At 46.2% G+C, this 143,655-nt stretch overlaps 1 protein-coding gene across 1 annotated transcript; it reads left to right on the top strand.

Annotated features, from left to right (window-relative positions):
• Positions 1-24,827: 24,827 nt before the first annotated feature.
• On the top strand, positions 24,828-139,750 carry SEMA3E (semaphorin 3E). The gene is made up of 17 exons (XM_026682615.2): positions 24,828-25,314; positions 94,066-94,226; positions 100,624-100,683; positions 101,476-101,595; positions 119,632-119,725; positions 124,532-124,651; positions 124,954-125,096; positions 126,093-126,207; positions 126,787-126,856; positions 127,849-127,993; positions 131,170-131,392; positions 133,168-133,259; positions 133,846-133,887; positions 135,613-135,779; positions 137,418-137,485; positions 138,063-138,202; positions 139,124-139,750. The coding sequence occupies exons 1-17, from the start codon at positions 25,077-25,079 to the stop codon at positions 139,580-139,582; spliced, it is 2,457 nt and encodes an 818-aa protein (XP_026538400.2). The 5' UTR covers positions 24,828-25,076; the 3' UTR covers positions 139,583-139,750.
• The last annotated feature ends 3,905 nt before the right edge of the window (positions 139,751-143,655 follow it).

Raw genomic sequence — 143,655 nt, 5'->3', positions numbered from 1 at the left:
AAGTGATTTTGAGGGGGGAAACACATGTCACCTATGACAATGTGTACAATGAACTTCTGTGTAGAATGCATCTCTCCGTCTCCATGCAGTCCAATGACTAGGTAACTTAAAAACCCTTGTACCTGCTCAAAATAATCCAAACTTGCTTCCAAATTTCACTGATTTTCAAAGTTGGCAATTTTAACATGGGTGAATGTCAATTCCTTGAATTGCTCAGCCAGCATGCTTGAAATTGCCAAATTTGAAAAACACTGGATTGGGCTTTCCTGTTTTTGCCATGCACAATATGAGGAGAAGGGGGCTCAGCCCTGGGGGGAGGGCCATTGGATGGGTTGACGGAAGGTGGCTCTGTTGACTTTGGGAAAGAAAGAGGCTTCTCAAAAGCCGGTTTGGTGATGTTGGCACACAGCTGGCTTGCTACAGACACACATGTGGACGGACGTCAATGCTGGCACACTTCAGGAGAAAATGAAAAATGTATGACTTTCTGAAGGCATCTAAAGCCAGGTATGAGACAGGTTTCCTGCTTTCTTGGAAAGGAGACAAGGGAGGTCCTGGGAGGAATGAGTCAACCAGAGCTGTGCTCACATTTGTCCTTCCATGCTTATGTTTAAATCTGGGGAAATGTTCCTATGTCTCCGGCTGAAAGAAAAAGACATTATTCCTTTTCCCAGAATATGTCAATCAAAGGCTGCTGTACTCCTAAGCCAACAATAAGTAGACATTGTAAGCTGTGCTTCATGCTTGACTCTTTCATTCATGGACCAACCGCTTCACCTTTTGTTAGAAGGATGTTTCTATCCAAACTCCAGTTCCAAATCGTGCCTGCATTTCATGTGCAGCTGGCTGCTTCCGCTAAAGGCCGAGGGAAGCCGCCTCGGATGTCAGAAGAACATAAATGAGATGTTGCTTCTTGGCACCAGCGCTAACCTTTGATGGGTTATGATTTCAGGCCAAGGCAAACATTTCATTTGGTCAACTTTCTGAAATCAAAAGTGATCTTCATTACTCATCCCTGTTTTTCTTTTTAGGCATATCCATAGGTGTTGGAACTGAATAGTCTGAGGAACTCAGGGAACTAAAACATTTTCTGAAGGGGCAAATAAAACACTGGCGGTTAAGAAAGATGAAGAGATGGAGAGGGCAGTTTTCTTCAGATCAGTTCTCAGTCTAGGGTGGAATTAAATGTTCTTATTTCTTACTTCTATAGGTAATAAAGATGCACTGATGGGAGAAGCATGGTCACTTTAGCCTGCCCACTCTTACCTCTTGGGTTGAATTCAAGCAGGGCTCTTAGAAAACTCCCTCCTCCTTCTCCCACTGCTCTCCCACATCTGGATCACAGCTGTCAAGGCAAGAAGAGCTGCAAGGAGAGAGGGGAGGAGTCAACTCACCCGGCCTAAAGTTCGGAGGGTGGTCGGTCATCAAAACCTTAGAAATCAATAGAAGGGTTTTTACCAAAAAGAGTTTCACAGTATAAAAAAATTGAGGATGCTTATAGCTCAGCCTTTTGCCCCACCATCCTGTTTTCGAGATCCAAGATTCTTTTTCAGCGTAAGTCTACAATCAAAACAGACACCTTAGTTAGGGCCTTACTGAAAGAAAGCTCTGCTGAAAAATAAAAATAGCCATGAGCCTATTTACCTCGTTTTAGTGAACCATAACTTCAAGCCACAATTAGGCATGGTAAGATTCTCAGGCCTGCCCCTTCCCCAAGTCACGGCCTCCTGCCCCCGCCACAAGCATCGTCCCCTTGCCACAGTCCATGTTTGTTGCAGGGTGTGCAGGCGCCACCCAATCTTGCCATAAAGAGTTTGGCAAATTCCTCAATGGAAATTCCTTTTTGTTCATTTAGCAAACTTTCTTCCTTTCTATCCTTTTGTAATATTTTATTAGATTTTGAACAAGAAAGACAAAAGCTCAGAGAAGCCCATATTTGAAATAAAGAGAAGAAAAGGAGCATATAAACAAAGAACCGTCAAAAGTGCATTTTTTTTTAATTTAGTAAATTTCTAGAACTACTCTTAATTTCACAGCAGTGCAGCAGTATTCCAGTCTATAAATGTTTGTTATTATTTTTTTAAAAAAATCTAATGTTTCTGTTTTCAATATCTTGTAACATAACTGCTTACATAAATAAACCAAATAATTTCTTTTAAATGCAAAGCCACATACTGTACTTCCATTTATTGAATCCATTCTTTCCTTAGATAGAATTTTCAAATGAAAAATTACTCCAATTTAAAGCATAATTACCCCCATTTGCATATTACTCTAATTAGCATGTTGTTGTTTTACATGCATTTTCTTCCCATCTCCTTTTTATGTCGGAAACCTGACTGTGTGGTTTCAGGGCAGGGTGTCAAGGATTGTCTCATTATAAAGCCTCTTTGGGAGCAGAACACCCAAAATGTCTCTCCAAGGAACTCTTGGGGTGACTCCTTGAACGCTTGAGCTCAACTGGGCCTTATTTGCTGGGGCAGCAGAACCACAGTAGCTGTGGTGCCTGGGGCCTCCATCTTAGCCAGAAAATGACGCCCCTTATTGCCGGGATAGTCTGTCACCATTCCTTCCGAAACCAGCCCCTCGCTCTTTCAGCTTAAGCCTCCCGGGACACGTTAGTCCCACCAAGGCTGCCAGAAACCTGCAGCCTTAGCACCTGCCCAGCAGCGGGGAAAGTTTATGGACTTCATCGGGTGTTATCAAAGGTTGGTGTGCATTTGCCTCTCGTTCTTGGGAGATGTGGAGATTGAGGTAGCAGGAAATGTTAGCTTACTTGTACAGCCAAATAAATCAAGTTATGAAAATTGTATGAATTAACGTGGAGCCCTTCGTGCTTTCTGAGCCTGGTGGTTTTCTCGCAGATGCTTTTGAAGAAAGATGCCTTATAACGCCGTTTTAGAGGAAAGACTAGCCTTTAAAGAGAAGATGCAGTAGAAACTTACCACATGCTGGTTTTGCCAAGTGACTTCAATTAGGAAAAACTCCTAAGAGAAAAATTACATGGGGCCATTCGGTGCTTCCATTCCAGGGGGTGTTTTAGGGAAACACCTTTCTTTTCAATTATTCAATATGTTGCAACGCTCTTGGGAACAAGTAATTTCATTTTAGCTTTCTTTTAAATCATTTTAAATTGGCCTTGCTGGAGAAAGTTTATCTACACAGCTGCTACCGAAAAAATTCTACTTGGTGCCTCAACTTTGCAGGTAAGCACTTAAATAGAGGTTATAGATGTTTTATGTGTTCAGGAAACCAAGCCACTAAGGACTAATTTGTGTAAATAGGATAGAAGAAGGAAACCACAGGCCTCCATGGGTACTTCTGATTTGGCTTCTCCAATGTTGCAGTGCAGAATAACATTCAAATGACTGGTTTACTGTTCCTGTTTTCCCCTCGAGGCAAAGGTACAGCCGACCCTTCATATATTCTACTGGTTTTGTTTTGCTACAATCAGGTAAGTCGGCATAAATCTGACTTCACCTGGGACTCATTTGTGTCCCTGCTGTGCAATTACTCTTCACAAAATGACCTGGAGGTTTTATTGTCTTCCTAGGTTTGACATATTTCTACAGTACTGTGGAGAAGCCGGTAGTGTCCAGGACATTCTCTCCTGGCTGCACTGGATGAGTCCCAGTCCTGCTGTAAGATCAGCTCCTTTAGACGGCGGCTGACCACTTCTTTTCCCTGACCAAGAAGGCCGCTAAGTCTAAGTGCCACCACATGGGAACCCATTGCCAGGGACTAAGATTCGGGGGGCGTTCACACAGTGGGGGCCCCTCTATTTTCAGCATTACCCAAGTGTGATGCAGTTGGGTCGTTTTCAGCCCTGGAGATTTTCTTACAAAGCCATTTCCTTATTTAATTAAATAGATTAGAAAAAGAAAACATGAGAAAATAAAAAGAAACAAGGGAAAAAAAACATTAGTTCTACAAGGGCAATTCATTCATAGGCAACAAGGTCTTCAATCCATTAACAGAGCCCTACATTTACACTAGTCTCTTAGCTATAAGAAGGCCACAGCTGATCCATTTCCATTCCTTTATTAAGGAATTATATTTATTCCTTTATTAATTTCCATATAACAGGCATATTGTTTAAAAGAAGGTGGATGTCCAAAATATTAAACCATGGCTAAAATTAATATACACTTTGTAACTTCATATTAAGCATTTTAAAAAGTATTGTAATAATGCTAATGTCTGTTGAATAAGTATTAGTCTACGATCTGTTGATACTTTTCACATAGATATTAAGACAAGGTAACAAACATCTTCCACTCAGGCAACACATTAATATATATGGATGAATACAATAAAGATGCAGAAAAATTCCACCCTGATCAATGTCAACATGGTTGGTTCCAGCTGTTGGGTGGCCATTTCAGAGAGCCTCGGATTGCAAGGTTTAAATTTTAGAAACTATGCCCTTAAATCCAGAAACTTGGCACAGGATGTAACAGGAAGCACTGAGGCCTGTGTTATGCTGCAGAGTTAACCGCTTGATTGTTACTAAGATGTCAGAGATCACAGCCAATTATGTACAGAAAAGGAGAATCAGGATAAGCTGCAGGAAGTACAGTGATTATTTGTAACAATTATTGCTGCATTAGGAGTTTAAATAAGATGATTCCATTGTTCCTGGTATGTAAATATTATGATTTATTACGGTGTGTGTGTGTGTGTGTGTGCTGTTTAAGCAATTGCAAGAGGATGGCAGCATAGTTAATAAGTTCAGACATGGATAGATTTCTTTTTCCTTAAAAATGCAAAATCTTGCAAAAAATAAGTTTTTACTTTTATTTTAAGAGTAGAACTCTGGAAAAACAATCCAAGTTAACAAAACAAAACTGATGAAACCACTAAAATATCTTCATGCATTTCAGAAGCAATAACTGGATTTATCATCACTAGGAAACATTATGGACAGAATTTGTGTGTAAGTCTAGGCTATATTAGACTGTTTCTTCATTTTTTGGTTCCAGGAGGAAATTGTTCAAAGAGCTTAAAAGATATTGGAGTTTCCAGGATTTTTTTTTTAAAAAAGTCATCTGCAAAGAGGGCTTCTTGAAGGACGGTATGATGGAGGCTCTCAAGCAGCAAAGGTCAAAGTGACAGTCATCCAGTTGGTATCTGAGGTCCGCTCCCCTCCTTCAGGACCCTGGACAGCACGTGGCACCAGGCAAGAGGCGAACAGCTTGACTGGGACCAGGCTGGCCCCCGAGTCTGCCTTCCACCGCTGGGAATGGCAGGCGCATCTGATGAATCTCCGTCCTGCATTCCATCATGGAACAGTTAAATCAACGTCAGGGATTTCCTCGGGTTCCCTAAAGCCTCAGGATGGCCCAGAGGGTCTCTGTGCTTACAGTGTCAAATGCCTCGGCCAAACAAAGTAAACAGCAGGTTGTTCTGCTCAATGCACTTTCCTGGGTTTGGCTCACAGCAAATATCATGCTTGCAGTTCTCTGTTCTGGCCCAAAGCCACACTGCACCTCTGAGAGGTTTCTTCCCGAGACAGTGAGAAGTCTGTTCAGAAAAATGCAGCAATAACCATGCCTGCAAGGGAGAGCGGTGCGGAACCGTCAGTGCAGAAGAGGCAGGCCAACGGACTTTGGCAGGGCAGTTCAGACCAAGAGCCTTTTCTGCCATGGTTCCCACTCTGTTGTATTGTATCCTTTGAGGTGAGATCAGACTGCCCCCCTCGGAGTCTTCTGAAAGGGCCTTTGTTGGTTAGCCTGGGGCCTGGATGGGGCTATGCCATTCAGCAGGTGGTCAACACACAGAAGATCCCACCCCTGTTGTTGCAGGCTGCCACCATCTTGGCTAATTCTTCCTTCCACATTGCACTTACTGACTTACTGTCATCATCCTTACAACAACGCTTTCATCATGTTATAAGCTGCCCAAAATTATGTGATTGTGAGATAGGCCACATGTAAATTTAATAAATGATACTGCTGTACTTTCTGCAACATGATTCGTTCCCTGGATTTTTGTAGAGATCCAGGACGGGGGCATTGTGCATCTCTCTCTATGGTTGCCATGCATCTCCTCTGTGAGCCAGGCGTCTTCCAAGAACACGTGATGCCTATGGGCCTCGTCGCTGTGGATCTCAGCAGGAATGCCACCCTGGCCTGTTCCTTGACTTGAGCTCACCTGCTAGATCCCTCTCTTGGTCTCATCAGCAGAGGGAGGCAGGTGGAGGGCATCCAAAACTGGTAGCTGAGGAATCTGCAATGAACCCTCAGGATCAACTGTGGTTGCCCTAAAGAGCAGCTGGAAAAATGTTCAGGTGGGTCTTTTTTTTCTTCGGTCCTTCCTGGTCTTTGAACAGGCTCAGCTCATCAGATGACAACAAAGGGGAGCACCCTGGTTTAGAAGGGCCATAAACTGCCTTTAAGTCTCCGGTGATGCTTTGTCGTGCCTGAATGGAGTTCCACCTGTTCAGCCAACGCTTGTCCTGCATTTCTTGTGGTTCTGCCTCTACATTGGATTGCAGGTGTTTAATTTTGTCTTTCTTTGAGACAGATGATGGGTCACTCTGCCGGTCTGCCTTGGCCTTGTTCTTGGCCCGGGAGGCTGTTGAAATGGTCTCTCTGATGGCTTTTTCATCAGGCCAGCCTTGGGGTGCCTGGGTTTCCAGTCCAAGTATAGTTGCTGCGGTCTGTGTGATGACATCTTCAGACTGCTTCCATTTCTCAGAATAGATCCCCACAAGGGGTAGATTAGCAGAGAGTTTTTCATTAAGTATTTCTTGAAAATGTTACACTTGGCTTCGGTCTTGCACTCTGTCAAGGTTGAATGATGTTAAGACATTGGTTGGGTGTTAGGTGCAGGTTGAGGATTGAGCAGAACAGCCTGGGATCTGGTCAACACTTAGCACCTCACCTAGCCCGGGTGATAATGACCTCTTTAAGGGCATACTACGTATGTCCTAGTCCAGGAGGTGCCAGTATTTGGACCTGGGATGCATCCAGTTTGCTTTGTCCTTGTTTGCAAATCTGAAGCTCCCATTAGTGATGCAGATTGTGCTCAGCACACTTGCTCAGAGGCAGGAGGCTGTTGCTGCTTAGTTTTCCCACCCTATGGCTCCCAGGGCCTTCCCTCGGCACCAGACCCCACCCCTAGGGATTCCATACAGCATTTGATAACACTGTTGGAAACCAGCCGTGTGAATGGCTGGCTACTTGGCAGTCTGATCTACCATAGAAGGGCTTAGTTGCATGAACATATGCTCTTAAATTCTTTGGGGGAAATAATCAATAGAAAGCAACAGAAATAGAAAGATGTAGAAAGAAATGGGAACGTTAAGAAAATGATCAATAGGCCACGACTGTCTAATGTCTTGCTCAAAGTTGCTTCGTCTCAGGAACCAACAACAGTGGCTCCTAATTGTGAACCAGAGAACGAACTGAATGTCTGGCCACTTTCACTTAGCCAGCAAAGCTCACCTGGGCCCTTTAATTGGGCCTAGTTAATTGCCTGGCAGCCTGCTCTTCCTGTGCCCTGGAAAGAACACAACTTACTTGAATCGTTCCTATTGAAAGAGACTCTACTGGCACTTTTCCTTAGACAGCAACACCTTCTTTCTTTCAAAGGACTTTAGAAAGACAAACTTTCTACTGAAACAAGCTTCAAACATGCTGGCCATCTGCTAAGTGCCATGTTACTTTCTTCAGGGCTCATCAAACGCTCCCGTTTTGTCCTTCTTTTCCTTTTTCATCCGTAAAATTACGTTGGGGAAATAGCAGCTCTTGAACTGCTTCCCCTCGCTCCCCTCCTTGTAAAGGACTATCTGCCCCCCCCACCCCACCCCTGCCCAGAGAGGCCCTCGGTGTATATATGCAGGCAACAGATTCCGCTCTGAAGTTCAGCTCGGAGCCCAACCCCCAGGGCATCCCTCTTGCAGGGAAGGAGGAGAAGAGAGACGAAAGGGCACCTCAGTGGGAGGAAGGTTGCCCTGAAGGCTGAGAAATGGCAGGAAGGGCCGTGGGGAACCCTGGAGGGAGGTCAATATGTCCGTCCCTCCGACTCTCTTCTCTGGGGAACCCTGGCAGAAAGAACCCTACCGAGAGGTGCGATTAACACATCCTGGCTGTCCGAATGGTTAACAATTCTCATCAGTCCCTGTCCTTTGGCTGAACTTTCTACAGCCATAAAACCAAATTGGGAAGAGAAGGCAATGAATGCCACCTTAGGCTCCTGAAAGAAAATACAATGTGTGTGTTGAAGTCAGAATGTTTCTTTCGTATCACCTTCCTACCATATAAAATGAAACTGAGATAACATCCTATGTATGTATGTATGTATGTATGTATGTATGTATGTATGTATATATTTTTTTCGTAGATTTTCACGGGTACAGGTATGCAGATCTTGGTGTGTTCGGGTCTTTTTCCGTGTAAGATTAAGAGTATCTTGGTGACGTTTCGACGAGGTCCCACTCGCCATCCTCGGGCTGGTGCTTTTGGCTTCATGCTTGCGCGAGCAAAGTGTGATCGGAGCTGCCGTCTCCCTATCAATACTGGTCCTGCTGCCGGGTCCAGTAAGCAGGCTCTGCTTTCGATGCGGAGCAACAGAGACGCGCCTGGAGGCCACCGGGTGAGCCACTGGCCTCTCTGCATTCCAGCCACCCAGAGACTTTCATCCCTTGCAGACGCGGCTGAAAGTGTCCCTGCTCTAAACGCCGGTGGAAGACCGATAGGTGACTCACTGGGAAGATCGTTATTTGAACCCAAAGCTGGCGGGGAGAAGCCCTACAGAGTCTGAGCTCCCAGATACCCTGAAAACGGAACTCATGACTGAGAAACTCAACACAACACACACTTTCAAACGGAATTTTCAGTTCACATGCTCTTCTTTAAATTAGATGAACATGGGTTTTGTTTGGCCAGCTAGAAAAAGAGCCCACTCTCCGAATTCACCTTTGAAGTCGCCAACTATTTTTCGCATATTGAGACAAACTTCTGCTGTTTTGCCTTTTAAAATGCCTTGGTATTCTTTCATGGATACATCACACCACCCCCAAAAACAAAAATTAAATGGTTTTAAGGTAGGAAAATCAGGGAATCCTAAGAAGAAGGAGCCAATTGCTAAAAACAGGAAACCAAGACCATAAAGAAACGAAACAGACACATTTTGCCTCTCTAATAAAAGATTCGTTCTACTGACTGTAGGATTCCTTCAAGAAAAAAGTTGTGTAAGAGCATACAAATGAATAGACTCTTTATATTCGATATTTTAAGTTCTAGTTCTGTATTCCTAGTTTTGCTTCCTTTTATTTTACAATATTTTTCTCTTAATCCCTTGAATAGAGTATGTCAATGTAGGATGGCTATGGAAAAATTTCTGTAGATGTAGGACAATGAAGCATTATAACTATTTTTTTATCTATTTCCATCTATTTTTCTTTGAATTTCATACACATTTATAGTCATCACTAAGGACCTTTGTCCTCAACCATAAATCAATGTATTCCAGGAAGCAATGAAGCCCTGATGAAAACAGGGAGAAAGAAGGAAGTTCCAGATTTTTGGCATCTGTAGGGATCATCCCTTCAGGAGCTCCAGGTTATGTGACTTCGCCTCAGCACGGCTGGGTTTTCTCGTCTTTTTGTGCTGGCATGATTTGCACCCAGGGCCGCTCCCATGACGGCAGCACCTGCCACCCAGCGTAGACCCGAGGACACCCAGTCCTAGGAATCAAGCAAAGGTTCAAACACACCTAAATTCTCTTGAACAATTTGGACACTTTCTCTCTAGGACTTTCATTGGTTGAAACTTAGCAAATCAATTCAATTTGAGAGGCCAGGTCTAAATCTGTTCTGACATCCAAATGGAATTGGATAGGTTTTGCTTGTTGGTTTGTTTGTTTGTTTGTGTGTGTGTTTGACTGAAATGTTCAAATTGGCATGAGAGGAGGGTGGCATTTGGGGGGGGGGGGAGGCTGTGTTCCTGGCCCTTGGAAGGAGGAAGAAAGCAATGAGCGGTGGGGGGAGGGGGGAGGGGGGAGGGAGGGAGAGGGGGCCACTGAAGAAACTCCAGTGCCTTGATTTGGCTTGGTGCCAAAGGAGGGTCCAGCTTTGATTGTTGGACTCGCATCCTGAGATTACCAAAGCAACAAATAAAACCCAAGAAATTGTAACTTGAATACACAAGGCAGGCCTGGGTCACAATGGAATGTACAGTGGCCTAAAATAATATTTTTTAAAAAATAAAATAATAATTGAACATAAAAGCTAGATAAAATATCCACTTCAGTTATTATTTTATTATAATGTTGTTATATCAGTACATGGATACTGTGGACTTTTTTCAAAAGGAAATCCCAAACCTTTCTCTATTAAATTCATTTGAATTTTATGAACTGCGAGAGGGAGTCAAATTAATGTTTAAAGTCTACAAAGAAGAAATAATAAAAACATGCTTTTCCAAGCCCCCCAAAAAAGCATTTAACAATTTAATAAAACCTGCTTTTTTTTTGATGTTCTTCAAAAACATTACACCTTGTCCATATCCAGTTTAATCTAATATAGACACTGAACAGACATGTCTCGTTCCTTTTATGGATATAAAATTACAAGAAAAATGTCTTTGCAACTGAAGGAAATTAAGAAAGCTGCAAGAAAGCATTCTCTCTCTCTCTCTCTCTCTCTCTCTCTCTCTCTCTCTCTCTCTCTCTCTCTCCCCTCTGTCTAGAGAGAAAGGGGAGAAGCTGAAAAGCATCTGCTGGCCCACCCTGGACCAGCTTGTGGGATCAGAATCTGTAAAGAGGGTTGGTATCTCATGCGCTGGGCTGCACTGGGGAGTGAGGCCCCATTTCCAATGGGACTTCCCATAAACCAAGATTGAAGGCTTGTTGTCTAGGATTCAGAAAGTGTCCATTTCCCCCCCCCAACCCCCACCCATAATAATAGCCACTGGTGGTCTGGTTGTCCATGACTGACTGCTGCTGGCAGTGAATGTGCTGCAGGACACTGTTATTCTCTTCTCTCACGCCTGAACCTCCTTCAGTGGATGGTCTTGAGAGAGAGAGAGAGAGAGAGAGAGGAGGGAGGGAGGGAGGGAGGGAGGGAGGGAGGGAGAGCCTCTGGGCCAGACTGAGTGCTGCCTTGGGGGTCCAGGGCTCCCCTAGGCAGCATTAACTGATTAATCCCATTGACGCAAAGATTTGCATGTTCAGAGAGACAATGTAATATCAGTTCCGCCTGGTGTGGCCTTGGTAACAACAGCTCTGTCCACTGTTGTGTTTCAGCCAAACTGACAGCCACAGTCAACTGAAAATTGTTCGCTTTGGATGAAGCCACCGCTGACCGGGTGTGATTTCATATGTCTCTATATCAGCCTTCCACATCTCTTTTATCCCAATTGCTGCAGCCTTTCTTTGTGAGAGAACAGCTGCATTTCCAACTATTTTTTGCACAGGTTCTAGAAAATTGTGTTTTTCCTCTTCCAATGCAGCGACCATTGGCTTAAACTGGGAGGAATAAACAAGTTTTAACAGGGATCAGAGTCCTAGCTGAGGGTGAGAAAGGCTGCCTGGCCAGGGAAGGGGCCCAAAGCAGGAAGAGGGAAACATGCTTTGCTGCACCCAGGCTTCATTGTTGGGGTGGGGGGCGGTTGAGCCATCAGAGGCCAAGGACTGGGAAGGCCTTCTGGCGGCAACCCCCCTCCTGACACCCAGGGCTGAATGGGTGGCAGACGTTTTTCACCTCCTGCCCTAAGGAGGGAGGCTGGCAGGGGTGGTGGGGGTGAACCAGCTGCATGGTGGTCAATCCAAAGTGAATTGGCATGAATTAAAATGCAAAAAAGTAAAACGGATGGCGTGAACTGATGCCTTCTGGTTGAAGGGTGCGAGCGAGCTTAATTGGCGGCATGGTCGTCCCTTGTCTGTGGTGGATCCCCCAAGTATCTTTTTGAAGCTTTAGATCACGTGGTCCTTCTTTCCTTACGCTGAGTGACTTGGGTGGCCACTGCTAAGAGGTGTTTTTAATGAGACGCTTCTGCCTTAACTCAGCAAATCTAGCTTCTCCCTTTTGAAAGGCATCAAAGTAGCCCCAGGTGCTGGGAACGGGCTCTGGAGCCTTGCTTGGCCTCAGCCGGCCGGTGTGGGCAGAGGAGCAGCCCTGCCCTGGGGTGGGAATGGGAGCCAGAGGAGGCAAGGGAGATGATCCAAGGCAACACAGCAAAGCGGAGGGCGCTTCTTCAGTGGGACCGATTAAGTCAACCTCTCCTGCCAATCGGGGCCAGTCGGCACCACTGAGGAACCGGAAGGCCCCCCTAAGGCCTAAGCCAGCCCTTCCTTCCAGAAAGGAGGTCAGATTCTGCCCCCCAGGAAGGAGTAGCTCCTCCGCCTGTATCGGAGGACGTCAAGTTGGCCCCTCAAGTTGGAAGGGCCATTTCACCCACCCCCACCCCAGTCAGGCTCCCTCAACCCAGCTCATATGAGCGGAAGCCAGGCCCCTCACCCCTATCCCCCTTAGCGGGGAAAGCCTAGCAACTTCATGGCACCCCCACTGGGTTTCATACACACACACACACACACACACACACGTATAGACCCAGGGGAGGGAGGGAGGGAGGGAAACATACAGTACTGTATACATATGTAAACTATTTCATAGTCACATCATCACTTTAAATTACACTCCACCAATATGTGACAGTCAATAGTTACAATGTCATATGCCATGGAAAAGAATTGCACCGCTTATTGGGTCAGGTGGAAATTTACTGATTGCCCTCCTGGGAACCCTGTGGTTTGGCCCCATAATTAGAGCTTGTTCCTTCAGCAGGTTCCTAAGAAAGCCTCTCCTGCCTGAGCTTCCTTTGACTTTTCACGTTTTCTCTACATTCGCAAAACTGCCTGCTTAGGCTTTATATTTTCCACCCGCTGATGGCCAATGTGTGTCTCCAAAGCCTGAAGAAAGTCATGTTTTAATTATAAGTAACGTTAGGCCTTTTGACCCTTTTTCTTCACACTAGGTTTAACAACAAGTTTTCCTGTGATAATTGTGTGTTTTCATTAAGCTGTAAGTTACTTCTTGATGGATATTTCTATGTTATCATTTCATATCGTGGTTTATTCCACAACCACGATATAACGGGTACCTTTCAATCTAATGGTATAGTTTTCCTATCAACCTGGGCTCCTCTCCCTCCCTTTCCCTTAGTTCCCCTCCTCTGTAGCAGCAGAGTCTGGCCATTTTGGGAGCGTTTGCCACAACAGGAACCCCATAAAGCCTCTCAGCGAAGCCACTGACTGCATGGACTGAATGAATCAACGCTTCCCTTTGTTGGCAAAAGGGGACAGGGGCCTTTTATGCTGCCTGTGCAGGTTAGGGGAATGAGGGGGGTTGCAATCGGTGAGCCCATGTTTACCCAGAGCATTACTGTCTTTGGATTCCATTAACCGAAACATGGTTAGTAGGGGCCGCTATGGAGAATGGCTTTAGAAGGATATGGGGGGCATGTCTATCCAGGACAAAGGGCTGCCTCAGGGGTGGGAACAGCGGCCCATCTCCAGAGGGGAGCTACAGTGGAAGAAGGTCAGGAAAGAGGCCTGCATGGGGCTTGTGAACACAAGCCCCATGCAGCCCTCCGAGACGGGTTGGGCTACGAAGGCCTGGTCTTCAGGGCTGATCCCGTGGTCTCGCACGCATGGTTTTCCTCCCCTGCCCTTGAAGCCAGACAGAGCCACTTGGACGAAACTGAACTCTGAGGATCAAATACAGAACTTATATATATATATATATATATATATATATATATAAAGTGCTAGTGAGTATAAACTAAGAATTACTTAAAATTATATGGTTAAAATCCTATTGAGCCTAATGCTAACTATTCAAATGTACATTTTAATTGAAAAGCGTATACAAGATTTCTACCTAAGCATATAATATGAAACTTAAAACTATTTAACTTGAGCTGGATCGTGTCCAATGGTATCTGAAACATTAGCCCAATATTTATATATTGCGTTGCTTTCATTACCTTTGGGTCTAATATATCAAACTAATTTGGATAACTTTTCGTATGTTTTACCTTTATTTATTTAAAGAAACTATTTTCATTCTCCTTTTGGTGAATCTTAGTTTTCCTTTGTTTTATAAAGTAAGCATTTATCTTAATAAGATCTGATTCTAACCGGGACTCTGAATCGTTTGCTTCCAGCATAAACCAATCGTTAAATCTTTCTGGACATTCAGCTCGCGGGAGGATTTTTGTTCTCTGTGTCCGTGTGGTTTACAATTATACTTTGTCTTGCTTGGCCTTTTTGGAAGCACGTCAAAAGATGCCCGTGGAGCCATTTGCTGGGAAAGAGTTGCTATAGCGTTTCTTTTTACTTAGGCTTTGTTTCATTTTTAGTATCCCTTTTTATAGAACGAGCCTCTTCAGAGCAAAGGAGAGGCGGGAGCTGTGCGTTTGTGCCAAAAGAGGACACTGCGCTTGGCTGGGCCGTCCGGGCCAAGGCCGAAGCCCTCCTGCTCAGGTGCCAACTCCACGGAATTCAGTGGGGCTTCCGGTCTTCTGTCTAGGTGGTAGGTAGAAAATGGCCCCCTAAGCGCCCCAACGAAAAGGTCCCATGTATTCCCCCTTCTGGGACTTGCTTCTTCTGTCCTTGCATAACTCTGGGAGGGGGAATTCGGGGCTCCCTCGGAGCTCCCTGCCTAACCCTAACCTTAAACCCTAACCAAAACCCTAAACCTAACCCTGGCTATGCTCAGCTGGGGCTTCTGAGGGCCCCAGTTCAGAGCAGGTGCGCCTGCCTGCTTTGGCTGCAGCACTGAAGCAGAAGGCGAGTGGAGAGAGAGAGAGGAAAGAAACCCTGGGAGGGCAATGGAGGCTCTGCTGGCTTGGCTTCTCAGGCAGGTCTCCCTCTGGGCTGGGCTACGGCTGCAGGCAGGAGGGCAGGAACCAGTGGTGGGATTGTTCCAGAACCGTAAAATAACTCCATGGTGCTTTCACAACGGCCACTGGGGGAAACCTTGTGAAAGATTTGGGCGATTCATCGTCATTCTTCATGAAGCAGCCTAATGACACTCAAATATACTGAAGTAAAGCGAAGTAAATCTCATCTGCCCCTCCTCCTCCTCCTCCTCCTCCTCTAGGAGACCAGCGGACATCAGCCTAGCCTTGGCTTCGTTGCCCTGTCAGCCAATGCCGTGGCCTTGACAAGATTGGCATGAAGAGCCTTTGCTCTTTGGGTTAATGCTCCCAGCTGGCTTCCTCACATTGACAGAGAGGGAGGAGGGCAGGAGCTGGAGAGCCTTGGCCAGGAGCCCCTACGCGTCTCCCTAGAGGGCAACCAGAGGAACCAAAGGGAAGCCACAGTGCTGAGAAGGAGATGCTTCCCCGAAGAAGCCGCTTAGTCCAAGCCTTGAAAATGTTCACCTTCCTTCTGAGCTGAGAGGTAGTGGCGGCCTCCTCGAACAATAAGCGCCTCTCAAGGTTTAAGTCCCCGGTTAATCACCTGGGAGAGGCTCCATACGTCGGTCGGAACCCAGAAACTCTCCCAGGTATGCAAGAGGGTTGATGTGTCTGGATTCCTGCACAGTCCTAGTGTGAGACGTCGTTCGTTCTGACCTAACGTTTTGTGAATCTAAGAATCGGTGTTTATAACACATGATTTATTCAATAAACCATGATCAAATGCATCAAATACAGCACCCCTGTGGTTTATTCAATAAGCCATGATCAAATGCACCTTGGCTTAGCCATCTCTGTGGGTAGCGTCTGTATATTGTGGGTAGACGTGACGAACTGAATTGACTCCAGCAATTTCTGCTACCCTGCCTGGTTCCCTCAGTTCTGGGCCTGAAAGAAGCTTCGGTGCCATTTCAAAACATTTGAATAACTTTATGAAAGAAAAATGCAATTGATATCTACTTGGAACCTTGCCAGAAAAGTCGCAGCCTGGTTGAACCATGGAAAATGAATTAGGCTCCAATTGTGAAGGGTGGAAAGTTAAGAGGCAGCGGGAGAGAAATGCCACCCTCTCCTTCTGGGGCTCCTCCGTGAACAACTGCGGAGGGTTTGTACCCTGCAGCTCTCAATTCATGATCTTCTTATTAATGGGAGGCTAAAATGGAGAGGGCTGTGTGTGTGTGCGTGTGTGTGTGTCTTAATTGCTGTAAGTGGGGTCAGACTCTCGTAAGGAAATTACGGCCACAGGGGAGGAAGGAGCCTTGAGTGCCTTCGTGTACGACATGAAAAGATTTCGCCTGGGGAGGAAATGATAATTGGCACAGCCAGGGCAGAAACATGGGCAGTGGTGTTCTCAAGCTTCCACAGCCATAAGTGTCGTCAGACAGCTAGCAGGGCATAGGCCGAACACCTCCAGCTACCATCTTTTCTCCAAGCCACATCTGGACACGTCGTCCACACCGGAGCCCTGGAACACCATCTTCTGGCTCTGTTTTCCCTGAAACATCTGCAGCCAAGGAAATCTGGAGAAGTAGAAGGAACAGGAACAGGAGCAAACTTTCCGGGTGATGTGCTTGTGCCCCCTCTTCAGTTGAGATAGCAAGATCTTTTCTGGATCAGATTGCAGCTGTGCAACATTTCCGGATATAGCATCTTTATTTCCAGCAGGCTTCAAAGCTCAACAGAAGGAGCATGTCATTGTGGAATCCCCTGCAAGGCAGCCTCAGGTTCACATGATTATTCCAAAACCGTGAGCCAACAAGTACTCTTTACCGTGGAAGATGATTAAAAGTTGAGGGGGAGAGAAAAGGTGGTAGATGGGGAAATGTGGCTTCTGATGGTTAAATCACATCTGCAGCAGGAGGACCAAGCTTCCTCAGAGGTGGAGGTGGAGATTGAGCTTTTCACCAGTGTAGCTGTGTGGGATTGGGACACAATGAGACACGGAGGGGATGGGGGGGGGAGAGGGAGAGGGGGAAGGAAGACCTACCATTGAATCCCAGGGCATGGAATAAGGCTGGCTAAATGGCTGCTTTGTCCATAAGGACTGTTATCGTTTTGCCATTAGCATTGTGACTGTAGAGTCTCCACCCGTGGTGTTTATTTATTATATTTATACATCCCACCACAGCCAAGAACAAGTCTTCAGACCGTGAAAGCTCCCCCCTGGAACAACCGGTGGCCAAGCCTCCTCCTGACCTAAGCAAGGAGTCCCAAAGAGCACCGCTGACGACAGGCAAGCGTTGCCAGGCTGATCCATGGGTGATTTGCAGACATGAGCCTCAGGCCAGGGCAGTGGAGTGGCTCAGACGCTCTTGGACTTGGACCAAGAACACCCAGGCTCAGTGCAATCCAACAAACCCAGGCACCCTCCCAACCCGTCCTTATCCTGGTATCGATGACCGAGTCTACCCAGCTGAGCTCCCACCATAAACAAAGATTGTATTATAGGTTGTGATCTAAATTATAGTGCTCTTCATTCCCAACACTGCAATGAACAGTCTCTTCGCTGGCAAAGAACCACCTGGGCAGGTTCGGAAGACGGGTGTCCCTTCTTTATTTAGAAGGGCTAAGAAGCACCGTCATTGTGTCTTCAGTTCTTCAGTCCCTGGATTTGCCCTAAATAAGCACCAAGAGGAGCTAGGAAAAGATTTCGGCTTATTTACACCAGTTGTACGAGTGCTGGATGTGTAAAATTTCATAGGTTTTTGATTCCTGGTTGCTTTACTTCTCATCAAACAACATTTGATCTCTTTTTGTTTGAACCTTCAGTGTTACAGCACTTCAGCAATAATTTAGCTGACTGCTTAGCTCACTCTCTGAAGCCGCAGCGTCTTAGGAGGGCTTCTGTGTGACGTGGTGTAACTATTCTGAAGGCAGAGAGTGGGAGCGTAGCCATGTACTCCTGCTCATGATGTGAGTCTTCTCAAGAGGGTGCCATCCCATTCCCTCAGGATGGAAATGCTCAGGTGCCCGGCAGTGGAAGCAAGGGGCGTAATTTAAAGGATTACCCAGATGCTATTGGAGGCGTTGTGATATATCCTCTTGTGAGCAGGCCCAGGGCTTCGGATCACTGCTAAAGAAAGGATATTCCAACCACTGGAGGCTTTCTTTAAAGCAGTAGTTAAGAGTCGGCCCAAGGAAATACGCAGCCAGCCCAGCTGATGCCAAGGGTAAAATGCAACAGGAAGAACAATGATCAGGGGAAATATTTCTGGCAGCCTGAACACCAAAAAGAGGCTCTTGCTTCTGCACGATGAAGGAAACCCTCCACCCCGACATCAGCTTGTCCTACCCCAAGCAGAGGCTCTGCCTGGAAGAACACACCGATTAAGCGTGCGGTGAAGATGGGGGCAGAGGTGCTTTAATCGAGCCAGAAGGGGCGGCTAATAAACAAACAGCCTTCCTGAACTTGGTGCATTTCAGAGGTTTTTGGAACAAAGCCTGCAGAATTGCTAGCCGGCTTGGCTAAATGTGCTATGGGCCCAGTGCATCTGGAGAAGTGAGTTGTTCAAAGGCCGCAAAATGCCCACTCGTTGGCAGCTGACATTACGGACGCAGCAGATGGTCTTCCCAAGGCAGGAATCTTCACTGGCTGAAAGCTTCGGAGATCACAACTGCATAGTGTCTATGGCTATTTTTGTTTAGCACAATAACATTCAATGGCCAAGGACCATTCTGTGCTCGGTTTCCTTGCCTCAACTCTGCAGGGCGGGAGGAACCCCAGAGGAGCTGCTGGGGGCTGCAAACTCCCACCTGCTGCACAACACCACCAAGGAACAACTTCCGAAGGAGTGAGCAGCAAGCCTTGGTTCCTTGGAGAGAGGGAAGTGCTTCTACTTCCCCTTAATAGTTTGGGATTTGAATTCTTTTTGAGTAGAATACAACTTTTGAGCTCTGCAGGAAGAGTTCAGTATTGCACTGAACTTCCATCTTCTGCCTGGATGAGCAAGTAACTCATGTTTAAAAGTTGTATTCTTCCAGAAACATTTATTGATCCATCAACAAACAGATCTTCTTCCGTGCATTTATCAAGACTACTGGTGGGATATATTCCTCCAGTCAAAAGAAAATCCTTCCTTTGCCTGCCAGGCAGGAGGTAAAGAGCCCTGGTGACCATAAACTAGAAATGCTAGGAAGGATCCCATTGCTAGGGAGAGAATATTGTTGGGAGAGCAGGGGGAAGGCTAAATGCTCCTTGGAGCACCTGAGCCATTATTCTCAGAGTCTGGGGTAAGGCATGCGGACGTGAGTGTGTCATGTGAATAACTCTCTGTAGCTAATAAGAAGCCTTTAATTAGATTTCATAGGAAATGGCTCTTGTATACTATCGTAATACTTCGTTTCTTACTGTCACTCAACCACCAATAAAATATCTGGATGTGCAAGTGTGAGAAAATGGCTCCGGGGTTTCCTTCGGGAGGCAGAGGACTCACCATGGTAGCCCTTGACCCGTCCTCAAGAAGCTGGTTTGTGCAAACAGGTAACCTGCCTTCTCAGACTGAAGGTTCAGGTGGCAGCGTGGAATATGGCTTCCAAACCTGATTGGAGTGGAGGTTTGCTGGAAGGCTGACGTGAGGGCTGTTTACTTAGGTTTCCATTCCTGCCGCTTCTAGGGGGCCGTTTCCCAAAGGAATGGGGACCCCCAGCTCTTCTTCAGGCATTTCCTGCACTTCCTCGGCTGCTCGGCTCATGGCAGCTGGCACTTCTGGGGCGCTTTGCTTATTCACATTGCGTGGATGGGAAATACAAGGGCCAGAAATGAATAATCAGGCCCTCGGATTACCATCTGGTCTCTGTGCCGGTGTGTGAATTTGACATTAAACTGTCAGAAACGACACTAATTTTCAGACAGCTCAAGCGAAACATGAGGTGGTATTTCCAGGCCTCATTTGCCACTGAAACATTTTACTATTGATCACCGTTTCCCAGTTCATCTTTAACAGACTCATGGAGCTAAATGAAGCTCAGGATAAGGATCAGAAACGATAGCTTGTCTAATGAAGAATTAACCAAGCCAATCAAATACATTTCAGTTGCCTAAACGGAGACTGTTGTCCTGTCTCCATGCTGGGAGCAGGGAGTGTGGGGCCTCATCTGGAGCAGCGGGTTGCAGAGGGCCTGGGCCCTGGCTGGGGGATTCTGGGAACTGAAGTCCACCCACCTCAGCGCTGCCAAGGTCGAGAAAGGACCCCCACCCCGGGCCTGACAGGGGGCAGGCTCTGCCCAAGCCTTTCAAGGAGACGAAGGCCTCCGCCTGAAGAACTTCTGGCAGGTCATGAAGCAGCCACCAATTCCTCCTAATCTCGGGGCCCTGCGGCCCAGACTCCCTTCAGGCCTCCTGCACAAGACTTTCCTTCGGCAGACTCCGCGAGGAAAGGGGGCCAATAGAGGCCCTCAGTATGAAATTCCAGGGTGGCTGACAGCAGGCAGTAGTTTTATTGGTATAATAAACCTGACAGATTAAGATCTTTCTTTCTTTCTTTCTTTCTTTCTTTCTTTCTTTCTTTCTTTCTTTCTTTCTTTCTTTCTTTCTTTTCTTTCTTTCTTTCTTCTTCCTTCCTTTCTTTCTTCTTTCTTTCCTTTCTTTCTTTCTCTCTCTTTCTTTTTTTCTCTCTCTCTCTCTCTCTCTTTCTTCTTTCTTTCTTTCTTTTTCTTTTTTTCTTTCTTTCAGAAGAGGCACAGAACAGAAACTGCAGCTCCAACACTGCCTGGAGTTGGGAGTGGAGAAAGGGACACAATTCTGTCCCCCCAAACGCATGAGAACATCTTTCCATGACAGGGACAAACGCAGGGCAGAGAGCATTCGGGGAGATGGGAATCCAGTGACTGAGAGGAGTGGGCTCCTTCGGACACTCTTTGACTTGGAGGAGCAGGCAGGGGTCTCAAAGGGGCCTGAGTTGGAACCAGACCGTCTGGCCGATGACACCGAGACACCCCAAGGGAAGCCTCCCCATCAACGGCACTCAATGCAGGAGGCTCACCTCGCATTCTCTGACTTCAGAGCAAATCTTTCCTCTCTCCTTCTCGCTCGTATTTATTGCTGCCTCTGCTAAGCCCTTTGGGGCTTCATGGCATAAACCTTTGTGACAGGAGCATGATAAGGAAGGGGGGGCTGTGGGGGTGCATCCTGGCTACTGGAAAGCAGGCAAAGGAGTTGTTGATGTTGGGTCTCGCTCAAGTACCTGCTTGTGGCAAAAAACACAAATGATTTTTGGCCCTCTTTTTCACAATTCAATTGTTCTTCCAGCATTCATAGCCAACCTCGGTTGGGAACTTTTAAATGTTCTGTTTATTGCTTTTACTGACTGGTTTGCATTGCTTCCATTATATTCCAATTCCTCAGCAATAATGTCAGTTATTCACAATCTGCCTCAAAGTAACAAAGCAAACATTACATTAAAAATAAATAAATTAAAAAATAATTAATGCTGCAGGGACAAATTCTGAGAGAGAGAGAGAGAGAGAGAGAGAGAGAGAGAGAGAGAGAGAGAGAGAGAGAGAGATGGCAGCCCTTGAAAAGTGACTTCTTCAAGTCAGCAGCCATCTACCCAGCCTGCTCCGTTTGGTGTATGTTTCGGGGGCAGAGAGGAAGAGTGAGTGGCGATTGGGCAGATTCTGCTTCTCAGAATCACTTTCTGAACCCTGCTCTCCAAAACAGGCTACGGGCCTCTTTCTGGCCTTTAAGCCCAGGTGCTTCTCCCTCAAGCCAGCCCAAGCAGGACTGGCCACATGGCTGCTAAGGGCCACAGTTGCTAATGAAAAACCACAAGGCCACAGCAGCTTTTCTTCCCTTTTGTTCATTAAGCAAAGTCAAGGTCGCCAAGCGAAAAATGTGTGAATGGCAATCCCAAGACCACAGGGTGCTGGGACAATCAGAAATGCAAGTCTGCAAGGCTTTTTCTTTTTCTTTAATTTTTGTCCTGAGTAGTGAGTCCTGAGTAGTAAGTGTAGTAAGTAGTACTGAGTAGTAAGTGAGGAAGGGTACGTGCCATTCTCACAAGGCTTTTTGGCTTAAGAGAGAGCGGAAGGGGACTCACTCCCAGTTTCACAAAATGGATTCTTTGACCACAGGCTTCCCAATGGAATGGAAGTCCACCTACCTTAAGGTTGCTAAGACTGGGAAACGCCATCAGGCAAACCCTTCGTGGCTGTTTCCGGTTTCACCGTGGCCAATTCCTCTAATCCCTGGTCCTTTGCTAACACACCACCGTTTTGCTTTGTTGGACGCTGAGGATTCACTATTTTTTATTTTATACACACACACACATACATTACACGTGTGTATGTGTGTGTGTGTGTGTGTGTTATATCCTGCTGTTGTATTTACAGTTCATAGCCTCTTAAATTCATCTGGAGAGCAAATTTTATTGATCCCAGACTGTTTGGATATTCAGGATGAAAATCAAAGTGCGTGAGCTAATCATAACAAAGGTTAGAGCAAAGCTTTTCAGAGCCATAAAAACAAACAAAAAAGGCACTGGTTTAAGAGGGACGCCCTTGATTCAGCATTGGGAGCAAGGTGCTCTAACACTTTTATTGAAAGCTTTTCATGTTTTGGAACTCGTATAGAAGATGGAACTTCCTAACATCAGTACCAGAATTGGGGGTTATTTTCCAAGTGGCTTCTGCTACTGTGAGGTCAGTGTGGGTTTTTTTTCCTTCCCTTGTGAGTCAGTTTGCATTTACGTGCCAATTAAAATTTAATAGAAATGCATGAAGGCTTAAATGTTTTGCTGTCACGGAGAAAGAATTTTATGGGGACTCTCAGAGTTTGTTGTTGTTTTTGATTTGGGGTGGAGGAATGAATGAAGGGGCAGGGAGTAGAGAAGAAGAAACAGCAGCCAAAGATCATCATACATTTTTCATCCAACAAAAACGCCAAGGCCAGAGTCACAGGCTGAAATCAACAACCCCACCCCACCCCAATCCCCAGGGAGGCAGGCGTCAAGGCTCAGGACCACAGGCTCCCAACAATTCCTGGTGCCACTTCAGGAAGTGTGTATGTGTGTATCTATGTATTGGTATCTATGTAGGTAGGTAGATAGATGGACAGACGGATGATAAATAGATTATTTATCTATCTATCCACATAGCTGGAGTTGCCCGTGGAGAAATCCCATCCAAATTCTAACTAGGACTGGCCCTTCTTAGCTTCCAAGGTCATAATTCCCTCATCATAATAGCCATCAGAGCTCCCTCATTCGACTGTGTTGAGGTGTGCAATCTCACAGAGTTTTACCTGGACCAGACTTATCCGTCCATTCCAATAGCTTTCTGCTATCCAGTTGTATAAATTGCTCCAGCCAAGGCACCAATTAACATGACTATAATTCCATCCTTTAAAAAAAAAAAAGGATGAGAACTATTCATGCAAAGCGTGGGCCACTCATGTGGGCACTTTGTCTCTCCCAGAGCCTCTACGATTCATGCATGGTCTCATGTAGGTTTAAATTTCAGCTGAGAGGAACATCCGGCAAGCCTCCTGACTCCTTTATGATGGCGGGAATGCCTTCCATCCATTGAGCCCAGTTCTGCCAAGATTCCTGGCGAGATATTTTGGAAACAACTGACCTAACTCTGGTGAGTTGCAAGCTATAAATCACCTATGAGCGGAAAATGGGTCAACAGAATTCCAACAGCCCTGGAATTACAGTAACTGAGGCAACACTTTGCTGAAAACGGGAGCCTGTTGTGGGAGGTGTGGTACTTCTCCGAGAGATCCTGAATCAGCGAGCAGCGAGGAGGCTGTAATTCTGAGCAGCTGCTTCTTGAAGGGATCCCGGGCAAATCGGATGAGGGAAAAGGCGTAGAGGAGGAGGATGCACATTTTCCCTCCTAGAGGCGGCCTGCAGGTGCCCCCGACCAGCTAATGGAAGGCTGGCCTCCTCCTCCCGCTCTGGGCCCCTCCGGCCGGCCTGCAGGAAGGCCGCCCCACCCCAGCGTGCTTGCATTTCAGCTGGGAAAGCCCCGCCAGTGATGAATTGTCGCCATGCTCAAGCCCTCCACTCGCTCCCACCTGGCGGCCGTTCCTTTCTCCCGGTCTCCCTCCAGCTTCATTTCCTACCAAGGAACGGAACCGAGAGGTGGGACACGCACCCGCGGGAAAAGCCCCTTTTCGGGCACTGCAACTTCTCAGGGGATCGTAACCAGTCAGTAGTTACAAGCAGGAGCTGGAGGGAAGTCCGCCCAGCCCACCTGGCAGGGAAGTGGCGGCGGCGGAGCAAAGGGGAGGCGGGAGCGTTCGGGGCGCCGTCTGGAGTCACCCAAAAACAAAGGCCCGGGGTGGGGGGCAGCCGAAGGAACAAGCCCACCGAGCCTCCTCCCGAGCCTCCTGGCGCAGGCCAGCAGCCAGAGCCCGGGTTCAGGGCCGCTTCCATCTTGGACCGGCCCCGTGAGGTCAGCAGCCGATCTACCGTCCTGGCATCTGCAAGGGCGAGCGGATCGAGCGCCGTCCCGGCGTCGCTTCTCTCGTCTCCCTGAAGGTCTCAGCTTGGCGTCCCGTCCCACCCCCGTCCCCCCGTTGCCGCCGCCTCTTCCCTTCCATCGCCCGGTGGCCTCCCGCTCCGCTTGGGAACACGCTCGGGCCGCTGCACTGAGTCATCGGCGGGCAGGCTCTCCGTCCGCTTCGCGCGGGCGCCCGGAGATGCGTCCCCACCAGCCGCCCCGGCCTGGCTCCCCCCTGGCTGGTCCCCGTCCCGGCCGCGGAGACGCCGGGGAAGGTCGGGAGGTGCGAGGCGCGGTCCTCCGCCGCCGCCGCGGCCTTCCCCGCGGGAGAGCGAGGCAGGGAGGCTCCCGGGGCGGCGGGTGGCCAGGCGGGCGTCTCGGCACGTGGCTAGAAGGGCGGGCGCCCCGGTCCATCTCCGGCGGGGGGCGGCGCGGGGGGGGAGAGCAGCCCCGGGCGCTTCCCGGCAGGTCCCGGCGAGCAGCCGCGTCTTCCCTCCGCCTCTCCGCCGCCGCCGCCTCCTCCCGCGGGCTCGGCTGGGCGGCGGAACTGCCGGGGAAGAGGCAGCGCCACAGCCGCCCGGCTTTGTCTCTCCAGACGGGGCTCTTACGCAAGCCGCCGCCCCCCCCGCTCGCCCCCTTCCCCTCGGCGGGCGGGATGCCGGCTGCGCGGAGCCCCCGACGCCCTCCGCCCGCCCAGCCTGCGCCATGCGTAGAGGCGGGGGCAGCCCCAGCCCTCCGGAGCAGCGCAGGCGGCACTTCCCTACCCCTCGGCCGGCTGGAGAGCCCCCTTGGGCGGCAGAGCGGCCGGCCTCCTCCGGGGTCGCCATGGCCCGACGAGACCGCCTCCTGCTGACCTTGGCCGGGCTGCTGCTGCTGCTGGAGGCCTGGAGTGGAGGCCACGCGGCGGGCGCCGGCCAGCCCCGCTTGCGCCTGGCGCATAGAGGTAAGGCGGCGCTGCGTTGCGCTCGGGCAGGTGGCGCGTTTGCTGAGGTGGGAAGTCGCGCCGGCCGCTCGGCGAAGCCCGCCTGGTCCCTGCGCTTCTTCCCCGGGCTCCGTCCAGCGGGAGCGCCAAGGCGCCGCTTCCAAGGATGCGCGCCATCGGTCCGGATGCCTTAGGATACGCAGCGGAGGAAGCGCAGGGTTTCCATCGCGAGGCAATTGCGCCTCCTTTGCCGGAGTGGCGCCCCTTTCCGACACCCTCCAGCCCCCTCCCTTCTCCTCGCCTTCGCCTCAGAGCCCACGAACTTAGTGAGCCGGGTCGCATCCTGAGAGCCGGGGCGGGATCCTCCAGAGAGGCGCCCGGAGTCAACTTTAGGGCCTCGGTTTGTGCTTCCCGATCCAATCTGTCCCCCTCGTCGCCTCTCGCCCTGGGGACCCCGGTGCGGCTGAAGGAGCAGGTGGGGATGGGGGGGGGGGGCTAGGAGCGAATGGCGCCGCGCAGCGATCGCCCCCAGGACGGTGAACACGCGCCGGCCTCCATCCAGCGGAATTGCGTTGCCCAAAGTGGGAAGGGGGGCATCCAGCCTGTCTACAATGAGCTGGCGGCTCCCCCATTCTTCAGGATGGGAGATGCGCCCCCCTCCTTGCTGAGCCTTGCTGGGGTTTGAAATCTCCCGGCGCCCCACTTGATGCCACGCCGAGGCCTGGGAGTCGCTTGACCAGAGGCCTCCTTGGCACCCAGATGCGCCCTTCGCTCCTTCTTCGTTTTGGCTGATGATCCGGAAGAAAACCGCTACGCGCCCCGGGCGTCCCTTGCAACGGTTCCCCTGGTTTAGGTCTAAACCTTCGACTCCTTGGAGTCCCATTGAAGCCACCGGTACTCGGGTGGCGGGCGGGCGGGGGGCTTGCGCTGGTCTCGGAGGGCAACAGGCGGGACTTGAGGGCCAAGAGAGCAGCGGTTCGTTTGGAAGCCTCCCCTCCATGGTGGCCGTGTGAATAGGTAGGCGAGCGGGGTTTGCTGGCCAGGGTTGCCCCTGGAGGGGTCAGCCAGGCGGATTCCGAAGAGAGAAGGCAGGGCCCGGCTGTGCTGAGCATGGTGACGGGTGGGTCCTGCCTGGCGGTTGGCGTTACATCCCGACGAGGTCGGCTGCTCTGGCTGCCGTTCTTGGCGCCTGAGCCTGAGGGGGGAAGGGAAGGCGGACGCTTCCACGGGAGCCCGAGTGTGTGGGGCGCGTTCCCCGGACGGCTGAGGGAGCTGAACGGGGCAGGTGGGGGCCCTTTGGGCATAAGTGTTGGCCGTGGCCACAGGATCTCTGCCTGTGTTCTTCAGTAACTGGGAGGGAGGCGGTTTTGGGGCACCTGGCACCTGCCTGGGCAAGTCCCAGCCTTTTCCTTGGTAAGTTTTGTAAGATGTGTTGGCCCTTGCCTTTTTCCTGGGGCTGAGGGAGAGTGGCTGGCCCAAGGCCACCGGCTGACTTTCTGCCCCTGAGTTATGGCCTCCCACTTTATAATCTGACGCCTTCACAAGCATGCCCACCTGGTTCTGTTACTGATGTTACCAAGGAGGAATAATATAATCTTTTATAAAGAGATAAAAAGTATTTTTCGCTTTATATTGCAGCCTTTACATGTTACAATAAGAGCTTCAACCCCGTACAAAGGAAGAATAATTGCTATCTACTTTCAGTTCTTCACTAAGAAATTAAAAAAAACAAAACCCTTCACTTAGTAACTACACTATCTCTAAAGACTTGAGGAGAAGGGAAGAAGCAACTCAAAAAGTACATTTGATTGTAATTATGGAAATAGGTTGTTAAAGATTTCTGAGGGGAAGATCAGTGAAATATTGAGAGGTTGAATTTTCTCTGTTCTAAATTTCAGTCTTAACTCTTTTTTTTTTTTTTTACAGCCCAAGTTGTTTATGGTTTGGTGTATTGTACAAGTATTTTGGGGATTAAACACAATATAAGAGCCCAGCGTAATGTTTGATATATACTTAACATTTTCAAGGAATACTCCAGGAACTGGAATGGTAGGTTAGCAAGTGAACTGTTCCTTAGCAGGGGGGAAAAGTTGGAAATAGAGGTGACCAGGCGGTGGATGAGTTGGGGTGCCAAGGGGCCCCTCTGTACCCTGAAATGCAACACATGGCATCACTTTGGGCCAAACTCATCTTCTCAACCACCACCACCCCACCTGGATAAAGAAGGAGCAGGAAGGCTCTGTAGGTTGCCTTGTAATCCGGGAGGGGAGGAGGAAGGAAGGAAGGAAGATCAAATTAATTTTCTGCAATGCCATTGTTTTCTTGGAAGCATACATCAATTTGGCAAAGCCTTCTTGAGCCTTGTCTCCTTGGCAGCCTGACTCACCCCCCTCAGAAATGAACATCGGGCGGCCGGTGCCACGTTCCTTTGGGGCTGATGCTGCCCTCAGGATATGGACCAGGGCAAAGTTTGTCCCCAGGAAGAAGAGGGTCTGGTTGAGCTCCCTACCTCGCTGTCTTCCCTGGCTGGGAAGAATAGCTGCAATCAGGCGGTTCACAAAAACGATGGATTCCAACTCCGGCACCATCCTAATGTTCAGCCATCAGTTCCAATTAAATAGCTGAGCGAACTCTGTTTTGGCTCTTTCCTTCTTGGGCTGCAAATGGAGATGGAAACGCCACGGCACAAAATCTCTTGTTAGCATTTTTGATTCGGCTGGGCTGTCTGCCAGGCCTGGCTAGCTTCCTATAACGCACCCTTGACTCCGTGCCTCAGGCTTTGCCACTAGCTGAAAGTTATGCCGTGGTTTTTTTTTTTTTAGATTTTGTATCCTGCTTTTATTATGTCTGTAAATAAAGTGGCAAATGTACCTAATACTCCTTCCTTCCTCCTCCTGTTTTCCCCCGGGGAGACGTGAGTTGGGCCGAGAGAGACTGGCCCAAAGTCAGCGAGTGGCTTTTGTGGCTAAGTGGGGGGGGCAGGAGTCCCATCCCCCCAGTTCCTAGCCTGAAGCCTTAACCGCTGTAGCAGGCCGTCTCTCTTTAGAGCTACGTCTGAAAAACGGACACTAATCAAAGCTTGTAGGTGAACGGTCTTTAGCACAATGAAAGGGCAGCTGGCATGTTCCCAAGTTGGTCCTTCTGCTCCAGCTGGCGTTGTTCGCTCCGCAGCAGGAGGAGGCGGTGGGCTTCCTCCCTGAGGCAGGCCAGGGTGTTGCTGAGCCCCAGCCAAGGACAGTGGCTGCTGCTGCTGGGGCCTGTAGTCCCGGCCTTCTCCGGTGGGGAGGCAGACCTACCAGGGAGAAGGGAAGCTTGCTCCAAAAACTTCCATCTCTTTCCAAATGAGCGCTTCCTCCCACAACAGACTGAGAACTAGTATCCGCTGAGGCCGCCCCGGTTCCGAGTCAGGCCCTGTTGGCAGCCCAGGTGTCTTCTGCCTCCAGGGGTCCCGGAGAGGAAGGCTGGCCTGCCTGCAGAAGGACAGGCATGGCCCCTCCCTAAGAATAACCTCTGCTGCTGCCCTTCCCAGGGTAGCTCCTACCTGCCGGAGACCAGGCCAGCCTGGAAGCCGCCTGGAGGGGCACCGGCTTGTCCTGCTGCTGAGCAGGTGGGGGCTCCGTTTGGGGCGCTGGCAGGGATCAGGGATTTAGGGCGCCATCTTTTGACTGAGCTGCTTCTGCGTCTTGCCCGGCTCCTGCTCTGCCGTGGTGCAGGAAGAGCTGCTGAGAGACGGGGCTTACGGGCCTCGTCCTGCTTCTTGGGGCTGCCCAGCCTCTCTGTGGTCGAGGGCTGTGGGGGATCCGTGTCTATTGAACCGAGTGAGTGGGATTTTCTTCCTCAAGGGCGGTGGGGTTGGGGCAGCCGTGTGTGTGTGTGTGTGTAGAAGCCCTGGTGAAATGGGGACCCTGATGCTCCCCGTTAAGGCAGCCAGAGGGGAGGCCGGAGGAGTCACGGGAAGCCCCCCCGCCGAGCATCGACTGAGGGACCCTCTCGCGAGGCAGCTGGGAAATGTCCTTAGAATCAGAGCAGCCTCTGACCTGCCCTTAAGCCTCATGTGAAACTCGCCTTCGCCGGGAGTAACCTGGGTTTCTTCCGGGGGGCTTCCACTGCATGGATTGGATTGCATGAAGAGGCTTCAGTCAATCTGCTTTATTGGCACTGCAGATCTGAACTTGGCTTCTAGGAGGACAGAAGAAGGACCCAATTGACTTACTTTTTTGAGCACCAGATTCAAATGAAGCATCCATAGTATGCTTCATTTTTCCAAAACGTGTTTGAATGGCTGTTCAGTTTCGCCTGATTTCAGCTATGCATCCGGCTGATCTAATAAGGCCAGTTAGATTTTGAATGGGAGACCACTCAGCGATCCCAAGGCTGCAGATTGGATTGGCAGTGTGTTTTTTTAAAAGTAAGAATCTTGGGAGAAGTGGCCTCACAGGAAGTGGGTTGTGCTGTTGTCACCAAAACAGCAAGGAATCTGGAAACCAGTTGAATTTAACTCAGGGAGCCTCCTGTTTTGTGGCTGAAGATTTCAGTCCATGTATTTTCAAAAACAGGGCAAAGAATGCAAAACAAAGCCTTCTATTTACTGCTAAAATGGTTCTTTTGCTTGATGGACTTTTTCATATAATAGTTGATATCCAGTGACCTATTCCTGGAACTTGCTTCATTGATAATGAATTGTGAAGTGTGAGATATTCATTCCTAACTAAAGTACATTTGTACCATGTAACCTTTTAAACTATTATTTTAAATTTGTTTTATGTAGGTGTAACAAGAAATGTAGAATTTTAACTGTGAGATAGGAAAAGGCTCATTAATTGTCCAGCTATTCATTCTCAGATACACTGAGAGTTCTTGGCAATTAATTTGTAAATATTAGAATTTTTGGAAATAACTTTATGTTCCATCTTGCTGTGACTCTTTCCCTAACCATGATGGCCTTGGGCGATCATGGATTAATGGGTAGCCTTGAATGGACACGCCCGGACGTGTCAGTAGCAGTACAACCGATGCCTTCTGGCTCTTTCGGATAACTCGGCACTTTGCAAAGTGATCTCCGCGTAGCTGTCACCCCGGGGCTGATCTGACTTCACCAGATCCCTTTTCAGAAAGACGGCCTAATGCAGGTTCTCTGGCTTGCAGGGTCGCCTCCCACAATTGCGGTTGTCTCGTGTTTCTACGCACAGCTCTCCTCATCCCAACATTCTTTTGCCATCACTTGCATGCCTGCAGGGATGCGATGGGCTCATCTTAATCTCTGTGGAGGCCCTAATGATGAGTTGTGTTTACACTGGTGTGAGGCTCAGGAGGACGTGGTTAGGGGACATGCCCTGTCGCTTGTGTCCACACCTTCCTCCTCTTGCCACATCAAACGGCTGCCTCCTCGGGGAGGCTCTGAAGGAGGCCGCTTTTGAAGAGGAGGAGGAGAGGTGGAAACAGCAGGGTTGGTTGGGGTCTGCTGCCTCGAACCAGAGGCCACCCTGGCCCATGGGGGGGGGGGCGCAGGAGGATAGGGGAAGCAACCATTTTGGGAGCTCCTGTGATCTGCTGTTGCCAGGGCGGGGAGTCGGTGGGAGGGAGTTGGGGGGTGATTTTTGTTATATAAATTTATTTGATTCTTTTTGTTAGTTTGTGGTTTTATATCCTGTAAACCACCTTGAGTCGTCATGGGCGAATTGGCAATACTATAAATTCAATAAATAAATAAATTTTCTTTGGTTGCCCAGAGAAAACCTTCAGCCACTCAACATTTTTATGGACTTCAAAATTTAATGGGCCACATATGGGGCCCAATAAAGATGGTGCCGGAGGCTAATGTGGGCGGGTGTGTATGTGTGCATATACACAACACAGTTCTGGGGAAACAATGAGCAGGGCATACGTGCAGCGAGGAGCCCAAAGCAAAACCAGCCAGATAGTTGTGGCCCTGGGAGAGCGAGAAGAGCCTCAGAGGGGACCTGATGGAAAAGGGGCCCCAGCTATGGAGACGGCACTGAATCTTGGCACAACGTAAACCAAACCATACAGGCAAGGAAGTATGATAAGAAAGCTGTAAAAAAAATAATGCTGCAGTGCCCTTAGTAGTTTTGAAATTGTTTTTGCACTTGAGTGTGTGTGTGTGTGTGAAGTTCGTGTCAAAAAAAGATGGTGGCCAGAACCCTGTAGTCTAAACCTCTCACTCTTGAGGAATGAAACGCAGGAAGGTTTGGGTTTTTTTTTGGTAAGGCTTGGTGGATGTGTGAGTTTCAGTCGTAGCTACTGGTGCCCAAAAAGAGTTCCCAGATTGTATAGTTCAACCAGCTGAAAAGTCCTGGAAAAGTCTCACTGCTGAATGGGCCAACTTATGACTCAGCTCCTTGGCAGCTCTCTGCGCATTGAACACATCAGAGGCTCTGTGGGAGCCACTCCATTCCGCTTAATCGTTGGGAGAAGCCCAGAAGCAGGGGACCAGCCGCCCTCTTCTGCCAAGGAGGGAATCTCTCGGCATGCGCCAGGGTTGGGTCCTTTCCTCCTGGCTGTCAGGCACGTTTGACTCATGAAAAGTCAGAGCTTGGCTCTGTGGCCCCAGTAGCGGCAGACTCCGATTGGTCTCCCTGCGAATATTGTGGAGGTCGTCTCGATAAAAGGCAGGGAGGACGAAGGTGGCTGTACCTCCCAGACAATGGCTAATCTCAGACGCTAAGCAGGTCGGCCCTGATGAAACCTCGAATGGGGATTACCTGGGATTAGGCTGCTGCCTAGACGGAGAAGTTGAAAAAAACATACCTTGCAAAAACGATAAACGAAGTCACCAACTCTGCTCACAAAAGCGCATGGAAGCCTGACTGGAGGGCACCTCTGGTTTCGTGTTGCCAGCAACTCAGTGATGGAAAGGAGGCCCGTTGGAGGCCCCTCCCAGCCCAGTCCTTGGGGTCTCCAGGCCATGGTTTCCCAAGAGAGAAAAGCTTGGAATTCTCAGGCTTTTATAAGAGCATGGAAGTGGCACAAAATGCTCGGTATTGTTTTCGAGGAACCTGCTGTGACAAATTCTAATTCTACTTTGGCAGTTTAGTCAATTACTGATGGCTTCTACACGTTATAATTATTCACACGGCTTATGCAGACAATTGCACATTTATTTTCAGTATCCTAATTTACACTGAGTTGGTGGTTCACATGTTTTTTGTTTGCCTGCAGATGTAGACTTGGTCTGTATGTACACACACACACACATTTGCGCTCACACACATGCACACACACACACCCCACAGGTGTTTGAGAATGGAAAGTCTAAGAGAGGACAACCTGCATGCAAACAAGAATGATAATCCGACATTACAATGTTGAGAAGGATCCAAACAATTTTTCTTTCTAACATTTTTTAAAAATCAACTAAGAATACAACCTGGCTTACAACGGCTTTTCTAAAGTTGTAGGGAATGTTTGCCACAGTTCATTGACTTTACAAAATGTTATGATTTATTCCTTTGACTATGTAGGGAAATACATGGGAGTTTTTTATCCTGTGAATTCCAGAAGAGAGATGCATATGGAATTTAGTTACAACAATTGTTAATAAGTTATCATCTTATTTTATGTGCCCTTCCTTTTAGTCTAATGACAAAGATGACACTGAAAGAGGACTCTTTGTTTTGTGGATCTGAAAACCAGCACAACTCCTACAAAGTCCCGCTTTTCAGACAATAAATCAACGGGCAGCATGAATTGGAAGGAGAGGTGGATGAAGTAAAGAAGTTCCCTTCCGCCTGAATCAATCAAATGGTTTTTTTTTTTTACTCCATAATGGAAACGACTTTTGTGATATTCATAAGAGCCCCCAAGCTCTCCATAGAAGGAGTTCTCTGCCAGTTCCTTCCAACTGCTAAAACATCCACCCACGGTCTTCCTGCCATCTGTCCCTGTGTCCTAGAGGACTAGGCAGCAGGCACCTCCCCAAGCGGGTGCGGTGTGTGTGTGTGTGCGTGTATGTGTCCATGCTCTTTTCTTGCACCCAGCGGCATCTACTGGTTTTAGAGAGGGAAGCTCTTTTGGAAAGGGTGGAGATCCAGAAATCTTCTCTGGCTCACAGTCACAGTCCAGACATATGGGAGTTTTGCTTCCCCACTGAAATCTGGTAGCTCCTGCAATTAGGATTATTTTTTCACTGGATTTGCAGAACTTTTCAGCATTTCTTCTATTACCTTTTGGGGGAAAGTGTGAGTGGATAATATTATTACACCTCCCTCCCAGCCCTGTTTTATGTCCTTAGCCCAGTTTTCCCTGGTGGTGAAGAGGAACAAGGGCTGAACATCAATAGCAGTTACGCTTGGTCTTATTTACCGCCCCATAGTGCTTTTGCAGCCCTCTCTAAGCAATTTACAGAGTCAGCCTATTTGCCCCCAACAATCTGGGTGCTCATTTTACCCATTTCGGAGGATGGAAGGCGGAATCAACCTTGAGCCAGCCAGGATTGAACTGCTGGCAGTCGGCAGAGTCTGCCTGCAATGCTGCACTCTCGCCACTGGGCCACACCAGGGCTCCTGGAGGCCTGTCCATCTCCTTAAAGTAGACAAGTGGAAAAGTCCTCAGGACACGTTCCCCATCAGGGTGGGATGTTTTGTGCTGTAACATCGAGGCTGAAAGAGAAATACGTTCTCTGTTGACTTGAAGACTCAGTCACAAATAATACAAACGGCCAGTGACTTGTTACTTTGTGAAATGGGCTCCCAGCTGACGCTTCTGAGTTGGAGAAGGTGATTTTTCCTGCTGATGAAGGATATTAGGACTGTGTGGTCACTTTGGACAAAAATCTTCTTTTAGCGCCTTTCTTCAGTTCATCTCTCCCAAAGACCCCTCCCCCCTGTTTACAAATAGAACTTGAAATTAGTTGAATGCATTTGACCTAAGGAGCAGGGATCAGGGCCTGATGATGAGGATGATGATGATGATTTTGGGTTGAAGAAACGAGTGTTACGCCTGAACCCTGAATCACCTGGATGTGCCCATTTCTTTTCTTTTCCTTCCTTCCTTCCTTCCTTCCTTCCTTCCTTCCTTCCTCTGAGGTGAAACCACCTGGTGGAAACTTTTACTGCAGCTCCGGCCTTCAGTGGAAAGAAGTCCTGCTTAGCAAAGGCTTGATATTCTCAGCCTGATTGATGGTGTGCTCGGCCTCCGTCCACTTCATCCCCGTCCGAGGAGCCTGAGCTCTGCAGGGGCATCGCAGAGAGCTCCCCTCGGGGCTGCGGTGAAGCCGGACTGAATCCAGGCTCCTGCTTCTCCTGGTTTTGCCAGACAAGGGAGGCCAGGCAGCTCTTAGCAGCCAGTAGGGCTTCCTCTTCTGTTAAGAAGCAGGTCTCCCCAGGGGAAGGAAAGGACGGGAAACCACTTCGGCTCACTTGACATATTCGCTCCCTTATTCGCTCTTCCCCAGCTCCTTTCAGGGGGGAGAAATATTCCTTGACCACATGCCCGGTTTCCTACAAACCCCTGGGAGAGAGGCCTTTGGGCTGCAGGAACAACACGGAAGGCAAATAGGCCGTGGAGCAGCTCCCTGCATGACAGTTGTGACTCACTGCAGAGCTGCTGTGCAGCTTGTCTGCTTGCATATTCATTCTGCTGGTGCAGATGCAGTGGGGAGAGGGGTGTATCTGACCTAGAGCCTGGAGCAGCTGTTGAGAACGAGTTGGGCTGGACAGTCCTGGCAGCTGCTCATCAAGTCTTTTGAATATTACTTAAATATCGGGATGAAGCTTTGCACTGATGCCAAGGAACCGGTGGTACTTAAAGCAGGGCGGAGATCATTCCAGATTGAGTTTGAAATAGACACCTTGGACCGTATTGGGGGAAGCGGACGGTGTGTGTCCACATCATGCTAGCAGCCCAAACCAACGTGTCTGCGGGATGAGGCCTCTTGGTTGGAGGTTATGGGTCCTGAGCTACCACAGGCCCATTGTGGGTTGGTAGAGGGATGGATTACTTTTTACCTCACAATGTAGTGGGGCTAAAAGAGAGGAGGAGGGGAGGCCCCAAAGTCCCCCAACTGGCTTTGATGCCTGAGGAAGGACTAGAACCTTGTTCTCCCGGCCCTCGTCTTCATCACCAAAACATTGGCTCTAATTACACACACACACACACACACACACACACACACACTGATCAAACGACTGAATCGCAACTTCAGTCTGCCTCTTGAGTGGTTTGCACACACTATCCAGATACACTTTACTGAATGCTTGTCTCCTTATGGGGCTTGGCCCAAATACCCCTGGCCGGTTTTGCTCGTCGTTGATAAAGGTAGATACGGATTTCAGGTCTAATGGAGATGAGAAGGCTGTTCGATCTGCCCCGAGAGCTCTTGACAAGACTCCAGGGTCATCCTTATAGAATACGTTTTGTCCCTCTTTTGCAGAAATGTCTTCTTTTTCTTAGCAAACTCTTACCTAACGTTCCAAATTGTCTTGTGGTAGAACTGGAAGAACTATCCTCCTTCTCCTCCTCCTGTGCAGCCGAAGCCGCCTTTGCAGAGGAGGGCAGTGAAGAATGCTTGAGGAAGGCTCTCCTGGGGGCCCGAGGGGCCTCTCGCCTGCAGGTGGTGCCTGAAGCCAGCCTCCAAGGGGCCTCTGCCCAGTTTCCCTTGAGAAGCACCTTCACTGAGTTCGTGGCCTGGAGGCCTCCTCGGGATGCCAGGAATCTCTGTATCCGTAAGCCGTTTACAGAGGTGCTTCTGGGAAGAAGCTCCCTAAGTCAGATACTTGTCAATAACGATGAGTTTGATAGATGTACATGAAATGCAGATCAGACATGCAGAGAGTTGTCCAATTAGAGGACAGGAAAAAACCATCCCCTTAAAGAATGGCAGCTAAAAAATTATGGATGTTTTCTGCAGATGCCGGTAGATTTAAAATAAAGATTTATCTGTTTAGTTACTGAGTTTATTTGGCACATCATTTGAAAGTGGCTGTGAGCAATTTATATATTCTACATAAATCAGGTTAAAAAGTTCAAGAGACAAATACAAATAACTACATAATACAAATCATAGCCCCAGAGAGAGAAAAACACTTATTACAAAGGAAGCAGTTTACAAAACACACACACACACCTACGCATACATATTATAATAGCATAATATATATATATTTCTGTGTGTGTGACAGTGAATGTACCTTAGGACAACTGATGCTCCTCCTTCTCTTTCGTTCCCATCCAGGTTTCTTTTCTTTGCCACTGTTTCCCCTTTGTCTTGTCTTGTTCTTTGTGTTTTTAAAACTGTTCTTTGTTCATAAATGTTCTTAACAAGTGTAAATTACCAGGGTTGCTGGGAATCGGGCAGCTCATCAATTTAATGAACAATGTTATACAGGATTATTATAAACTGACCCAAATTGTGTGTCTCGGAGGCTTTTTCCTTCCTCTGATCAGTTTTCATGGCACGGGGGGGGGGGATGAGCCCACATGCCTCTGATGGCTCCGATGTGCCCTACCTGCTTTGTAGTCCGTGCTTGTTCCTTAATTTATTCTCCTCGTGAGTCTTTCTCGGTTAAGTCCATCTTGCAATTCTCACTTATTTCCGACTGAGACGCCTGCTGATGCCGGCAGCTTCCCAAATGGAACGCAGTGTGAATTATTCGCCCTAAAAACCATGAGCATCCGGAAACATTAGATAGGTGGAAATTGCAGTTTGTGTCAGGAAACAAGGATAATTCACTACATAATATATTGGCTTATATATCCTCAGCCAATAACTTTGCAGCCCCCGCTCCCTTCCTGTAGGTCAGAGTATGCGATGCTGGAGGCTGGCCAATATCGGAGCAGGGAGGAAGGGGGTGGAGGTGCAACCCTGGCTTGAATTCTTGGGCTCCAGCAAATGGGCAGCTGTTGGGCAAAAGAAATTTCACAGTGAATATGGAATACTTACAATTGTGTTGCTCTTTTTTTTTTTTAGATGGGGGATGATTAACACAGGAACAGCAAAATGCACCCTGAAAGTATAGCATTTGAAATTCATTTTTTTGCCTCTTCCAGATTTCTCAGAAAATGAATATATTTGCTAATTCAGCTGTCAGAACTTTTTGTACTATATGGATTAGGCTTGGAAAGCAGTTAATCTACCTCACTCTTCTGTTCTTAAGGTTAATTATTCCTGATTCCTTCAATTTCTTCAACCTTGTTTCTAGGCCCCTGATAATCCTCAGGCTTTGAACTTATTTCCTGTGTCTTCATAGTTAAAAAAAAAATGGTACCCAAATTGGACATGGTCCTTAAGGTGGGAACAACACTCCAATTGGCCAATAGATGGCAGCAAAGCAATTCAGAATAATCTCTCTCTGCTGACATCTAGTGGTCTCCACTTGTTTGAAAGCTAATAGTGGACACCAATGTATAAATTGTATTTACTTCCTATGAATTAGAAATTATATTTGTTTTGATGCAGCCTAAAATTGTATTTGACTTTTTCGTAGAGAGGGCTGACTCATATTTAGCTTATGAACTCCATGCTCATTTTCTTGGAATGATTAATGGTCACAAAATCTCGAGTCCCTTCGGGGCCACAATAATCTCAGTCCAGCCGAGCTTGAATTCACTTGACTCTTCTCTCTTGACTATTAATGGTTTGGATTCTTGTAGAGAGAGTGAGCAAGCAATAGACCTATGGCCATTTGAACCGCCTTGGCTACTGGTATGTTGTGCCTACTGACAAATACAGCACCACCACACATCACCTTTGACAAACCAGAGCACAGTGATGAATGTGTGAGTAACATACAAGCGGTTGGTTGGACGGCTGTTAAGAGGAGAAATGGAAAACTCTAGCTATGTCTAGAAAAGGGCAGGTCGTTATTACGTCAAGCCTTCTGCTGTAGCTTGTTTTAGTATTTTGCCAGCAGGTTTGTGTGAATATTTGTGTGTTTCCCAAGCAGCTGTGATATTAACTTCAATGACAAATGATATAGCAAATAATGAAATTTATGCATTTTGAATAAGTTGTTACTCTAAAAGTGAGATCTCTTGAGTGCAAAAAATGTTCACGCTTGCAGTTGTTTGAACTGCTGTTCATTTGACATGCAGCTGTCATTTATAATTAAGCTGATTGTTTCAATGTGGGTGGGAAGATTAAGCAAGGGTAAGAGACCGTAAAAAGGCATGTATTTATCTCTCATGACTCAGCGCAGCTGGCTGAGGATGTCAGGATGCTGAAAGTAGGGACAGGGAGCTTAGAACAGCAAAGAAGAAAATATGACCGTATTGATGCTGTCAGTTTAGGAATCTAGTTAAACATTCCGGTTGCATCTATCTCCAGATTGTGCATAGATGTTTAGTATAAGTCATGATTTCTGATATGTGCTTCCGTTTGTGCAAATAAACAGGCTGTGTTACTTTTCATTCATAAAACATTTAAACATTTAAAATACTACTATAACAATATTTCATGATGCATATAAATACTTTGCATGCATTCCCTTAAATGAATAGGAGCAGATGATGATGAAACCTGCTCTCCTTAGCCAGCCTCACTCAGAATGCTAGGTTCAATTTTGAAAACTGACAAACTCAGATAAGGGCTACCAGATTCAAGATCCTACGTCCTGCGAAGAAGAATTAAGCAAGGTAGACAGGCGTGTTCAGCAAACAGAAGAAAAGGTTGGAGTGAAACACAAAGGGAAGTTTTTAACTCTTGCCATAGAGAGGAGAGGGTCACCTCTTCTCCAGCAGGGCCCTGGCCAAAGGGTTGAAGCTGCAAATCGGATGCGATGCGAATGGCTCCCACAGATGGACTTCTCTGGGCTCACCTGCTCATAGGATTCGATCAAACAGAGTCCGTTTCCCGCCCTCTGCCTAAGAAGGCCAACTCCCTGGCTGGGAATTCCGGGACTTGGAAGTGCACACATTTTAAAGTTCCCAAGGCTGAGAAGCTCTGGGTTAGACTGACGGTCCATTCCAATCGTTAGAAAGCGATTGGTGATTGTATCCAGTCATTTGTTTTGTTTGAAAATGTGCCTCTCTGCGCAGAAAGGAAAGGAATATGGCCCTGGGGGGGATACGGCCACACCCCTGCTTGGCTATTCCTGTCCTGTTACCGTTTGCAGGCAAGCCTCTTTGTGGCCACCATTCGCAAAGCACCCAGGAGACATTCCTAAAATTCAGCCAGGCCCAGCAGGAGCCTCTCACATCGTCTCCCACCGCGGCCGGTGAGGTTCAGGCAGAGAAAAAGGGGCCTGGACTGTTTGGCTTTCATTTAAGATGTCTGCTTCTTCATCTAAGTGCCCCTTGTCCAAAGTGATGAAAGCAAAGGGAGCTCATTAGAACAATACAAAGCTGCCGTGGGGGTTTGCAGGTGGAGGATTTACGGGTGGCTCTGCCCTGAGCTGCTCTCAGACCCTTCTGCTCCTTCTGATTTACAGAAACCAGTTAACGCCTCGGCTTGGATGGAAGGCAGCAGCGCAGGGCCCTTCCCAAATGGTCCTGCTTGCAGGTGGACCCTGGTTTGCCCCTCTGAATGCCAGGCCCTGGAAATGAACCTTGTGTGCAGCACATGGAGCAAAACGTGTGACTCTGCAGAGTTTCTCTCTACTGATACCCAGGATTCCCTCTTCTCTGGTCTCTGTTGGGAAGGCAGTTGATTCACAGAGGCCGGGATTTAATTTCTCAAATCCACCCTATAGTATGTGGTATAGATTACATATATTCAGCCAGTTAGCCACCCAGTATTCTGTTTTTATTAGCTTCTGGTCCCTTTTTGATCTCTTTTTGCTGGCCAGTATCATTTTTCACTCCGTATCCTGTAACTGCCCTGCCACAAGCCTTCTATTATTCTCTACCTTGGAATTTATATTCCCAGATTTTTCCCCCTCCTCCTTCCTTCCTCAAAGGACTCCATTCATGGTCTACAAGAGGCCAGACTAAATATTGCTGGAGGATCTCAAGGTAAGCGAAGAGAAATGCGTATCTCAGCAGCTGGAGGCCCATCAGGCCTAGACACTCGGAGGAATCCCAGCTATCTGGCCTACCTACTTTTCTCCTACTTTGCTGGAGTTTTGAGGGGCAGCGATTCTCGGTGAAGGATTCGTTGCTTCATCAGTTATTCTTGCATGCCAGACTTCATTTGAATGGCATTAACCCTCGACCTCTTCCGTTTCTGCAAACCAGTTCAAGCCAGTTCTGCCTTCATTAATCATACATGATATGAAATATTAAGAATAATTTACTCAAGAGAAATTAAGCTCTCTCAGGCACGGGGCCCCAAGCCAGGCGGGAAGCCACGGTTCAGTCCAAAGCCCAGGCAAGGAGGCCTAGGCGGCCCTCTGCCTAAAGCCACGATGGGGACCAGCATTTCCATCATAAGGCAAGCCATCGTGTAAGTGGACCCAATTTTATGACCATTTTTATGGCAGTGATTAAGCAAATCGTGGTTAAGTGAATCAAACAGTCATTGAATGAATCAGTGCTTCCCAATTGACTTATTGGAAAGGTCGCAATCGAAGTCCCGTCACTGCAAGATGCAGCAGTTGTCATGGGTGCAAGTCAGTGGCCGTGTGTGGAGATGTGCGCTCTCTCTCTCTCTCTCTCTCTCTGTGTGTGTGTGTGTGTGTGTGTGTGTGTGATGTCACTTCAAGGACAGGTCCCAAAGTCGCTTTTTCCAAGGCTGTCACAATTTCAAACTGTTAAAGGAACAGGTTGCTGTGAGGTGAGGGCTCCCTGTGTCTGTGGCCATTTTGAGGCCTTTGGCATCCGTGGCAAGTGAGCAGAGAGAGAAGGGGGGCACTGGCGTTGGAGAGGGTCTCCCCCCGCCGCTTGCCACATCCTGTCCAAGGGTGATTGGCGGCTGACGTGGTCGGAGGCCTCAGTCTCAGGTGGGAAGGCCAGTCCCTGGGGGCGGGGGGGAGGGGCGGGGGAGGAATGAGCCAGTTTGCTGGGGAGGCTTCCCGGGGATTCGAGCTCATCCCTGGCACTTCATTTGCAGCTCCTTTCTTTTGTTCCTTAAAGGTTGTATTTCGGGGCACAACTACTTTGAAACATGACGGTGCCTGTTGCAAGCTACGTATCCAGAGTCCCCGCATCAGGCGGGAGTTTTGTATCTGGCGCATGCGGGAATAAGAGGCAGAGGCGAGGGTAAAGGCTAACGGGCTTTATTTCAGCATTTAAAGGTTGCCGCTAACTTCAGGCAGCCGGCTGACAGGGCAACAGCTGATTTCGTTTGACAGCTCCTTTTATACTCAGCTGTCAAACGGAATCAGCCAATTAGAGACGCTTCTGGCTCCTGCTCAGAGTGGACCAGAGTGAAGACTTCAGCAGAACGCTACAGGGTGCAACAACTCACAACCTGAGGTTTCACTCAGGAAGTCACTCCAAAGGTAGTTTAGCGGTGCCATTTTGAAATCCTTAGAAGTTACTTTTACATGACTCATGTGAGAAAAAGCAAAAGGGGTCACAAAGAAAAATGTGATTGTGAATCACCACCTTGGCATATTGGTTATGTTTTTCCCCCCCATATGACCTGAACTTGTTTCCTTTTTTTAAATGAGGCTTAGAATTCGAGCCCTTCACAACAGTGTTTCCATGACGACGGATCCCATCCGTTTGAGTACTTCCTTCTACTCATGCATCCAATAAATTTGTGTATACTTGAAAACACTGCCCCCAAAAAGTCCCTCGCGATGCAGGATTTTAAGGTGTCTTCCAAATTTCTCCTGATTTCTGTCAAATTGTGGGCCCTGATCTGAGAGGTTAGTAGAGCACCAACAGTTGCCACTTTGATTTGGCCAAGACTTACGATTATTAGATGAAAAAGTAGGGTGAACGCAAATGTGAAGCTTCATATGTTTTATTGTGTGTGTGTGTGTGTGTGTGTAGGTGAAAAGAAAGTTAAGCTATTTCTTGATATATGCAAGTGCAGTGCCCATAACAAAGAGGGGCCTCCATGGGCCTTCATATTTAAGAAGATGTTCCCCAGTCTATGCAGGGACATCCATGCTGGAGTCTAACCCTGACCCTGCAGCAGAACAGGCCATAATCCCTCTCCACATGAACTTGCTCCCGCATTCTCTGCTCCATAATGCACAAAGTTTCATTCTGGACCTCAGTGCGTATTTAGGAGCCTTTTGCAAAACTCCTGACTGTCAAATTAGCAGAGTCCATTCCTACTCGTTTGTACGCACATTTGTGCCAGAAGGTATGTCTCAGAAGCAGAACCTGTCACCTTTAAACAAGAGTGGCTGAGCCATGGAGCAGATGTCCACATGGATGGTGTCTCTCTCTGGCTGGAGACTGGCTAGTTAGTGTTAGCTCTGTTTCTCGCTGGGTTCTTTTCAGAAGGCTGCCCCTTTGCGGGGAGGCTTTCCTTACCCAGCAAAGCAGTGTCATCAGCCCAAGTTTTCTTCCGTCTTCCTAGCTGCCTCTCGGCCTTCAGGTGAGGGATTGACCAGGCGTCTTCAGCGAAGGGAACGGAGTGAATATAACGCTCTCTGTGTTCATGAAGGAAGTTCCTGAAATTTCCTTCATGGAATTTCTGTTTTATGCATTTCTCCAAAACAGAAACAGTGCCTTTTCTTCTCCCTAGCAGAAGGTCCCAAGTGGACAGCTCTATCCCTGCTCCCTTTGGGCTGTCACGGAGGGAAGAGATACGCCAGATGCGGTCTGTTTCAGATTCATTTTACATTGAAATCCGAATGGTTGGGAGGCAGAAAGGCTGGTTGTCTGCAAGGCAAATGGTGAGAGCTCCAGAGCCAATTGTTTCCCCTCCCGCTCCTCGCTCCTCGGTGGGTTTCAAGGGGGCCATTTCACTCCTAAATGAAAACTGAGTTTGGCAGTGTCTCCTGTGGGGAAACCCCCCCCCCCCCGCACTGATCAATGTCTGCGGTGAAATATGTGACCGAATCGTCTTTGCAGCATCCATCACAACTGGGAAAGGCCTTAACGGCTCCTCTGCAATTTGGTTTAACCAGGAGTCTGCCTCCGCCGAGCATCAGGTTCCTGGCTTCCCGTTTCCTCATCCTGGCTCCCAGTGAGCAACCTGGAGGCTCCCAGCCTCTGGTGCCTGGAGTGGCGGCTGCTCTTCCGTCCAGGCTGCTGCAAAAGGAGAGCTGAGGGCAGCCTCCTGGCCAGCCAGTTGGCCGCCATGTTTTCCATTTTGCTGAGGGTTCATTAGAGGCTCTCATGTGCCCTGAATCCAAGGAGAAGGTGGAATAAACCCTCCCTCAGTTGTTGCTCTCAGGAAACGGTTTCATGATGTCTTACAACTCCTGCTTAGAATCTGAGCGTGGCTGATAATAAGAATTATCCTGATAATTTAACACGTGGAGAGCAATGAGGTATAGAATGTAACAGCTAGGTTTCATTATTTGATCCTACTCCTTTTAGTTGGGTACATTTACTGCATCTCAAAAGAGAAAATTAGGATGTTTTTCCTAACCAAGTATATGGAAATACTAATTCTAAAAATCTGATGCTCAGCAAATCCTTAAGGACACTGTAAAATAAGCACTTAATTTTTAAGAAGACTCAGTTTCAAGGTACACCTATGTCCATATCTACTGTAAAGGTAAAAGTTCCCCTCGCACATATGTGCTAGTCGTTTCCGGCTCTAGGGAGCACTGGTGTTCATCTCTGTTACAAAGCCAAAGAAGAGCTAGCGCTATCTGAAGATGTCTCTGGTCATGTGGCCAGCATGACTAAACGCCGAAGGTGCACGAAACATCGCTGTTACCTTCCCACCAAAAGGGTCCGTATTTTTCTACTTGCATTTTTTTACATGTTTTCCAACTGCTAGGTTGGCAGAAGCTGGGATAACAGACATGATATTCTTCCGATTAAAATCGAATTCCGGTTTTTTGGGGAATCGCCCCCTTTCCCCCCTTCTTCTCCTCCTTCCCCTTCCCTCGAGGCCCCGAGTCAGGAGTTACTGCTGGCGCGCTCTGCGTGGCTCCAGTCCCGTTGCCTCAGGAAGGAAAGGCAAAAAGGAAGAGCCGTGGCGGCGCTTGCAACGGCAGCAGCGGCTCCTGGTTTTGCCTTTCCCTTCCCGAGGCAACGCGGGACTGGAGCCGCGCGAGCCGCGCCGGCGGTAGCAACTCCTGACAGCCCCAGCCGGATACCTGAGCGGAGCGCGGGCGGGCGGTGAGCGGAGCCCGGCAGGCGGGTGGTGCGAGCGGAGCCCGGGCGGTGCGAGCGGAGCCCAGGCGGTGCGAGCGGAGGCCGCTGAGCGGCAGGAAAAGGGGAGCTGGGCAGCGATTTCTTGGCGCGCGGTGGGGGGTCTCTTTGGCCGGCCCCAATTTTTTTTTTCAGAGGGGAATATCATGCCTGGGATAAGTAACGGGAGCTCACTCCGTTATGCGGTGCTGGGAATTCAAACTGCCGAACTGCCGACCTTTCTGATCGACAAGCTCAGCGTCTTAGCCACTGAGCCACCGCGTTCCTTATCTACTGTAAACTAAACCAAAGTTATTTTGCAGGTATAAAAAACCAGTTTTCCAGATATAATTTAATAAATAAAGAGTAGATAATCACATTGCAAAGTCGGAATTAAATTATTTGAACTAATAATGCAAGTAAGACTGAAGGCAAATTTTAAAATACATTTGTTACTACAATTCATAAATTATCTATGTTATATCAATATTATGTTGAAACCATAATAATGTTGATATTACCAACATTTTATTCAGAAGCTAAAAATAGAGGGGTTTGAGACTCCTCCCCCCTTTGAAAGGGTAATGCTTAATAAGAGTGACACCAATAGTGTGGAATAAAATCATGAAGAAATTAAATTAAAATCTGAAAAGTTAAAATCCTTCTCAACATCTTATTATATGGATGGAAAGGTATATCCTTTCCATACACCATTGTTACACCATTGTTGTATAAGGAATCAATCCCAGTGACTGATGTTTATATATAGTAACTATTGTAGAATATAATCCATTGTGTCAGATCAGATATGCTTAGCAGTAATAAAAATGGAAAACTTGATTGAATTGATAAACTATGGTGATAATTTATTAAGAAGTCTCTGGTTTTTTGTGACTCGTAATTCCCAAATGAAGCATTCATGATGACAACCTGCTTATGACGTGTGTATAATGTGTTGAACTATGCCGTGATCCTTTATTGAATTTTCTAGGTATTGGTACGCATGATAAAAAATATATTGTCTTGCAATTAGGATGGAACGTTTGCAGGGGAAGGCTTCAAAAGAATGAATAATTTCTCATTCACCAAACTCTGCTCAGTTTCAAAGGCCTCCAGAGATCATGAGAAGTTTTGTTTAAAAAATGCACGGAAGACAATTGAGAGCAATCTTGAAAGAGCAATAAGAGCCCTGGTGGCCCAGTGGTTGGAAGCAGCACTGCAGGCTGGCTCTGCTCATTGCCAGCAGTTTGATCCTGGCTGGCCCAAAGTTGACTCGTCCTTCCGTCCTTCCGAGGTTTGCAAAATGAGGAGACAGATTATTGGCGGGGGCGGGGGCAAGAGGCTGACTTTGTGAACCGCTCAGAGCGGGCTGTGAAGCTCTGGGAAGTAGGTCCAAGGGCTGTGGCTATTGCCATCTCTAGTGATGCAGAAGGTAAAGACAGAGAGTTAGTAGAAATCCTGAAGAGGAGGAGCCTCCCAATAAGCTCAATGGACGTGATGGGGAGCTGCAAGGTCAAGTGTTAGAGGAAGATGGGGGTGGGGGAAAGGACCCGAAATGGCAAAGTTCTGATGTGGGCATGCCTAGTCAAATGAGTGAGCGGGGCCTTCCAGGCTATCCAGATTGTCCCTCTTGTCTCTTACAATTCACGCCAATTAGATTTCCACAAATTTCCCTGAAATCTACAAACTGGATTTGTTGGCTTGGAATCACGAGAGCCTCAGTCGGTGTGAGGTGGGTGTTTGGGGGCTTTTGTATCCAGTCACTGCATTATTTGGGGACTTTGAGGGCCACGGAGGGACAGGGCTGCCAATTGGATGGGGGGAGGGGAGTTGCTTTTGTTCCTTTGGTTTTGGGGAGGTTCTTAGTTTGTTAGAACCATTGAGCCTGTTTGCACCTTAGGACCCCCCCCCCCAGGGTCCTGAGCATCGCTTCCCATGTAAAAGAATGCGCAGTTGACAGCTGGGGCTTCATTCAGACAATCGAGCAACCCCACTTGGCATAACTTTCCCCCTCTTCTCACTAAAGTGTCTTCTTATCTTACAGAAATATTTAAGCAATTCTGCGCAGTTTTCTATCTCTCCCCTTGCCCCCCGAAAATTAACTAGTAGCAAACTGCACTCTTGAATTCATGCTTCCTCTGTTGCCGTGCAAGCAAACCCAGTGAGGTAGCCGTGTGCTTCGTCTGAGAGGGTCCAAGAAAAGAGCCTCTCTTCAAACTCCTCCCCCCCTTCGGTGAAGCTCTTTGGTGGCCAGCAGGGCCTCCCACCGGCTGTGGGTTGCATGCTTGTTGCTCCCCGATCAGCGCATGAGATCGGCCTTTGGGGCTTCCGGCGATGCACCAAGTGGGACGTGAGCCCCCAGAGAAGTTTTTCCTTCTCATGCAGGAAGGACTGTGGGGGAACCGGTGCTATGGTTTGGAGGCAGCCTCAATAAGAAAACACCACGGATTGCGAGCTCTGGTATGCTGAAGTCCCTTTCATAATGTTCTTCACCCACTGCATTGCAAAACACAAGAGGAAAGAAAACAGCGTCTCTGAATGAATCGTTAAAGTATTCCTGTCATTTAGCAGCTTCTTGTCTGCAAAAACAAACGTTTACACCCATGAAAAGAATTCTACCTATTTTTAGTGCATAGCAGCTCCTTAATGACCCACCCCTAATCATTCCATCCGCCTGGACAGGCTGACTTACTGCTGGCAAGTTGAAGCCATCCGGCGCTTGGATTTGGCTGCCATCTTGCCTGAGATGGGCTTGCGGGGGCTGGGATGGGGTTGGTGAAGGAGAGCAGATTCTGGGAACTGACTGGATTCCTGTGAAAACAGGGCAAGGCTTCAGTGCGAGGCCGCCGGTGAGAAGGTTTTGTCTGAGCTTGCTCTCTCCGTGGATGTCGGCAACTGGCGGCATTCATCGTGGTCACTCATGGTCCTGGGATCATATAGTTGCCATTTCCATGGATCACCCACTTCATAGCAGTGTGGGGCTGACTTAATAACCAATGGCAAAAAAGGTCATAAAACCAGGCATGACTCACTTTGAAAGCCACCTTGCTTAGCCGTGGAAATTCTGGTCCCAGAATTATCTGGTCATAATTTGAGGACTGCCCATATACAGCAGTGAGAAAATCCCTCTGAGCCTCCACTGACTAACTTGAGCCAAGTACCGAAGGGCCATCAGTTAATGCTCCCCATGGGATTCGGAGTCCTCCCCCCCTCCCCCAAAGCCGTGTCCGAAATGGAGGGTTTCCAGCCATTTCTTCCAGCGGCCTGGCTGGGCAGCTTGTCCGGCCTTAAAAAGCTACGCAGAGTCATGCTCAGCTATCCTGGGGCAGATGCCCAGGGGGGTCTCCAGGGCAGTTGGTTGGGATGGACACCAGAAAACGCCCCATCGGAAGGCAGTGAGGGTCTGCTTCCTGGTTGGGACTAAAAGTCCCCCCCCTCCCTGTCCCCCAAATTTGGATGGGTTTGTGTAAACCTCGGGACCTCGCTTTGATTATCAGGCACCTTTCCAGGTGTGGCTGAAGCTAACCCTGGTGGGGCTTCATACAGGGAGGAGGGAGATCAGGGTTAGGCCATTCCTCAGAAAGCCAGTCTGCCTGCTCCTTAAGGGTCAAAGTGGTTCTTTTGGGGAAACCATGTTTGTTGCCCCTCACCCTCCGCAGTGGAAGGGCTGCACACTCACCTGAGGAAGGAAACAGAAATAAAAGCCAGGGAAATGGTTTAAAGGGTGCCTTTTGACTATGAGGAGCTGTCCTTTCCTCTGGTGTGTGTGTGTGTGTGACTTTTAGCCCAAAATCCTTCTTTAATTTATATCATTAGCATAACTTCTCTTAAGTCAAGTTGGGATGATGATACCTGTTTCAGCTCCCCAACTTAGCTTCAGTTTCTTGCTGTCAGGAAAGCTTTGTGGCTATTTTAGTAGAAATGTGCAGCGCGGAGCATTTTTCTCCACCGCTTTACTTAGAATCCTCTACTCACCTAAGAACGAATTGCCTCTAACTCAGCCAGGATCATTTCCAAATACACCAATCTCGGGTTCACATTTTGAAATCTTTACTCTCTCCAGAAATTGTAACTTCATCCGAATAACTTACATTTATAATGCAGAACAAACAATCAAAACAAAACAAGAAAGTTCTGAAACAGTTAATAAAAGGGCATGAATGCCACCCTATAATGTCTGCATGCTGGAGCTATTGCAAAAGAATTGGCAACTCTGTCTATTAACGAGTAATGAATAAAACATCTTGCAATTCGCCTGTTGGACCTGACTTTTGGTACACTATCTATACATAGATGATAAATAACATTATGTATTGAATTCTTATGCTATATGATAATGCCATGTGCAGCATCAGAGTAAAGTCATGTGCATAAAGAATAGCAATGATGTCATCGCTTGTAGTGCCTGCACCCATCTCCATTGTTTATTCAGCCGGAGGAATTTCATTGTAACTGTAACAGTTGAATTTATACAGTAGTTTCATCTGTTTCTTTACTAAATCTGCATTTGCTACTGTTTGATGCATCTTGAATCCTCAATTTCACTGCATTTGTTTATTTTGGAACACAGAAATCCTTTTGTTTCCCTCTTAATGGTGCCAACTTGTAACAATTGCCAATTCTTGGTATTGTCCACTTTATTTTCAGTTTATTTTATGTGCAGTCAATCTTATCCTAATGAACTGAAGATGAGAATGAGAAGTGAGATGTTTTCAAAGAAAAAAGCCCAAGAAAGTTCAGTTGCCTCTTGAAAATTGACATTTGGTCAATTGTTGAATAGTTTCTTTCTCCAAGTTTCTAATTGTTATCCAATAATTCATTTTTTTCCCCTTCTGCTGGTTTTAGGATGCTTTCTGTACAAGCTGTGACAAGCATTTCGGCTTTGCTTCCACATTTTTCTTCTTGAATTTCCAATAAGGAAAAGTCAATCAGCCTCCGTTCATAGGTACAATGCACAATACATTACAATCAGAGGGGGGAGTTTATATATATATAAAAATTTCCCAATTCAAGATGTGTACATTTTACTATATTTTTTCCATTTTGTTTTGACAATTCATATCCAAGTTTTGTTTTATTCAGAATATGAATGAGGGATATGACTGACATGGTGAAAAGCAATGGAAACCATGAATCCCACGGAAGAATTCCTTTCCTGATCTTTGAGTTTCCACCTTCTTCGCCAGATAGCGAGTGTCTGCCATTTTCCCTTGTAAGGCTGCGACAGGTCAGAATGGGTGGTACTCTTCCTTATCTGTTTAGGACTGAGTCTGCTTATTAGCCTATCTCCGCCCACTCTGGGTGAGTCCTCCCCAGTTTATGCTCAGTCCTTAACAGAATAGGACGTGTGTGATTGCCTCACCTGCCTTTGGAATTTTCCTTCCAAAGGCAGCCTTTCTAGAATTTTTTTTGTTTTTCTTTTCCTTCTTGCTACAAAAAGCCTCCTTTTTGCCTTCCCAGTTTAAATTTGGCATTCCACAGCACAGCTGACGGGCGGGAGCGCCAAACAGCTGAGGACCGCTCTGGGGATTCAGAGCAGCCGCAGGGGCCGTTTTGCAACCCTTCGGGGTGAAGATCTGATCAAAAATCGGCTGGGCAGCCAGAAAGCATAGGTTGAGACTTCCGCCATTACTGGGTGCCGCGGGGCCGTTTTTCGACACTCTGCAGTGAAAAGGAGGCAATTTTCTTGCCGGAAGGCATTTTTAGAGGAGCGTGGGCAGCGACCACGCTCTCTTCAGAGCTGCGAGGATGGTACAACCCCACTATGAAGCAGCAGCTGCAAGGATCCTGCAGCTGCCTTTTTCTGGAGTATTTGTGGCCCTTTTCTCTGTCTAAAAGAGCATCGAAAGCCAGGAAAGATTCAATCCTCTCTCTGAGGAAGAAGAAGGCAGCCATGTTGAAGAACAGACTTCTTCTTCCCATCACTTCTGCACCAGTTGCCTTTGGAGCTGCGGATGACATCGAAGGGTAGGCGCTATAAATTTCAATTTTCCCGGTGGGGGATTGGTTTCCCTATCCTGGAGTAGACCAGGACCCTTGGCCTCTCAGCAGGGTCTGGTCTATCTATATTGCCCTTACAAGCCCAGGAGGGCTTGAGTCCCAGTAGGAAGAGAAATCTTTCTACTGATGTGCTTTTGGGCAGAAGAAAGTGGTGATGGTGTGGGGATAGAGAAGATTTCCCCTGAAGATGGTTTAGTAAATCCCTTCGAGTGCTCTCCTCCTGACACAGGACTCCCAGTCCACATTTGGCCTTGCTGCTCCAGATGGCTGAAGTCCCAAGGGAAATCAGAGCTTCAAAAGCAGCCAAGCCTCAAAAGGTGGCTCCTGCTGCTTCTACCAAAGGGAAGCAGCCTGTGAAAAAGGCCTCAAGGGTGGAGGAGAAGGATGCTTCCAGGCACCATCAGGCCATCGAGAAGCAAATAGCCAAGGTGCACCAGGCCTCTTCTCGCTCTACGTCTGCATGTCCCCCTTCCCCAGCATCACTCATCCGTGAAGTGGATTTGGAGGAGCCTGGGCCTTCTTCCAAACCCGGGTTCCGAACTTGGCCCCTCATGTTTCCAGAAGAGGCACTTCTCCCATTCCTTCGGAAGGCTACAGTCAAGCTGAGGATCTTCACAGAGAAGCAGCACCTTGGCAGGAGCATGGGCGTAGTAAACGGGGTGGAACCTCCTTTCCTTCTACTGGCCCTGCAGCCAGACCTACTGATCCTTCTGATCCGAATGTCCCTATTAATTTGCAGGCAATCGGGAAGGACGTCTCAGAAGGCTTGCAGAGAGTGCCCGTCATTCATCTGCAACTTCTGTTTCATCAGAAAGGAGATCCAGGGTTCGTGAAGCTCTCTTGTCAGAACGAGGCTCCTTTGTCCAGGATCCAGTTTCTGGGTTGGCTGAAGACCTCGCTCCTGCTGCCTCAGTGGCCCCATCGTTGGTGGGTGAACCTGATCGGCCTCAATCCAATAAGTCATCGGATGAAAGCCCTTCACAGGAGATTCCGGTGTTTACGGGTTGTTTTAATCACTCTTTGTTTAGTCCCTTGTTGTTCAAGGCTAGAAACACCGCAAAGTTAAAAAACACAGATGAGGAAACAACATCCACACTCCTTCCGGAGGAGTCAGGTGTTCTGTTTGATGAGTCTGCATTCAAGAAGGAAGTGGTCCCATCACCAAAGCTGTTCCTGAAGGTAATCAAGAAACAGCTTGAAGTTCCTTCCGCAGGGCCCAATCCCTTGGCCTCTGATCGCAGGTTCTTCAATGTGGGGCCAGCACTTAGCAAGACCCTTCAGGTCCCCACAGTTTATCCGGTTGCTGCTTTGACCTCAGAGGAAGTCCTCAAGGCAGAAGAAAAGCGAGTGGAACAGTCGCTACAGCGATCCCATTTGGCTGCTGCCTGGGCTGTTAAGGCTTCTACAGCGGCTTCTTCCTTTACCAAAACCTCGCTCAAGTAACTGAAGCAGCTGCGGGATGGAATTCCCTCATCGGATGTCCATATCCACCAGGACATCAGCAAGATCATGGAGGATACTGAATTTTATGGCAGGTACCACCTTGCCTAGCACCAGATTTGCCACAAAGGCCTTTGCTTCCTTGGTGGCAACCAGGTGTAGGTGCTGGCTACGCAACTGGCAAGCTGGTAGCAGATGTAAGGGCGCTTGGCATCTGCCCCGGTCCTAGGGGATAAGATCTTTGGTCAGGTCCTTGAGCCCCTTCTGATGGAGACAAGAGGACAAGAGGAAAATTCTTCTTTCTTTTCTACAGAGAGTGGAACATCGATCTGCTCCTTATTTCAAATGCCTGCAGTTCAGAGGAAAGTCAACTTCCAGTTTTCCACCGGCCTTTGAAACCTGCTTATCAACGATCAGAACCTCGTCCTGACCGCTCAGACAAGATCAGGCAGCAGTTTTTTTCTAGATGGCCCTTTCAAAGAGGAAGAAATTGCCAGTTCCATTGCCAGCGCTAGTGCACAGTCTATCCCCATTGGTGTTCGTTTAGCGTGGTTTGCTGACCAGTGGGAGGGTATTACTTCAGACACCTGGGGTCTGTCCACCGTTAGATCGGGTCTTTCACTAGAATCTATTCCACTCCTCTGAGGTTCTTTCTCTCCTGCCCTGTATCTACAGATGCTGTGAGGCAGAGTCTGAGGGAGTCGGCCATCCAGCATTTGCTGGACCTCAAAGCCATTTGGGAGATTCCCCTCGACAACAGGGGTTGGGATGCTTGTCCAGAATTTTCATTTTTCCCAAAGTCTCAGGGGGGCGTGGAGGACAATTCTTGATCTGAAACGACTCAATGCTTTTGTTGTGTACAGGCGTTTTCAAATGCACACTTTTGTTTTCATCTTGATAAACGTTCGGCAGGGGGACTTCCTCACATCAGCAGACTTGATGGAAGCTTATTGACATGTCCCTATTTGTTCCTCCCACAGGAGGTTTTTTTAGGTTTTGTTATCAGGGGCGTCTTTTTCTAATACAGGGCTCTCCCCTTTGGGTTGTCTTCTGCCCCTCGGGGTGTTACCAAGATTCTGGCCCCCTTAATAGCACACCTCTGTACCTTCCCGGTGCGTTTACCGTGTTATATAGATGACATTTAATCATGTCTTCAGGATCTGCAAGTCACATTTTCAGTTCTGCAGGACCTGGAGTTTTCCATTAATAGAAAAAAGAGCCATTTCTCTCCTACTACTCGCCTCCTTCATTTGGGAGCAATAACTGTCACTAGGGCGTGTCAGGTGTTTCTCTTCCAGAAGAGACTGGTCGGCCTTCAGGGGCTGATTAGGGGCACTCAGGGCAGGAGTTTTGTCCCTTTAGACCTTCTTCTCAGCTTTTTGGGAAAAGGATATCCTGGATTGGTATGGTTCCCTGGGCCAGGCGACATGCCAGATCCTTACAGTAGTTTTTGCTTCCTTTCCAGAGAGCGAGGTCCAGCCGTTCCCCCAGGAAAGTAACGTCGTCTAATCAAGTTTTTGCTTTCCTTCCACTGGTGGCTGTCCAGGTCCAGGTCCAAAGGGGCAGTCTTTTAAGCTGGAATCCTGCCTGGTCCTCTCTACCGAGGCTTCCTTGTCTGGTTGTGGGGGGGATTTAGGTTCCCTCTGGGCTCAAGGATTGTGGTCACACCAGGAACAGGCTCATGGCATCAGTTGGTTAGAGCTTAGAGCCGTTAGTTTGGGCCCTCAGAAAGTTTCTCTCCCAGGTGGTGGCATCTAATCTTCTGGTTATGACTGACAACATGGCCTCAAAAGCCCATATTAATCGACAAGGAGGTACCAGGTCCTTTTCTCTTATGACAGAGGCAGAGTCCCAGGTCAAATGGGCAGAACGGCATCTTCAGTCAATTAGACCCGAGTATATTTCTGGTTCTGATAATATACGGGAAAGTTTGTTCAGCAGGACGACCATTGACCATACCATATGGCAACTGCATCCTTCCTTGTTTCAGCAAATCTGCCTGAGATTTGGATTGCCAGTAGTAGATTTATTTGCCTCATCCCTTAATGCGCATCTGCTCAGGTATTATAGTAGGTATTTCTCCCAAGGAGCTGGAGGCACTAACGCCTTACATTGCAGCTGGCCACCTGGATTGCTCTACACCTTTCAACCTTTGCCACTGATCCCAGTGGTGATTCGAAAGCTCTTGTTGGAGAGGCTGACATCATATTGATGGCTCCTTTTTTTGGCCTCACCGGCATTGGTTTGCTGATTTGTTGGGCCTTTCAGTGATTCCTCCTTGGTGGATTCCTCAGGAGGATGTCTCTCTTCTCCAGGGGTCCCTGTCTCATCCGGAGCCCCAGCGGCTACAACTGGCAGTTTGGCGATTGAGGGGGGCATCTTCAAAATTGCCCAACTTTAAACCAACTTGGTTATCCAAACCATTCAGGCTTCCAGGCGCCCTTCTACAATTCGCAATTATGAGGCTATTTGGCAATCCTTCTCAACTTGGTGTGTTAAGTCCAACATCTCTCCTCTACTAGCTTCGGAGGCTGCAGTCTTGGAATTCTGACAGGCTGGCCTGGACCAAGGGTCTTTCCCCCAACACCCTCCGCAGGCAGGTGTCAGTCATCTTGTCGGTCTTGTCTTGTGGGAAGTTGGAATCTTTGGCTCAGCACCCTACAGTCCGTTCCTCAACGGAGCGACCAAACTTTGCCCTCCTATGGTACACTTGGGATCTGACCACGGTTCTACAGTCCCTCACAAAACCTCCGTTTGAGCCACTTCGACAAGCCAGTCTTCATCTCCTTACTCTGAAAGTAACTTTCCTACTGGCAGCCACTTCAACAAGGAAAGTTTAGGAGTTGGTGGCTCTCTCGATTCGCCCTGACCCCTGCATCTTCCATTCTCATCGGGTGGTTTTAAGGTTGGTCCCGGCCTTCATTCTAAAGGTCAACATCTCTTTTCACAGGGCTCAGGAGCTGGTGCTTCCGGATTTCCATCCTCATCCAGTCCATGAGTTGGGGAGAAAAACTTTGGCACGCTTGGGATGTGCGCAGAGCTTTACAAAATTTACATTAATTGTACTGCTGTTTTCCACAGGACGGAGTCTCTGTTGGTTCATTCCAACCTTCCTTGTTGTGGGGGTAGTGTTTCTCCATCTACTGTGAGTAGAGGGATCAAGGCATGCATAGCTCGAGCCTATTTCAGCAGGTTCCTGTCAGTCCCCAGGGGCATTATGGCCCATTCCACTCATAGAGCGGCTACGACAGCGGCAGGGGCTACACAGGCATTGGTGGAAGACATCTGCAGAATTGCTGCCTGGACTTCACCTTCGCCTTTCATCTGTCACTATCGCCTGGACTCCTTCGCTTCAGCAGATGTGGCATTTGGTAGACAAGTCCTCCAACGAGTTGTTTCGGTATGTGCCAGCCAGGACCAGTCTTAACCCTCCCGAGGACAACCCTGCTTTGGTATGTCCCATCCTGGCCTGTTGTAGCCTTACAAGGGAAAATGGGCGTTGTTTACCTGAGTGCCACTTTTCCTTGTAGGCAAGACAGGTCAGCCCCACCCTAGGGGTAGGTTCCTTTCATGGGACCCAGGGGGGGGGTGTTTCCTGTTAATTTCTTGTTTTTCTTTCTCCTTTCTTAGAGGCAATCCAGTCTATCGCACTGACTTCGCAGAAACTGGGGAGGAGTCACCCAGAGTGGGCGGAGCTACACCAATAAGCCTTTTGCACAGACTTAATCCTAAACAGATAAGGAAGAGTACTACCCATCCTGACCTGTCTTGCCTACAAAAAAAAAAGTGGCGTTCAGGTAACAACGCCCAATCTGATTGGCAACATTGCTTGCAGAGGCATGTTTTGCACACCTTGTCTCGGGTGGCCCTTAGATGATGTCAGAATAATGAGAAATAAAATATGGCTCCAGCACTAGAATGGCTAAGGGGGTCTCAGTCAGAGGTAGATGCAGGCAGCCTCACAGTAAAAAGCAGGGGCTGTGTGTCCTGCTGGGTTGGTGAAGAAAACCTGCCATTATTATTATTGTTATTATTATTAATCCCACGGTCAGCCAGATGTTCAGGCTGGGTTTGGCATTTTTGTCACCCTGTCGAGTCCTTACCAAGGACCTGGGATAGGCAATCTGGATGTTTGATGGTGTTACAGATATTGCTGCAGGATGGAAGCTGTTCCAAGCGAAGCTGCTGTGACTGATGGCAAATGGGTCAATGTCTATGGCAGGGGTGTCCAACCTTGGCAATTTTAAGACTTGTGGACTTCAACTCCCAGAATTCCTCAGCCAGCAAAGCACCCCTGGTCTATGGTGTTCAAGTAATGCCCCAATTGTTTTGGGACTGTACCCAAGGCACCTATTACTTGCTTGCCTTTGCCATAGTCATTCTATTTCTGTTTGTAGGTCGTTGTATTTTGTTACCTTCTTCAGTTCTCTCTCTTCCACTGTCTCCAGGCACTGCCACATCCACTATCCAGACTTTTTGGTCTTTCTTATCAACAGCTGTTAAGACCGAGGTGTTATGTGGCAGGTGCCTGTCTGTCTGGATTCTGAAGTCCCAGAGCAATTTAACTTTTTCATTTTCATTTTCTTTTCCATTTTCTATTTTATGGTCCCACCAGTTCTTGCTCACAGGCAAACAATATTTCTTGCAGATCTTCCAATACACCATTGTTGCTACTTTGTCATGCCGCTGCTTGTAGTCTGTGCAGTCTCCTTGCAGCAGCTTCCCAGGTGGTCCACTGTTTCTTCAGCTTCTTTGCATAGGTGGCACTTACTGTCTGTTCCTGTCTTCTCCATTCTGGCTTTGCATACATTTGTCCTTAAGGCTTGGTCTTGCGCAGCCAGAATTAATCCCTCGGTCTATTGTTATCATCATCATCATCATTATTTAATACTATCATCCATTTTTCCTATTTCATCCCTCCAATGCTGGTTCTCCCTCTTGTCAGTGTCTGGCTAAAGGTGGAAAAGTAGGAACTTCATGGCAATGAATATGTGAAGGCATCTCCAAGTTTCCCAACTCTTCTCTGGAGCTGAATTCAAATGGAATTTGAAACAGGCCTGCACCAACAATTTTGTATTCACATATATCTGTTTTCCACCCATGGGACGTGGGCACTAATTTCTAGAGATTATATTCTGCAAAAGAAACAGAGAAACAGACAAAGTTATAAATAGCACTATGCCTTATGAAAGGGGGTTATAACTGCTGAGAAGATTGTTTTTTAAAAATGGCAAATCGTGGGCATGAGCTCTCAAAACAATAATTGTATCACAAGCTGCATTTGAACCTCCAAAGAGATACAGATGAATGTCAGGACCTATTTTAATGTTGTAATCGTCTTAATATTTTTGCATGTCAGTTCATTCTTGTCCTAAATCTTATTTCCCATGTGTTGCAAAAGAAGGGATTAAAACTGCAAGTTTAAAAATCAACCTGAATTACATTGTAACTTGTACACTGCAGTTTAAAATACATGGCAGCTTAATCTGACATTCAAGGGGGAGAAATTCAGCCCCTTTAATTGCTTTCTTTCACACTCTCAGCCTGATTTGTCTTAGTGCTGCCTCCCCTTGGGGGGTTTATGGGGCTTTTTTCCCTGAGGAAAACTGCTACTTCCCACATCGATGGATGGACTCCAGGCTGGCTGATCAGTTCCAAGTGGGGAGAAGTTTTTGAGTCTGGACCCATCTCCCCTAAGGTGCCCCCCCCCTCCGTGTGTTAGACCTACACCCAGTGTTGTCACTGGGTACAACTTGGTTGGGGAAGGGAGACACAACCTAGGAAGGTCACACAAGGCTTTTCCCATGAGGAGAGGCTGGTAACCTTTTGTCCACCACCAGGACGAAGGGTTTGAGGGCACCGGTCCCGCAGATGGCACAGAATCAGGAGTGGGTAAGGCTTGAGAAAAAGGAGAAGGAGAGAGAGACCTGGGCTGGCTTGGACCGGGGACTGAAATAAACCACGTAACGTTTGCCTGGGATGAGCTAGCAACACGTGTGACCTGGTTGCTAAAGTGGTGAAAGTCACAACCCCCCTAGGAATCCGTCTTCCCACTGCAACCGTAGCCAGGTCAGGCTTGGCACAGCGGATAGAGTGGAGCAGGTTCACACAAGAGCAAGGGAGCTGGGAGCTGAGCCCCGTGAGGCCTGGTCACTGCAGGGGAACCCGTGCCCCCTCCCTCCTTTGGGTCATCCTTGCAGAGACGTTTCCTTTCCTAGATGGGGGGACGACGACAGAGTGACCGCAGGCAGGTCGCTCTGGGGTGAACTCGGCCTCTCTCACCCTCCATCTCGGCAGCCGTGTCAACCCCGTACTGTGGGGATAGACGTCTTCCTCTGACCAGGTGGTTGACCTCATTCTCTTCGGCCCTTTATTCGACACGCATAGCGACACATCGCTGTTGGTTTCTGGCTGCTAGTCCTGTGGTGTGGTGGTCTCTCATGAATGAAGACACTGAGGCAGTCGTCTTGAAGCCAAATCGGGATGAGAGCCCAGGGCAAGCTCTGACACCCTCTTTTATTAGAAGCAATCTTTGTTAACGCTTTGCAATTTTTGTTAGTGTGTTGTTACAAACTCATTACATCACACAAAATACCATATGAGAATACAAAGCTGTAAAGTTTAAGTTTGCTACAATTCTGGGTAAGAAGTGGCAACATTTCGACCTTGTCCTCGCCGTGTTACAAACAACTACCAGAAGGTCCGTTGTCCTTGCACGCGGCGAGGAAACAGATAGCAATTCCCACATCTCCTCTGTTTTTCTTTTTTTAAAAGACAGGGAGTGTTTTAGTTCCAACAGCAGCCTTTGTTAGGCACGTAGGCAAGAGTGCTGTGTATGCTGATGTTATCCATGGCGTTCGTGACTTCTTCGACCATCACAAACATCTTGTCCTCGTCTGGGTCATCACAGGTTGGCTCTCCCATTTCTTCTTCGGATGGTAGTGGTTCATATGTGTTTGTTATTTGTTGATTCCAGAGAGCCATTACCTGTGCAGTGGCTTTTTTCTCAGCCAAAAGGGATAAACTGTTAGAAATAGTGCGTACAAAGATAGGTAATACACAAGGCAATATAATACATCCCGCAGCAATCATACCAATAAGCGCTACAATAGCTTGCAAACCAGGTAATTTTGGGAACCAGGATCCAAACATGTCTCTAAAATCAAGACCATTCCATGTTTGTACAGGTACATGTGCAATCTTGATCATTCTATCAGTGATTTGTTGGATAACTTTTCCACTATCATCTATTTCAATACAACAATTATTAAGATTAAATTTTCCATACACTCTTCCTTCTTTGGCAAGAAGATAATCTAAAGCCAAACGATTTTGCATGATATATGTTCTAGACAATGCACTTTCTTTTGCTAATGTTTTCAAAGCAAGAGCAGTTTCATTGGTTATAATTTCTAATACAGCTTGCAACCTTATAATTCTATTGAGCATATATATGTGGGGGTATGGTACCCCTTGTTTCAGGTAAGTGAGTGTACAAGCAAATAGGATTACATTTGTCAGTGGTACATGAAGTAGAGCTTGATTTAACAGTGATATTAATATTTTGAGGGCCTCTTACTTGAGCAGAGTCAATAGGTGGGGTGTATCAGTAGTTGTAAACAGTGGTGGCCCCCACGTTAGTCCCGGACACCTTTGGAAGAGATATTTCCTTTCCTGTAGATAAGATCTTTGCCAGCTGTGTGAGCTGCAGGTGACTCCTGCAGTGTCGTTAGGACCTTGGCCTTTGTTGATGGCAAAACAAGCATCAAAACACACAGAAGTGTTGGTAACCCCCGAGTGACATTATGGGTAATGTACCCATTTTTTGCTTGACTGGTAGAGAACATTGAGGCAAGGTCAGAGCTGGATCCTCCTTTGTAGGCATAGACATACAGTGAGGCAGTGATGGGCCCCACAGCCTTTGGTTCGTAGCATTGGGTACCTTGTTTGGTGTAGCATCGTGCATATTGAGTGTTGTTATGCAGACAAGGGGAGACCGTCATGGAGTTGCATTCAGGTTTCAAAGCATGATAGATCAGGGTGGACTGGGTCTTCGCCCGCTGCGTAGTAGTTTTGATGCAGGCATCACAGGAGGATGGGGTGGCTGTCATATCGGCAGGAACGATGTGGAAACCCAGGAAACAAATGATGAATGCAGCGGGCAGCTTCATGATGCTGATGTAGGCAAGGCTGGTTTGGGTAGAAAAGGCCTTACATGTCATCCAGGGACCCAGATGGTGTTGTTGTTGTCAGCGCACCCTCGTCCCCAGGTTATAAGTTCAGCAGGACCTTTCCACTGAGGATCTGGAAGCTGATACCGTTGGTCTGGGTTCAAGATGAGGCGAGGAAGCGAAATGACGTGATGCTGCTGTGCATGGGGGGATCCGGACTCATTGAGGAAGTTAAGAGTAAACAAGCAAACATTCAATGCATTCTGGAGTCCTGGCAACCCTGTGACATTTTTAAATTTGAATTTAAACTGTCTGGCCAAGGCTTTTTTATTTTGATGAAAATAACTATGACTGTCCCAGGGTGTTTGTTGTGAAAGAATCATGCAAGAGATGGCGCTGTTCTGCGGTTGCAGCTGCAGCTGCTGCATCAGCCATATCATTGCCTTCCTGGAGAATTCCTGGGAAGGGTTGGTGGCTGCGAATGTGTGCTACAAAGAGCGGGTGTTGAAAGCTGCGTGCAACAAGGTGTTGCAATGTAACAAAAAGAGAGAGAAGATTTTTAGAGACAGAAACTGAAGTGAAGGATAGGCAGTAGTTGAAAGCATTTTATGCGTATGGAGTTAGTATTTCGATGAAATCAATCTGTGTTCTCTGGAAAGGCCAGCCCATCAGGGGTCGCCCTCCCATTTCTTTTTTCCTTGCTACTTTCTTGTTTACTTTCAAACATACTTTGCATTCACAGAAACCACCTTCACCCCTTCTCAGTTTTCCAACTCATCTTTCTCCTTTTCCTCAGGTTTCCAATCCTAACAACTCACATTTCTGCGCAGACCATGAAGGAAGGGAGGAGCCCTTTATGACCTCCCCTGCTCCTATCATGACTGCAAATCCTGATTTCTCTTTCCTTCCTCAACCCTGCTTGACCCATCCACCTACTTGCAACAAACAATCATGGTCCTCAGTTCCCACGATTCTGCAAGCTTTTAGATAGTCCGAGAGGGAAGCCCCCTCGGCAGTTAGAGGCTGCAGAATCCTCTTGCAATCCTCATTTGCATTTTCAACAACCAGTTTTAACAGACTAAGAGATTTTTTAGGAGTGTTGAGGAAGATGTATCCATTCTAAGATAAGGAGGTTGCTAGTGTGCTGAGACTTTTGGGTTAATACAGCAGTAGGTAAGGAGGGGGTGTATTGAGCAAGATTAAGGAAATAGGAGCATTGTTGTGACATCGGTTGACCCACCTTTTCTGCATAATGTGCTATATGTCCTGGGTGATTTTTAATTGATGATCTGTAATGGTAATTTTATCCCCTGGAGTGGTTCCTCCCTTTAACACATCAAACAGGGGGTTGAGCATGTGTGTAGTGATGCCAAAATAGGGACGGGTCCAATTAATAGCCCCTAAATATTGTTGTAATTGTACGAGGGATGTCTACACAATGGCATCACGTGTGGATGGACTGAAACTTGTATATCAAAATTTAAAAAAAGAAAAGCAAGAAGGGAAAGGTGTCCTAGGCACTCTTTTCCAAGGAGAAGAAGAAGCAAGGGAGAAAGGAAGAGATGAGAGGCCTTAAGCAAAAGTTCTCCAAAGATAATAGACAAATTCCACTGAAAAAGGGATTTCAGAAAGGCACACAAGACCGCATTTCTACACCTGCATCCAGAAATAACCATAGAAAACTGGAAACAACATGCAATTCAAAATGTGACAAATCACTCAGTATAATCTAGTGAAACCTTTGCCAAGAAAAGGAGTACTGTAATGAAACAATGATTTAAGACATGGGATGTGGGGGGGGAAAAACAATCCCGGAAAGCATAAGTGTTCCCACAAAGGCATGATATCTAACCGAAAGGGGTAAAATGTTTAAGACATAAATGATTGTCAACATCAATGATTAGAATATGTTATCCCAGCGAAACCTTTTGTGAAATGAGAGACCTGAAGTAGGAGAAGGGGGAACACTGCAATGAAATAATGATCTATAATATGTGATGTGGTTTAACTGAAAAGCAATGCACCAAATGTTCAAGACACAAATGAACATCAACACTAATGAATAACAATACTGCACAATTTCAGAATGCACCAGATAGAATCCCAGTGCAAATTATGTGTTCTATATTAAGTATTACAAATATAGGGGAAAGAGTTAAAGGCATCACACTCCATTCAGTGCACAGGAGAAGTTTTTCTTCAAAGAAGAAACTGGAAATAGAACAAAGAATAACAAACTATGATTCGAATTGAGAGGAGATAAACAAAATAAAACCGAGAAAATTCAAAAGAGAGGAGAAGCTATGTAGAAAATTGAAAATGCCAATAAGATGCCAATGGTATGCAAAAATGCCAATGGTATGCAAAATGCCAATGGTATGCAAAATGAACATGAATCTGAATCTGTGTCTGTACCAAGAGTTTTGACCTGGGACTAAGCAACTTTCAGAAAAGAGATTTTTTATGCTTTTATGTTTTGTGTTTCTGTGTATCCATGTTCTGCATGTCTTTAAAAATTAACAAAGTTTGTTAAAAAAAGAGAGAGAGGCTGAGAGTTTTGAGGAAGGATAGAGCAGATCGGGAACCACAGAGATTCCTTTGAGAAGGGCATGAGGGTGAGATTGTAAGAGCAGTTTTATCGGAGAAGAAGGAGGCAGAAGGAGGAAGCTGTGTGCTGACAGAGATGGGGAAAGGATATGAACACATCTTCTGCCATTGATAATTCATACACAGTGGATGGTATATGGGCAGCCTTGGGAGAGGGGCTAGCTGCCGGCCCCTCTACTGTCGAGCATCTCTGCTGGCGGAGGGCTTTGCTGCCCCCCCGCCGGGGCTCGACATTGTGATTTAAAATGACCAGGCTTCCCACAATTGTAACAATTACCAGATGGTTTATTACCTCTGGTGATAGCTGCAGCCGTCATTTCGGAAGTGTCTAAAGAGGCTTTACTGAGGGGTTTTTCAAGAGAGCCCCCTCTTTTAAAAAGGAAAAATTTCGTTTGGTTGATTCTCTTAGTTCCTCAATGTGCAATTTCTGGTCCCGAGAGAATCCTCCACCCATACTCACGAAGGATCCACGGCGATCGCCTGCGATCGAATCAGGGATGAGGTATACCAAGGCTATGCCAGCCGATGAGTATGGATGGTCCAAAGACGTACCACCTCGCAGATGATCACGTCGGGTCACCAGTTGTGGTGGTCTCTCATGAATGAAGACACTGAGGCAGTCGTCTTGAAGCCAAATCGGGATGAGAGCCCAGGGCAAGCTCTGACACCCTCTTTTATTAGAAGCAATCTTTGTTAACGTTTGCAATTTTTTGTTAGTGTGTTGTTACAAACTCATTACATCACACAAAATACCATATGAGAATACAAAGCTGTAAAGTTTAAGTTTGCTACAATTCTGGGTAAGAAGTGGCAACATTTCGACCTTGTCCCTCGCCTCGTGTTACAAACAACTACCAGAAGGTCCGTTGTCCTTGCACGCGCGCGAGGAAACAGATAGCAATTCCCACACTGTGGGGCCAGGGAAGATGAGGGCAGCCGTCCAACTGCAGCCCTCCCACACCCGGAGTTCACTGGCTTGGCCGGCTTCAGGCCCATCCTCCCACAACGGGTGCAAGGCTGAGCGGCTGTGAGGCTGGTGGGACCTGCTGAGGGACAAAGTGGCGGATGGGGATGGAGACGGGATGGGCCTTCCTGGGGAAAGAGACCCCTCAAGTGACACCAGACAAAGCCTGTTTTCAAGGAACTGCCTCCGCCTCCTGGTCATAAGAAGGCAACGTTTCCCATCTGCCCACTGACTAAACGGTTCCATTGGTGGTTTGGAGGTTGAGGACTGATCATTGCAACAACAAAGAAGCAAAACCTCCAATCCGTGTTTGTAATGGATCATTGCTGTCATTTGGAGCAGGCTCTTCATTTGGGGTGGGGGAGCCGCAGCACAGCATCAACTAAGGTGGGGAGGGGGCTTGATCTGCAGGGATGGCAGAGAAGCCGGTCCTGAGCCAGGCCATTCCCTGCCCTGTGTTGCCTGGCTTGATGGCCCCAGTTAGCCAAGTCTCTGGCTCTTGGCTGAGGGCATCCAGGTGGCCGTTGCTGCCCTGGGACATTGATCCATGTCACTGTGGGGCAGGCAGTGGACTCACAACAGGGGCAGCTTAGCAGTAGCTCTGATCCAAGTAACCCAACACACTGGACAAAGTTAACTCTGCTTATTCAGTCTCAAGTCCCTCTGTAGACTCTCTAGCCGCTCATTGCCACCAAACTGTTGTGTTACTGTTGCTAAATTCTCTTTTTTCTTCCTATGAACTGGCGGGGGGGGTCAGAAACTTTTATTGCTTTGTCTCCAACTGAGCTCAGAACGTATGCTTATAATTAAAGTAAAATGTTTTGGTCCTTGCTTTATAAGATTATTTCCCACAGAACGAACTGCAAACCCTAATAAAAGGCAGATGGGAACAGACCCTGTTTTGGAAAAAAAATGGAAGGTGTTCAAGATTTCATAAAAAGTAAAAAATAAATGACTGTCACTTAAGCAAATCCTCTCACCAGGCAGGGGTGAATAGAAGTTAACGATTCCAGTGAGACCTCAGTAATTTAGCAGAGTTTTTCCAGAGTTTGCTCTCAGGACTTTTAACCAATGGGAGTCCTGCCTGCTGGGAATTTAAATGAAAACATCGGTCTCAGAAGTAGCTGCAACAAGCCAAAAGTTCAGTCTCTTCGAGGATGAGATGATGATGATGATGGTGGTGGTGGTGATTGTTAAGCCTGGATTCCCCAACAGGTGTTAAGGAAAACAAACTAAACAGAATGTGCAGCGAAGTCAGATAGGAAGACAGGTAAATGTGTGAGATAAGTTTTCTAGTTAACACGCAGTAAAAATACAGATACGCTTGTGCTATCAAAATTATAATTTATTCCATTTAAGAATTATAGCATAGTCATTATAAACAGTCCATTAGTCAAATACCAAATTCAGTCAAGTCTTGTCGAGGATACTCTAATTGCAAAGTCCGTGTTGAATAGCCAGTGTCAGTACACATATAATAAATCTGTCCAAAACTTATCTTCTCTCCGTTGAGAAATATCAACACACTTCTTCACTCCCCGATCCAGCAAGAATGCAGTCTTCAATAAGCCAGCCAGTAAGAGCCAGAAAGTGCCTTGCTGCTTATATAGTACTTTTACAGCTGCACCCTTAATTACATTCCTTTAGCTTAAAGTCACATACACTTTATCTGACAAACCATGATTCATCATTTTATTATCTTTACCCAAAACAGTTAGGGTAAAACAATGTTATCCCTAACAGTGATGATGATGCTCTTCATTCATTCTCTGGGCCGAGTCCCCATCTCCCAATCTTGCAGTGCTTCTTGGGGTGGGGGGGGCGGGGTTCTGTACCTGGCTGGTGTTTGATGGCCTCCAGCCCTCATGGTCTTTGATGGTCTTTCCTTTCACTGCTAACTCTTCCCAGTGAAGAATCCCCCCCACGTGACAGGCCCAAAACGAGCGAGTTTCGTGATTCTACAAATCTTTGAACCTTCCTCTTAATCAGTCATGGATACATGGTGGGGCGTGGATTGTGCAAGCGTTCAGTAGGTGGAGGCACTTCTGCTCTGAAGTGAAAGCAAAGTGGATGCTCAGTTTCTTCAACAAGCTGCGCCTTTTGCCAGGACTGGCTGGAAGGAGCAGCTGCTCGGCTCCAGAAAAAGAGGCAGTTCCTTAAAGGAGTGGCGGGGGGGGCTGCCTTTGTGCCCCCTCCCCCCCATGGAGCAATCTCCTGCTTTTGAATGTGCACGTAGCCTTCATAACAAAACTAGATATGAAGCGGCTTCATTTCCGGGTGCCAAATGGTTTTATCAAGATTATTCAGCCATCGACTGGACAACGGGGGATGTGAGAGTGCCAGATGACAATAGAGGCCATCAAGTTGAAAAGATACAGCAGACACAGTTTGAGTTAAATGCCTAAATATGACATATAGCTGCACTCTTTGAGTTTATTTGGTCAAAAATGGATACCAAGGAGTTGTGCGCTGTTAATCCTTCCGACTTTGTTAGTGGATCCTACGAACTTCTCACATGTGAAGCAAATTGCCTCTCCAAATGTCCCTTTCCCTCCTCATTTAGGCCCCTGAATAAAACGTATAAAGGCATTAGTAGATGTGAGCAGAGTACATTTTCTTTGTAATTATAGCATTTATGTTTTCTAGAATATTGAAAAAAGCACTTGTTTATTTTCATCTCTATTCACTAATCTCTTTATTCTGATACAGTTTATAAGGAGGAAATGTGGGTAGTTATTCAAAGAATTAAAATATAAAATTCCCCTGGTCATACTCTCAACACCCCAGCTGCTACTCTCAAGTAGCAGCTGAAACCCAGACTTGATATTTGGAAAACGAAGTGAATCTGCGTAGTAATTTTTGATGGTCCTGGGATCTGAAGTGTGGCAGTAGCAGGAATATAAATGCACTTGTTACATTTATATCCCTGTTCCCTTCAGAGTCCAAAGCTGCAGAGGTGTTAGCCCTTTCCCCTCCAGGCTGGAGGGCATCTGGGTGCCCCAGGCCACACTGACTGATGGAGCTTCCTTCCGCCAACAGAAAGGTTTGCATTTGTGGAATTATTTGGGATGGACTCACCTGAGAGACGATCGTGAAATGTTAGGACTCGACCTGCAAACCACAAAAAACATTCAGAGTAAGACACTAGCAAGTCTCTTCCACAACGTTGCCAAGACATATCTCTCTAATAACAAGGAGTTAAAGTACCCCCCTATTTCCCCCTAAAGGCTGGGATCCTCATCATCCCCACTGTACACAGCTAGTAAGATATTGGCCAGATGTGACGAGCAGCTGAGGAAGCATTCAGTATGTCAGGCCTTCGCCGTCCCTGACCCTGCGCCAAGATTCCTCCTCCAGGCATTTCTTTTACCTCCTCTCGCTCACTCGCTCGCAAGGCACCAGGTTGCCTTTCCTTTGGGCTTCCTTCGTCTCCTGGAGGTGACAGAAGGTGCTGACAATCTCTGAATGGTGGCAGAGAATTTATGGGGCAGTTAAACCCTTACCTATTACGAACATCTTTTCTGAATTTCCCTTGTCCCATCCGTACAATCAGTCACCGCATCTTCCTCGGCTGCCCCTCCTAGATCATCCCCACCATTTATGTTGGCAATAGATTAACCCCAGATCTGACAAGCAGCACGTCGATGGGAAGCAACGGAATTACGCCTTTCTTTAACTCCTTCCATTGCTCAGCCCTTGTTCATTAAGCAATGCTGCCCTCCATTTTCCCTGCTAATCCCATGTATTGATCTCCCAGAGCCAGTGGGAAAGTTTCTCATCCTGGCACTGGAGGCTGCTCTCTGCTCCCTTGCTTTCCCCACCAGTCAGTTTCGGTTTTCCCTGAAGCCTCTATCTGGGCTGGGAACTGGGGTCTGTTCTGGGGCCAGCCTGCTTTTATGACCCCCTGACTGATCCGCTCCTAGCCACTCTGGCACTTTATTATTTTTGTTTCCCTTGGAACGTGATCATCTTTATTTTCCTTTTGTGAAAATATCAAGAAAATTTCTCATCTTTGGGGGGAGGGCAAAAAGTGTTCTCGGCTTGTCAATAGTGAGATTGGAGCACAGACCCAACTGGTGAACTGCAGACTGTGAATTGCAAGCATTTTAGACTGTTTTGCTATCTCTCTCTTGTGGCAAAGAAGAAAGGCCCGTGTTTAAGGCTGGTGTTTAACGGCAACAAATCACTAATTTGTTGAAAAACAGCCTGACTAAAAGCAGAGATGTGTTGATGCCAAAGTGGTTGAAAACCAGTCAAATTTATGGGCTGTGTCATAATCCTAAATCTTATGGGAAGGGCATTAAAATCTACAGAATCCACTGTTGTTTCCAAACTGCTTTAAAATTAAGAATATTTTCTCCTGCTCATGTTGTAAAAAGTGAAGCTTTGGAGAAAGATGGAATGCTGTCCAACCCTTAAGTGTGCAGGTCATCTTTCTGACAGGACTTTTGGGGAAGCAATAGTATTAAAAGCTTTGGCTTACAAGCATTACTTCAAGACCTGTCAGCAAGAATTTTAACATGCCCTCAGGCCAAACATCTTGCTAATGGAAAGCAAGCTCATAAAAATGTGCTGCAGCTTAGCTTTTAAGCAAAAGGGAGAAAAGTGGCTGGTTCTTCCCTGGATTTGATGTCTTTGGGAGTACCCCGTATTTCTTTAGGTCTATTTAGCCTTAAAGAGTCGTGAAAGACAAAGGGAAAAGCGCCTTTAAGAGCCATGGCAGTGGAGGAATGTGGCTGCTTGGGATTAAATATCTACTACTAAAACTAAAATCTTATGGTATCTCTGGACACCTACATAACTGCATAGAAGCATTCCTGTCAAACAGACAACAAATGGTCAAAATTGGGAGCGTCCTATCAAATTCTGTACCTGTCAACAGGGGTGTCCCCCTTCTAGGACCAACTTTCTTCATACTCTACATAAATGACCTCTGTGATCATATTAAGAGCAACTGCGTTCTCTTTGCTGATGATGTAAAGCTATTCAATACCACAGACAATACTGCTACACTCCAAAAAGACCTTGACTATATATCAGAATGGTCAAACAAATGGCAACTTCAAATCTCAACAAATAAATGCTCTGTCTTACATATTGGCAAAAAAAATCAGAAAATAAAATACAAGCTAAATAGTCAAGACCTTGTTGAGGATCTAAACTCTGTCAAGGACCTTGGATTACCCATCTCTAATGATTTAAGTGCTAGAGCCCACTGTAACTACATAGCCAAAAAGGCATTAAGAGTTGTTAATCTAATCCTACGTAGCTTCTCTGGTAATATCACACTACTAACTAGAGCATACAAAACATTTGCTAGACCTATACTTGAATACAGCTCATCAGTCTGGAACCCATATCATGTATCTGATATTAGCACAGTTGAGAAAGTCCAGAAATGTTTCACAAGAAGAGTTCTCCACTCCTCTACTGGTTGCAGAATACCTTATGCCACCAGACTTGAAACTCTAGACCTAGAAAACCTAGAACTATGCCACCTTCGGTCCGATCTAAATATAGTATATAAAATCATACATTGCAATGTTCTACCTGCAAATGAATACTTCAGCTTCAATCATAACAATACAAGAGCACACAATAGATACAAACTCAAGGTTAATCGCATAAAACGTGATTGCAGAAAATATGACTTCAGCAACAGAGTGGTCAATGTTTGGAATACTCTACCTGACTCTGGTTTCTTCATCAAACCCCAAAAGCTTTAACCTTAGACTGTCTACTATTGACCTCACCCCCTTCCTAAGAGGCCTGTAGGGGGCGTGCATAAGTGTACCAATCGTGCCTACCGTCCCTGTCCTATTGTTTCTTTTTATTTTTCTTATAAGTATCCGTCTCATGTATTCAAAACTGTGTTTATTCTTATACCTGTATCTTGTAAGTGGTTGACAAATCAAATAAATAAATAAATAAATCTTGGACAGATAGATAGACCTTTCCAAACACAATGTAGTATCTTTTGAACCAAACGTTCTCTGATGAGTTGAATAGAGTAGAATAGAATAGAATAGAATAGAATAGAATAGAATAGAATAGAATAGAATAGAATACTTTATTGGCCAAGTGTGATTGGACACACAAGGAATTTGTCTTGGTGTAAATACTCTCAGTATACATAAAAGATACATTTGTTAAGAATCAAGAATCATAAGGTACAACACTTAATGATAGTCATAGGGTACAATCAACAATCAAATCATACTAGGAAACAGTCTATAAATCATAAGGATACAAGCGGCAAAGTTACAGTCCTACAATCACAAGTGGGAGGGGATGGGTGATAAGGAGTGATGAGAAGATTAACAGTAATAGTAGTGCACACTTTGTAAATAGTTGAACAGTGTTGAGGGAATTATTTGTTTAGCAGAGTGGTGGCTTTTGGGGAAAAAACTGTTCTTGTGTCTAGTTCTGGTGTGCAGTGCTCTATAGCCTATAACCTATGGACTGGGGGGTTTGGAGAATGCTGAGGCCCCCTGAGCTCTGCTCATCGTTGCCTGCCCGCATTGTGATGGGATCTGTTTGGACAGATCCCATTGTGTCACTTCCACTGAAATCCATGGTGGATTTATTTTGGGTTCCTGTTTGGTCCTGCATGGTTAATTCTGCTTTTGCTACTCAGAAGGGAGGACGCCCGGGTGCTGTTGGCCCCTCTTGGTGGAGGCAGAGGCTGCCCCTTCTCAGTGCAGAGAGGGAGCCGATGGACAAGAGGCTCCTTTTCCCCCATCCAGCCCTCTGTCTGACCTCCAACACTGGCAGGACGGAGCAATCTCAAAGCCGCCGGGGCCTCTTGCGTTGACATGGAAGGTGCCCGGCAAGGCATCCTCTCATGCTGCCAAATGTCCCCCACCACCCGCCTGCATTTCCGTAGTCCTACTCCATGCAATATGCATGTAGAGGTGGCCCCCATGTTACGACTACAACCGAGGTCTGCAATTATGGCTACCATCAAATGGTGCTTATCAAAACAGCGAAAAGATACAGGCTACCCCTCCAAAGCAGAGGAATTTCTCCAGCCTCCTTTGAAAATGAAGCCCTCCTTGGAAGACTTGCATTGCAACCTTCCTTCCTTCTGACAAGTAGTATTAATTAGGACTCTTGCTCTTGAGGTAACTGCCTCCGCTCTAAGTTAGAAGGTGTTTGATAGCTTTCTCCTTTTATTTAAACATTTGCAAATCATTTCATTCTTTGAGAGTTTCCTCTCCGGGGTCGTAATTATCTATAGGCTTATTCTATCTACACGTAAAAGGATGTCTGTAGCTTTTGGCCTGTTTCTTCATTACTTGGCCAAAGATTAGGTGGCCTGCAGACTGTGCCTGTTCCTCTTCTGGCTGCCAGAGCAGAGCTTGCTGGCTCAGGGTTCAAGTGGCCTGCTTCCATGGGCAGCTCGTCTCCTTGTGGCAGCTCTCTGGCTTGGATCTCCAGGGCCTCGCTGGGGCTTCTCTGCTCTTCCCCTGATTGTCTCCCACAGCTGACAGGTGCCATGGGCAGGGCAGGGGGTCAGACTAAATGGTCTCCCATTCTTCATTCGGGATTCTGCAATTGTCCTTTGTGACAAATTCTCCCTGGTCTCAGAGGCTCAAGAGGGGAAAGAACTGGCCCAGTCACAAGGGCCCTGGGATCATCAGGACGAGCTACCTGCAACCTGTCTGCTCCCTCAGCATCTGTGGCCCAAGGGGTGGAAATGTGGGGTTTGACAAAAACGATTTGTGGTTTTGTTATCAGTGAAAGAGAAAGGAAGACGATTGTAAGCAATATATAGTCAGGGGTTGCTTTGTCTGTTTTTGTTTTTCGTTCAGCATATAACATTTTTCAGAGCTCTTTTAACTATCCCTTTCATCCATCCATCTCTTCTTGTTAAAATTAATAATGTTCTATGTATTCTTTTTCAATTGTTAATTAGCATTATATAAATTAGAACATTAAAAGAATAGGCACTCAGTTTATAAAACTGGTAGCTGTCTGGAACATATCATATATTTTCCTTTGCATACTGACCTCTGAAATGCAGGGTCTTTAACTTTAGGGATCAATTTAGTAGGTGGTGGAAAAGATATCGGCTATTCGTAGCTAAGAAGGGTTGACACTAAACCAGACATGGTCTCCCTCAGCTTCTAATATCTGAACCGGTAACAGTTTTCCAGGAGCTCTTTAGTTGTTCAATTTCAGCCATGAGAAACAGTGGAAATATGAGCCTGGGAAGATCCTGGAGGTGACAGTAATTTTATTCTCAGTGAAATATTCCTCAGAGATTCAGGAATGAACAGAAATATTCAAGCACAAGTTATCTAAGGGCCATTTTAAAATGAGAGGGGAAAGTAAAATATGTTGAGCTGTCAATCCATTTCCAACCCCAAACCATCCACTTCACCCTCTAGATGGGATATATTGAGCCTGATTTTCAGGTGGTTTGGATGTTAAGTGTTTTGCACAACTCTGATTACAGATAATTGCAATCTGAATACTGCAGTGATACTGCATTACTAGTTGCCGTGATGCTGCTTTAAAAGTATTTTGCCCTTGTCTGCTTTCAGTGTCAGCCAAAAAATAATAATTGCTAACCGGCCTGATTCGTCTGCAAAAACTGAGTGGATCCGTCTGCCTGATTGGAAAGAAACCTGCCTGCCTTATGAAAAGAAGATTGCTTTGGGGCTATGGGATTCTTTCCTTCAACATGGCCGTTCTAAAAAGACAAGCGCTACGGGGCTGAGCAGGCTGCTTTGGCCTCTTCCGGTCCTGGTCAGGCCTCCCGTCTGCTCGAGGAGAGCCTTGGAACGGCGGTTTAGGTCGGGGCTAATAACGGAAGGTGGTGAAACGCTCTTTTAGAATTGCATGGCTAATTTGCTCTTTTCCTGTTGCTGCCTGCAGCTCCCAGGATCACCGGCCTCCCCACCTTCCGGCCTCTCTTGATTGAGTAATGAAAGCTGACAAATTTCAGAGAATAAAAGGATATTTAATTGAGAACCTGAACTGATGGAAAACGGATGGGTTTTCCTCCTCCTCCTCGGTTTGCCTTTCCGTAGCTGTCAGCTTCCATGGAAATGAAAGGGACCGCAAGACAGGAGGATACCGTGGGCATCTCCTGGCTGGGTTTGACGGCTGTGGTGTGTCAGCCCACCTGGATCTTGGGGAGGCCACTTGAGGCGCTGGGGTTGCATTCAGGGGCGCTCATGCTCTGCTGTAACCATCGATCCCAGACGTCGGCCCCAAAAGCTCACATTGGTTTATGCTTTTCCCGAGAGCAGTCCTACCTGTCTCAGCCCAGCCTGGGGTTTAATACCCTTTAGGGCAGTGGTCCCCAACCTTTTTTGTATCAGGGACCAGTTTCAAGCAGAAACACTTTTTCAAGGACCGGGGGAGATTCTATTTTCCATTCCCAAAACTTTATGTTTACCCTACAACTAGCATTAAAGACACCTGACTGCAGTCTCTCTAGTTCTAGGTCTTGCCCAGCTGTGTAGCTACAAAATTTCATGCAGATGTTTCTCTTATCTCTGTTTGGTGAAAACAGGTATTGAATGAGGAGCATTTAGTCAGTGTGTTTTCCCTAGGAAGCTCCTGTAGTCCTTGTTTAGGGATCATTCAGAGCTACGATGGACCTCTAACATCCAGCCCAGGAAGAAACTGCTTCAAAGAAGCCAGGGGTGGTGGCTTTTCTGTCACCGCACCTCCTCCGAGCGCCGTTCACCCCCCCCGCCAGCACGCACGCGCTGTTCAATCCAGTGCTCGTTCTTGCCTGCCTGCCTGCGTTTCTGGTTGTTTCGGAGCAGCTTCGCTGATAAAAAGAGGCGAATAGTTATTATTCTCAGCTGAAGCTGCTCCGAAACAAACGAAGGCAGGCAGGCAGGCAGAACGGAGCACTGGATTGAACGCGCGCGTGGGCGGGCGGGTTGGGTGAACGGGCGCTCGGAGGAGCTGCGGCGACAGGAAAAGCCACCCTGCCGGCTCCTTTGAAGCAGTTTCTTCCTGGGCTGGTGGAGGAGCAAGAGAGCGACTGAGAGAGGAACAAGGTGGGAGGAAACCGAAGCCGCTGAGCCGGAGAGCAGGACAGGCTTTGGTTGCTTCCTCCCTCCCCTTCTTTCATTTGTGTCCTTGATCCCTGATCCCAGCAGCATTCACCGAAGGCGAAGAAAGCCGCCATTTTTTTAAAAAAAAAAATCTTTGCGGCCCGGTACAGAGTGCTCCACGGACCGGTCCGGTCCGCGGCCCGGTGGTTGGGGACCCCTGCTTTAGGGGATGTAATGATGCTCTGGATGAAAGCCAGACTGTAAATAACTGAAACACAAGGTGAGGAATTGTTTTCAGAGAAATATCTCCCTTGTTTTCAGATGCCTTTCAGGTCAGACAAACAGAAAGATACTCTACGGTGTCCTCTGGCCAGATTCCATTTCCTTTCAAATTTAAAAGAGTCTTCCTTTAACAACACCGTGTCTCTATCCACGCTTAAAAGCACCATCTATTTACTTGGAGCAAAGGGGCCCTGTGTGCCGTGTGTGTGTGTGTGTGTGTGCACGTGTGCATGTGTGTGAAAGAAACAAGTGCCTGTCATTTCTTTGGGAGGATCCTGGAAAGAGCAAAGGGACTGAGAAGCTTAAGTCTTTATTGCGGGAAGCCCACCTGGCAAGAAAGTCATTTTTAGTCATCCATTCTAATAGACACACGTGTGTACATTATAATTTAAATGCGTGAAATAAATGGTAAAAAGATAAATAATAAACAGAAAGTTTCTTAAAACTCCCAGGAGTAATTAGAACAGTTTCTCGGGAGGAAATGCATTTAAAATTCCTGTGGATTGACTGGAATGTTCAGGGGAACCGAAACATCTCATCTGAAAGAGACAGAATCTTTCCCTTTCTCTGTTGGGTCACCCATGTTGGGTGCTTTAGCTGACTTCTTTCCACCCTTCACCCGGGTAAGAGGAGGTGCACTTCGGTGGCTAAAGGTCTGTGTGCAGCTTCTCCATCCTCCCTCCAGGTCACGGCTGGCTGGCTCAGAGGGGCTTCTTCCAAAACAAGGCAGCTGGAGAAGGGCTGCTGTGTGGACCTGGGCTGGCCAGGCACCTGCTCTCCAAAAGGGCTCCTGCAGACCCACCGGACCAGGCTTCCCCCCCTCCCCACCCTCTGCCCCACAAGAGGGGGGTGTGGGTAGCCACCTCTTCCTGGTGCTCTTATCCACTTACACGCTTTTTTCTCTACTTAGCGGCTCCCATAATTTGATGCAGGCCTGGGGCTCCTTATGAGAAGCCAGCTACTCTTGGAAGGCAAAACCTTGATGCTTGTGGCTGCAAATCACTGAATCTGATCGGTGTTGAAAACCACTGCAGTTGTGAGGCTGTTGTTAATTTTCCTTTGTGGCTATCGGGGAGTTTGAGCCGGGCCGGTGGAATCCCTATTTCTAAGTGTGTTAAATGAAGTGTTTGCGGCCTTTAAAATAACTACTTGCAGTAAGCCATCTGGGATTCATTTCATTTCATATTATCCAGGCTTTATTATTTTTAAGTACAGTTTGACAGCAAAGGAAACACAGACATAAGAGACACCCCTGAACAGAAGGATGTAATTAGGTTTCCCTTTAAGAAGGGATTTAGAGCTGCATCATTTTGGCCTCTTGACATTTGAGAAAAGGAACAAGCGAAAGGACAGAAGCGGTCGAAGCTACCTGGGCTGGTTTTGCCCCCGAGGGAATCCCGGGCAACACTAAAGGATCCCCAATTTTATACAAAACAGGAAGGGTGAAGCATTGTAGCAAGAGGGGGATATTTACGCAAGAAACTGGAACGGCTGCATCTTAAGATCCAAAAGAGTAGATTATTATACTGTACTGCAATTTTAATGGTTGGTTTTAAATTGGACGTCAACCAGAGTCCCTCTTGCAAATTGGATGGCCAGAAAAATCTTCTTTTTCAAATGACAAGAAAATGTCTCCTCTCTTGCATGTTGTTGCTCAAGGCGGTTCCAGTGGTGGCAGCGTCGTCAGAGCCAGGACTGTGAAATGCAGGCTGAGCTCTTCCATCCCGCCCTCGTCTGACAGCCAGGAAGGCCTGGGAAAGCTGGTAGGGTGGCTGGATGGAGCCCTGGGTGGTGGCGAGATCGACTGAAAACGAGGGTCCAGCTCACAGCCCCCTTAGTTTCCCTGGCCAAGCATGTCCTGGGTCCCCACCGCATCTTCTTCCCCACATGGGTGGACATCAGCACCCTCTTTTGTGCTCTTGGGGGATCATGGGGGGAGGGGCAGCCTATGTTTGGTTTCCAGGTGGATGGGAGGCAGGAGCCGAGCGCAACAGGAAGACACCCGCGGGCCCAGCGATCGGGTGCAGGTGGCTCAATGAGTCCCACCAGAAGCAGGAAGCTCCTCCATAAGATCCGCTTCATTGTGGGAGGAGGGAACCTCTGGGCCCACCCTGCAGTGCCAGAAGACCCTTCCATGAGCCACGTGGATGCCAAGGTCCGGTGTGTGCAATCCTGCCAGAGCCGCCTGATGGCAGCAGTTTAGCCATCCAATAAATAAATGTGCCTTTAAATCTGAGCATTTAGGGAGTCTGCCCTTTTGGGGGCAGCCATGCCGAGGAGGAATAGTCGGCCTCCCACTGATCAGTCACCCTTTGGGGCAAACGGTGGTTAGTCCTGAACGGTGGGGGGGAGCCTGTCCAGGTTTTTATTCGGGCCAGAAGGGGTGTTTCATGCAGGTCCCTAAAAGGAGCATCGGGCTGCCCCATTTGGTTTTCCTCCTTATCTTCTATTCCGTCCAGTTAACACTGACAAATATTTCTTAGTTCCTGGCTGTTTTTTTTGGCTAGGAATCATACGGTGCCTGCCTTTTCCCCACTTGCCTCGTTGCTCTGCTGTGTTTCCATCTTCTCCCGGCGCCTAGAATCACCATGTGGATCCCAGGTCCTTGTCCCAGGTTGCAAGAGAGGCTTCCGGTCTGCTTCGTGCTCCAAGTTAAAGCACGAACGCTATAAAACATGCAGGGTCCGTAATGAAAACCAAAGCCTGCAGCAGACAGAGGGGGCAGGGAGGATAATTATTAGCAGTCATGCAAACAAAAATATACCAGTGATATTTTCAATGTGGCAACATGAAAGAAGTGTAGAAAGTTTACTTAATTTATAACCACTCTATATATGATTTTCTTTTAAGCGAACCAAATACAGGATTCCACTATCAGGTCTTTGAAAAAAAGGATTATTTTTTTAATGCATATGAATATTTAATTAGGTACCTTATCTATACTAGGTACTATTCAATTAATTAAGTGCCTAATCAATATTCTAAGGGACATGGTGGCTAAGACGCTGAGCTTGTCGATCAGAAAGGTTGGCAGTTTGGCAGTTCAAATCCCTAGCGCCGTGTCACGGAGGGAACTCCCATTCCTTGTCCCAGCTTCTGCCAACCTAGCAGTTCAAAAGCATGTAAAAAAATGCAAGTAGAAAAATAGGGACCCCTTTGGTGGGAAGGGAACAGCGACGTTCTGTGCACCTTGGAAGGCATTTAGTCATGGCAGCCACCTGACCACAAAGATGTTTTCAGACAGTGCTGGCTCTTCGGCTTTGGAACGGAGATGAACAGCGCCCCCTAGAGCCGGAAATGATTAGCACGTATGTGCAAGGGGAACCTTTACCTTTTACCTTAATCAATATTGCTCATACTTGGAGTAATATTCAGAGATTATAGCATTTATCTGAGCGTTTGAAACAGGGCAGTGGTTGCCTGTAACGGTAGTTATAGGAGTTACCTATGTCTTTTTGTTAATAACAAAATGGCACTTGCAAGAAGAGCCAAAATATGAAACGCTTCTCTTCCCTTCACTCCATCCCAGTCCTTCTTTTGCTGCCCTCCCCTCCCCCTCCCCCTCCTGGGATTGCTAATCTGCATCTCCAATGAGATTTGGTCAGATCACCTCTGTATAGAATGCAACATGCAAGGTAAAATATTTCTTCAGTTCCAACCTTATGGATATTTTCATGAAGCTAAAAGATTCTGAACTTTATAAACGTATCATTGATTAAAAAACAGTTTATAGGACTCCTGCTATCATTCCCATATCTTGAGATAGTTTAGTGATGTCTTTAAATTAAATATAAAAAGTCTCCTAAGTAACGTAAGTAAAAGCATGTAGGTAGAAGCGAATATTTGCAGTTCCAGGTTGAACTGGGGGGGGGCGGTCCTTGGTGCTCTTTGACTTTGGCGGTTTCCTTGCAGACGTTTCATGACCCAACTAGGCAACATCATCAGTGCTGGTAGGGCGTGGGGTTTACCCATGGCTTTCCCCATCAGTGCTGGTGGGAACGTTCTTGGTGATTCGTTGATTAGAGTGTGGTTTACTGTGAGCTTGTTGATCTGAATTGTTAGTTCCTTGATCGGGAAATTGTTTGCTTCTTGATTATTGGTCCAGTGTTAACCTTGGCTTACTCCTTGCTTATCTGGTTGTTGATTGCTGAGGAGAAGGTGTTTGGGTCTTTCTGTTTCGTTTTTGGACTTTGGATTGTCTCTTTTGAATAGTACGTAGCTAAACATAGAGATAAACGTTCTCACTCTGAGGTCGGTTCCCAGTCTATGAATCTTTTGTCTTATTCTTAATTTCCCCCTGTTGCTAAGGAGGAAAGGAAACCAAATCAGGCCAGATGTTTTGACATTAATTCATAAGCCATGAGAGGGGGAGGGGGGGAGAGAGAGATGATTCCTTTCCTTGATCATCTTTGGCACAAACGGGGAAAGAATTCCAATATCGACCATCCATTCTGATTAGGGATGCCGATTCAGTTAGAAGGTCATTTAGTCCTTTTTTCCAGTATAGCCATGCAGACATTATAATTTATATTAAGTAACATTATAGGTCTATTTGGCTCTAGACAAGCCAAATCATTTGTCTTTTTATAAATCAAAGAAATTAAAGCTTCCTTGCAGGAAGAAGGAATTACCGTATATGCCGGCGTATAAGACGACCCGGCGTATAAGACGACCCCCAACATTTCCACTCAAAATATAGTTTGTTATATACTCGCCCCTCTTCCGCACGCCTTCCACTTTTGCACTTTTTTTTTTTTTTTTGAGGCACTTTTAGTGCACCGTGGAAAGCGATCCGTGAAGCCGAAAGGAGCAGCCAGCCTTCTCCCAGCTCCCAAGTGAAACGAGGCTCACACGCCCGGGCTCGCTGAGGTATCCGGCTGGGGCTGTCAGGAGTTGTTGCAGCTGGCGCGGCTCGCTGCTCAGTCCCGCGTTGCCTCGGGAAGGGAAAGGCAAAAAGGAAGAGCCGCGCTTTTGCCTTTCCCTTCCCGAGGCAACGCGGACTGGAGCCGCGCGGAGCCGCGCCAGCGGTAACAACTCCTGACAGCCCCAGCCGGATACCTCAGCGGAGCTCGGGCGGTGCGAGCCTCGCTTCCTTGGGAGCTGGGAGAAGGCTGGCTGCTCCTTTCGGCTTCACGGGATCTGCTTCCACGGTGCGCAAAAGTGCCTCAGCCGCGGGCAGCCGCAGTGCTTCCCAATTACTATTTGCCGGCGTATAGTAACGACCCGGCGTATAAGACGACCCCCAATTGGAGGCATCTTTTTCAGGGCAAAAAGTCGCCTTATACGCCGGCAACACGGTACCTGATGTTGTTGAATCTCATTCATTATTTGCGTTAACGAGTTAAACAGTTTCCTGGAAGCTCACATTGTGTGTCCAACTTGCCCTGGATATTTGCTCAGTTGCAATGTTTGTATCACTCCTTTTATTTCTTCTTTGTTAGTTGGCTTATGAGGAGCTGCCTTTGGCTATTCTGTGAGTTTTTAAAACCTCCCGTGGTTGCCCTCAGGTGCCTGTTTGAAAGCTTCCCATCAGTCTCTCTTGCCTGCCCAAATCACCTGCCATCAGCTCCTAGGGCGACACTGCTTTGGTTTCTCTCCATGTTTACTCTTCTCCAAGGACTCTCAAGGGGGTTTCCATGCTGTGTCTCTTCTGCATTTACATAGCCGTCATCGTCTTCTGCCTCTCTGCTGTAGCTCTTTCCAAGGCCGTGACCTAGGCGTGTCTCTGGCCGCCCAATTCCAGAGCTGAGATTTCAAGTTCTCCTTGTGTGTTTCACACACTCTGTGTGTTGTTGACGGAGAAACATCTGACCTTGTGAGTGGGACTCCCTCGCTGGCCAATCCCTCCGTTCCTCCTTAGTTGGAACCTCAAGTGTTCCCGTCCATCCCCACTCTTTCTCCTCCCCCCCTCAAACTGCTTTTCATTTTTTTACACAATTTAGCTTTCTAGGTTGGTCAGTATTGTATAGAAAGAACATCATTTGAACTTTGTGAGCAGGGAGAGTTGATTTTCTGAAATTCTGTCACTTTGGCTGTAAGTGAAAATTGACTATCACTTCACAATAGCTATGGAAAAGTAATAAGGGACAGTCCAGATTTATTAATCTCTGCATTTTCTTTATCTAACTACTGTATATAATTTACTGAAAGAGACTTTTACACAAGATTGAAATAATTACAGACACTTAAACAGAAAAATAGAAGAAATAAAAAAATATTACAAAGCAAAAAAGCGAAGGATAGTAAAAGACAAGGAGAGAGGGAGGGTTTAAAGATGCCCCTCCCCCTTATGGTAATTGGGGCAGAAACTTGCAGGGTGACCTCTGTTTACCAGTTGTGCTGATTGGCCAGGAACTGAATTAGCTAATTTTCTACTTTCAGGCTTTTCGCTGAAGATTTTCAGACTTGTTGCCGAGTTCTGCTCAGTTACTGCTGGCATTAGAGGAGTTGGGGCCATATGGATAGTTTCAACTAGATCGTTTTCTTCAGGGTTCCCTTCATTATATTCTTTCTTATATTGTGGTATAATATTATTTGTTTTCCTATTATTTCTTTGGTCTGTGATGCTAAATCAGTACAGCAGAGTGCAAATAAAGGCTGGCTGGTTCGGAGGGTGAAGAGGCTGAGATCCTGGGGAAACACCCCCCATTGAGGAATCCAGCACAGGAAGGAAGAGAGGAAAACCCTGGAAATGAACAATGGCTGGCAAATGGTGGGCGGGGGATGTAGATGGAGCAGTTTCAGTTGAACAACAACAACAACAACAACAACAACAACAACAACAACGGAGGCTCCTCCATGAGGAGACGGCCTGCACTTCACAGGATTGGGGAATGAGCTTTTGTTTGCTTGCAGATCTCATCCCGAGACTTTAACTGGTGGAGAAGAGAAAATGGAGTGATGCCAAATATCCAACAATTCCCCTTCGTTAAAACCCCAAAGGTCGCCCATCCTTCATCGGGCTGCTCCTTTCTACAGGTCGTTACAATCAGATCTAGGGCAGCCGACCTAGTCGCCTCTTCTTTCAACTTTCTAGAAATAGTCACTAAGGCAGGAGAGCAAAGAGCACTTCATCATCATGAACATGTCCAGCACCAGATGAATCTCACTCTGCCTCCTCTGGGATTTTTGAAACGGATGGAGAACGGATGGAAGACACAAAGACGTGGAGACAGAGGCCAGCATCAGGACGGAGATAGGTTGACAGGCTGAATAATGGGCAGAAGACAAATTTCATCATGAAGATGTGAATTTTGGTAGAAAAAAGTCAAAGGCATTAATATGGAAGAGGGAAATCTTACAGAGCAACAGTACATACAACAACAACAACCACAATCTCATAGTGTCTTGACATATCACAAGCTGACCAAGAGCCAACCGGACAATGCTCTACTACGCTAATGGGATCCTAGCTGCCTCCCCGGAAGGGAAGGCTCAAGCTCAGAAGCAGCCATTCTTCTTCTCTGTCCTGCAGTGGTCAGAAGAGGAGGCCTCAACTTCCCAGGGGAAGGTCAGAGGAATTGGGTGTGTTTAGCCTGGAGAGGAGGGGGCTGTGGGCAGATATGGTATTTGAAGGGCTGTTATATAGAAGGCAAGGCATATTTTTTCAGAGAAGAAACAGCAACTTTAAATCACAACAAAGTACATTTGAAGTGGACATCAGGAAAAATTTCCTAACACTAAGAGTTGCTTAACAATGGACCAGATTGATTTAAGAGGGGTCTTAGAGGAAAAGTATTTATGTGGTCACTAGGAGTTGAAAATGATTTTGGTGGCGCATTGTCATCATCATAGAATTACTTCAAATCTTAATACTTCAAATCATCTACTTTGTTCTTATAGTTTTGGTCTACTGTATTATTTATTGCATATATGATTGATAGATAATTTTCATAGTTTGTCTATCCACAGAACATTCCCAAGAGGTATCTCTGTCTCCACACATACAGAGTGCTTTGTAAAACCATAAAATAATTCATTTTAATTCACCCCAGCAAATAAAGTAAATATTTAACAGAAGTTACTTGTCACTAAGCTACAGGGCTTAACTGAAATTTACCTCTAAATCTGGTATTTCAAGGAACATAAACAATATGGGTTCTGCTTATAATAGAGAATGTGAATATATGCAGTGAAACATCTGACATAAAGACAGAATATGGTAAAGAATTTGGACTAAGGAGAAAGGTTTAAAATAGTATTTTTCTATTTTTTTTTCTTTTTCAAAAACATCAGAATAACAGAGTTGAAAGGGATCTTGAAGGTCTTCTAGTCCAACCCCCACTCAAGCAGCTCTGTTTTGAAAGTAATCTAATACTTGTCATTGAATTTTCCATTAATTGGAGTGTTACCAGTTTCTTCATATGTAAATAGTTTCAACCGAGGCATAAAAATCAATGCCGTACATAAAACTATACCAAACATACTGCTTCTCTTGGTAGTTACTGCAGCTTTAAATCTATCCCTCAATTGCTTTGCATGCTAGAATTGATCAAAAGTTCAAAGGCATGCATTCTGGGTATTTCAGAGTAGCAAGATATACGCAGTATTTGACATGAAGAAAAGTATTTTCTCTCATTTTTCTTGTGGGAAACTGCCTTTGCTTTGCTTTGTTAAAAAAAAATAGACTTTAGAAATTGGACAGTAGGGGAAACTAATGTAGATAGATAGACTATGTTTAAAAGATGTTATGTAAGAGCAACCAAGTATTGCCTGACGTGAGTGAGACTTTTGAAAGTGGATGTAAGAATGACAATGACATGCAAATATTGTTACCCAGGAAATGCAAAAGCAACGGGCTGATGTGTCAATAATTAAAAGGAATTTATAAACAATAGACCAAGAGAGTGACTTGGATAATTTTCCTATATTGGATTTACAAAAGAGGTTTGTTAAGCATTTGAAGAATTTTGTGAGAAAGTATAAAGAAAAGAAATGAGACCAACTTATGGACCTTATTTGAAAGGACTAAAGGTCAAGATTGTTAAAAGGAGAAGGAAAGAATAAGAAGTAAGTATCCACATCTTTTGATAACATTAAAACAGTGGCCTCACATGGGGGTGTGTGGGGAGAGGGATCCACTTTATAGAAGTTCATGAAGTGATTCCAATTCAGATTCATGCCATTATCTGTAGGCAAATCCATAAAACATCAACTTTTCAATCCTGCTATCAGCAAAAAATCCACAAAATGTTCCAGAACGTGGGGAAAGAAAAGAATTTTATTTTAATCTGATCAAATAGAGCAAGTTTATATCCTGTGGAGTCCTTGGTGCTTTCTGGGCTTGGTTGCTTGCTTGCAGACATCTCATTACCTGCCTATGTAATATCATCAGTGCTCATGCGAGTGGGGTTTGCTCCCTATCACTAGCTTTCCCAGCCAGTCTTAGAGGGGTTTAGTCGTTTTCTTCATGATTAGGGTGTTTTTTTTCTCCTGAATTATTTGCCTGCTTATCTGGATGTTGGCTACTGGAGAGGCGGAGTTCTGGTCTCTGTTTCCTTTTTAACTTGTTTATTGTTTCTTTTGGATGGTGTGCAAATGTAGTTTATCTTCAAGTCTCTGTTGAGGGGCTGGTTTATCTGAATGTCCAGCTTCCAGGATTACCTGGTGTTCTAGCTTAGGGTAAGATGTTCATTGTTTCCCAGCTGAACTATAGTTGAGTCTGTCCGTGTATTCTGGGATTAAGAAGTTTCCATGGTCCCTTCTGACACCAGAGTGTTGGTGTCGTTGGATGCGCTCAGCTAGCCAGAACTGGCTAACAACTGGGTCCCCAGTGTGGGTTGGCATTGCGGCCTAGTATTTTGGTTGAAAGGCAGGCTCAGGTGACAGACAACACCGGGCAAAGCTAAGGAAGGTGGTGGAAATCAACCTTACCAGTTTTGTCTGGTCAAAAGGTGGTTTGAGGATCACTCATCTCTATTTCAACAGCTTTTCTATGAGGTTCCCTTTCATAGAACCTTAAAATTCCAAATGTTTCTCTGCCCAATATGGATGGCAGCATTTTACAAAGCCACAATCTATGGAAGATGCCAATTGTATCAGAAATGAAGAAGACACACACACAATGCATCGTTGCACTGACCTGGACCACACAGAGCCAAGCAGAAGTTCCAGCTTCTCCTTTAATGTCATCAGCTTTAGAAAGTGACAGAACACCCCTCACCTTGGTTGACCTCTGAAAACGTAATGAACAGGCTCAAACCTTGTTAGTTCTTAGCTGGGAGGCAACTGGGGAATTGCCTGACTGGGTGAACCTGCAAGCCAAACGCAAGAAAGGCAGGAAATAGCCAGGCCCACCTGTTTGGCTGCCCAGAAAACTTCCTAAACGATGGTCACACTGATCACAGCTGGAGAGAGACAGTTCTCCTTGCTTAGGTAATTTCATATATAGTTACCTTTTCTGCACTCTCACCGATATATCCTTAAGTGCCACTTTCTTAACTGTAACATGACGTAACTGTATAGTTGTAGTCAGATGGCCTCACCATTGGAAACATTCTTCAGAGTTGTAATTTTAAAGTCGTTTTCCTGCAATCCTTACTTAAGTTAAATTATAAGGTGATCTTACATTTGCAGGATATTCTGGTGTTTTCACAACTGAGTCATACTTAACATTTCTATCGTTAGAGTTGAGACCGAAGGCATCTACACCTTGCCAAAGGCCACTGACACCCAGACATCCAGCCCTGTGATTTTTGGGAAGCTAAAATGCAACTGCCTTTCTTTTACTTCCAAAGAAGGGCAAAGCAAACATTTAAATAAAGGAAGCGTGGACTGAAGGTTTCCCTTGCTTGGGCAGTTGGCTCCAGAGAGAAACCGTTCTGCTCCACTTAGGGCTCCAGCATCTGCCTGCAAGTAAACCGAAGCTTTCAAAGGGAGGGGAAATAGCAGGCAACTGAAGGCTTTGATCCCTCCCTCCTGGCAGGCCTAAAATATTGCAGGAATAAGGCCACTAAAAGTTGTCACCGTTAAATAAGGAGCCTAAGCGGTTGCGTTTGGTACATAGAGGAGGCTGCCTTGGGTGTCTCTCTTGCTTCTGATCTGTTATTAAATAAGAACCAGTCACTTTCTTTCCACATCTGCATGTGATACAATCTTGTTGCTTATGGAATACAGATCTACTTTGAACATGTTATGAAATTGTACCAAGCGAATAATAATTTTCAGCAAGTAATAAGAGTCTGCACCGAGACCAGCTGACATGTTTTCTGTACTTTACATGTTCTTGGCAACACGAGGCAGAGGGACGAGGAAGCCAACCAAGCCCACTTGAGTTGCTCCTCTGGGGCCTGAGATCTCAGCAGCCATCCTTCCCGTCTTCCAGGCAAGCCCAAGCCATCCGTTAAGTTTAGGCCCTTGCTCCAAACCACTTCCATGACTATAAACGGCTGAATATAAACATGAATATCAGTCAGCTGCCTTCTGATTTCATGAACTCGGCACTCCTGAGGACATGCCAACCCCGTGAAAGCAAGGCTTAAATTGGGCAGTCAAGCCACAAACTCTCACTTTTAAGGCACCGTACATCCAAGAGAGAAATTGGAGGAGCGGGCTGTAAATCTGGCACTGTCCTGTAAGAGATGGGTAAACCCCGATGGCCCTTCACCCACATCAGGGCAGATGTCTGTCCTTAATACCAACCAGGATACCCAAGATTGTAGGAATCGCATTTGAAGGGACATTGCCCTGGGTACAAAATGTTAGGGATAACATTGGTTACCTAACTTAGTTTGGCTAAATATAATATATGTTTGTTAGTTTAAATGTGTGTGTCACTTTAAACTGTAAGCCAAGTATTTGAGTGCGGTTGTAAATCGCCATAAGAGGGAGCAAGAGTGCTCACTGTTCGCCGGCTTTTACTGGAATGCTGACAGAGAAGGATTGATGGTGATTACTGCATGCGTTTGCTGAGAGAAGAAAAGAAGGTTTGATTTTGCTTCATATCTCTGACTGCAAAAGAGATACATCATTGGACTGATTGTTTGTGAGTTGAACGACCTATTTTCTACACTGGACTTTGCAAACTGAATAACCCTCGGACTGACTGAACTTAGTGTATGACATATGGACCGTTTGACTATGCTATAACTCTTGCTGGAATAAAAACTATTTAATTGCACAGTGTATCTGTCTTACTGATTGTAAAGCTACAACAACGCTTTATCTCTCACACACTCTCTGTCTGCTTGACTGCCGTTGCACGTTCTGCTAGGGTGTTGTATCCCTAACACAAATCTCAGATTCTCCATGGTTCAGAGGAGGAGGCTAAAACTGAGCTTCTCTTTGCATCTGTTGAGGTACATGGGCACTGCGTGATTCTGTACGAATACGTGTCACTTCCCTGCCATGGCTTGGAAGTTTTGACCCAGTCACATCATCTCCATCCTGCTCTTCTTTATAAAAAGGCAGACAGAAACGCGCAGACGAATTAGACCCACCTAACCCTTTTAATAATGAGTGTCTCATTCTTAAAATGGAGCAATAAAGACATTGACCTAATGGCACAAAAAATATATTCCGTTATTCCTAGCAATTCCTAGAGCCTCAGTGGTGCAGTGGTTAGAGTGCTGCACTGCAGGCCACTTCTGCTGACTATCAGCTGTTCAAATCCCACCAGGCTCAAGGCTGACTCGGCCTTCCATCCTTCCGAGGTGGGTAAAATGAGGACCCAGATTGTTGGGGTCAAATATGCTGACTCTGTAAACTGCCTAGAGACGGCTGGAAAGCCCTGTGAAGCGGTATATAAGTCTTATTGCTATTGCTAATCCCCGTGGGGCATTGCTTTGAAAAAATAATATTTTCAAAAGCTTCTCAATATGGGATGTTTTCAGAATATTCCATAGGCCACCTGTGAACTTCTGTGTAAGCCATATTTGTCCCCTGTAATTTCTGCACCAGTGTGCTACCCATTATCATGTCTTAACTCCTTTTTCATAAGGAAAAGATAGTTAGCATTTAGCAGCTGGATTAGTCAAAACATTTTGAACATTGGGACAAAAGGACAACTGCTTTTCTTGCTTTTAAAAAATGCAACCTTTGCTTAGCTTAATCTCGTGGTAACACTCATTCTCACATCTCTGCTTATGGTTACCAGGATTGTGCCATGCATTAGATTTAAAAGGAAAAATGTCTTTTTGAGCCAAACAGGGTAGTCGTGTAACAGGAACGATTTACATCTCTGTAAAGCAACTGCAGTTGTTCCCAGGAATGTGCAGCTGCAATGAAATCCTGAGAAAATATGACAATTGATGATTAAAGATTGCAAAAACAATGTACAAAGAACAAATTGATCGTGCAATGTGCAGCTCCTTTATGTAGCCTGGGGAAAATGATAACTACATTTTAATGGGCTTTGGCAATAGGAGATTATTCTTTGGATGCAACAAAAATTCCTGCTAATGTTTGGATATCCAAAGAAAGAAACTGTAATTTATACCAACTGTTAATTTTTTGTTGGCCTTTTGAGATAAGAAACATGTGACCTTATCTCTCATAAGTCAATAAATTCCTGTGTTTTGGAATAAGTGGCTTTTTTTTAAATAAAGTTTTATTTGGGTTTTCACACACAAAATACAGGTAAAACATCTTTTTTGAAAATAGCATGGTCCCGGGTTGAACTTCTTTATACAGACACAAAACTCAATCTCATGCTCCTTTTTGTATTCTTTTCCATATCTTATACTATTTTACATTTTCTATATAGTTTTTCCCCTCTTTTAATTTTCTCAATTTTATTTTGATTATCTCATCTCAATTCAAATCATTATATTTATACTTTTGTCTGTTCTGTTTCAATTTCATATTATCTTTTCTCATTAAACAAATTTTCTTCTGTAGTTACTAACTGGAGTATGACACCTTTATATCTTTTAATTACATCCATTCAACTCTTATTTAAACTTCAATATATACCTTAAGTTTATGACCTTCAATATAATACATAATACATAACTTCCAATCAAATTCTGCTTGGCACATTCTTGTAATACACACTATATTCTTTTTTTAAAAAAAGAAAGATTGTAAATATATGTAATTATAAACCCTTATTCCATTCCAGTTCAGTTCTATCATTAATAATCATTAAAACCATAACATCTTTAACACTTCTTTTCAATTAAATAATATACTTCCTTAAAAACACATGTAATCTCCATAATTAATTTTTCCCTTATTTCTCTTCACATATGTTTTATAAATCATTAAATATACCTTTTGTTACATTTATTTATTGACAAGCATTCCACTGAATTATGATAGCTATTTTATCAGACATTTTAATCATACATTGTTTCATATTTTCTAAAATTATTTCTGCTTCTAATATAACCATACTATCTTATGTGCCTTTGCAGAATCCCTTTTTCCATTAAGTTTTCACCCATTATCTCTAAATAGACCCTGTTTCTCTATATTTTGCTTCTGTCCTTTATAACTTCTTTTCCTTTCTTCCCTCTCATCTTCTCCCTCCCCCTTTTACCCCCTTGTCTCTCTAGTTCTAATTCTCTCTTCTGCATTTCCCTCTTCTGTTGCTTTCTGATTTTATACTTATTTTTCACTATATTTTCTTTTGGAGTTGTTTTTCCCAATCTTAAACTTTCCATTCTCTTTCTCCCCTTTCCTTTTTTCCCCCCATCTAAGATTCATTAAAGATGGCTTCTTCTTTGTCGCAATCTTCTTGTTCTGCAGGCATTTCTTGTTGTTTCTCATAATTCCAAATCTCCATTTCTAAAAACTGAAATACGAAGCCAAAAGAACCTCTCCCTTTTTGTGCATCTTCTTTGTACTTTTTAAGTTCCATTTTTAGTTCTAGTGGAGCCATTTTAAAGTGGAGCCATTTTAAAAAGTTTTAAACAACCACCCGATTGATTTTAGTCATTCAAAACAACCAAGAATCCAGAAATCATCAAGTAATCCAGATAGTCCCGAGTTATATCTTCTTATTTCTTTTTCGACTTTCTCTTCCTGTGGTTTTTGTTGCGATATTTCAGTTAGAATGTATCTTTTGGAAGTCTTGTTGAGATTTTGCTGTAAGTTCTTTTTTAATTCCAGGCAGTCTCCTCCCTTCCAGATCCTGCCCTTTTATTCTTCCTCTCTCCTTTCCTGTTTTCAAAAGCTTTTAATTATCCAGAAATCTTTATTATCCCTTTGACTTTTTATTTTCAGCATTAAATGCCTATTGATGTCAAAGTGGATTTTTTTCCAATTTCTTGCTTAAGTCTCTTAGCTGTCAGTATAGGAAAAGGAGAAAACCAAATCTTTTCCCTTTTCTCTCTCCTTCGCAGCTTAAAAATCTTCTTAGGGAACAATGTTATTGTTTTTTAACAGTTTCAATTCCAGGGTACCTTATTTGTTGCTTTTGACCCGGTCAACCAAAACTTTCTCTTCTTATCTTCCTCCTGCACATTCTTTTCCGGTCGAGTTCTTCTTTGTGGTGGCCATTTCTGACCACCACTGCAACCACCTTCGGGAAAGGGAGAAATGGCCAGCTGGGGAGGAGAGATGCGGCTCTCCTCAACCCTGCTGGCAGTCTCCCCCCCTCTTCACCACCTCTACGGGGTGGCTTAGCCGTGAAACCAGCCGGCTCGGGGCGCTCCAGCAGCTAGCACGGATTGAAGCCTCGCAGAGACAAGGTTTCGGTCTGTCGCTGAAGAAGCTCAAACCGGAAGTCCGGAATAAGTGGCTATTTTTGTGGTGGTTACATCAGTTGAAATCTCAGACCATGTCTGTTTTGTTTTCTACCGATTGCATCAGTCAAAAATTCTTTTTCATGCAGGAAAAACTGACCTTGGTTTGACAAGGTAAAAAGATAAAGATGCCCTTGAATCAAGCTTCACTTTTGGTACGCACACACACACACTTCCCAATCCAAATAATAATCAAGCTTACACCTGCTTGGCTTCCCAGTTCAGACAAAGTCAGATGCTTGCAAAGAAATGGCATTTTTACTCCTGATTTATGTGTTGTTTCTTTTTTATCCACTCTGGATTCAGTTTTTCAAAGTTGCACTCTATTCACCGCCTTACTTCTTAGGCTACTACATGGTGCATCCTTTGGACTCCCTCTGTCACACACAGAATCTTCTTTCTGAAAGAAGAAGCTTTGCTTGCGTGTCCAAATGCTATGGAAAGAATGCCACTCAGTCTCAGCTAGAAATAAGCATATCCTGACTAAATCCTGACTGAATAAATCATTATCCCCAAGGATTTGTCTGCCTGAATAAGTAGAAGACTGAACTGCATTTTATGAACCACGTTTTTCCTAAAATTTACTAAAATGTATAATGTGAGCTTTCAGCCACCACAATTATATTTGATGTTCATTATATATTAATTATATTCTTGTCAAATAGCATGAATTCTGTCCTTTTATTGTGTGTTACTGAAAGCCAGTTTGGAATGGTTAAGGCATCAGATTAGAAACCAGGAGACCATGAATTCTAGTCCTGCTTTAGGTGTAAAGTCAGCTGGGTCACCTTGGGCCAGTCTGTCATGCCCTTGTGGAGTCTGATTCTGAAGGGGAGATTGAGGAGCTGACAGGGAGTGGGAGTGTGGCTCCGGTGGCTGTGGAAGAAACGGGGGAAGGGCACAGTCTGGCTGGGCATTCAGAGGAAGTCCCAGGCCCACCCCCTCTTCATCCTAGGGCACGCAAGGAGAAACAGAGAAGGGAGCAATGTGGCTTACAGGAGAGGAAAGGGCCCTGATCCCTTTCATTAGTTGCAGCTGGGAGAACAGGATATAAGAAGGACGTTTTCACACAGCACCTAGCTGGTAGCAAAGGGTACATTATCTTTGTCGAGGCTTATCTGGGTTTTGGCATCCTCCCAACTGTGTGCTTCGTTATCTTTGGAAGTCTGCAATTTATTATCCTGGCCTGTCATGTTAATTACTTCAGCATGGTTTGTGTTGGTTTTTTTTATTTCTAATTTATCTGTACTTTGGGTTCGGACTGCATTTCTTTCCTTTGTAAACTTTTGGAAGAGTTTGATCTCCAGCTGAGGATAACTGGATATTGGGGGCCAAGTTGGAGGGACTTTACCTATTTTGTGACTTTGTTGCTTTTGTGCCACGCCCCGGGTCATTACACAGTCACTTTCTCTAAACCCTAAGTAAGAGGCAGTGACAAAACCTTGCCAAGAAAACTCAGGGACTTGTCCAGAATTGTACCTGACTGAATGGAAGAATAATAATAATATTACAGTACAAGGTTCCTTTATCGTAAACAGTGACACTTGTTTTATATAGCTAAGTGCCCAAATGAAATAGATTTGATGATGTGGAGGTGTAAGTGAGCTCTCAGCAATTTGCAGAATTGTTGTTAGGGGCACACTGTGAAGTCATGAAACAGACCAACAAAAGATAAATGGGTTCTGAAATAAAGACTTCTTTTGCACAGAAATTAGACATACAATTAATGCAATAGTACATTATATGCCTAGTAAAAACCGGGGACGACAAACTTAGTATTCCATTAAACAATGCATGTACATTCCAGGTGCCGATATTCAAGAAGGCAACAACGCCCTTCAAAATCCAAAAAGTATTTCAGACGTGTATTATCAGTAGTAGGTTTTCTGGAGCTAGTAATGCAGTATGCCGAATGTTTTGCAATGCAGAGATTCCTGGAATCGTGAAACCATTTTGAGCATCAACTCTAAACTCCTCCTCCCTGCAGGAATACCCATGAAAGCCTCCTCTGTCTCTGCCTGATGCCATCCATCCCAGCAGTTCCCTGGCAATTAGTCCCCTTGCCAAACTGTTCTGACATTTAACCAGAAATTGCCTTCCCATAACTACATCCATTATTCTTTCCCCCTTACTCTGGAATAAGAGAGAAGAGGGCTTGGGGTTTTGTGTGTGTGTGTGTGTGTGAGAGAGAGAGAGAGAGAGAGAGAGAGAGACCTATCTTTGAAGTATGCCCTGAACTCAAGAGATGGCCGATTCCAACCACTTTTCCTCCTGGGACTTCACTTTTTCACCTTCTGATCATCTTCCCAGGCCTTATGGGAGGAAAGCAGTGATGTAAGAAGGTGGCATAGGATTATGCCAGGTTCATACTTTGAGGCACCCCAAACTAAGCACAATTCTGGTTTTAAAAGGAAGAGGCTTTCGTGGATACTTTTAAAATCAATTTTCAAAAGGTTGTAATTGTAAAGATGCAAATGACAAAGCAGGGCAATCTGGTGAATGTTAATCAGTTGTTTTATTTACATTGATCAAATGAGATTTCATTGCAATTATGCTTTAGAGATTAGAGTATTTATTTTATAATTCCCAACTCTTGTTTCCTTTTTCCACCTGTTTACGTCTTTGTTAATAATTTTCATTTTTAAAAAATTGTTAAGTCCTTTTTTTGTTCACTCCTCCATTAGGCATTTAAAAAATCCTAATAAATTATATTCCTTGGCAGTGTGCCAGTATCCTGATATGTATAACCAGATTTCAGTAGGCCCATTTATCAATGTTTTCCTGAATTAATAGTTGAAATAGGAGATGCCGTTACAATGCCTCCTCATGTTACCAGAGTTTCATAAATGATTCCATCAAGCAGGTTAATATCGTATTGCTTGGAAAGCTGAGAGTTGCAAAAATAAACTGCTGATTGTTTAGTGTGTTCTAAATTCTAAATTCTAATCAACAGTTTGAAATAAATACATTTTGAAAGAATAATCTGTGGAACTAATGAAAGTGAAAAAGATTTTTCAAAAGGCTAAAGAATATGCAAAGTAAACTAAATGCTAAGCAAAATAAACTAGTAAAAGCTTTCACCTTTTTACCATAAGAAAGCTCTTTCCAATTCTGGACAAAGTATCATTTGTAAATTAATATTTACTCAGTGCCTGTTGATTAAGTTGATAGTAGTTTAGGCACTTGAAACGGACAAACAGAGGTGTGAATCAGTGGTGGGATTCAAATGGCTTTGCCACTGGTTCGGTGGGCGTGGCTTGGTGGGCATGCTTTGCCTAACACTGGTGCGCAGCTTTCTCCACACCAGCTGAGACTCTGCAGCGCCCATCAGCTGAGAGGATAAGGAGGAGGAAAGCACAGGGCCGGCTGGGAGGGCCGATCCTGTGCTTTTCTCTCCTTTCTCCTCTCAGTGGGCTTTTTTTACTACTGATTCAGCCCAACCGGTCCGAACCGGTAGCATACCCCCACTGGTGTGAATCAACTGTTCCAAGTTAACAGTTTTAGAAATTAATGAGCACTGGAGGCCTTTGGGTCATTTTGTGTAGCTTTTTGTTATTCAGATGAAAGCAGAAAAATGCTTCCCAGAGGCCACTTTAAACCCTACGACGACATAACAAAGGGCTCAAAGGAAGTGGAAGCCGCTAAACAAATGGCCTAGCTTCCTCCCAACAGAGAGGATTGACTTGCCGCTGCTTCTTGCCGCTGGGTTTTTTGGCTTTTGCCAAAACCACCCAAGCCCAAGTTCTGCTGAGCTCCCTGGAGAGCAGAAGGTAGGAGGCGTGAGGAGGAGGCAGCGGGCAAGCCAGCAAGAAAAGGGAGAAAACCTGCCCAGGTGTTTTTAAGAGTGCTACTAGATTCACCAGCGGGCGAGAAGGGCATCTCTCCTCATCTTCACAGAGAAGGTTCATCTTCAGCTCGTTCTTTTGCCTCTTTTATTCTCAACATGCATAAAACAACTATTTCAATTTGCCTTATTTAGATGCAGGGGCTGCTCTTCCTATAGATAAATGCAGAACTTTAAAAATTGACCCTTCAGGTGGCAGCATTTTTGGGAATCACGGCAACTGCCTCCGTCCTGCAAGATCCGGAGCTGGCAGGCGCTAACTGAATTCTTAAAAACTCCAGACGTTTGAACACGCTTCTAGCACTTAACAGCAGATCTTTCCTACAGGTGTAGAAGAGTCCTTGAAAGAGCAATGTTTCTTTCTCTCTGGGGCAGTGCAGGATTTCTGCACTAGTCAGATATAGTCTAGATGACCTCCAAGGTGCTTTATAGTCTGCAATTCTATGAATAAAACCTTTGTATGCATTGAGGCACAGTTGTACAGAAGACATGTTGCATTAAGAAAGCCTATGTGTAGCCCTGTAAAGAATTTTGAAAGTAAAAGCCAGGCAGTGATTTACCTGGCTTCTAGGAGAAGCCGAGCCGAGTGCTCCAAGCCTCCCCGTGTCGTCGTCCCCCCGTGTTTGTAACGCCGAGTCTGGTTCTGTTTCAGAGCTGTGGGACAAGAACCGGACATCGGTTTTTCATAGTCCATCTGGATCGCTTGGCCTTCGTGTGATGCTTGTGGACGAGTATCAAGACCGGCTGTTTCTTGGAGGAAAAAACCTGATCTATTCTCTCAGCTTAGACCGAGTCAGTGAAAATTACAGAGAGGTACAGTACAATTTCCATATCCTACATTAATGGAGGAACTGTGTTTGTGAAGCATAAGAAAAGTGTGTGTGTGTGTGTGTGTATTGGATGTCCAAGTGTTCAGATGTGGCCTGTAAGGAGCACCTCCCTCAAGAGCTTTGACTGAGCAGAATATCATTCCAAAATACTCATTTCCCTGGCAGATGACCGTTCTAACTTTTCCACTGAATTACCGTAATTGAAAGAGGGGTGGCTGTTTATTTTCTTTTTGTGTTTGACATCCTCTTGATTGCTTGGCCTCCTCCGTGGGCCCATTGTTGTTAGATGCCCTGTGAGACAGGATTACCGCTATTCATCAGAGAACGTTTGGTTCAAAGGATACTACATTGTGTTTGGAAGGGTCTATCTATCTGTCCAAGATTTTTTTATTTTTTTATTTATTTGATTTGTCAATCACTTACAAGATACAGGTATAAGAATAAACACAGTTTTGAATACATGAGATGGATACTTATAAGAAAAATAAAAAGAAACAACAGGACAGGGATGGTAGGCATGATTGGTGCACTTATGCACGCCCCCTACAGACCTCTTAGGAAGGGGGTAAAGTCAATAGTAGACAGTCTAAGGTTAAAGTTTTTGAGGTTTGGGAAAGAAACCACAGAGTCAGGTAGAGTATTCCAGACATTGCTGAAGTCATATTTCCTGTGATCAAGTTTTGTGCAATTAACCTTGAGTTTGTATCTATTGTTTGCTCTTGTGTTGTTATGGTTGAAGCTGAAGTGTTCATTTGCAGGTAGGTCATTACAATGTATGATTTTATATACTATATTTAGATCGGACCAAAGACGGCGTAGTTCTAGGTTTTCTAGGTCTAGAGTTTCAAGTCTGGTGGCATAAGGTATTCTGCAACGAGTAGAGGAGTGGAGAACTCTTCTTGTGAAATATTTCTGGACTTTTTCAATTGTGTTAATATCAGATACATAATGTGGGTTCCAGACTGATGAGCTGTGTTTAAGTATTGGTCTAGCAAATGTTTTGTATGCTCTAGTTAGTAGTGCAATATTACCAGAGAAAAAGCTACGTAAGATTAGGTTAACGACTCTTAACGCCTTTTTGGCTATGTAGTTACAGTGGGCTCTAGCACTTAGATCATTAGAGATGAGTACTCCAAGGTCCTTGACAGAGTTTGGATCATCAACAAGGTCTTGACTATTCAGGCTGTATTTTATTTTCTGATTGTTTTTTGCCAAAATATGTAGGACAGAGTATTTGTTTGTTGAGATTTGATGTTGCCATTTGTTTTACAATTCTGATACATAGTCAAGATGTTTTTGAAGGGTAGCAGTATTGTCAGTGGTGTTGAATAGCTTTAAATCATCAGCAAAGAGAATGCAGTTGCTCTTGATATGATCACAGAGGTCATTTATGTAGAGTATGAAGAGAGTTGGTCCTAGAACACTGCCTTGTGGGACACCACTGTTGACAGGTACAAAATTTGATAGGATGCTCCCAGTTTTGACCATTTGTTGTCTGTTTGACAGGAATGCTTCTATCCAGTTATGCAGGTGTCCAGAGATACCGTAGGATTTTAGTTTTAGGAGTAGTTTGTCGTGTACCACTGATTGTACTTCACCCCATGGGTTAGCCAATTAATTATTACTATACTGTGCAGGTTTATTCATTCGCATTGTGAATTGCTTAAAATCCCAGTCTTTTCCTTTTGCTTTTTAAAAGTATGAAAACCTTTAAAGAAATATCTTTAACGGATTTGCGGGAGATGGGGTTTCAAGATCAACGGGCAGCTGCAGCTGTAAACACTCGAATGAATGATATATAAAGTCAATGTGTATATGGAGTTGGTGGTCCCACTCAGCAGGACACCAGTATAATATTTAAGGAGGGAAGAGTACAAAATTATCCCAGATCTCAGCCACTCCCTTGCAACTGAAAACAGGGACTTCCCAAATGGCCCCCCACCCCTTTGATCTCCTTTGTGCCCAGAGAATAGCAGCCGTTGCAAGTGGTTTTCATTGAGTGAATTGGAGTGAACTAAATAAGCAGGGAGTGCATTAAATATTGTGGGATTAATCATGCTTGGTCTAGTTAATTGAATTAATCATGGTTAGCTGATGGGAATGAGATGGGACAAAGCAGACAGAGGGGGAATTAAATGCATCAGAAATAATCATACTAAACCTATTTCATTAATGGAATGAGAGCAGGAGGGAGGAAGCAAACAGGAAGGGAAAATGGGTGCATAAGGACATATCTCATAAGGTTCAATTTGTTTAATTTGTTTGCACTAGAACCTGCAGGCCTCGCCCCCTTTTCTGCTCTAATCTTGCCTCCTTTGGGTCGCTTGGGAATTGCCTGCTTCACTGTCACCAACCGCTGTTCTGTGCGGCCTCATGTTTCTCTACTGAATCATTTTTATTTATTTGTATCCCACCTTTATGATTTCATAAAGAGTAAAGAATACTCAAGACAGTGAACATCTCCTAGACACCTTCCTCCTCCTATTTCCCCCCCCCTCCCCAACCGCCCTGTGAGGTGGGAGAGAAGGACTGGCCCAGAGAGACCCAGCTGGCTTTGGGGGATAAGGCGGGACTAGAACACACCCTCTCCTGCTGATTGGCCCAAATCCCTAGCTGGTTTTTGTTTTGTTTTTCCATTCCGAAGATGGGACTTGAACTCACTGCCTCCCGCTTTCTAGCCTGGCGCCTTCGCCACTGGACCAAACTGGCTGTCCTCATGAAAGTGGAGAGTGGGACATCATTCGGTGCCGTATCCGCAGCTGACGGCCTGCCAGCCTCTCCAGTAGAAGATCTTCCTCCCCCCAAGATCCCCGGTTCCACTGCTGAACAGCTCTAGCCACTAGACAAGGCTTCCTGGGAACTGACTGAATCAAAAGCCACCGTCTCTCGTCCTTTTTCTGGAGCCATTCAGTGCCGTCCCACCTTCTACCTGAAAGCTACTTTCCGTCCCCGCAGCCTCCTCTCCTGCAAGCCAAGGAGCCTCTGTCCTCCTGGGCCAACCGTCCTGGGTTCAGGAGGTCACTTCTAAGGGCTTCAAAGGGGCCTCCTTCATCTCGGGATTGCACAGGAATGGGGGAGTTAGCGGGAAACGAACCATCCCAGACTCCACGCAGACCAATCCAAGATCCAGGAACCGGAGGGGAGCCTTGCACCAGTCTAACGGCCTGTCAGGGAATAAGAAGGAAGTCAGGCCCAGGGTTGGACCGGGATTCGCCCCCTCCTCCCAAGCCCTTGGTTTGTCACCCTGGCCCCACAGGCCGGTTTCTCCTGAGGAGCCTCCTTCGTCCTATCTTTCCCTTCATGCAGAGGCTGCGGCAGGATTTGTTCCTCGGGCTTTCAGCCACCTTCTGCCACGGGGGACCGACTGCCTAGATCCTTCTCCTCCTGTGTCCTTTCCAAACTCCCCTTGCGGTACCTGAGAGCCCCCTGGCTATGGAGGTGGCTGAGAGTGGTCAGAACCCTGCCAAGTCCTGTGCCATGTCTCCTGGCAATCCCCAGCGCCAACTGAGGGCCCCAAGAAAGAGGCCTTTGAATGTTCCTCACATGTTTTGCCTTCACGACCACCCTCTCTCTGGACAAGCCCCGTTGTCCTCATGCCCTTGTTGCAATGCAGCCCTCAGAATCCAACGCCACGTTCTAGTCCCGAGGAGTGGAGGAGAGGCAGGGAGGGTGGCTTCCCTTGATTCCGACTGCCCAGCTCTCTTGACCCAGCCTAGGACTGCACCCTCCCAGGGGTTTCAACGTTGGTCTTCCTGTTGCGTCTCGCTCAGGTTGTGATGTGAAAGGAACCTTCGGTTTGGCTTCTCCCTCCCTCCAGTTCCACACATGATCAAGCAGACCAGCCAGCTCCTGTTGCTTCAACGTAGATATCAAAGCATAAATTGTTTGTCTGCCTTTGTTCACTTTAAAATACAAACCATGGTGGATGCCACACAACTACTGATGGGATTTAGAAAGTACTTCAAACTACTTATTTATTTATTTATTTATTTGATTTGCCAATTGTTTACAAGATAATAAGTATAAGTGTATACATAGTTGTGAATACATGAAATGGGTACATATAAGAAAAATAAAAGAATAAGAGAAACAATAGGACAGGGACGGTAGGCACGTTGGTGCGCTTTATGCACGCCCCTACAGACCTCTTAGGAAAGGGGTGAGGTCAATAGTAGACAGTCTAAGGTTAAAGTTTTTGGGGTTTGGGGAAGAAACTACAGAGTCGGGTAGAGTATTCCAGACATTGACCACTCTGTTGCTGAAGTCGTATTTCCTGCAATCAAGTTTGGTGCAATTAACCTTGAGTTTGCTCTTGTGTTGTTATGGTTGAAGCTGAAGTATTCATTGACAGGTAGGACATTGCAATGTATGATTTTATATACCATGCTTAAGTCAGACCGAAGACGGCGTAATTCAAGGTTTTCTAGTTCTAGAATTTCAAGTCTGGTGGCATAAGGTTACTATGATTCTGTAAACTGTTAAGATGGACAACTAGCCAAAAGGTTTTTATCCTGGCAAGCACTCCCTACGAAGCCATGGGAGGTGGTCATTCTGAGTCATTTTCAGAGTTTGTATATCTTGAAAGAGAAATCATGGTGGGGGGGAGGCATTTATAATCAATTAGTTTCTGGCTTTATGTGTACTACGAACTCATTTAGCATTCTCTATGTGGAAAATATTTAGCAAATAAGCACTAGCAATCAAGAAAAAGCACTGCGTTATGAAAGAACTGTAAATTTATTTTTGGGTTGTCTGTATACTTGTGCAGAAGAAAGTTAGCCAAGTAGCTTTCTTCAAGTAGAAGATGGATTTATCCTTGATAAAATCCATTTGTTGGCTCAATAACTTGCTGGTGAGAAACTCTGAGTTTGCGAGATATTTAACATCATACTCTTTGGCAAAGAGAAAGTGAAGATTGGTGAATCTAGAATCTGTGTCAGGCAGGACCATGAAATAGATCAGTTTGATTCACACCAGTAAAATAAACGTGTGTATGTAGATAGGGTTACTTATATTTATATTTTTGAAACGTTTGAATATCACGAAAGCAATACATACCCAAATACATATACTTCAGATGCCTACCATAACATGCAAAATTCCGTAATACAAAATATTTTTTGCCCATTACATGCCAAACCTCTGGAGGTAGGAATCTGGAGAAGATACTTCCAGATGTTCTCTATAAAGCACCACTTATACATACATACATACATACATACATACATACATACATACATACATACATACATACATATATATATATATATATATATATCTCCAAGAAGAGCTTAATCTAGCCTTGTGAACCTGGATCAAGATTTTCAGATTTTTAGGAGATTTTGATGGAACACATAATTTGGCATTATTTTTCCTGTTAATATCTTTCATTTAATTTTCTGTCTGTTAGTTCGGATTCTTCTTTGCTCAGTTTATTAGCAGATCCTACAAGATACATTGGCTCCCGCTGCACTTGCAGTTCATCACTTTATGAAGGGGAGGCTACCATGTTCCTCACCTGCTTGCTGTATGCTCATTGGTTTAGTATCCAGGTCTAGAAATAGATCAACACCCAAATATAAATTAATATTTATTTCTCTAAGTTGTCCATGTAAGTCACCACGAGTGAGTTGAGAGACCATATACGTTTCATAGACTTGGGGGGAGAGCAAGAATCGATTGGATGGGTGGATAATAGGATAGATAAAATTTTGCTTCTACTACATACATATTTTTGTCATTCCGTACTTGAGTCAGATACTGGTTTCCATTGTTAGCTCTTGATAATCAAAGGAAACATCACTCAGCAATTTACTAAGGGATTGCACTGGCCAGCGACTGGGCTTGTGTAACAAAGCAGAATTGTGCTGCTTAGTTGTGGCAACATAGAGATCGTGCAGAAACAGGAAGCAGGACGGTGCTACCTGTAAGGGCTCTTAGCTTGAGCGATGGAATGAAAGAGAGATGGCTTAAAAGGAGGAGGGAGCCCCTGTTTCCAGGGCAGCGTAATCAAGCATTCCGGTGGGTATTATTAATGGATTTATGGGCAGGCTTTGCGTTTAGAGGCATTCATGACAAATAAGAGAGGTTTGCTCTTTCATTGCGCAAAGTGCTCCATACAGGGAAGGATGGTTTGGCGCATAATTCTGCCTTATTAATCCGTCTAATGTTAGATGGATCTTTAGAGCAGGGTGTTTTTTTAATCTTGGCAACTTTAAAGATCTGCAGACTTCAACTCCAGACTTCCCCAGTAACGCCAGTAGCAATAAATAACCCTTTGAATTATGGGAAAGCTTTTGAAAAGCAAGCATTGCATTAACAATTAATGAGAAAACTACATCGTTGTAGCAGCTTCTAACTGGAGCCCTGTTTTCTTGCAGATCCACTGGCCCAGCAGCTCCCAGCAGGTGGAAGAGTGCACCATCAAAGGAAGGTCTATGGTTTGTATTAACTCTGAAATGCTTTCCTTGGTCTTTGCCTGCTAATTAGAGTTCGGGAGGGTCTTGTTTTGATCTGGTTTGAGCCACAACATGCCATTCTGAGACTGGAAAGCGGCTTCTGTCTGACATGGGGCAGAAGCGCCAGTCCAGGAGTGAGACTCTCCTCTTAGCTGGAGGTTTGGGTGGTTTCACTGTAAGAGCGACGTAGGGAAATGGCAGAGATTGTCCCAAGAAAAGTAAAATGAATGAGGTCATTGTGAATATCCGTTTGTGTCCTGCACTCCTTTCCTCACCTCTCTCTGTGCACAGAGCATCCGATAGAGATGCTCACCCTCCTCTGCTTCCTTGGGGACATTTTCCGCCTGTGGCTCAAGGCAGGGATCCGGCTCTCCCTCCTCCATCATCTGTGCGCTGAGAGGTCACGAATGGACAGTGATCACCCAGTGACCTCCCACGGCTGAGGGTGGATTTCCATCAGGGATCCCCCTTCAGTACCTCGATTGCTTTGTTTGTGTATTTTTCCCTCCTCCTAATCTCCTCAAGCAGAGCGAGGCCAGATTAACACGAGAGAGGTTAAAAGCAGGCAGAGCAGCCTTGGAATCGGGTCCGCTTCTTGAATAGCCAGCTCCAGATTACTCAAGAGCCCCGAGACCCGATTCCCGAATGGATGGTGTCCCTTGGCCAGCAGTCGCCGTCCCCCTGTCTGCTTGGCCCAAACTAAAAACTGGAAGAGACTTGCTTCAAAAGTTACCAGCCTACTTTTTACCTCTGTATTTTTACTTCCCCCTATAGGAGGAATGTGCAAATCACATCTGTGCTTTACACCGATACAACCGAACACACCTGCTGGCCTGCGGGACAGGAGCCTTTGATCCCCTCTGCGTCTTTGTCAGAGCCGGCCACCATTCGGAGGTAAAGGCACAATACGCCCCAGAAAGCAGGTCTTTCTCTCTCACACACGCACACCCTGCTCACGTTGCGCAGAGCCTGGAATGGGGACTGTCACGTGTGCAGGATCCGTTTCCCTGCAGGATGGGAAATGCGTGAGGGATTCCCACTCAGCAGGCGGCCTCAAAAAGGCAGGCCGATCACTCTGGGCCTGGTGTTTACGCCTGAGAAACGAGTCCCACAAGGAGTTGCAGGAAAGGTTTGGCTAGTTAACGGGGGGAGAGAGGTGGGGGCAGGGGGCTCAATCTCAGAAAAGTTCAAGAAAACCAATGGCGAAATATCATCTCATTCAGTCGGTGGGTACATTAGATTCATCTTCACAGGCTGTAAATTTGAAAAGGCCATTTCATGCAACTGTCGTATTGCTGAAATGTTTTCTATTCTGAGCCAGTTTTCACTGGGGTGTCGCTTGTTTTGCCATCTCGCTTCACCGGTTTTGCTATCCATTCTGTAGAATGGTAGAAAAAATTTATTTATGGTTGCAATTTTTTTTCCTTGCAAGGAGGAAAAGTAATCAGTCAGATACATTGTTTAAAAACGTCCTAATTCTTAATTAAAGAAAATAATAATGTGCATGCTGGTTTGCTTACTGTAGGGTTCGATAGTCATCTGGTCATTATTACTGCTTACCAGTGGTTCCCAAACTTTTTCAGTCCACCGCCCCCTTGGTGCTACAAACTCATCCTCGGTGCCCCCCACCCAGGGGTGGAATTCAAATTTCTGTGGGCGTGGCCTAATTTGAGGATGTGACTTGCTGGTCATGTGACTGAATGGGCATGGCTTGCTGTTCATGTGACTGGGTGGGTGTGATTTGCCGGTCACATGACTGGCTGGTGTGGCTTGCTAGCTGGGCATGCTTGCTGGTCACATGACCGAGTAGGTGTGGTTTGGTGGTCATGTGACTGGGTGGGCATGGCCACTTAAGTGGTCTTCACTTAATGGCCGGTTGTTTAGCAAGTGTTCTAATTTATGACTGGCCTCCCCAGAGATACTTGACCTGTTTTTGGAGTTTTGACAGCCATACACGCACACTCCCTCCTAACCCTGCTGGAGCAGGTGATTGGACTAGAATAAAATCTAATCAGAGATACTTTGCCGATTCTTGTTGATTTGTTTTATTTGTATCTATTTTATGTTGCTGAATTGCATTGACATATGTGTCCCTTCTTGTGCACAACCCAGAAGCTTTTGTGATTCTTCGCAGCAAAAATTACTGACCTGTGGCTTTGCTCTACTTTTCAAACGTGCTGCCACTGCCCACGGCCCCGCAGGTCCACCCCATTGAGCCCACTGCACCGGAGGGACCTGCCCAAGCAAGTCAAGTCAATGGGGTGAGCCTGAGAGAGGGAAAGAGAGAGAGAGAAAAGAGAGAGAGAGAGAGAGAAGGAAGAAAAGAAAGAGAAAAGGAAAAGAAAGAAAAAGGGACAAAGAAAGAGGGGGAGATGGAAGGAAGGGGCAGAAAGAAAAAGAAATAAAGAAGGATGGAGGGAGGGAGGAGAAAGATAACGAGATACCTATTCTAGTCCAATCACCTTCTCCAGCAGGGTTAGAAGGGAGTGTGTGTGTGTGTGTATGTGTGTGTGTGTTCTCCTTGTAATTTACTGGCACATTTTGGTTTTGCCTTCTTCAGAATTGGCACTGTAATACATTGGGGAAAAGTAACTTTTTAGGGTGGAGATCTGGTCCAATGGAACCTATTTAAAGGCTCAACAAAATGTGAGAGCTTCCTGATAGTCTTGACCATGTTTCGTCCACAAAACCTTTAATTATAGAAGCCAAAGATGTTTCAATGTGGAAAAGGGCCTCAGTCTAAACTAGGCCTCATTTCAATCTGATGCATCAGGTCTCTCTCTCTCTCTCTCTCTCTCTCTCTCTCTCTCTCTCTCTCTCTCTCTCTCTCTCTCTCTCTGAGACTGGCTTTGCTCTCTCTCTTCTCTCCCTCCCTCCTCTGAGACTGGCTTGACTACTTTCCGATGTGCCTGCGAGGCTGGCGCTTCGAACATGGATGGATCGATAGAGAGAGAGACAGGTAGGTAGGTAGGTAGGTAGGTAGTCAGGCAGGCAGATCTTTTGGATGAATAATAGGTAGGTAGGTAGGTAGATAGATCTATATTGGTAGATAGGTAGGTAGGTAGACAGAAAGACAGACAGGCAGACCTTTTGGGTGGATGGATGGATGGATGGATGGACGGACAGATGGACAGACAGACAGACAGACAGAAAGAATGTGACAGCAGCGGCACTTTGGGAAAGTAGAGCAAAACCAGAGTGGGAATTGAAGTCCACACAAGTTGCCAAGGTTGAGAAACACGGGCTGAATATATCAATCCAGCCATTCTGGTTAGAGTTTAGCATGCTGTTTGATTCTGGCTTAATCAATAAACCATGGCTAAGATCTTCCTGCTCCTTAATGCAGCTGCCGCTCTGCCCCTTCTCCAGCCCCCTGCCCCAGTTCTTTCTTTGGCATCCAATTTTGCAATGCCAACCTCCCCGGGGCAGCGATGCGGCCGACTTGACCCTCTTTGCTCTGACCCAAAGTCCACTTCCATCGGGCCAAGCAAGAGGAGATGCTCTACAGTAGCTCAGAGACTCCCAACTTTGGGGAAGTGTTCCGCCCATCTTTACACTCCGCCCGGGAGGAGGAAGGCGTGCAGAAGCAGCCCAGACTGGCGGAGGCGGAGGGAACGATCACTTGGAAAGTAAGCAAGCAAGCAAGCGCAGGGCTCGGTTGGAAGAACTGGGCTGCAGAGGGAGGCTAGGTTCTAGGTCCGGGCTGGCCACATAGAGCCAAACCGAACCTAGCCACGCACTTTAGAGAGCTGCAGCTGCACCCACCCGCATCCTGCGCACAAGCCTGGCTGGCTGGAGAGGTGGAGGCTGGGAGGGCACTGCGTGCTCCCTTGTTCTCCTCTGGGGAAGGGGGCCCTAATGCCGGACCGCCCACCCCTTCCACTGCACGCCTTGGGAGGGTTTTGCTTTCAGGCCTTCTGGTGCACCTCCACCGCTTCCACCAGAGAGGGCAGCCTGCAAGCTAAGGCCCCACCTCCCCCCCAGGCTCCCGCGGGTTCCGCATTCAAAGTGCCGGCTACGGAGCGATGAAACAGTCAATGGGCTGCGTGGCCAGTAGTCAGTGAGCCTGTGGGGCCAGCGCCCTTGCCTCTTAGTGCCCCCCCCAAGGCATCCCACCACCCCCAGGGGGCGGTACTGCCCACTTTGGGAGCCACTAAATTAGACTGCAATTCCCCTTCAGTTTCCACAGTTTTCTTGAGACATGTCTTCTACAAAAACTGTTTCTAATTTCTCAAAGCGAACTGAGTTGAAATGCTTGCTAAATCCCTAACATTACATTTGTCCCACATGAGGACTGACTGCCTGTCCCTTCCTTTCCACATTGCCCTTCTAACCAGGGATTGCTAGTCACAAACCACAATGAATTTTACATGATTTGATTGTGCCATCACACTTTTCCTGATAATAAGCTGGAAGAAACAGATTTGGGGGAAGCATAACCAGAATTAGTTGGCACCTATATTAAATTGTAGGAAAGAGACATAGGATTAAACTCCAACTAATTTTCCCTAGTCACAGCTGCCAATGCAAAAAGAGAAGAGAATTCATGAAAATATTTCTCTGGGAAATATTTTGAACAGGATCTTTTCTTTCTTAAGATTTTGAAAAACTCCTAGTTGCTTGGAGTGCAATCCATGAGTGATATTTAAATTGATGTAGAAATTCTTCATACTGATCACATATTTTTGTCAGCAGTTATTCCGTGATTTGAAAGCCTGGTCTGAATTGGTGACATAATTGTAAGAATGCCATTTGTGTTTATGCCTGCACACTTAATCTGAATACATTTTATTCCTAGGTTGTGTATGTATGTATACTCTAGGTAAATCATGAGGATGCCTTGCCCTGCCACTTCAAGGCTGTCATTGGCTCTTAGTTGTAGGTTGTCAGCAGTGATAAAGGTTTGTGTAGGTAAAACCCTGCAAGCAGATTTACCCACGCAGGACAAAATTAAGCAAACTGTTCCATATGTTTGCATTGCACTCATTCCTCAGGCAATCCAAGGTAAACATTACAGATCCAAATCTTTGGGGTCAAAACTGTGTGCCTGGGTATTGAAAGATAAGGTAAAGACTTCTTGGAGTCAACTTGTGTGGACCGCTAGGCAGTTTCCTTAGCCGTGATGCAGAATCTGTCCGCCACGTTTCTTCCTCCTTCCATTAGTCTGTTCATTGAGATGCCGCTGAAGCTTTGACCAGGCCTGACCTTCCCCATTTCAAAGGCCCCGGAAGGTCTGCTGGGGGCTGCCCTCCAGAGGCTTGCCAGATCAGAGGAGTATGACAACACAGAGAAATATGATCCAAGATACCTTTTGCTATTCTTCGGAATACATTTTGCTTCTGTAACATTCCTGATTGCCAACTGGGACTTCCAGGTGCATCCAGCACAGTTATCCTTGGAGTAAAACTCCCTGAGGACAGAGGCTTGCTTGCTTAATAGCGCTGGATGCTAGCAAGCCTCTTTGTGACGCCATGCCCTGCCATGCCTCAGATATGGTGGCCATGCAGGACAGTTCCTCCTAAGGCAAAGGAGTCCTGGACTGGGCACTGGGGGCAGCAGGGATGAAGCCGTCAAGAAAACATTAAGGCGCCCAGATAATAACTCTTGTTACATAGTCAAATTAAGGGCCATGGGGGAACCCGTTTGAGTGGGAAGAACTGAGGTGGCTGTTAAGCCTGGATTCCCCAACGGGTGTTAAGGAAAACAAATTAAATAGAACATGCAGCGAAGTCAGATAGGAAGACAGGTAAATGTGTGAGATAAGTTTTCTAGTTAACACGCAGTAAAAATACAGATACGCTTGTGCTATCAAAAATATAGTTTATTCCATTTAAGAATTATAGCATAGTCAAATAATCATTATCGGTCCATTAGTCATATAAAGATAGAGAATATCAATTTCAGTCAAGTCTTGTCGGGGATACTCTATTTGCAAAGTCCGTGTTGAGTAGCCAATGTCAGTTCACTTACAATAAATCAGTCCAATCTTTATTTTCTCTCCGTTGAGAAAAATAAACACTCCTTTATCTCTCCCCGTTCCAGCAAGAATGCAGTCATCAATCCATTCAGTAATTAGGGATCAGTAAGCCAGAGAGAGTGAGCTGCAATTGCCTCGCTTCTTATATAGTGCTTTTACAACCACACCCTTAATTACATTCTTGCTGTTAAAGTTACACACACTTTAACTAACAAACCATGATACCTTATTTATTATTTTTTTACCCAAACCAGTTAGGGTAAACAATGTTATTCCTAACAGTGGCCGCTGATCCCAGCCAAACGGAGGGAGTGGCTTCTGGTGGGCCAGCTTGGCTTCCAAGGCAGGCAGCAGGGGAGATGAAGGGGGGAGGCCGGACATTTCGTACTGCAGGCCTGCCTTGTCTGTGTGACCCGATGCACTTGGGGTGCCAAATAGGTCCCCCACCCACGCCTGGATATTTATCCAGATCTTCCCTTGTTGTTATGCTGAGGCTTTAGCCTCCGGTAAGGTTCCTCGGGAGGAAACGGACAAAAAATAGGCTCCCACTTTCCGGTGTTTACGTCCAGCTGATGCAAGGCCTTCGCCCAATTTCCCCAGCGGGAGATCCTCGGGCTTCAGGGGGAAAGCAGGCAGGGCTTCTTCCCCCTCCGGCAGCCCTTCCCTGCTGCCCTCTTGCTCCTGGGCTCAGTCGAGGCCGGGCCCAAGGCCAGCCAGATCGTTTGGGGGGGGGGGAATGAGACCCAGAGACCCCCCTCCATGGAAGTGAGCAGCCAGCAGGGGCTCCTCCTCCCCGGTATCCCAAGGCACCGCCTGGGACTGTGGGAAGGGAGGGTGGGCCGGAGGGAAGGCAGCTGACCTTCTGACCAAACACTTTCAGAGACTGTGGGAGGTGCTCCTCACCTGCCTTAACGCTTCTGCTAAGGAGGAAGTGGGGCCAGTCCGTAAACCCCCTGCCCCCCCAGGCGAGGAGCAGAGAGTCCACGTCCTGGGGGGGGGAAGGGCAGCCCGATCCTGTTGGAGGATCCAACTGTGTATTATGGGATGCCAGCATTACATCTGCGTGTGTGTGTGTGTGTGTGTGTAGAAAGGGAAATAAAACTGACAAGGTGAAAAGCTCCACATTAATTGTCCCCCTGAGCTGTGTTGTTCTTCCCTCGATCCATCTGACGAAGGAAAGGCAGATAAAGGAATATGGCTGTATTCATATTGGGTGAGTTGCACCCGTCAGCGGGAGGGATTGAGGAATGGGTTTCCCCCTCCTGGTAGGTGGCAGAGCGGTTGTATAAATCCATCCGCCAAGAGGAAAGGAAGGAGGGAGCCGGCCGTGGGACACCTAAATTCCAAGAACAGGCCTTAAGATTCAGAGAAGTCAGGACCGATGGATGGAGAGAAGGGCAGGGAGCCTCATCACCGACTGGAAATTGAACAATACGAGGAGAAGGTGTTCAGTTTGGAAAGAAAAGGCAAAGAAAATATACGATAGCACTCTTCAGTTACCTGATGAGAAGCCAGACAGAAGAAAACGGAGACCTCTTCCCTCTCAGGGTGCAGGATATGGAATACGACCTAAAGTTGAATGGTAAAAGTTTTTTCCCAACAGAAAGAAGAGCTTAACGGTGGAACCAATGATTTAGGAAGGTTGTAGATGCAGGTTGGATTAATCGTCTCAGCGGCCCTTTCCAACTTTATGCTTCTATTTTCATTGAAAATAAGCCAGGCCAAAGCAATGAATCAACAAGAGGCAGTTCTGGCTTGTAAGGGTTTTTAGTTGTTAGTTTATTTACTTCCTATTTTCTTCTTTATTTCTTTTCTGTTATACCAGCCATTCCCTCCCTGGCGGCAGGCTAGTTGCTCCTTTGCTGCAAACATCATTATAAATAAATACCTGGATAATGCCAAAATTTGACAGCAATGTGTCTTTTTCATATGAATTTCTGTACAGTCATAGATCAGAAATTAAGATAAAAATCAGAACAAGATGCTTCAAGGCAAATTAATGGACACAAATATCATTAAGAAATGAAGCAACCTGTTTATCAAAACTTCATCAAACATCATTTATCCAAACCTATTACTGATTATACAGAGAATCTAATAGTCCTTTTCATAGATAACACTTTGCAAATTTTTCCAGTGATTCTGATATACCAGTCCTTTAATTAAAAAACGTAAAATCTATGCGTGGAGTCAATTCACACAATTGCTAATATTGGGAGAAATTAACACCCCCTGCTAGATACAGGTGTGAAGGACAAACAGATCCACTTGTCTCAGTGCTCAAATAAGCACCTGCCTTTTGCGAGTGATGTCATTCAGCTCCCCCTCCAAGACCTTTGAAGAGAAGGGCACCCAACACCTCTTGCAAATGCCCTTCTTGAAGAGCAGGAAAGGTGTCATAAAATATACTTTGGGGGGGTCTAAGGGAGCCACTGACATCACATTAATGATGATTGAAAGTTTGAAATCTGTTGTCCTGTGAAATGATATAATAATTCATCAATGTATACATGATGTGTATAAATTTTAAAATGAGATGAATTCTCTAGCAAGTAAACAATTAAAATAGGAACTAGCCCTGCATATTTGATTATAAAACTGGAATTGTGTGTCAGATAACACAAAAGGGGCCTAATTGGTAGTTTTCTGGTTGGTTGGCTTCTTGACCAGACAGTGAGCTACTTAAGCATAAATACACCCTGACTTTGGGCGAATATTTCCAGGGAACAAATGGGTCACACTTTATAAGGAGAGGGAGGGACGGCTGACTCCTGTTTGATCAGCAAAACCAAATGTTCCCTTCCCTTGGACTGCAGCAAGAATGAGGTCATTGGGAAACGGATCCAGGAGAAATAATTGCACAGGGCTGCATTTGTTTGGACTGCAAGATGATACGTCCAAAAAGATAGTTTTGAAATAGCAAAAAATAAACATTTGTACAAACCTTGCTTTCAGCTGGATCTTGGTTTGGGTGGGTCACATTGCTGACAAGCCACAACCTTCTCAGGACAGCAAACAGAGCCCATCGAGAAAGAGCGCAAAAAACACCAGAATTGCCTTTCCCTCTCCTCTAAACTTCCGTGTCTGAACTGAGGCTGCCTGTGTAGGTGGCTGCACACATCCAGACACCTCACGAAGCTTCACAGGGCTTGCTCCTCTTAGTAAGTTTGCTCCCTTGAATTGCAACCTGACAGTTTATTCCAAAACCCTTCTGACTGGCGGCACAGAGAGGTCTGGTTTTCCTTCTCTTGATAAAAAATGCTGTAAAATGTTTTCACTGAATCCCCTGCTAGTTTTCATCAGCGCCATGATAATCCCAAATATTTTTTTGTTTATTTAATTTATTTGTCAATCGCTTACAAGATAATAGGTATAAGTATAAACATGAGTAAGAATACAGGAAATAGGTACGATTAAATGGGGACAATAGGACAGGGACGGTAGGCACGATGGTGCACTTATGCACACCCCTTACAGACCTCTTAGGAATGGGGTGAGGTCAATTGTGGATAGTTTGAGGTTAAAGGAGTGGGGGTTAGGGGATGTAACAACAGAGTCAGGTCGTGCATTCCAGGCATTGACCACTCTGTTGCTGAACTAGTTCTGCAATCAAGTTTGGAGCGGTTAACATTGAGTTTGTATCTGTTGTGTACTCTTGTATTGTTATGGCTGAAGCTGAAGTAGTCATTGACTGGTAGAACATTGTAGCAGATAATTTTGTGTGCTATGCTTAAATCCAACCGTAGGCGGCATAGTTCAAGGTTGTCCAAGCCTAAAATCTCAAGCCTGGTGATATAAGGTATTCTGTTGCGAGCAGAGGAGTGTAGTACTCTTCTCGTGAAATATTTCTGGACTTGCTCAATTGTATTAATGTCCAATAGACAGTGTGGATTCCAGACTGAAGAGCTGTGTTCAAGTATTGGTCTGGCAAAAGTTTTGTATGCTCTAGTTAGCAATTTGATATTTTCAGAGGAGAAGCTTCCTAAGATTAGATTTACAACTCTTAATGCCTTTTTGGCAATGCTGTTACAGTGAGCTCTGGCACTTAGGTCATTAGATATGAGAACCCCAAGGTCCTTGACAGAGTGAGGATCGTCAACGAGGTCATATCCGCCTAGTTTGTATTTGGTGTACTGATTTTTTTACCAATGTGTAGGACAGAGTATTTGTTGGTCGAGATTTGGAGTTGCCAGATGTTTGACCATTCAGACACATAATCAAGGTCTCTTTGAAGAATAGTAGCATAGTCAGTGGTGTTGAATAGTTTTACGTCATCCGCAAAGAGGACGCAGTTGCTTATAAGGTGATCGCAAAGGTCATTTATATAGAGTATAAAGAGTGTGGGTCCTAGAACGCTGCCTTGGGGGACACTGCTGTTAACTGGAGCAGGGTTTAATAAAGCGCTCCCTATTTTTACTATTTGTTGCCTGTTTGACAGGAACACAGTAATCCATTTATGAAGGGATCCAGAAATACCGTAAGAGTTTAGTTTTAACAGTAGCTTTTCATGTACCACTGAATCAAAGGCTTTGCAGAAGTCTATGTAAATTGTATTTATGTGTTTATGTAAAATTGTATTTATGTAAAAATCAAATAGCAGAGATTATTTTCTTACAGTGATTTTATTCATACAAATCTTTACAGGTTTTTTTTTTTAAATCCTTCAACTATCTTTCTTATACTGACCTTTATAAATACAGATATTTATATATCTATTCCTTTCACATCCCCAAAGTCTCCCTCTGACCATTCCAGGGATAGATCTATTTAAAGTCTACACAACAACCCAGTAGTGGATCTCCAACAGATTCCAATAGATCTCAGACGTATCAGTTTCATTGTACATAATTATGTTTCCATGTACACCATTAGCTAATTAACGTTTATAATTTCCTATTTTTATTAGACCAAGACCGTTTTCCCCCTTGACTTTTTATGTTTTTTACTAATAATTTGACAATGTTTGCAGCAAAGTTCAATCTCTGGGTTTTAGCTATATAAACTTGCCGTCTACAATTGTTAATTACAAAATCTACATTCGGGGGGTTTGGGGTGGATCCAAAAATAACTACGTCTTCATCAAGTCTCCCCTCCACCTGTGTTCTTTCAGTGATTAATAAATGGATGTTAATATGGGAGAAGTCTTCATTTTGTTTCTACTTCAGGTTGAATGATCTTAGATCAGCTTGACAAATACCTCTTTAGATTTTGGTTGGTTTCACTCCTGCTGAGCTTCACAATGTGGTTGCTCTACAAAGCACCAGGCAACTTGAAAACGGAGCCTAAGTATCCCAAATTACCCTCTTTTAAATCACAAAGCTCTCTACTCTTTTCCTCCCTTTCTCAAAAAGGTTACTGTATAAGAGTTCCCTCATTTTGTTCTTCTCGTTTAATCCCTCCTGTGTCGTGCTGATTCCACTTTTAAAAGGCACAGGCGTTGACAATTATATCTTCCTGCTTTTCTTCCTGAGTCCATGGCTTGCAGGGGTTACGGACCCGGAGAAAAGGCAGGCAAATAGTAAATCCTATTCCCCACCCCCACTAAGAAACGAAGCAAGAGAATCCCCATAGCGAGAAGACTGGGGGAGGGCTGTTATTTTCTCTGCTTAGGAAGAGAGGCAGCCCCTCGCGATCCTGAGGGTATGTATCCAAGTGGGATCGGGATGCCCCAGGCCTCCTCCCTGAGGACGCTTCCTTTTCACCCTGGCCCTCCGGTAGGTGGGAGGGAATAGGAGCACTGCTGTTATTGGGTGGTCTCGAGGGGATGTCCTCAATTACTGCCATTAACATGAATGTAACTTAATTCAACAATTAGGAAATGTTCAATTAGAAACCCTGTGTTTGGGCTGTAATGTTGATCATCCAGGTCTCTCCTCTTTAAAAAAAAATATGTGACTGAAAAATACAACCAAGTTTAGGTGACGTGTTTATGAAACCATGTTGCTTTAAAAGTTTTGCGGTATTAAACAGAGGATTAGAGCAAACGCCTCCTTGGCCTCTGCTGTGAACATAGTGTGCTTATCATGCTGCAGGACCCCTTGTCTCCAGGGACAATCTTAAACACCCTTTGCAGAAGCTCTACTGGACAAGGGCTCATCGTTTGAGCTTTGACTTGAGCTTGACGTTTATGTGCCTGAAAAAACCCAGGTCCTGTCAGTAAATCACCTTTGCTTTTAATGCCCACTCTGGCTCCCCTACTGAAGTCCTAACTCAAGGACCCTGGGAAGAGGAATATTCCAGCCCTTTCAGGTGAAACCAACAGAGAGCATCCGTTACTTCCTGCTTCTCTGATGTTCACCATCCAATATGATGCAACGGAGAAGAAAAATAATAAAAGCCTGGAACTTTTCCCTCACTGAATGGGGGAAAGTCCTTCAGGGCCTACCAACATTTGGGGGAATCTCTGAAGATGTAAAACAGGCTAGCCAGGAATGTAGTCCAGGGTGCTTTGAGGTCAACAAGGAAGCTCTGCAGATTCTGCAATATTTTAAATCTTTGCTGTTTGGGATGAAACCTAAAATATTTGTAGCTGAATGGAATATTTTATACTTTCATGATATCTATAATCATGAAGGTTTTTTTAAAAAGTATTGGCAGTGTATGTCAATACTCCTCTGCATAAGACAATGGAAATATTTGGATGCTAAAACTTAGTCAAATAGTCCCAGTTACAGTAAAGCTTCAATTAAGTGAACCATCTGGGAGGAAGATTTCTCACTTTAAATCATTTTTATGATTTCTTGATTATGCAAATGACTTGATCAGGAACTACTAATTGGCTAAGTTTGCACTAATTCTTCTAGTATTGTGTTCAGATTATTTTTGGGCCCTGCTCAGTTGCTAAGTAATAAAATAGACACATCAAGAAATAAACACAACTTTAAAAACCATGAAGGCAGTTTCCATACACAACTTATTCCTCTTAACTTAGAGGAACCATAAAATCAAGCCTGAGTGATTTTAATTCTTTGTCTTTTCTTTTTTTTCTTTAGGCCCAAACCTCATTGAATAATCTGCCATTTCCCCCTCTGGGTGTTAATGCCTCCAGCCAAACCATTGGAGAGGAGAGGGGGAGGGGGGCTCAGCATGACTAAGCTGGGTCAGGAATTAGGTAAATCCTGCCAAGGGTCCATTTTTCTTCCACATTTTCTCCTAAATGGCCAGGAATGGCTAAATCACAGCATGTGGCAGATCTGGAGTGTAAAAATCCAGCCGGTCAGTCGATGGCAAAGAAAATCAGCAGCAACATTTTGCTGGCCCCTAGCAGTCACCCGGCATTTTGCAGTTCAGATCTGGTATCCCTGATACTGAGAGAACCATTTTATTTATTTATTTATTTGATTTGCCAATTGTTTACAAGATAATAAGTATAAATGTATACATAGTTGTGAATACATGAAATGGTTACATATAAGAAAAATAAAGAATAAGAGAAACAATAGGACAGGGACGGTAGGCACGTTGGTGCGCTTATGCACGCCCCCACAGACCTCTTAGGAAAGGGGTGAGGTCAATAGTAGACAGTCTTTTTCTACTTTTCTACTCTCTATTGACATCGACACGCATAAATCATCCACGTAGTGGGGGATGGAGGGGGGGAACCAACCCCACTATGTGGATTGTATCAGAGCCATCCGATGCTGTTTCTCACCCTGTCCTGGAAGGCCAGTATGGAAAAACTCATAAAAATAGGGGGGGGAAACTCTTGAAATTTTGCAGACGGATGAAAGTGGACATCTGCAAATTGTTACGAAGTAGATGCTTTGCTTTCTGTCTAATTGGGGGCGGGGGGGGGGAATTCTGCCAAAGAAACATCTCACAATTTTAGAGAAATGTAAATTTGTGGTCTACCTTAACTTCGAAAGGTTCCTTGAAAATGTAAGCGTGTGATTCAATTAGTAATTGCAGCTGTGCAAACACCCTGCAGACAACAAAAGATGGTAAAAACTGCTGCCGAGTTGTCTTTTAGGCAAAGCCAACTTGCAACAAGTATTTCCCATACAGCAGGCAGCTTAAATTGTACAAAGAGAGAGAGTTTTACTGAATAGGAATGAAACATAAAGGCAGTGGAAACTGTTCTCTACAGTAAAATCACTAAATCAACACAGGCTTTATTAAGTGAAAATATTACTATATTTTTGTGAAAACAATTTTCCCCTTAGAATAAATGGAAAAATTCAGAGGGGAAAAAATCCATCATTTAATTTGCCTATTGGGTTCTTTGCTAATTGCTGATTCATATATATATAAGCAGAGATCTGTATCAATTAAGCAGAGCTTGAAAACATTTCCTTAAAACAATTCAACAGTTTGTTAAAACAACCTGTATATATCAGGAACTCACAGGAGGCATGTCTCATTAAAATAAAGTTATAGTCAGCATCCAGCACAATAGTTTTTAAGAGGAGAATAATAGCAATTGGTTTTTGAAGAAACTTTCTATATAAAATTATGTCATGTGTTGAAAAAATGCTGAAATTTGGAATATAATATTTGCAATGTATTCGTATATTTGGAATATAATTTAGAATATAAATATCTAATATATAAATGTAGGCTATAATAGTAGATTAATATAATGTAATCAGTAAGATCATAACAAGGCAATTAAGTGGCTGGAACTAGAGCAGTTTGTTGCTTTTTCTTTCTTTTTTCTGGATTTATAACAAAATGAGAGATACTCTTCAGATATTCAGCATCTTTGAATTTCTGTTTCTTGCAAGCAGACGGAATATACATGCTGCATCCTATGGCCTGGTTGTGATCACCCTGAAGAGGCGAAAATGGCCCCTGAGAGCCTTCCTGGGTTTCTTCTGTGGGGCTTCAGCCCATTTCTTATGTCCCGTGTAGTTGAGCGATGGGTTTGAAAAGAGCCCCAGCTTCTCAAAGCTTCCCTGACCTGATTTGTTTGAGGTTCCCCTGTAAGGAATTTCCAGGCTATTTTGGTCTGAAAGACAGGCAGTGGGTAGGGGAAAAAGTCTGCAGCTCTTTCAGGGAGCATAACGGCACCTGGGACTCGGCTCCAGAATACCTGTCAGTTGCCATCATTCCTCTCCCCAAATTGTTTTTCCAACGTTGACTCTTCCATTCAATCTTTGGCTTAACCACGTAGGGCAACCTTCCCTGTGCTAACTTGGAGACAGTTACTACAGTAGAATATAGAACAAGAGGGTTGGAAGGGACCTTGGAGGTCTTCTAATCCAGCCTCCTGCTCAAGCAGGAGACCCTCTACCATTCTGGACTAATGACTGTACAATCTCTTCTTGAAAACCTCCAGTGATGGAGAACCCACAACAACTTCCGGAGGAAGTTTCTCCTTAGTTCCAGGTTGCTTTTCTCCTTGATGAGCGTCCATCCGTTCCTTCGTGCCCTGCCTCCAGGTGCTCTGGAGGATAGCCTGGCCCCCTCTCGTCTATGACAGCAGCGCCTCTCTCGGGTACTGGAGGAGTGCTGTCAAACATATTTGCATCGAAACATCTCTGAGGAGTCCTTCATTTGAGCAAATCTGCCTTGGTCAAACCGAGTGCCCACCTATTTCACCACCATTCTTCATTTCAGTCCCATCCTCTTTGTGTGGCTTCTCCATCCTTTAATTTTTAAGACACCAGGAGACAGGATGATGACAGCGGCAGATTTGAGAATTCTGGGTTTCTTACAAGCTGGGGTAATGCACACCCTCCCCTTGACGCAGCTTTGGTCTTTCTCCTTGCCAACTATTTATAAACAATAAGCTCTAAGTCAGAAAGAGAATGCATTTCTATCTTGTTCTTTGTTCTTTATGATAAGGAAAAGAACCTATCCAATTATAGTTATATATATATATAAATCCAAACTGTTTCTAACAGACAATAATCACAAAATAATCAAACAGATTCTTAAGCACAAGCTTAAAAATAAACAAGGAATTTACATCTCCAGACAACTTGTCTGTCGTTGCTAGGACTTAATGTATAGGTCTGCTTTGTTTTTTAAAAGTAATGCTGTTTTCGGACAGGGAGGGCACTTTTTTGTGCTTTACAGCTCAGCTAATGATATTTTAAAATTAAAGATGGGAATGAGATACCTTCCTTCCCAGAGACGGAGAAGTGAAGGGCACCTATTAAATATTTGCCCCCCTTTCATTCTCTTTGAAATAGACATGACTTCATTAATTAGAGAGATCAAAGGAAATTCATCCAACTTTGATCCCGATTTATATAAACTCCTCATTTCAAACAGGGATATGGGTGGAAGAGAAGAAGAGTGAATAAGTACAAGCAACAGCCCTTATACACAATGGCTTCGTACCACTTGGGTTGTTGTTTCCAGATTTGTGTGATGTCACGGTGGGGGCTGTTTAGGGAGGCTTCTGACTTTCTTCTGTTTCTCTCTGGATTTGGAAATTGCAAAAAAGTTCCCCTCCCAGTTGGAATTGTTGAATCTGCAGCCCTTCTGGGTGATTGATTTCCTCATCAGTGGAAACGAGGCCTCTTGGTGCCTCCCTCAGCTGAGCTCCAAAGCCCTCCTCCATGGGTCCCACCCGTACAGGCCGGGTCTCCGGCTGCTATGACTAGTCTCTTCCTTTGCTTACAGCCGGTATCCTCTCCCCTCCAAACTGACCCAGGCTGATTTAGCAACAGACAACCCCGGTCACAGCTTTGGGGAAGATGTCTGGTTGCAAAAACTGCCTCCATATCACAATGACATCCACGCCATTTGCAAAGTTTATAAAGGCAAGAGCAGAATTGGAGACTTGGCCACCAGAAGCACCAGCATCTGCCAGGGTCAAAGCACGCAAGATGATGGACACGCCCCTGTGTCTCCTACGTTGTCTTTTCAGCCCCTGTGCAAACGCCCCTGACCAGGACGGGCCTCCCACAGGGACCACGACTTCATTTGTGGTGCCGAAAGTGAAGTTGTTATGGGTGGATACAAAGTCATCTAATCTGATAACAAAACATGCTGCATTCACATCAGTGATGATCTTGATGGTTCCACGCTTGAAGGGTATCTTGATGTATCCTAGAATGTAGAATAGAATAGAGCTGGAAGGGACCTTGGAGGTCTTCTAGTCCAGCCCTCTGCTCAAGCAGGAGACCCTGTATCATTTCAGACAAGTGGCTGTCCAGTCTCTTCTTGAAAACCTCCAGTGATGGAGCAGCCACGGTTTCTGAATGGCAAGTTGTTCCACTGGTTCATTATCCTCCCTGTTAGGAAGTTCCTCCTTAATCCCAGGTTGCTTCTCTCCTTGATTGGTTTCCATCCATTGTTTCTTGTCCTGCCCTCTGGTGCTTTGGAGAAGAGGTTGAACCCCCCTCCTCTTCTTTGGGGCAGCCCCTCAAGTGCTGGAATGCTGCTATCATTCCCTAGTCCTGCTTATTTCTAGACCAGCCAAACCCAAATCCTGCAACCGTTCTTCGTATGCTTTTGTCTCCAGGCCTTCGATCATCTTAGTTGCTCTTCTCTGCACTTTTTCCCAAAGTCTCAACATCTTTTTTGTAGTGGGATGACCAAAATTCATTGCAGTATTCCAGATGGGGCCTTACTAAGGTTTTATAAAGTGGTACTAATAACTTCACGTGATTTTGATTCTATGCTTCTGTTTATACAACCCAGGATTGCATTAGCATTTTTGGCTGCTGCCACACACGGCTGGCTCATATTCAAGGGATCATCCACTCGGACTCCCAGGCCCCTTTCGGAGTTTGAGCCAGGTTTCGCCTAATCTGTACTTACTCCGTTGGTTTTTCTGCCTAAATGTAAAACTTGCTTTTCTCCACTTTAAAATTCATTTTGTTGGAAAGGGCCCATTGTTCAAGTCTGTCAAGATCTTTTTGGATCCTGAGCTTGTCTTCGGGATCCAAATTCTTGTCTCCTGCCTCAGCACATATGGAATTTCAACCTTCTTAAGGCATTGGTGATGTCATTTAGGTAGGTGGGAGTTCTGGTGGCATAAGGTCTGTGTCCATGAAATCCCTGAAACCAGAACATCCACCTGTGACGGTTGAGACCATGAAATGCCTCAGGGGCCTGAGAAGTGGAGGTAGGGTGTCTCCAGCTAGGTGTGGACTTGTATGTCCTTAGGAAACTTTCGTCAGATTGCAAGGCCTCTTCCTGATGTGCTGCTGCAGGATCTGAGGACAGAAGTTGCTAGAACGTTGCTTCTTAGCTTCCTTGATTCACCAGTATTCATACTGATAATTATCCCTGTTTATTCACTTCGTTTAATTATGACTTCATTGTTCTTGAGGCCTTGGACGGCCCCTCATTCTGCACCACTCAGATGGCTGGGCGATGGGATTTCTTTTATTGGCAGTTGTGTCTCGAACTATTGATCTATAGTTTACAATAAACCATGGATTACGACAAGGGAAAGGCCAGTCCATCCCAGATTTACAATCTTAAAATGGTGCTTCTTCATTTCCTGCTTTTGAACAGGCCTTCCTTTGGGGCAGAAAAACCTGAACCATCTTATTCTGTGAAGTCAACGTGTAATCTGTACTTAAAGATTGAAACTTTTCACATTTTTTCTTTCTTTTTCTTTTCTCCCTTTCTCCCCTTTTCTGTTTTTTCCCCTTATCTGTTCCTTTTCATAGAAAATGAGCAAAGGAGAATTAATATTATGTGTTTAACTACTAAATGATTTTTTCCTCTAAGAAAGACATTTTTAAAAAAGTGGTGGTAATTTTTATAAAATTATTACTTAATAAACCGGTCCTTCGGATTTTCTTTTTCTGCATGGGTGGAAATGGAGGGAAGAGAGTTAAATCTTTACTTAAAATATCTGGATGACACATTTCAGAATATACGCAATGGAGTGGGAGGGTAGGTCCTCCACCATCTTAGCGCCTCAACCTGGACACCAGAGGGTGTCACTGTATTGTTCTGACTAGATAACACTGACACATCTGTTACCTTTCATGGTTTTTGTTCTGCAAGTATCTCTTCTAATACTCTGTGTACTTTTTTTAAAGGATCATCTCTTTCATCTAGAAGCTCACCGATTAGAGAAAGGAAGGGGCAGATGTCCATATGCACCAAGTTCTTCCTTCATGTCCACTTTATATGGTAATAACCTAAGAACTCTTTTCCATTCGCACCCACTCTCTATTCCATTTCTAAATGCATCCGTTCCCTTCTGGTTTATTTATGTCGGGTTCTGTTGGATTCACTCACAGAGTCTCAGAGTTGGTCTGCCACCCGTCTTGCCTGTTGCATCACACGGGGGAAACGTCAGCTGTTCTTCAGGCATTGTTACCCTGACTGGCTGTATTATTGCAATCCATTATTGTTATCTGCCACGTAATCTATTCTGAATGTGGGAGAAATCCCAGCCCCTTGTTTCAAGAATTCTCCTTTGGAAATTCAGTCCAAAGCCTACAGGAATGGAGGCTACGGATCTAAACATGCTTCTCCATAGCAGGAAGCTGCCCAACGTTCATTCCTGCACTTTATGCAGAACTCATTCCCAGATCCCTTTAGCAAACTCACAGTGTCGTTTGGAAATGTTGATACAATGTCCATCCTATATTATACCGTATTAATATTGTCCAGCGCAAAAGGCACCTTTGGAATGGTTATTTTGGCTAAGATAGGATTCGTTCCATGCTATCAATGCAGGCAGGGCAGTGAGCAGCCCTTCCTTGTGGGCCCATGCGCTTGAATCTAGGCCAAGCTCAGAAAAAACATGGCCCAGCGAGAGGGGCAGGTAGCCATGGTTGGGGCTGGATGGCCTTAAGCCAGCATGGCACCCCCATCTCCAGGGGAGACCGCAACCACAGAAGAGGGGAGCTGGGCTTCACCTATACTTGCACAGGCCTTTTGAGACAAGTTCAAGATGGCTGCTCTTTTAGTGCTCATCTAATTCTAGTACAAACAATTTAGAGCTTATCAGTTTTGTTTTCTCGCAGAGAAAAACGGGGTAGAAAATGTGTCCTCACAGAGGCTCCTAGAAATGTCTTCCCTTCTTTCATTCTAGTTTAGTGTTGGAAAAAGTAAGCACAGAAAGTCAACTCAGAAGAAGAGGGAACATTTTTCTTTAATCTCACCTATCAGGTTTTGTCCATTCAAGCCATCCATCCACACATTGGGATTTATTTCGGACGTTTGGTGCACACAGATGCTGAACACAGAGCGTCTCTGAAGCCCCTTCAAGCTTTTTCTGGGGTTTCACAATGTTTTCCAAAGTGTAATCGTTGTTTTAAAGAGCTCCAGACAGGTTTGTGTGTTCCAAAATATTGTTTTAGAATTGAGTCCAAAAGTACTCAACAGCAGGACAATCAATAGCCTCATGGCACACTTTGCCAATTTAAAAGACATTGCATGCATTTATCATTTTTTTTAAGAAGCCTCGTGATTCAGAGTAACTTTCACTGAAATGTCTGCACTACAAGCAGAAAAAAATGCAATATAATCTTTTGTGGTTTTGTGTGCCTTAAATTAAAATATTGGGCAAACTCCAATCAAACTTGAGCTTTCCTAAAATGAAATTATTTTAATGGATGAAATTTAAGCACAAATTTTCCTCTGTAACAGAGAAGACTTAAATTGTGCTCCTTCCCTACCGCTTTTATTTTGTTTGGTTGCTCGTTTAACGTTTTCTTGTGAATTAGCTTCAGTTTTGGGAGAGATGATTTGATACTAAGGAAAAACAGCAAGGAACAGTTTCTACTTTTGAATGAATAAATTCTGAATGACGATCAGAAAACAGAATAAGTTTTCAACCATGGCTAATGCTATATAAAAATGTTAAATGATTGGACATATTCCATAAATAATTTTATGACTCAGATGTCTAAAACCAATGAATTCTCCAGTCTGCTTTCCATAAAACAACTTCCTACATTGGAATGGAGCTGGCTGGCGGGTTAGCGAAGACCACACGGGTTATTGAAAGAAAGGAAGGAAAAAAGGCTGTGTTCTTTTGACAAAGGCTGGCTCTCTCATTGGCCTCCTTTCTCCCCCGGGAGGTTTCAGCTGCTGGGACTGGGGACTAAGGTGGGGCCTTTGTACCAGTGGTGGCAGGGCATCCCGTTGTTTCCAGCTACTGGGGGGGTCGGGGGGGTATTCTGGAAGGGGGGAAGGGAGGAGCAAAGAAGGTTGGGGGCCTAGATTCCCAGCCAGCCCCTGAAGGCTTGAAAGGCATCCCATTGCCCAGCTAAATCAAGCAGGCACCCAGACGAAGCAGCACCCATGTGGGAAGGCGCTGGAGGTGGAAGAGGCCGTTTCATACCGAGAGGAGGGAGGGGACCCTGCTGCGTTTCCCCAGGGAGAGGCTGTGTACGTTGATGGACAGCCCAGTGCCAGGCAGGGTCTCCCGTCAGTCAGGTGTCACTCAGTCAGCAACTGAGAAAGAACTGAGGATCTTCCAGGGCCGTGACGGTGAGGTGGCTACATTCAAGGCTTCGAGTCAGCCAGGCCCTCCTGAGGAAAGGCTGGAAGGATGTAGCAAAGACGCATGGAAACGGGGAAGAGATGTTTCTTTTTTTCAAATGGTGTTGAGTAAATATAATCAGAGGCTGTTATCACTACTACACCAAGATGTCCTCGTTGAAGGAAGATCTAGTCCTGTATGTGGATTGATATTTCAGCGTTCTAGAAAATGCTTGATCAGACCATTCTGGGTGAGCACAGACATTCTCACTGAAAGTAGAAAGTAAATACAACATTATTAATTATAGACCTCTAAAAATCCTACTACTGAAAAAATGCTGACTCTTGTGCCTTGAAGAAGAAAATTGCCAGTAAAAATGAGTTTGAAATACAGTTGCATCTTTTCTAAAGAGCTGAACTGCATGTTAAATTTCTCAATCGATCAGTTAACGCTTGAAATGGGCAATTAGTTATATTTTTTTATTAGCTAGCTATTTGTGGAGATGGCTGCAGTTCCTGAAAAGTTTCAAGAGATGTTTGGTTTGTTATCTTTGGGTTTCCCAATCCCAGAAAGAAAACGCAGCTTCCTCCAGAAAAGTCAGAATTAAGATGGCCGCTTGTGAGCCACCAAGACGGGAGACCTTTTGGCCCTTGGAGGAAGCGGTGGCTCAAGCTCCTGGAAGAGGCCAGGAGCGCCCACAGAGAGCTGGCACCACCAGGGAAGGCCAGGGATGTCAGATCAGGCTAAAGAAGCCCCAAACTAATAAAGATATGCAGAAAATTTTATTTTACAAAGACACACACACACACACACACACACACACTCAAAGACAAGTCTAGGCAGCAATACTGCAAGGTAAGAATCTAGAAGAGAGAGAAAAGGCTCTTGCAGAGACTGAAATGACAAACGGTTTCTGAATCTGCTATGGAAGCCTGGGAAAGACACAGCTGCTTTCATGAGTCATAAGAGAAAAGCTTCAGATTCCTATGGAAACCAAAGGTTTTTCCTCTTATGTGGGCCTGTTTTCCGATATCGTGAAAAGCTAGTCTGGGGGAGTCCATTGATTGGAATCCTGCTGGCTAAACAATCTGGGTCATAAGGCTAAGCAGAGGTCAAGATTATATCTTCTAAAGCTGAGAATTAGAGAATGTGATTACATAATTATTTTACCGACTCTGCCATGAAGTACCACCTCAGTATGAGCTGCTGAAATTTATTTTGTATGCTAATATTTTACTTAGCTTCAGGGCCTCATAAGTTTGAAAACAATATTTATTCAGTATTAAGCAAAAACCTAAGAAATAATAATACATTTCTGGTTGGAAATAAATTTCAGAGTCTACCTAGTAGAGAGTTTAAATCATTCAAGTCATTATTTAAAATCATAACATAACTGTTTTCAAATTGACATAAACCAAAATTAAATCCATCCTTCTTGGCAAGTAAAATTTTAAAAAATGTGTTTGTTTTCCTTCAAGTTTAAAAAAGGAAGAAAATAAATATATGATTGTGAGAGAAGACCATTCTTTCTGTATGGGTAATACAGTATGTTCTTTCCACTATTTTGTGGCTTGGCTGCCATCTAGTGGTAAATGTAAATGTTTTGATTCCACGGATACCTATATTTTACGAAGTGAATCAGTGACATATACATAATCTTTACTGCCCTTAGCTTACATTAGGAAAAATATAGAGTCTAAATATTAGATTACCGAATCTCTTCCATATCTCTAGTTACTTGTAGAATACTCACTTGTATAATATCCCACTATTATATATTAAATATTTGTTTTGAGGTCATAGCATATATCAACATCAAACAGGCTTTCCCCCATATCTGTAAAGTTTGGAATTACAAGATGGGTTTGATTGCTGTCCTGTGTTAAGAGAACCTGAAGAAATAGAAGCATCCGCTGACTCCTTTCTGCTAGCCATTCTTGTTGTTCGAAGATGCTGGGCCATTCTGGTACTCGACTGAAGTGCCACACGCCAGAAGTCATTTGGGGCACAGATGTCTTTGTGGTAAAGAGGGCCTGCAGAGTGTGGCTGCCCTGACGAAGAAGGAGCATGTCTGGGGTTGGAGAAGAAGGTTGAGGGGCAGAGCAGCAGGTGCCAGGAAGGACCCCAGAGAGGGAGGGAGAGGGGGGTGCCTCTTATCGGGCCTAGCCAGACTCCCCAACCCGCCTCCTACCCTGCCTGGCCTGGACTCAATTCATGGGCCAGACCAGGAGCAGAGCTGGGGATGTCTCAGTTTGGGCATATTTGGGCCAGCGTACCCAAATGGGCTCACAATCACAGCCTGCGATACAGGATTTCTAAACTTGACTTCACCCTGCAAGGCGCAGACAGGCACACCCGCAGGGGGCCGCTTCCGCTGAGGAGGCCACTTCCACTCCGGGGTCAAGGGAAGCCCACGCCTGGGGCTATGCAGTCAATAGGAATTGAGCCGGGCTTGCTGGAGGCCTTCCTTAACTTCCTCCCATGGTCTCTTTGGTCTTCAGAAAGTGAACTGTTTACTGGACTCTACAGTGACTACTGGGGGAGAGACGCCGCCATTTTCCGCCTGATGGGCCGCCTGGCTCACATCCGGACTGAGCCTGACGATGAGCGGCTGCTGAAAGGTACAAAGGGCTCTAAGTAATCACGACAGTGATGAGGACAAAAGCTGTTTCAGGGTAACAGGTTGGCCTCCGCTTGTGTGGAGCCTCTGCCGTAGGTCTTCTCCCCCAAAGCAGGGTGGTCAGCCCTTACATTATCGTCACAGAGACGGGCTGTGATACAAGTTATTTTAGAGAGGTCCATAATCTCGTGTGGGACAATGCAAGTAAAAGTCACGCTTTGCAACTGGAATTGCAATTGGAATCACACTTTGCAATTAGAATTAAGCAGTTTCATCCATCCCGTATCTCACTGTCTCTTTAAGAACCTAAATTTGTGAGTTCCCACATGATTCCGGACAACGAAGACCGGGAAGACAACAAGGTGTATTTCTTCTTCACCGAGAAAGCGTTGGAGGCAGAAGCAGCTGCCCAGGCTGTCTATGCCAGAGTGGGCCGAGTCTGTGCGGTAAGAAACACTTCTATGGCCATCAACTGGGATTGGCTGCTTTTTTATTTCTTCCTTCTTTCCTTTTTCTGCTGTATATTTAATTCAGCTTTTCCCAACTGGACTCCCATCAGATAGGTTCTAGAACGGGTGAGCCTCTGTTTGTTGGTATGAGCCCCGAGAGAGCAGTTTTAGGAAAGCTGGAATGAAGTAAGAAAACTCTCTCTCTCTCTCTCTCTCTCTCTCTCTCTCTCTCTCTCTCTCTCTCTCTCTCTCTCTCTCTCTCTCTCTCTCTCTCTCTCTCTCCCCCCACCGAGCCAAGCTTGGATTGTGAGTCCAGCTCAGTCTCAGCCATCCCGACGGCCACCCGCCTCAGTGTGACTCTGGCAGACCTCCGTTAGGCTCGTAGAGGGTGGGCATCGGAGAAGACACCAGGGGCAGCCTAGAAAGGAGCCCTTTGGAAAGAGAGAATGGAAAGAAAAAGCCGCCCCTTCTGTGTAGAACTGAACGCAAAGTCCGTGTCTGCGCCTTGTTTGAATTCCAAAGCTCCGTTTTGTATTGCGGTGGCCCGAACAGGTCGGCCGATCCCACCGGCTTCCCACCCCTTTTCTGCCTCCTGCCTCTGCTCAGCTGAGGGGGGGTCTCTGAGGCTCACAAGGGGCCCTTCCAGCATCCCCCGTTGGTCCCGCGAGAGATTAGAGGTGCCCCATTTTAGTTTTCAAGCCTCACCAACACGCACCTCCTTCTGGGAACTCTTGCCTGCAGGGCCTCCGCTCGGCTGTGACCATTAGGGTGTCGTCTGAGGGAGGTAACCTTTACTTCCATACAAGACACTGACTGGAGGGTTGTTGTTGTTGTGCTTTTTCAACTTTTGTGCATGTGTGCAGTTTGGGTTAGTTTGTGGTCTGGTGCTTTGCGCTGAGCCAGAAGGGGGATGGACGGAGTCATGTTGTGTAAATGCACAACTTGGCGGAGTCTGAGAAAGGCCTTCCTTGCCTCCCTCCTTCTGCTCCTCAGAATGACATGGGAGGACAAAGGATGCTGGTGAACAAGTGGACCACTTTCCTCAAAGCCAGGCTGGCCTGTTCGGTCCCAGGGATGAATGGCATCGACACGCACTTTGACGAGTTGGGTGAGTGACGGGGTTGCAAAGGGCAGGAAGGCAGAGCCCTCAGAGTCATCATAGTTGCCTCGCTGCGTTTCAATATTTCATGACAGGAAGGTCATGTTAACCATAATAAACAACAAACCATGGCTTCATGCAGCCACCACAGTGGCAAGGTTCACACCTTGGGCAACAATGTCACCTGCTTGGTTTTGGCTTAGCGTTATGTCTGAATGGGGCCAGTGTGGCTTTTTCAACAAACATTGGTTGAAATAAACCCCAGTTCCGAATAATGTGTGAACCAGTTTCAATTTGCATATTTTCTTCCAGTTCAGTATCACAGAAGAATCAAGAAGCTCTCTCCTGTTTTTAATTAGCCACAGCAGTAATAAATCTTCTCCTTCACCTTGCAATTCTAATAGAACAGGAGACTGACATAGCATGATGCCCAAACTGGGGTCAATAATAACCCTACCCTAGAATTAAGCACGTGAAATTATTTCTTTGCTGGGAAGTATAAAGGAGCCATTTGTGTATTTATTTATGTATATTGTTAAAATATCTAATTTTAGTGCAAGTTAAACTGCCGTGTTTCTATTTTTGCAGAGGACATATTTTTGCTCCAGACTCGGGATAACAAAAACCCGGTGATATTTGGACTCTTCAACACTACAAGGTGGGCAGATATGATGTGGGAATGTCATGAAGACCCTGATGTACAGTCCACAAGACCCCCCACCCCACCCGTCCCCTTAGCAAACGAACAAGGCAATTAGGTGATAGTGATACAAAAATGAGCTTATATAATACACCAGGATTTAGTCCTGGACAATAAAAGGGCTGGAATGGGCCTAATGGCTTATAACCTGTAGGAAGAATCCCGTCTCGTGAAGGGGCGCCTGAAGAGGGTCCAGGTTGAATTTTCTCTTTAGGGGATCCCAGATCCCAGCCAGCCCTGCTCTGGTTCTTGCCTTTCATACCAAAAGAAGTGATCGCAGCCCTCGATTTAGGCAGATACATTTGACAGGATGCTCTTCAAAGCAATCTGCCCATTTTTCCCTGCCTCTCTTTTCTCCCTTCCTTCTTTTCGAGAATAAAACCAGCAATGCACATTAATACACATTTTGGAACACCCAAGAAACAGGCAATTACGTGTTCCTTTGAAACACTAAACAATTTTCATAGCAACCCAACACTGTTGGCTGAGAATTAAATGCCGGCTGCCTGAGGAAGCCCTCGGGGCTGCCCCGCTCACCAACAGAGGAAAACTGGAAACAGGGACACCGTTGTCCTTTGTCGCCACTTCTCTGGCACCGAAGCTCCCTGACTTCCCTCTCTTCCAGTAATGGAGACTGCTTACAGGGAGCAGCCATGGACACGGCGGAAGGGAAGGGCGTCCAGCAGCTTCCACTCCTGAGAAGGCCTGGGCGAGGGCTTCCCAGGGGGAGGGGGAAGCAGGTGTGGCCATGTTGCAACACAAACTGTCCTGCTCGGCTACTGCCTGGGCAGGTCCTTCTGTGGGAATTGTCCGTGGCACAAGGAGACTGGAGAATGGTGAGGGAGCGAGCCAAGGTTGAAGCCGCTGCTCTACAAAATGGTTACGTAACGAGAAGCTTTCCAGCAAGGACTTTCAGGCCTTCATAACCTCCTCCCCTTTTTGCTTTGCAGCAACATATTCCACGGATACGCGGTCTGTGTCTATCACATGGCCAGTATCCGGGCGGCTTTCAATGGACCCTACGCTCACAAAGAAGGGCCTGAATATCACTGGTCTGTGTACGAAGGCAAGGTGCCCTACCCGAGACCTGGGTCGGTGAGTTTTCGGTGTGGGCAAAGGGGTTTCTTCCCCTTCGAGAGAGACGAACGTTTCCTGCTTGAAATGGCAGGAATGGAAGCGCCCCACACGGTGTTTCTGTGCATGTGCTTTGCTGACTGCACTGAAATTGCCGAGATTTGCTTTTAGAAAACTTGGCCCTAATCAGCTCAGCCTTCACTGACCTCGCAAACCAAGGTCTATTACAGCAGGAACAAGCCACAGTGGCCAGTTGTACAATCAGAAGTTTGGTTTATTTTTTATTTTAAAAGAGGTGTGAAACTACATTATATCTTATTCAGCAAACCACCGTTTTAAATGAAATTTGACAATTTATTTATCTGCTCATTTTCCCAGTTTAGCTACAAGAAAGCAATGGGAAGCATTTTCATCTTCTTTAAGGACCACTATTTTTCCTAATTCATAATCTCATCCTTGCAGAAATACAGAGAAATTTTGCCCAGTCATTGTAGATTCTACAAATCTAAATGTTCTATCTAAATACCCCATTCTTATTTAAGAAGTTCAGTCACAGCAGGCCTGCTGTTAGCCAACACCCTGACATTCACTGAGCTGCATGCCTCAGCCCAGTGAAGTTGAACAACTCAGTTGTACCAACTGAGGTGTGAAAGTGAGAAGAAACTGGCAGCCCTGCAATTGATTCTAAACATTGATCCGATCTGGACTAGAATTCTCACTCGAGCAGTTGTGGAAATCACTCAAAACCATCAGCGTAATTTTTTGAAACCCAGAGTGGAGATTTTGAAATCACTGAATAATATGAGAGAACTACCTGTGTGGAATATGATGACCTAGTTATATTTTATAAAATATAGCACACAAACATACACCCCCAGCTGAATGTCACATGCTTAAATCTTTCTGGAGACAGACTTTTTCAGCAGGATTTGGCCTTCAACTGAGTCAATCTGCAAAAAAAAACCCCAGACCTTTGAACGTCTGCGGAGAGCCACAACTTCTGCCTTTTATGACAAGCAGCTGATGGAAATTCTGCTGCTGGCTGATGAGAAAATTAATTTTCAAACCATCAAAGAATCCAAGCAAATAGTTCAGAAGAGCTCAGTCCCAAGAAAAGGGAAATTAACCCTGCCCCATTGGACAAGCGTTGGAGTTTATGATTGTCAATTATAGTCTTGCTGCAAGTTAAAAATGAATGTTTCCAGTAAACATAAAGAGTATTTGATTTCACTTTATTGATTGAAAATCCCATCTCAAGAGAGGGAAGAGTCTGCTACTGAGGCTGGGTGTGGAATGAAAAACCACCCTGCTTTCGAGGTCTGTGGACGAAGGAAATGACCGCTCGGCTCTTTCAAGCAGAATCCCAAAGGGTCCCAATTAAAGAGCCCGAAAGGGCCCAGATGGGCTAAAGCACAGTGTCCTCTCCGGTTGCTGAAGGAGTTAAAGGCTTCCTGTCCAGAAGAGCCCCTGGTTTAGCTGCTCATGAGGCCGGGTGCAAACAGGTTTACTTGGGAGTCAGCCCCAACCTCCGCCCCCAATTGAACGACTTTTAAATCGACACATGCAAGACAGCAGCGTGAGCTGATTTGCTCACTAAGTCAGCCGGCTTGCTTGCTCGTTTCTTATTGACTCATTAAATTTATACCCACAGACTTCCAGTGGTCTACAGCAGGGGTCCCCAACCACCGGTCCGCGGACCGGTACCGGTCAGCGGAACAAGTCCTACCGGGCGCTGGTTGCTGGCGCCGCCATCTTTTTGATGAAAAAGTGCTTCCGGTGAGCTTTTCCGGGTAGAAAGCTCACGGAAGCACTTTTTCATCAAAAAGATGGCGGCGCACGCTCGATGAGCTTTTCCGGGTGAAAGCCATTTCTACCCGGAAAAGCTCACGAGCGCTGGCGCCGCCATCTTTTTGATGAAAAAGTGCTTCCGGTGAGGTCACCGGAAGCACTTTTTCATCAAAAAGATGGCGGCGCCCAGCTGATGCCGGTACTGGGCTGCGGCATAAAAAAGGTTGGGGATCACTGGTCTACAGCAATGAAGAGCATCAAAGAAAGACAAGTGCAAGCCCATTAAGTGGTCAATTTCATAAAATAAGAACCTCAGTCGTCCACTCTAGGGGGTCTTGTGGGCTCCGGTTGCACCCAGCAACAATTTCCTCAGCCTGGCCTCTGGGTCTGTGATGACCCAGGGTAGGATACAGAAGCAACAAAGTCACAAAAACAGGTGAAGTCCCTTTAATTCCTTTCATTTGGCTTCAAAGGTCCAATTATCATTGACCCCCACAAACAGTTGCGAAAAGGAAGAACTTCCGTTCAAACTCAAAATACATATAAACTATCAATAGAAAAAAGAAGAAAAAATCACACTGAAGCAATTAAGAAGACCAGGCAGGATAAGGGCTTGAAGACGTCCACAGATATCAAAATACACACACTGGGAAGGATGCCAGAACTCAGATAAGAATAGACAAACTAGAAATATTTTCACGCTTTGCTTCCAGCAACTTTGCCATGCTCAGTTTGTCCTTTTAAACAGTCCTCACAGCTGCAGCTCCTCCCCCGTAGACCATGCCATTCACGTTTCTCCCTTATCCGTTCCTCCCTGCGTGCCCTAGGATGGGGAGGGGCTGGGCCTGGGTCTTCCTCTGAGTGCCCAGCCAGCCTGTGCCCTTCCCCAGTTTCCTCCACAACCTCCGGAGCCACATTCCCACTCCCTGTTGGCTGTTCCTCCTCTCCCTCAGAGTCAGATTCTAACAGGGGCATGACAGGGTCAGTCTGGTTTCTAAGGGACGCCATCCCATCATACAGGGGCTGCCAGCGGGTGTAGAAAGGAAAGGAGCCTTGCCTGCGCTCAGGCCCGTAGGTGGGAAAGGGCGCCGTGTCCGTAGGCGGCGTTCTTGCCAGGTGGCCTGCAGGGGCACAGAGTGGCTGTTACAGATGGACAGTACAGATTGACCATCTGACTGGCTGCGTCTGAAGGCGGAAGATGCTGCTGACAAAGCAGCGAGCCCTAAGACGGTGGTGGTGGAGGCTCCAGCCCTGGAGCTGCATCCAAAGCCTTTGCCCGCAATCCAAGAAGCCTGACTCCTGCCAGGCCTTGGTGTGTGGTGCATACAGTCACTTAGTCACAGGCACAAAGGCACCCCTGACGGAAGGAGTCTTTGATGCTGTCACATTAGCTCCTTTTTGTTTTGTAGTGTGCCAGCAAAGTGAATGGGGGTCTGCATGGGAGCACGAAAGACTATCCAGACGAGGCCATCCGCTTCGCTCGAGGCCACCCGCTGATGTACCAGACTGTCCGTCCGGTGCACAAGAGGCCAATTCTGGTGAAGACAGACGGAAAGTACGGCCTCAAACAAATAGCCGTGGACAGAGTGGAAGCCGAAGATGGCCAATACGATGTCTTATTTATCGGAACAGGTCAGAGGGAAAGCGGGTGACTTAAATTTCCCTCTCCTTCCAGAGTGTCGGGCTGGTTCCATTTGCAACCTACCTGCCCTCTAACCCTTCCGGGCTGCCCCTTCATGCCCAAGGCCGGCCCCTGGCTCCTTATGTCTAGCCAGGGATTTCTTCTTCCCGCTCTCCTCTGTCCCAAGTGCCGCACCTCGCAAGGGGAGCGAAGGCATCTTAACTTGAGGCCTGGCGGGCAGGGAGGCCGACGTTCTTTCCGTCTTTGGAGAATCGTGTGACGCCGCCCTTTCCACCTCCCACCGTGGACCCTCCTCTTCTCCCCTTCTCGCCCCTCACCCTCTTTCCCCCAGAGCCATTTGTGCCCCCTGAATTCCTGCACCGCCAGACGGGGCCTCGGTGTTCCAAGCTGGAGGAAGAGAAGTCCCGGGGGGGCGGTGGGGGGGCTGCTGTTGGTCAGGAGCCTCCTAAATGATGATTGCCTCAGCTTAGCGTATCCCTGGGAAGCCTCTGGGCAGGTTCAAAGGAGGCTCTCTGTGTTTTACTCTCCGTGGCTTCTGGAGCTCCGCCCTTGCAGCAAAAGAGCGCCCCGAGAGCAGTCCGGTGGCCCAAAGGGCGAGTGCTTGGGATGTCCCACCGGGCTAGTAGGAAGGGAGGCATTAGAGCCAGGATCCACGGAGCATGAAGGTCTGCAAGACTTCCGTGTCAATTCAGAGGACAGGAATCGCCCTTTCCCCTCCTACCCAAGGAAGGGTCTCACTCCAGGGTGGGTGCCGACGGCTGGCCTGCTCTGCCAAAAGCTGTTTACTCTGTCGGAAGGTCTCAAAAGATGGTTGTAGGCCTGGCTTGCCAATTGGGGGCTGTAATTTTCCTCCATTTTTTTTTTAAAATCTCATAACACGATGATTACATTTGCCTGTCCACTCTGCCAAGAAATCACATGGGGTCAACTTAGGCCAGCTAAGATCGTCTTCTTCCTCCTGGGAAGTTCTAGCAAATCTGTGATAGTTAAGCTAGTTTAGACTGTTATATGGTTTGGAGAAATGGAGGCGGGGAAAGGCTGTTCCCCTTTGGGACTGTAAGCAAATGAATCTGCAGAGGGAATAATTTCTCTTTATGGTGCTTGTTATTGGGCATAATACTGCAAACATTATGAATGAGTGGGAAGGCGGCCAGGACCCCTCTGCTCTCCAGTTGGCCAAAGAAAAGGAGGAAGCGCGCAAAAAGGCTTCTGCGGCCGCCTTGAGCTGCTGCTGTCGGGATGAAGATAATGAAGGGCCCCTCCCTCCAGCCAGGAAACCTCGGGGGCTTCGTGGAAGGAGGAGGTTGCCTCTCCTCAGGCAGTCCCTCTTAGTCAACTCTGGAGGGCAACACAACACAACTGCTGCTGCTGCTGGTGCCTTGTTTGGCTCCTTCCCCCCAGCCCCCAGCCCCACCCCAAAGGTGGCTCCTTGCAGAGGAAACCCAGCTTTCTGCAACCACAAAAGAAGGGACAAAATGTAACTTAAACGCTGCTGCTCAGCCCTTGGGTGCTCAGTGAGCCCACTTGGCCAAGAAGGAATGTAGCCTTCTTCTACCCGCTTCCATTCTGTTGTTGTTAAACTTCGAACAATTGAAATTGTCTAGATCTGGTTCCTTTTTCCGATGATTTGAATTTATAGACACTTGTTTTTGAATGACTTGCAGATTTAAATTTTGGCATGTTAGTTTCAAACAGTTTTATCTTAAATGATTGACAGGTGTGTCTGTGTGTTACCTGATAGACTTCCTTTCCTATTCACCTACAGATAATGGGATTGTCTTGAAAGTGATCACAATTTACAACCAAGACACGGAATCTATGGAGGAAGTGATTCTTGAAGAGCTGCAGGTGTTCAAAGTAAGTGGGCCTTCCACCGACTGCTGGGTGCTAACCCCGGCCTCCCCACGGACCCTCCCACCCAGGACACATGTCACACCCATTCTCTTCCTGGATCCACGGGAGGATCCCCACCACATCACCCACAGGCCTCCTTCTCCACACTGCTGGCCCATACGTAGGTAGACCCCTACGCAGGGCTGCCCTTGAAGACAGCAGGGGCAGTGAAGGGGGGGGTTGTTTTCACCTGGCCCTGTTGCTTTGTGACCTGCATCGTGAGACAACCTGGCTCCCAGGTGAATTTCCGGCTGCCGGTCACTGCCTTCCAAGCCTTCCAGGGCCTGGCTCCCTGGAGATAGCGTGGCGGGGGAGGGACACGTGGCAATACGTGGACTATGGATAAAGCTGCTCCGTGCTCACCAGGAAAAGCTTTGGGCGGCCTGAAGAATGGCCGAAAGGCAGGAGGAATCTACCTTTGCAGTAGATTACTAAGCAGTCTTGGCACAAAATGTGCAATTCTTGGATGGACTGATCACCCATAGGTAGCTATCCTGACTGCGTGGATAGCCTCCTCTTTCCTAACTAAGAAAAACTTTTTCACTTTCAGGTGCCATCTCCTATTCTCTTTATGGAAATTTCTTCCAAAAGAGTAAGTGTTGTTCCTTTTTTTAAAGAAAATTGTTTCATTCTTAGTGGTATGAACACATCCAGCGTGTAGACATTCAGAGATAATAAAATATTGGTTCTAAACTGTTGTTTTTTCCCCCCGATGGTTCATCAGGATCCCCAGCTCAAGCAGGAGGAACCCAAGGCAGCCTTTTTGAACCCTCAGCCTTGCAAGGTGTGAGGTTCTCCTGTGCTATGAGAGCTTCACAGATCCAGGGACTCGTGCCGTGTTTTGGTTTTTCAGGCCAGCCCTTGGCTTCATGAAGCAGCCAGGCAAACATCCCACAGGTGCAGATTCCCAATACGTAGGTAGAGGTATCCCAAAGGCTACCTAAGGCATCTGTTCGGGGCATATTATGTCCTAAAACATTATTTTCTATCTTGGTTCATCAAACAGAAATTTCAACCAGCCCATAATCTTCCCACAAAGACTGTGAGTGCCAGTCCGTCTCTCTCAGCCCTAGAAAGTAGGCAAGAGTAAACCACTTGTGGAAAATCTTGCCAAGAAAACTGTAGGAACTTGTCTAGACAGTTGTAAACAATCAAGAGTAACTCAGAGGCTCCAAAAGTAAAATCTTAGGAACACCCACCTATTAGTAATAGTGTTGTTATGTATAATTGGTTTATATATCAGTTTCATTCAGTCAAATAATATTCAGTTCAATGCATTTATGTGAAATTGAGGGCTGTTTCTGTGTTATCCTTTGGAAGGTCAGATTTGCTGTTTTCTTATCACTTGGTTGGTTTTCCTTCTGGTTCAAGAGTCCCATTGCTTTCAAAGCTCTTTTGCTCCTGCAGTGCAACAAAATGTACCATATAAAATGAATTTTCAGGGAGTGGTCTAGAATGTTAAATATTAATGTATAGTTTTGCTCTGCTTTCCAGAGAAGCGTTCAGATACATGCTTGCCTCTCTCCTTGTGTGTCGTTGTGTGAGTGCGTAAACGCACAGTAGGTGCATGTGTGGCTGTGTATATATATTGCTCGATACATGCTGTGTCAAATTTCCTTCAACTGTTAATGTAACCAATTCCTTTTTCCTGATTCATAAAATGTGAAATGAGATCTTGATAAATAAAGCATGGTTCTGCTAAGAAGCAGAATACTTGAAGGCATTTTAAGCGATTTAATACCAAATTCAGTTGATACTCTGGTTTTTGTCTCCCTGAGCAGTGAAGACATAGGGTGAACACTTCATTCCCCTGGCAATATACCATTTGCCCCGCACAGAAATAACGCCAGGTCAACCTTGTTTAGCAAATTTTGTGCAAAATTTTACAATAATTTATCTTTTGCCGTGTCACGTCAAGTCGGAAAGTGCCATAAAAGAGGTTTTAATTCGTTGTAAGCTGTGCAAAAAGTCTGCAGCTTCATCATAGGAGCAGGAAGTTGGTGAAGAGAGATCCCGGGTCTCCCGTCCTCTCCTACGACACAGAGGCCACGGAAAGAAGTTCCCCTCGGAGGCCAGGCTGCAAGGGAGGGGGAAGTGCAAGAAGCGGGGGCCGCCTCCCTCTTCCTCCGCTTCCAAGCTGAGGGGAGGCTGGGCGGGTGGGGGGCGGCAATGCTTCTCCCAAACCAAACTGGGTCACGTTCCTTCAACCCTAACACTACGTGTCTTGGCCCTTCCTTTGGAAGCCATGGATCGTCACCGCAAAGGAGACACCGCCTTCACCGGAGTTGTGCTAAAGAGGGTTGTGCTTTCCTTGCAGCAACAGATCTACGTTGGGTCCGACTCCGCCGTCGCACAGGTGAAGTTCCACCAGTGTGACATGTATGGCTCGGCCTGCGCCGACTGCTGCCTGGCGAGAGATCCCTACTGTGCCTGGGATGGGATGTCCTGCTCCAGATACTACCCAACAGGAACACAGGCCAAAAGGTGAGGATCCGACGCTACCTTCAGGACCGCCAGTCTCTCCCTTCCTCGGGGCTGTCCTGGATTGACCGGTGGGCGTGAGCTGGGCAACCCTCTAGGGACACACCCTCTCTGGTCATGGAATGGGTGCACCCTGGGGATTGAATTCACCCGTTTTCCAAATTCACAGCACGTGGAAGCCTCCCTTAGCCACATTTGCACCAACTGATAAACCATAAAACCTGTGATTCCGTTTCACCCCCTGCTGCAAATAGAGACTAAGAGTCTCTTTTTCAGAAATGTCCTTTTTCTTTTAGAAAGGGACGCTGGATGAATGGCTGGGCTCTTGGCTCTCTTAGCTTTGTTTTGTCTGCCTCGTTCCTCTCTCAGTCGCTCTCTCACTCCTCACCAGCCCAGGAAGAAACTGCTTCAAAGCCGGCAGGAGTGGCTTTTTCCTGTCGGCGCAGCTTCCCCAAGCGCCCGTTCACCCCCCACCCCGCCGCCCACGGTTCAATCCTCCGTTCTGCCTGCCTGCCTTCGTTTCTGGTGGTTTCGGAGCGCAGCTTCTCCGAAGCGCCCGTTCACCCTCCTCCCGGCTTCTTTGAAGCAGTTTTTTCCTGGGCTGGTGGAGGAGCGAGAAAGCGACTGAGAGAGGAATGAGCGGGAGAAACGAAGCTGCTGAGCCAGAGAGCAGGACAGGCTTCCGTTGCTTCCTCCCTCCCCTTCTCTCATTTGTGTCCTTGATTCCGATCCCAGCAGCATTCACCGAAGCGAACAGAATGTCGGAAATAAAATGCCTGGGGTAATGAGATGGTCGCGCCAGCGACAGTCCCTCATTACCCCCAGGATTTTCAGATTTACCCCATTTGGGGTAATTTACCCCTGTTCCCCGACCACTGTTTTAAAGGGTTCAAACAGTAGGAAAGAGGAAGCTTTTCAGGAGCCCTTATGAACCGTGTTTGAAGGAGGGAGGGGGAAAGAGTCACGCGGGTGTTATGCATTGATTCCCTTGAGTTGATATCGGCAGTGGAGCATGGGATACCTTGGACTGGAGAAGAAAGCAAAGCAAAGGCAGTCTCTCTTTCAGAGGCTGCAGCATCTCTGCCGTAAAGCGGATAAAATCTGGGCGGCTTTTCCACCCGTCTTACTTCACTCCAACTCCACGGGCGGCCTGGCAGGGGGAGAGAGAGGAGCCTCTGCTTCCCCCGGGGCCTTGCAGGAGGGGACGTCACGGCTGTCCGGTCGGGGGGCAGCCCACCCACTCCCTTGAGCCAAGCCCCCCACCCACCCCTGGCCGCCCGGTGTCAACAGGAGCTGCTCTTCCGCCTTGAGACCAGGAACCTGAGCCAGGCCTCCCTTCAGCAGACAGGCGTGCAAGGCTGGAGTTGCTGGGCATCCATGGGACGGAGGCCCTGCTGTGGCCTGCGCATGGGGCACATTTGACTGTGTTGCACCCCAATAACTCCCGATATGTCCAAACCCACCCACCTCCGCCTCTTGGAGCGAGGCTTCCGTCATCCCCTCTCCCAGGAGGCCCCTCTCGGGAGGCCGCTTCCCTCCCGCTGGCCTTGGGAGCTTCTCTTGCCTGATTGAGGCCTCTGCCTTTTGCCGTCACAACTGGGAGCTTTCGGCTGTTTGCAAATTGTCTTTCATTTTGCTCAGACGCTTCCGTAGACAGGATGTCCGTCACGGAAATGCCGCTCAGCAGTGCTTCGGCCAGCAGTTGCTAGGTAATGGCTACTCTTCTGGGGGAGGGTTGTGGGGATGGGGGTTTGTAATGGGCCAAGGGCAACCCCAGGTCGCATCAGCAGAGGGAGGGATCAGTGTCCTGTTTTGGGCGCTTCGTGGGGGGAGGGACCGTAGAACTGCCTACAATCGTTGGGCTACATTTCCTACTTTGGGTTCCAGTTTCAGGCAGGGAAAACCAAGGCCTGGCCTTAACATTGCTGCCTGGAGGAGCTTGACAGACTGTAACCTGGCTTGCCCCAACTCAGACGTTATGTGTGTGTGTGGGGGGGGATTTTCTGTTAATTCTGTGGTAGGAGATAAGCATGTAGGCAAAGTAGCTGTGCGGATGGACTCACTGTTTATATATTTTTAAAAACCCATATATAGAATGCTTTCTATATTGTTGGCCACCACCCCCCCACCAGACTGTACGTGGAAGGTCCTCCGTGTGGAATTGTTACGTGCTCCCTGACAAAGGAGACCTTCTCTTTGCCAACTCAAAGCAGAGATCAGTGGTGCCCCTTTCACCGTTGGTGCGAGTGGCCCCGGGCGCTGATGGGTGTCTCCTCCGGTCCGCAGGGGACGCCTCGGGCAAGGTGGAGGAGCGGCTGGTGTACGGCATCGAGCACAACAGCACCCTCCTGGAGTGCATCCCCAGGACTCTGCAAGCCCAGGTGATCTGGCTTGTGCAGAGAGCTCACGAGGCCCGGAAGGAAGAGGTACTGGCCGTTGCCTGCTTTCGTGGCTGTGCAGGCCACCTGGTGTCCAAGGGGAATGTGCAACTCGGGGGGGGGGGGCAGGGGTACAAGATGCAGGGGCGCCGGTGAGCAGAGGGATCCTGCTGGGAGATTCAGCAGCTTCAGGTGTTCCTGACAGGTGCTGCTCCTGGGCTCTTGCACGAAAGCCTGTCCCATCTGAAACAATCTCCGCCACACCCCTCACTCCTCCTGTGCCTCCCCTCACCACGTTCAGGTTCAGCTCAGAAAGTCACACGCACACGCACACATCAAGCACCGCTTCTATTTCATGAAATACGGTTAGGAAAGAAGCATTGTGTGCGCTCCATTAGTCCCACTGAGTTTGTGATTACGCCTTTCACACTTCCACTAATCTTCCTCCCCAAATAGTCTGAGCATCGTTCAACATAGCTAAACAGCAACATGTGCATGAAGCATTCTGAATGGAAGGCATTCAAGTCCCTCATCCTTTCTGGAGACTCTCAGGCCTGCTGTGATCTCATCTACTTTAAACAAGGAGGCCAAATTCTTCCTTTTTTTCTCCCCATGTTGAGAGCAACTTCTAGACCAAAGGGGTATTCAGAAAAAAAAAAAACATACCAATAAATCAGTAAAACTAGTGATGCCTTCAAAAACTTAACTTTGGGGTACGTTGTGCTTCAAGTTATTTGAATTTAACATCCCTGAATTTTGTTCAAAATTTTCTATATTTTACTGATACATTTATTAGACTCTTCCTCTAAACCCAATTCAGTTATGCAAGTCTGCAATTACTGGTATATCAAACGTGTAAATAAATTTCTCCCTTTAATCATTTCCTGCTGGTCCGTCTTAGTTTCATCGATCTGATTTTTAAAAAACCTTCTTATGGCTGAAACCGTTTTCTCTTTGACCCGCCCGCAGGTGAAGGCTGATGAAAGGCTCCTTAAAATGGACATTGGCCTGCTGTTTTTAAGGCTGCACCGGACGGATGCCGGAATGTATTTTTGCCAGACGGTGGAACACAGCATCGTTCACACCGTGAGAAAAATCACCCTGGAAGTCGTGGAAGAGGAACGTGTGGATCGCATGTTCAGCAAGGACTATGAGGAGGAGCTGGCTCAGAAAACGCCCTGCCCTGCCCAGAGCAGCGTCTCCCACGGGCCGAAGCCCTGGTACAAGGAGTTCCTGCAACTGATAGGCTACAGCAATTTTCAGAGGGTGGAGGAATATTGTGAAAAAGTGTGGTGCACAGATAAGAAGAGAAAAAAGCTGAAAATGACTCCCTCTAAGTGGAAGTATGCCAATCCACAAGAAAAAAAGGCCCGTATCAGATCAGAGCATTACCGAGTTCCCAGGCACACCCAGATGGGGGACTCCTGATGGGGGGGGAGCCATAATATCATGTGGCCCCTCCCCCCCCCAAAATAAATCCATGCAGGGGGCTCTTTGTGGTGTTTGGACCCAGTGAAAGGGGACGTTGACACTGGAAATGAGCTAAATGCTTTTTAGTAAGTTACATACTTGATGTCTATTTAGATGCATTTTTTTTTTTAAAAAAAAACCTACTTAATTGTTGAATTTTAATTGTATCATTATGAATCAAGCTTCAATTGAAAGACAACCTGACAATCTTCATATTCGGCATTTAGTCCAATTAATCATGGACATGCTTGCACTGTATATTTTAGCGTATTTGGGGGTATTTAAGTGAGTTCAGAATGCTGATGTTTTGATAAGCAAAGCAACAGTAAATTGTATCGGGGGGTGGGTGGGTTAATTCCAAACTTAGCTATAATTGATTTTCCTGTGGCATATCCTAAGGCCTCGTTCTAAATTCTAGAAACTTTATACTTTTCACTCCTGAAGAGCATGCTTCCAATTCTTGCTTGGTTTGCATCCATGAGGGCATGGGAGGAGGAGGAGTGGTGAGCCGGAGGAAGGTAATCATAAGTAAAAGCTGAAAGACAAAGGAAAAGCAAAACTATTTGAGCCGTGGAGCATATCTGTAGAAGCAACGAGAAGGCGTCTTCGCTGCTGCCGTGAACACCTTAGCAGACGCAAAACGTGACTGTGAAATCTCCCTGACCTGAGCCCAGCTGTTTCATGGATGGCTTCCGGGGCCTTGTACCAAGAAGGAGAAGGGATGGTCCCAGGTTCCTCCTGGGAAGATCATTGCATATAACTATAAGGAGACAGACCCACAGAACAGGACGTCAAGTTAGCCCCCTGCTCTGGCCCTGAAGTCCTTCCTGGCATCCATGGAAGCAACGTTGCCATGAGCAGGATGCCTGGGAGGAGGGTTCGTGTTTGGGAAAAGGTTGGCCAGCGTCTGCCGTGTTGATTGCCATGCCTGATATATTTCCATCTGCTTCTCAACTACAGCCAAGGGGCATCTTTCTTTTAAAAGGCTGGGAGGAAAGGGCCCGCTATTTTAAAAAAACACCCACCTCGCAGCAAAGAAGGCACCTAGCGCACACACACACCCCGCACCCTCTTCAGGCTCCGGGCCGTGGGAACCCCTGAACTGGAGGTCGGATTCGGATGAAGGGACTTTCCAAACCTCACCAGCAAGTTACGTCAAATCTGGTATCTGAAGAGCTGGCTCCTAAACAGTGCAGTGATTTAGAAATGCTTTTTCTCAAATTCGTTGGATTGGGGTGTCAATATTTTAAACTGAATTGACTGTTCTAAATATCCGTAGAAGCTGAAAACAGGCAGGGCCGCACTAAGGATGGACCCTCTCCACCCTCGGCTCAGGGGCTCCCCCAATGCCTGGAGGTTATGGGCAAGTGCCTGGATGGGGAGAGACTGGATGCAACTCAACCCCTGGCAAGACCGGAGCGGGGGGCGTGTTTCTGGCTCTTCACTTCCTCTCCAGGGCCAGGAGGAGAGAGGGCAGCTCTGATGCTGGACGGGGTAGCATTCTCCCCCCCCAGGCAGAACTGTTGCTTCCCTTGGAGGCCCTCCTGGGCTCGCAGCTCCTGCTGGGAGAGGAGGGGACATCCATTGGGGTGGGTGGGGGGCTCCTTTGCACAAATCCACCTCGGGCACCAGTTCCTGGGTCGGGAGGGGGTGGGGGCTTGTTCTCAGTCACTCCCTGGCTGTGCTGCTTCCACCTGCTCCGTGTGGGGCCACCCTTGAAAACCACCCAGAAGCCGCCATCGCTCAGAATGCGGTGGGGGGCAGTTCTGGCTGCTCCACAGTTCAATCATGTTACGCGGCTGTGGGACAGGTTGCCTTCTAGTTGCAATTCAAGGGGCCGATTGTTTGTGCTCTCCTTACGGGTATCTGCCCATCCCAGGTCCTTCCCCTCAGATGTTGCCGCCTGGTGGGATGTCAAATGGGGGGCTTCTCTGCGGCTCCCCCCCCCCCAGTGTCTTTGGAATAAACTCCCTCCTAAGCTTTAGGGGGTCCCGGAAGACAGTGGAGGGTCCCCTCCAGCCCTGGGCTGGGAGAGGGCTGAGTCCGGAGTTAACAAGGGGGGGGGGGGGTTCTGGCATGTGGATGGGAAGGGAGCGGTGGGTTCTTACAGCTGTTATTTTTATTGGTTGCTGTGATCACCGTGTGAGATAGGATGCCATAAAAGCTCTTTAAAAGAATAAAACAAAAATAAAGCTACAGGATTGATCATACTCATATTCAAACAGCACTTTTCATTTCAGAATACAGAGTTGCTACAGAAAACTTGGTGCCTTCAAAATAGGGTGCCCACAACTAACATATTTTATAGAAAAAACAGGGCGATTTTCTTGGCTTTCTGCGGAACTGGTCACTTTTAGTATATCAGTTGGTTTACATTCATATTTAATCCCTGCTTCTTTTTGACTAATTAGCTAAAAGAAAACTAAACAGGCAAGAGGAGAGTACTAGTAGCAGCTCAGTTTTGAAACGAGGGATCCTTGGTTCTCTCTGAGCCGGGTGGTTTCCTGGCAGGCCTTTCATGCCCCAACTAGGGAACATCATCAGGGCCGGTAGGGAGTGGGGTTTGCTCTCTGTTCTGAGGGCTCATCTTGTCAGTGTTGGTGGCCCTGCCCGGTGGTGTTTTTTCAGGTTTCTTTGGGTGGTGAACCTGGTACATCAGCAGCGTTTCATGAGGTTTGTGATGGGAGAAACACTCGTTGGACAAGCCCCCATTGATTCAGCTGAACTGAAATTGTTCGTGAGTGACCTAAGGACAGAGAATGAAAAGGAAAGGACATTATTTGACAGTTAACGTAGCTTTCCTGGTGAAAGTAATAGCAATAGTTTATGGTGCAGTTATCCAGATCTCTTGCATTTTGTGGCCATTTGGCCTCTTGGTGCAGCTTTAATGTTTCATTCCTGCGCCACCATCTTGGTTTATACAGACATCCAGCTCCAGAGAACTATAAAGTCGGGCTTGTAAAATTAGCTTTCTGAAACACTTTTTTTCAAGTGTTTTGTTAAAATAAGTTGCACAAAATGATAAACACGTTTGTTCTTTACATCTCTCATTACCTGGGAATTCTGGAATACTAACCTCAGAACCTCTTTATGTGTAAATAATTTCATATTACTTTAAATGTAGCGATGAAGCATCTAGCTGATGGAATCATCACAATACAAATTTAAAATACATTATTTTAAGAAAGAACTTGCATCTATAAACTTGGTTTCAAACTAGTAGTTATTGAAACAGGTATTTTAATAAAAGTGTAATGCGGAACCAGAATAGAATGGAATTACAAAGAAAGCCAAGAAAATTGCACTGTTTTTTCCTTGGGAAATGTTGCCATTCTCAGATCTGTGTTATAACAATCAGGCACTGTTGCTAGTATTTCATTATACATATATATATATATATAATTATCTTTTTTTTTTTTTTTTCCCCCTCTCCCAGTACCACGGCCCCCACTCGGCTGGTCTTCTCCCTGAAGATGCTCAGACCTCATTTCCACGTTTATCTTACTTAAGTGATTATATGAAAAAACCTCAGTTAAATAAGCACCGCTAGGTTGGGCCATTCAAAGGTCTACCACCTGTGGACGAAAAGGGCTCCAGCCAGGAATTCTTTCCCAGCATCCCAACATGCTGGCTTGGCATTTCTTACAGCATCAACGGTTAACTGTTGCGCCAGCACTTTCCTCCCCTTTGACTCCATGACAGCTTCAGTATCCGCTTCTGATTTGCCATGACCAACCGCAACCCCCCGCCCCTCTTTCTGAGAAGCCTGGGGTTGGTCTGCAAAGGGGCCTCGTGAGGCCTTACCTGGAGAGGCCGTGGCTCCTCCGAAGCCAGGCTGGGTTCTCTGAAGTTCGAACTAGGAGGGCATCGGAGGTTGGAGGTCCCGAAAGCCCTCTCCTGAACCTCAAGAGAATAAGGACACAAAGGCCCTCAGGGGGCTCCACCTGCTGGGTGTCGGAGGGCCACGTGGATGTAACTTTGTTCTGGGGGAGAAGTGTGGGGTACGAGACGTGAAATTTCCAAGGGGAACG

Source organism: Notechis scutatus, chromosome 6, assembly GCF_049901735.1.
Source record: "Notechis scutatus isolate UNSWTSFEM ecotype Mainland chromosome 6, rNotScu1.2, whole genome shotgun sequence".
Taxonomy (NCBI): domain Eukaryota; kingdom Metazoa; phylum Chordata; class Lepidosauria; order Squamata; family Elapidae; genus Notechis; species Notechis scutatus.
Note: the sequence above shows the minus strand (reverse complement) of the source record. Positions and strands in the feature narration are given on the sequence as shown.

Coding starts and splice junctions, on each gene's coding strand:
- SEMA3E (XM_026682615.2), top strand. CDS start 25,077: ATGCGTAGAGGCGGGGGCAGCCCCAGCCCTCCGGAGCAGCGCAGGCGG. Junction 127,994..131,169: donor CCTACCCGAGACCTGGGTCG/GTGAGTTTTCGG, acceptor TTTGTTTTGTAG/TGTGCCAGCAAAGTGAATGG. Junction 133,888..135,612: donor TGGAAATTTCTTCCAAAAGA/GTAAGTGTTGTT, acceptor CTTTCCTTGCAG/CAACAGATCTACGTTGGGTC.